We start from the raw sequence: 108,925 nt of genomic DNA on the forward strand, positions 1-108,925 counted from the left end.
TCTCTCTCTCTCTCTCTCTCTCTCTCTCTGTGTGTGTGTGTGTGTGTGTGTGTGTGTGTGTGTGTGTGTGTGTGTGTGTGTGTGTGTGTGTGTGTGTGTGTGTGTGTGTGTGTTTGAATCAGGCAGCAAAGAAGAGGGTGGCTCTTCTCTCATGCTGGTAAGACAGATCATACACACGCACACACACATTTTATTTAGCAGTCTCTTTTATCCAAGAGTTACAAACAGGACATACATAGCAAGTACAGAGTGTGGGTTATTCTCAGGGTTATCAAGGGTTTTGGATTGATGGTAAATGGACTGCATTTATATAGCGCCTTTCCACTCCTTCGAGCACTCAAAGCGCTTTACATTGTATGCCTCACATTCACCCATTCACACACCGATGGCCGTGGCTGCCAGGCAGGGTACCACCCTGCCACCAGGAGCAACTTGGGGTTCAGTATCTTGCTCAAGGACACAACGATGGAGTCAGGCCGAGCCGGGCTCGAACCTGCAACCTTTCTCCTCTACCACCTGAGCTACCAGCGTCCCCTGGATAGCTTTAGTTTTGTTATATGGGGAAGCTCTCTCGGAAGAGATGAGTATTCATAGGCTCCTTGAAAGTTGAGAGGGATGACCCTACTCCTGAAGCAGCCGCTTCTAGCAACACTGAGGGACAATGACACAAAATTATTTGTACTGGGATCGCCTTGTGTGAGCAGATTGCAAGGCTAAGCCATACTGGAGGAATGCAGGCATAGTTTGAATTACGTAGGAGCCAGGAGGGGCAAATTTATTACATTACATTATTACAATACATTTCACTTAGCTGACGCTTTCATTTGTTCAAAGCGACTTACAACTATTAATTTTCAGGGTATTGGTTACAGTCTCTGGAGCAATGCAGGGTTAGGTGCCTTGCTCAAGGGCACTTCAGCCATAGATGTAGGTGTAGGGAGAGGTCAGGGGGGATTCGAACCGGCAACCCCTAGATTGAAAGACCAACTCTCTAACTGCTAGGCCACGGCTGCCCTGAAGTCATAATTCCCTGAACATAGGGCTTCAGTGCAGTATGGTCTCCAGAGCAGAACCTGACCACCAGACCGGACATTGGTAGCCAATGACACCACACACATCACCTGTAACACCCATGGCGTGTGTGTGTGTGTGTGTGTGTGTGTGTGTGTGTGTGTGTGTGTGTGTGTGTGTGTGTGTGTGTAGAGTTTTAAATTTAGGTGCAGTGGACTCAGAGGTGTATTCTGGTGATCTATTATTCAGCCATTAAGACTCAGAGAGAGGAATCTGTTTTAAATGATTTAATGTTAACATAGTTGACAATAGAATTGGCAGAAGGTAGACAGTCTTTGGTGTAGGTCCAATCATCAGCCCGGGTCTTGCGCCAGCGGATCCAGTAGAGCTTGCCGTAGCCGTGCAGTAGGAACTGGACCTTTAACCCCCAGGACAGGTAGACTTGGACCACCCTGGGGGTGGTGGGGATGGAGGAGGAGATTTCGGAATGGCCGCACCTAGGCCAGCAAGAAAGGAGAGTTAGACACGTCACTATAAAGGAAATGGCGGCCGATGATTGGCTCTGCAAAATGCACATGTGACTTGAGCCTTCCTGGCAGAACTAAAGCAGGCTACATGTCCATGGAACATGTGGTGAAGAACAACTTAGCAGCTTCAAGGTATACACACACACACATGCAAGTACTGAACTCAGACACTTGCTTCCTACTATAAACACACATGACTTATGTACACACTCTCAGTCAGACACACACTCCAACAAACAAACATGAACTCACAACACAACAATAAAATCAAATCATGCCAAACATGAGAGTGAGACACCTGGGGTGTGAAGACCAGGGAGATGTATGTCGTGCTGATGTACATATAATGTGTTGAGCGCGCGTGTGGGTGTTTGTGTGTGGGTGGGTGGGTTTGATGTATTTGCCTGATTATCACTGACATTCAAATCTCGTACTGAGATGTTGGTCTGACTAAGAAGATAACAGCCTGGTTAACCCGCCTCCCTCGGTTTGCTACTGGTCGAGGCCAGAAAAGGCTGTGCTGAAGTTTAAACAAAATCACTTTTTAAGTCCCAACAAAATGACTCTGCTCTAAACGTCACCGCCTTGAACACGCATCTACCCAGGGGCGTTGGAGCTGCTCAAAGTTGATTGCCTCCCGAGTCCGGCAATGGAATTCCCGATTTCTCTGGAGCTCAGAAATTACTGTATATTTGTATTGCTCCTGGCCAGACTAGCCTCAATAGGAGGGCGTGGCCTGGCTACGAACAATATGCCCTCCGAGATTTCTTGACCCAGTCTTGACTTAGGTTTTCTTGTTGAGTGGTTGTCAGGTTTCAGCCAGCCTGTTTTACCTTGGCCATGTCTCTGAGTGCTGAATACCATGTTCTTCTGAGTGCGGAGTACCATGTTCTTCTAATCTAGACACTTGATGTAGGTTTCAGTTTTGGAATGTAACAGCACAGCAGGATAAACGTTTTCTGGTAGTTACTTCGTGAGCACATTTCACATGACACTGATGGCTTTATAACGGTGCATTAGATGTGACCAACATCTTGGCAATTTCAAGACAACCACATCCCTCTGGAAGACTTCACTCTTTTATATTATTTATACGTTTTCAGAGTTTGTTAGAACTCTTTTGTGGCCCATTTTCCCAGAAGAAAACAAAGTTGATTAATAATTGTGAACACCTAATATAGGGCGTTGGGCTCCTTTCATCACACCACATCTTATTATACAAATGCATATGCCCTGGAATGCTTAAAGGAACAGTCCACCGTGTTTCAATAATAGTGTGTTCTTCTCTGACCTGAGATGAGGTCCTCCTGACCTGCCTCCCTCTGCGATCATCACAAACACACATACTGTATTCACACCCACATGCACACTCACATGCACAGACACGCACACACACGCACACGCACACACACACACACACACACACACACACACACACACACACACACACACACACACACACACACACCAAAATGTAATTGTAGTTATTGTAGTTTGTAAAGTGCACAAAATATTTCAAATGTTTATGTCCATGTACACTAAATTACCAAAAGTATTCGCTCACCCATCGAGATGATCAGAATCAGGTGTCCTAATCACTTGGAGTGAAGCTTTAATAGTTGCAAAAGGTGGACCGACATCATATTGAACCATTGTAGCCTATGAATTCTGTGGATTAGAAATGGGATAGCACTTCAAGTTCATACTGTAGGCCTATGTGAGTCAGGTGAACGAATACTTATAGTAATTTAGGCAGGGCTCTACATCCACACAACACCAGCCAACTGGCCAAATTCTGGTGAAATTTCAATTTTGGCTGGTAGAAAAGACCATCTTACAAGCCACTTTGACCCATTAGTGAATGTGTGTTTGGCTAGTAAGATTAGCATCTAGTCATTTTGGCTTGTGATGAAAAACTTTAATTTAGAGCCCTTCATACAGTGTAGGGCTGGGTAAACTAATCGAGTTAATCGATAATCGATCGTATCGAATCGAAATTCACATAATCGATTCACAGGGCACAAAATCGATTTTTTGGTTCTTTTTCTTTTTGTTCTTTTTGTTTAATTTAGGTCTATGTAAAATACCCAGTAGTTAGTCAATTAGGCCTAGGCCTATTTATTACAAATTAGCAATCTGTTAACACTGTCAAGCCACAGCCCTTTGACATTTTTATATAAAAATAGGCAACAGCATCTTTTGGGGGAAATCCTGACACCAAGAAGGGAACGGATTGAATCGAAAGCCCTAAGAATCGAAATCGACTCGATACAGGAACATGGCTGCGATACCCAGCCCTAATACAGTGTATGTGACGAAGTAGTGCGTTGCTGCATTACTTGGCCATCTGCTGATGTTGTCTTCTTGGTGTGGCAGGACGTGAGTGACAGGATCGAGAAGGAGCCGCTGGACGGACCAATCGTGCGGCAGCTGGAGTGCGGGGTGGGCTGTCGTCAATGGAGACTGGAGAAAACACATCACAGTGCCTTTGCAAATGGTTGCGACTCTCTCATCTCCATAGGACACTACTGTTACTGCTACACATTACGTTACATTACACTCAGCTGACACTTTTATCCAAAGCGACTTACAGTTATATACAGGGTATACAGTACACACACACACACACACACACACACACACACACACACACACACACACACACACACACGCACACACACACACACGCGCACACACACACACACACACACACGCACACACACACACACACAGCCTTTGCAGACAGGTCATCTCGGATGCCACTACTGTTACTGTAAAAAGTTCATAATGTTTGGAGCAGGCTTCACCCAAACAGATTTGTTTCTTCTTTTGGAGTGCTAACCAAAATAATGTAGAACTAAAAAGTAAGAAAAAGGTTGCGCCATGCATCAATTTTTTTATTATTACATGTATTTTATTATTATTGTTATTACACAGACACGTTTTAGAGGAAGGCAGAACGCCAAAACGCGTCTGAGGAAGGCAAATGCCGAAACGTGTAATAATGAAAAAAGAGTTTAATGCATGATGCAACATTTTCTTACTTTTCACTGCTGCTGCACATCATAGTGCCTTTGTATGGCAAGTCAGATACCCTCATCTTCATACAGGCTAGCTACTATTGTACTGTTTCTGTTCTACACAGCAGGTTAGACTGGGCAGGTACCCTGATCTGGCTAACTGTTGTTATGCTGTTATTTTTGTGCACATCTGTCCATGCAATCTTACCCCATGACTCCAAATGAGAGGACATATCGCAGTGCCTTTGCAGATAATTTAGAGATGGACTACCATCACATCACTACTACTACTACTGTTAGACATACACAAACACAAACACACACACACACACACACACACACACACACACACACACACACACACACACACACACACACACACACACACACACACACACACACACACACACACACCTTCCATGCACTGGATCCTATTTTATCTTATTGGTTTGAATGAAAATGCAAATCACGAAGGTCTGTGTGTTATGTTTGCATATACTTTTCATATACTTTTCATGTGGCAACTTTGACAACTTGAACTAAAGGGTATGCATACGGATTCTGTGTCGGAAGCTGTTATTCTGTATGGGTGTTTTGAAGTTTTAGTAAATTGGGGGTTGGTATATTTAAGTTTTGTTCTGTGGTGTTCTGAGAAGGATCTGCTTTTTTTTTCTTTTTGGTGAACTTTTTTTGTTCTTTAGTTTACAGACCTTCAAAAATTCCGTTCTTATAAAGGAGGATCAGTAAGGGATCTTCTGCGTGCCATCAGAAATAAGGTAAAGGATGTAAGTTACATTTGGTCATATTTGGGCAGATGTGGCCTAGAGGTTAAGGATCTACAGGCTTTAAATCAGAAGTTTGCAGATTCGAATCCCACCCTTCCACTCACTATCACACTCCATGAGGTGCACTTGAGCAATGCACCTAACCCCATACTGATCCAGAGACAGTAACCAATACCCTGTAAATAACTAAGTCGCTTTGGATAACAAGCGTCAGCTAAATGTCATGTAATGTAATTTTAAGTTATTTATACACAACTGACTGAACTGCAGTGCGTTTCTCAAAAGCATGCAAGCTGCCCCCGGAGGTGCAGGGGACGCTGGACTCGGTGCCATATGAGTTTGTGGCCTTACTTCACGTCCCGCCTCCCCTCGCTGCTGACGCACAGCCACCAGGCCATGCGCCTCTGCGCCCTGGAGCGCCCCTTCCCAGCCCCGGCCCCACATGTGCACCCCCAACCAGGACACACTCGCCAGCTCCAGATCCCCTCACGCAACCCCTAGATGTGTATATGGCAACCCCTACCACCTACCATCAGGCACAGCTTCATGCAATGACTCCCACCAACCAGACCAACTGTCCAGTAGTGCTGGGTGGTGATGGGTCATACGGTATGACTGTGGTGGTCGGTGCACACATTCCAGGAAGCTGGTTGGTCTTTCCCATCCCCACCTTTGCCTGTGCCTGTGCCTGTGCCTTGCCTTGCACCCTCTGCTCCGCCTTTTCTGGTGTGGACTGTGGACCACAATTGCAGTGAACTGCCAAGGGAGGAAATAAAACATTTTTTCCTTTCGACTCGCACTTGGTGACTCGATGTCCAGTTAGCTCACTGGAAGGGCAGCTGCCTTCCCCGTTTCGAATCGACCCTGTGACTGACTAGCGTTCACGTCACAGGAGTGGACAATGTGGGTTTTTTTTGTCAGATCGTGACAGCAATTGACTTTTAAAAAAGTATTATTATTATTATTGTTTAGCTTATTCTATTATTGTTTCTCTTATTGTTGTGTAATGTTGTTTCATGGGTTCAATGAGTTCTCACTGTCAGATGTTTATTTTTGCAGAGGAAATACCAATGGTTTGAATCTAATTGTTTTAAACAATGAATAGGCCTACTGTGCCTTATGAAGGGTGGGGGTGAAATGAGAACAGATTTGAGTCACAGTGGATTTCAAGATGTTTTGTTTGTATGTTGTCAGGCTTTTAGGGTGGAGTGTCTTATGGGTTAAAAAAACAGACGGGAGTGTTTTCCTGCTGAATCATCACAGCCCTACGGAAGTAATCATGTCTCAGTCTCAGATTAGAATTTATTTTTTTTTTAAGAAAAAAGAATATCGGCCTATTAAAGTGCAAATGTGTCTCTATTGTGTTTTTTTTAACCAGCTATTTTTCTCATCTGTATTTTTTTCAATTCCACCTGATTTACTAAAACCCAAGAGCTTTATTATAAATGTTCTCTTGTGTAAGAGAGAATTCTTGCTTCATCACTACATGTGCAAGGCCTTGTTCACATGAGCACAAAAATATGGATATGGAATATGAATAAGAAAAGTTTTTTGTTTTATTTTTCAATGGAAGTGGACATTTTTCTTCGGTTTCACCATACAAAAATGTAAATGCTTATTTAATTTACTGGCATGGCAACCAACCACACAGAAGATGCAAGAAGGCAAAATATGCAACAAGGTAGCCTACCAAGTTAATGAATGACAGGGGCACATTGCCTAGCTTTACAGTAGGCCTACTGGGACATTTATTTTATTCCTGATCACTTTGTGACAATTCAACCTCTCTACATTAGTAGGGCTATCATCCAAGTCCATGTGTCTGATGAGGAAACCAAGATGGGTCCTCACATATGATTTTTAATCCGTCCGGTCCTCCTCTCTTGCCAGGTAACATGGAATTGTAGGAATTATAGGCCTACACCTTATCAATTTTCATATTGGCCTAATGTGTTCTTTGCCCATTAAAGGTTCATGCTCAGCAATTGCACTTTACAGTGGCAGTGTAGGCCCTAGCTGTTTGCTTTCTCGGTTTTCTTCTCCAATCAGTGCCCTCTAAATAGGCCTATGGTGCGCAATTATTGCACCATGTCATGCCAGCTCACTTGTTTCTTGGATTGAAGCTGCTGTGAAACGCCAAATAAACACGATCATAAACGACTTCCGGGAAAGTGATTCATTGGTACCATTTCCTCCCTTTCTGCAAGGGAAGACGAAACTCATTATGACAGTCCCCTGAAGTTTCATTTTCGGAGAAATAGCCTAACTCGGTGCGATCATTGTAGGCGGATGGTCTAGTAGGCTAATTATAGGGGCTGGTCTAGCCTGGCATATCCATAACTACGAAGTAGCGGAACTAAACTGCAGCCTGGAGATACAACGCAGGAGTTTGCATGAGTTCTTGAGTCAGCATACCATAATTTTACACCTCTTTCCTTCTTGTTCCTTCGCGGTGAGTGAAATATCACCTCCTGTTATATTTAATGGAATTATAGCATATTTGTTTCAAATGAATCTGTAATCCAACGCAGATTGACCGAAAAGGGGTTCAGTCATTTGTGCATGACGCCCGTTTCACACCGTCTGTTATTAGAATTATTCTGTGAGATCTGGCTGACTGCGCCGCTTGCCACCTGTGCGTAACTGGCGAGAATCAGGTAGCCTAGGCACGACAGAAAATGGCACCGACATGCCTGATGTGCAGTTGGCAGCCCGATCCTAAGCAAATGCAGGAAGTTGTTGTTCCTCTTTGGCTATGTGGATATGCTACAGCACCTTGATAGTTTTGAACAGTTGCCTAAAGAAGCCTAGAATTAGTCTTGCAGTTGTAACATAGGCCTTCTAGGCTATTACATGTTCAACTAGCCTATGTAGGCCTAATACCCCGCTAGTGTAGGCCTAATAATTATATCTGTGCGAGTAGGGCCTACTTCTAGCCTACATAATAGGCATACAACTCTCAGTTCAGAGTGGCCTGCTTCATCAGTGATTTGTAGAAGAATTTTGGGCCCTGGAGGCAATTGCGTAGACCTGTAGGCTATGCACTCATTTCCTCTAATGCAGGGGTGTCAAACTCATTTTGGTCCGGGGGCCGCATACAACCCATGTGGACCTCAAGCGGGCCGCATTAGGCCTACTAACATCATCGCAAAAAAAACAAAAAAAAAACGTAAAGCAGAGGATTAGTGTTCAGTACTATCACGTTTTAAGTGTGTTGAATATGTAGAAAGCAATGCAATACTGATAGTCCTATGCAAAATTTCCTTGACTTCATTCATTCATTGGCAACCGTCAATTAATTAAATATGTGACAGTTCATTTTGGCAGGGGGTCTGTGGGTTTACCCCCAGAAAATTTTGTATTTCTTATATGTAATTTCCTGCATTTTCACGCATTCTAACATCCCGTTTCCAGTTTGAGCTTAATAGGAACCAATACAAATCCTATTATATTTATTATTTAATTACAACCAATACCAATACAATACGAATAAGAAATATTAACATTTTATCTCTATAGGCCTATATGATGAGGTCTATAATACAGTATATGAGCTTTATCAAATACCTGTTACAGTATAAATTCAGCATTTATAATAGAAGTGTGATGTGCACTTTACTACATATATACAGTGTAACAGAGGGACCATTGGGTTAATGTCATGCAGGTTTCGATTTTGCCCCGAGGGCCGTAATTGCGCATTTCGGTTATTTCATTAAAAAAAAAAAAAAAAATTTTTTTTTTTTTTTTTTTTTTTACATCCGGGCCGGTATGTTTGACACCCCTGGTCTAATGTCTTTGTCTGTATGCCTTCAGCATTGGTGAAGGTTGTCTGTGAGAATTCTCATTCATCCAGATGTAGGCCTACCGTAATTATATAATATAGCTATTCCCAGGTTTGACTACTTGGAGTACTTATCTAATTGGCCTCTATGAAAGCTCTATGAACAGACAGATAGCTTAACTTGTAATCTTTACCAACACAGTAGAACCTTGGTGTGAGTTGTAGCCTACCAGACGTTAATCATTTGCACATGATACAAAAACTGGTAGGTGTACAGGAAATAACACCATTTCTGCCTATGCTATGCTCACCATAATAGTCAAACATTTGTAGGCCACAAAGCACAGAGACAATGTTGGCATTTTTGTAATATCAGGTGAAATATGAGCTCTTTTTATGTGGTATATTCTGTAGTCTAATGACTGGCCAGACAACGCCCTTGTGATTGTGTTTAGACAAGCTCCGCCTCAGTATTGAATTCCTTTTCTCCTACTGCTACTGAAGATCAAAAAGCAAAAGTGAATGTAGTAAAAACTGGCCTCACTTAATTAAAGAATAATTAGTACTTTAAGAATGTTTTTTTAATATTTATAGCAACATGGATAGAACTCTTGCTGTAGTCATTGAGGATAAGATTTTAAAAATACAGTACCTCCCAATGACCTTTGGTTGACTGTTGTGATTTGCAACTTCAACGCTAGATGGCACAAACCAGCTCTTCTGTGGAGTTTGATGAAGCGTGATACCTGTGTGTTTATGCTCAATTGTCTTTTAACCTTGTCAGTTTTTTATTTGGGAAATGTTCTCTATTTTGCAGAAGTTCAGTGGCCTGCCTGCAACATCTGTGCTTGGTGGAAAGCAGCATAAGAATTTTGCGCCCTGGAGGCACAGGCCTACCCCTCCGCTACCAATGTAAGACAACCATCTGTAGGATACAGTATAAGCTCTGCCTCATTTCTGAAATTTCATTGATTACAACTCTGTACCCCCTTAATGCATGACCTTCCACCAGTGGAAAGCTGTAACGGTCACTGATAAAAACATTTACTACCATAGTCCACATTACGTAGCCTACAACACTATGAGACTGCACAGAGCCTTAAGTAATACATTATGACTTGGTCTTTGTCAGTCTGGTCTGGTAACAGCTAATTTATAACAGACCCCCTCGTCATGTTTTCTCATGACATGCCGTCGTAGGTTTAAATCAAGAATCTTTACTCACAGAGAGTATGTCCCCACATTCTTCCTTATGCTCAATATCTTCCTTTAACTTTTTGACATAAATTTTGCATTTATACGACGTATCACCTTGCTTTTCGAAGTAGCCCACTTCACAAACCACATCTTCAGACCTTGCTACCCCCGCGGGCACACGTGACTCAAAGAGCGAGAAAGCACCGGGGTCAGAGGCTGCGGCTTGTGCAATACATATTCTTTAAGGATTAAAAACTGTTGGCCCGCAACTGTTTTTCAATTCTATAAAATGTTGAAAAATCACACTCAAATCAAATAAATGTTATTTTACAAATTTTATAATCCAATTTTTTAAATTTAAGCTGTGACACTTCTGAGCGAACTTGAGCGAAGCAAAATCCTCGCCCCGGCCTTTGAATTGAAAAACGCTCTGCGTGCTAACCATATTTCTTGCGTTCTGCTCTATCGCTCGCTCCCCACTCCGCTCCGTTCACATGCTCTGTAGGGGACGAATTAATTTTCAGCATATCTGAAGGCTCCATGGGACATGTCTAATGCAATGATACACCTATGCCGTTATAAGTGCAGGCAAGGGGGATCTGGTTTATTGTAACTTCAATTAATAGACCATTTTCGAAGCCTACGTCATCACTGACTGCGTGTGCGCGCATTGTTGACTTAAAACAAAGCCGCTGGAGTGCTAAAACACTGAAGAGAGAAGCTGTGTGTACAGTTGTACCAATAGAGATTCTGAAAAAAAAGTTTTGCGCTATTCCGAGAGGGATAGGCCATTCCTTAAGAATAGGAGACGTTTGTGGTTTCAAGTAATTAAACGTAGCCTACCAACTGGACTGAGGACTTTCTATGATCGTAATCCCAGTTAATAATTGCACTTTGATCTGGTAGTTGGACCCTGTTAGGTGTAATCTTCTGCAATACTCGGACAAACTGCTCCGCTTTCCGCCATGGTCGATTCTGCTCCGACAATGTGCGTGCAGCTTGTTTATGTCACATCTGTGTACAAACAGTAAATGGGTCTGTAGCATTCAGAAGTCTTCGGATCTCCCAATTTTTCCAGACCAAATGCTCAAAGAGAGTTGCAGTTGCAATAGCGAGGCTACTGTTTTTATTGACTCCCCATAGATTGTACTCTTTAAAGGTGCACTGTGCTAGCCTGGTCCTGACCATCCCATAATACTACCATTTCATTTCGTATTCATGGTCTGGAGGTTGTGTGATCTGACGCGATTGCAGGAAGCAGGAAGTTTACACTCAGTTATGGCTTGAAATAATTGGACAGCTCTCACCCAATCGCCGGCAGTTGCTGAACAACAGCAAAGCGCAGACCAATGGCTCTGGTTCAGAGGTTTACGTCATCGTCACGAGCATCCTCCCCCTTTCGCCCCCACGTGGGGCCCTTATTGGCTATTTTCTTGGGAGGATTGGCCGGCCAAATCCTGCCGCTGAAATCGCTCCCCAGAAACAAACCCCAGACCAGTACGGAGCCAAGTGTCTTGATGGAAGTACGCAGGATGGTGCGCGAGGCTGGCACTGTGCAGGAAATGGTCAAAAAAGGTACTGCAGCTATGCTGCTCATTGAAACTGGGTTGCCTATTGCCAAATTTGATATTTTCATGAAAGTTTACTAAGTAATAAACTAATATTTTCTAGTATGGCCCAAGTACAGTCATTTTTGCAGCTAAAAATGTCTAGTTCTGGACATTGAAAATGGACCATGGAGAAGATCCCCTTTTCATATATGAAAAGTGCAATTTTCCCATTCATAATGAATACTTAGAATTTGATGGTGGTGGTAAGTATTCATGAAAAAGGTAACATTAGTGAATGGGTAGAATGAATTCTGGAAATAAACAACTAAAAATCTTACACAGTGCACCTTTAAAGGTAGAGCAAGTTTTTTAGTAGTTTATGTCTAGAATTTGTGCTTCACATTCACAAAAGATATATTTTTCATGAATAACACCATCAGTTTCTTATTCATTAAGACTGGAAAAATGACAGTTTTCATTAATTTAAAAGTGGATCTCTGTGACCACCATTTTGAATGTCCAGTCACAGATACTTGAAAGTATTAGCAAAAACATGTCCCAGCAATAAAAGAGCTGATTCTGTTGAAAATCAATTACATTTTCATGAACTAGAAGCACTCAGAGAGCGCAGACCTCCGCCAAGGAAGCTGCTTGATAGAACATTTGACTATGTTACACCCTAAGTCTTTCTGCCTTCTTTTTGTGGAGTCCCCGCAATTCAATTTCTGGTCACTAGGGGCGTCTAGATATATAGGCCAGCAATGGTGAAGAATCGTTTAAAAAGTCCTGGTCCTGGTTCTGGTTCATGATCCGGATCACCAACTGAATTTATTCACTTGTTCCTTGGGTCATACTAACGACTCCAGAAAGTTTCGTCCAAATCAGTTGATTAGTTTTTGAGTTATCCTGCTGACAGAATCTTTCCAAAAGTCCTGGTTCCGGTCCGTGATCCAGATCACCATCAGAATTTAATCACTTGTTCCTTGGGTCATTAGCAACAACACAGTGACGTGCGGTCAACTTTATGGCTGGTGAGGCACTGACTTTTCCAATATCAAATTTATCAAATAGGCCTTCCGATAAGTTTCATATGCCATAGCTTTCTTAACATAAGTTAGGCCTACATAATAAAACATGCTGCATTTCCGTAGAGTGTGCTAAATGCTATTAGATCTCTCACTCACACACACACACACACACACACACACACACACACACACACACACACAGGATTCAAACAGTGGTTTCACATAAACCACACTGCACCAATGTGGACAAACAGGAGCGTCACGGCAGAGGGAGAGGAGACGAGGAGAGAAGAGGAGAGGTGAGGAGAGAAGAGGAGAGGAGAGGAGAGGAGGAGAGAAGAGGAGAGGAGGGGAGAGGAGAGGAGGAGAGAAGAGGAGAGGAGAGAGCAGGAGAGGAGAGGAGAGGAGAGGAGAGGAGATGGAGAGGAGAGGAGAAGAGAGAAGAGGAGAGGAGAGGAGATGAGAAAGAGAGGAGAGGAGAGGAGTGGAGAGGAGAGAAGAGAGGAGAGGGGGGAGAGGAAAGGAGAGGGGAGGAGAGGAGAGGAGGGGAGAGGAGAGGAGGGGAGAGGAGAGGAGAGGATGAGAGAAGAGGAGAGGAGAGGAGAGGAAAGGAGGAGAGAAGAGGAGAGGAGAGGAGAGAGGAGGAGAGAAGAGGAGATGAGAGGAGAAGTGAGGAGAGGAGAGAGGAGGAGAGGAGGGGAGATGGAGAGGAGAAGAGAGAAGAGGAGAGGAGATGAGAAAAGAGAGGAGTGGAGAGGAGAGAAGAGAGGAGAGGGGGGAGAGGAAAGGAGAGGGGAGGAGAGGAGAGGAGAGGAGAGGAGGAGAGAAGAGGAGAGGAGAAGAGAGAAGAGGAGAGGAGATGAGAAAAGAGAGGAGAGGAGTGGAGAGGAGAGAAGAGAGGAGAGGGGGGAGAGGAAAGGAGAGGGGAGGAGGGGAGAGGAGAGGAGGAGAGAAGAGAGGAGGAGAAGAGAGAAGAGGAGAGGAGAGGAGAGGAGAGGAGAGGAGAGGAGGGGAGTAGTGAAGAGTGTAAGCTCCTTCAAAGCCCACTGCTCTCACACACACAGGATTCAAACAGTGGTCTCACATAAACCACATCACGGCGGATGCTCAATGAAAGACACACACACACACACAGGATTCAAAACATGGTGTCATATCATTGACAGTAAATAGATAATTTACTATTTACTCTCAATGTGTCATATAGACCGCTGAGCACCACGGCGAACAAACTGGTGTGATAACTTTTGTGTTAAGCACCGGATTATCGTGCAAATGTAGGCCTACATCTACTTGTACGAGGCTACGACATTTAAACAGAGATTACTACACAAGCTTCGATATGGTCACCAAATATTTTGGGACTGTCATTTATGTTATGCCTACACTTTGGAATTAGATCAGAGTCTTGTAGTTACACGGGTATATTTGATTTACCTCAACGGTGCCCTGTACTCAACTTTACAAACAGTTACAGGGCACATGCGAATCCTGTTCAGATCACAAAAGCTACCACCACACCAGAAAGAATCACGGCGGATTCACTATCTCCCCAAGGGTCTCACAAACACAGGCTTCACACACATAGGAATTTAAACACTGATCTTACCTTTAGCTCGTACATCAGGTCCATGCGCCGCTCTTTTCCTTCACTTTGGAGTTGCGCATGCTAACGTTACTTTAGCCGGTGCTGTTCATCCAAAGCCACATCTATTCGAGACGCACCAAACGTCCAAAGCAATTTGGCATTGAATATGAATATGAGTAGCCGCGAGGATTTGTGTTTCGTGAGGCTCCTTAGTCCTTAGTAAATTGTTAAGTCGTAAAATCCCATGCGAATGGTCTTCCACACATTCTCGCCGGTTGCAAACAAGACACAGGGGGAACAAAAAAAATAGTTTCTGTTGTACCACTCACTTTGAAATGATTGGGTAGTTATAATCTTCTGATCGGTCATCTGCAGTAGCAAACCCTTCAGCTCTGTCGGTCCTCCATTCTTTATCACATATTTTCCCCTTGGAAATCCAACTTTGAGAATGCTCTTAGTTTCGTTATGAAATCCACTTGTAGCAGTCAAAGAGAACAAGCTAGCCAACAACACCGACTGACAGTATTGTGAACTTCAGATTCGCTATGACGTAACTGGCCAGCAATACTCTCAACACCAGAAGGAGTCTGCGGCCAGGCTACTGCTGGCCTCACCGCTGTACCTTTCAGTGGGCGTTATGCCAAAGCGTTCAGAGTAAAGAAATGATAATCACACGTAGAAAATAGTAAAAAATTATCAGGAAATGAGGGCACACCATACATACTTCTATTAAGTGTATAAAAACGTTTAATACAATATTACCAGGTTGCATTCACAGAACGAGCAAAATGGCGCATGCGCTGAAGCTTATTAACGAGGTATTGCGCAATCCGGGGGTGAGGCAAATTCAGAGTTGCCCCAAATGCGGCGTATTCGGAGGAATTTGACATGAAATGGGCAAATATTACGATTTTGGCCACAAAAATGATTGAGAACGAGTGAAACAGTTTAAACACTGCTCAAATGGTAGTTATGGTGCAGATGCTAGAAAACAATAGCTGTTATTGTAACTATTATTCACATTTACTGCATCTCATCATTATCATCTGGAGCTGGTGAGGCCGTGCCTCCCCTGCCGTATTGGAGTGCACGTGCCTGCAACAACTCCAGAAAGTTTCGTCAAATTCAGTTGATTAGTTTTTGAGTTATGCTTCCAAAAGTCCTGGTTCCAGTCCTTGATCCGGATCACCACCAGAATTTAAACATTTGTTCCTTGGGTCATTAGCAACAACTCCAGAAAGTCTCATCAAATTCCGTTGATTAGTTTTTGAGTTATGCTGCTGACAGAATCTTTCCAAAAGTCCTGGTTCCGGTCTGTGATCCGGATCACCACCAGAATTTAATCACTTCCTTGGGTCATTAGCAACAACTCCAGAAAGTTTTGTCAAATTCAGTTGATTTGTTTTTGAGTTATGCTGCTGACAAACAACCAAACAGACAGACAAACAGACAGACAAACCAACGCGACCGAAAACATTACCTCCTTGGCGGAGGCAACAAAATGAATCCAGGTAATGACCAAGGGGTCTGTTACACAAATGTTCAGTTGTTTGAAATATTTAAGTGTAACAGTGTTACTTTTCATAGCTATACACCTGTCCACACCCTAGTTTTGAACAGAGTTGTATAAAGAAGCTTAGAAGTAGTCTTGCAGTTGTAACACTATGTTCTACTATGTAATATCGCGGTAGTGTAATTACATTTGTGCGACTCGAGTACGTCTACTTCTACTTTATAGGCCTACAACTCTGTTTTTTTATTTGGGTAATGTTTATTATTTTGCAGGAGTTCAGAGTGGCCTGCTTCATCAGTGATTTGTAGAAGAATTTTGGGCCCTGGAGGCATAGACCTCATCAATGTAAGACAATACGCGCAGGTAGGCTATGCACTCATTTCATCTAAATGTCTTTGTCTGTATGCCTGCAGCATTGGTGAAGGTTGTTTGTGAACATTCTCATTCATCCAGATGTACGTAATTATATAATAGCTATTCCCAGGTCTGACTACTTGGAGTACTTATCTAATTGGCCTATATGAAAGCTCTATGAACAGACAGATAGTTCACTCGCAAATTTTACCAACACAGTAGAACCTTGGTGTGAGTTGTAGCCTACCAGACGTTAATCATTTGCACATGATACAAGGTGTACAGGAAATGACACCATTTCTGCCATTATAGGATATGCTCACCATGCTAGTTAAATATTTGTAGGCCACAAAGTACAGAGACAATGTTGGCATTTTTGTAATATCAGGTGAAATATGAGCTCTTTTTATGTGGTATATTCTGTAGTCTAATGACTGGCCAGACAACGCCCTTGTGATTGTGTTTAGACAAGCTCCGCCTCAGTATTGAATTCCTTTTCTCCTACTGCTACTGAAGATCAAAAAGCAAATGTGAATATGGATGTAGTTAAAACTGGCCCCATTTAATAGCAACACCATTGGATAGAACTCTTACTGTAGTCATTGAGGATAAGATTTTTAAAATACAGTACCTCCTAATGACCTCTGGTTGACTGTTGTCATTTGCAACTTCAACGCTTGATTGCACAAACCAGCTCTTCTGTCAAGATGAAGTGTGATACCTGTGTGTTTAAGCTCAATTGTCTTTGTGTAACCCCTCTTATTTATCTGCGTTGTGGTTGATGATTGCATGCAAATGACGAGGAGACGTGGGAACCATGCAGCAAACATACAATCTCGTTGGGACTCGGGCAGTGTGGGTCTGCATACATGCATGATGTGCTGGCTCTCAATCTTTTAAAACTCGAGCGCACATTAATGAACAAAGTTTGTATAAAAGTATTAACAAGTAAATGCATGTACCTGGGACAGAAACATACAATCTCGTTGGGACTCGAACAGTGCGGGTCTGCATACATGCACGATGCTAATGGAGAGACATTGGTGTATTAGCTATCTGCACATGTTATATCAAAACTTCGCGAAAACACATTCATGTTAACATTACTAACATTATAAAGTTCGGCAGCAGCATCTGCGAAGTGACAGACACACTCTACTAGTCAGTGCTGGTTCAGAACATTAACTAATGCATAAATAATTAGATATATCCACGCACTGTGTCCGTATACAACTTACCGCTGGCTCTCAATCTTTTAAAACTGGGGGAAAGAGAGTCGCGGTTCCCTGCATAGGGGGCAGTATTGGACCATTATACCATCAGTATGTGAATACAAGTGTGCAAGTGGAAGAACCAAAGGCTATCCCGTTACATTTTAACCTTGTCAGTTTTTTAATTTGGGAAATGTTCTCTATTTTGCAGAAGTTCAGTGGCCTGCCTGCAACATCTGTGTTTGGTGGAAAGCAGCATAAGAATTTTGCGCCCTGGAGGCACAGGCCTACCCCTCGGCTACCAATGTAAGACAACCATCTGTAGGATACAGTATTGCCCCTCTATCTAGTGGCATGCATGAGAACTCAATGTGTTGTACGGTTTGACGGCAATGACTCACAGAAGCAGATGTGTGCTTCTCCATCCTGAAGAAGAAAAGCCTTTGAGATAAAAAACAGCTTATTTCAGTCCAGATTAATTTCATTTTCCTTTTGAAAAGTCAGCTTTGTGCCACTTAATTTTTCAGCACTATAATGCTCTATTGCCCATGTGATAAATAAATAGATTCGTTGTTGGTGGTAAATGAAAGTAGCTTCATGATTAATTCCTGTGTATTGAACTCAAACCTCATGTCTAAAGTCCAAATATTCACTGGCATATGCTAATAGAAGTCTTTAGAATAGACTAGATGCTAATGATTTTAAAAGAATGTCCGTACAGCACCTTTGATAGCATTGTGTGAATTGTAGCAAGCTCTTAGCAGCATTGCAACATTACAGTGACTGGATTTTAGTATGTAAGTAACTCTTTAATGTGCAGTCTGAGTTCAGACTTAAAGTATTGATGGGAAATTTGAAATTACATAAAAACACAGATGGTAGAAAATAATTTGATTAACCGTCAGACACCTAAGCATTCATTTCCTTTCACCCTAATTTTACTAAGTCTCTGATGCAGAAACTTTTAAGTTCATTTCTGAGAATTCTGTAGAAACGTTGAAAATCTGCAATAGTGGGCTTCAGTGAAACACTTATCTTTATCTTCTCACATCACTAATGATTCTCACATACACAAGAGGCTAGGTATTGCCTCTGGTTTGATAACATATCATGTCTAGAAAAAACAATTGGAGATTTCACTTGTTCTCCACAGAGGCCCAGAACTTATCAAGTTGGTGAGGAATGGGTGTTTGTCCGTTCATGCCAATGATGTCAATGGCTGTTGTTGAGTTGGTGCGCCGCATGTGTTCACCTTCCTTCAATGACATCTCAATGTATGGATGGATGAGCTCTGGATGTCACCAGAGGGATATTGCTGAGTTGATGATGGCATTGATGACAGCGCCTAAATTCTGCCAGAGACATCTGACGGAGCTTTGACATGAAGTCTACCCGAACATGAGGGTAATAAGTAGACTCAGAGCTTCATTGGGTGAGATTAAGGTGAGGCTCAATTTCACTGACAAGCTTTGACTTGTTAACAACCAACGGAAGGTCACCATCTAACAGGGGTGATGCTGAAAGGACATCATGAGATCTGCTGAATACTCATGCCCCGTTCCTCAGCAATGTCCATTCTCCTATGTGCCTCAGCTATGTCTTTAGATGAGACCAACTTCTGCTCCTTTACGACGACTGCTGGTGTCTTCTATGGTTGATCTTTTTACTGTAAAAGATTCCTTTTTGAAACAGTTCCACTTATCTTATGTTCGTGAGAACTAACCTATCCTGCCTGTATAAGCTGAAGACAAGCTTGCAAGCAAGCTTTGCAGACGGTTGTGCAGGCTAGGTGCGACAACCTGGTTGCTGAGCAGATTGTGCAGTGGAGCGGGCGCATTAACTGGTCACTGAGTATGGATTCTGCGGATCCACCACAAATTCTAGAAACAATGACACATTTCGGTTGAATGTATGGCGCGGAGTGGTGCTCAGTGCATGTTGGAGGTGGCATTCTGTCTGCTTCAAAGTGGTGTTGTTGGTGAGAAAGTTGAGGGCATCTGTGATCATTCTAATCTGATGGAAAGAGCTCAAACTTTGCTATAACAGAACTAGCCATGGCGATCCTGCACAACCCACTGACCTACAGAAAAGCAACGGTACAGCTCAGAATGTGTTAACACTAGAACCTTGATTTGTTCAAGATACCATGATCCATAACATAGGTAATTAATGCAGTTACGTACTGCAAAGATTGGCATAGGACGTTATGGTAGCCACATATTGATTTATTTTCCTTCTCTTTCAGAGACAACAGCATTTTTAATGATGGCCGCCAAATCCAGCCAAACTTCAAAGAATTGGCAGAGCTCTGACTTGTCTTGATTCAAGCTCTCCACTTGCTCAATCAAGGCCTCAAACTCATATTCTGGGCAACTGAAGCCAGTGAAGTGTGCAATGCCTGTACCTGTGCAAGCACTGGATAGTCTGCTTTGTCCTTGTGAGGCCGGAATACCTCCCACTGGAGAGACATGCATCAATGCATCATCCAGGCCAGAACCTTGAGGCAATTTTCCCCTGATATCTGAGAATAACACGCGTCCAATAGAAAGGGCCAATACAGTGGAAGAGATCCTTGAAGTGTGAAGGTTTCATAACACCAAATTGCCATTGATGCCTGGTTCATCTGTCTGCGAACACTGGAAGTTGGATAGGCAGTGTCTGACAGTCGCACACTCAGAAATGGGTCTTGGTATTATAGGAAGGAAGCCAGCACGCATCATTGGCACAACAGCAGATGAGACAAGTGTGTGTACAGCAGCCTGCATCAAAAGGTCTCCTCCTGACACACCAGAGCGAATCAGGCTGATCAAGCATTCATGCTTTCCTGATAAACCTTTTGCAGTTGCAACATGCAGTAATGTTGCTTGCTTGTTTTCAGGATGCAGCAGCATGTCTGGTGGTAGGGCAGGTCGAACCACTGGCTTTGCATGATCAGGTACCTCTTGGCATGGTAAATTCCTCTGCAGTATATCACCAGCTTGGCTTAATTCTGTGCCCGACACTGGAGACTCTTGAAGGTGTCTGTTCACCGAAGCATCTTGAAACAGTAATAAGGCTGCATAGTGTGAACTCTTGGTACCAGAAAGTGATGATTTGTCAGCATAATCAGAGTTGGATACCTGCCAATGTGTAATCCTCCCTTGTAAAAGTGCTAGGTATGGTTTTCTGTCGGTTTTTCGAGCATTCCACAACATAGCTAGCAAGAAGACTGGTCAGATCTGATTGTCTGGTAGCTTGAACATGAACCAATCCTGTGAAAAGTTGCGAGAAGATTCTTGATGTGAAGGCTTTTGCTGTGGGAAGCATCATATGCAATGGTGTTTGCCTTATTCCGCTTTGAATGTAATGCACAAGCATTTGAAAGAGGCAGTGAAGTTGTGTACTCTTGGGATGTCTGACACACTTCTCCTCTTCTAGTGGGGGCTCCTCTCTGTGTTGACTGTTACAGTGCATGTATGTCCTGTCTTCTGACTGTGTGGAAATGTTAGATTTACATTTATAGTGGCTGTTCCTTATTCTTAATAATGACCTAACTGGCAAGCACATGGCCAATTTCTTCAGAATAGGGAAAAGACCTGGAACATGACCTTGACCTTGACCTTTTAAGAACTATACTGACTCTATCCTGACACAAAATAATCATAGTAATATCAGCAAATAACTCCTCATACCATAATTGAGAATTTGTTTCTCATTTTTACAATGAAAGTCTATTGACATTCTTCAGAATAGCAAATTTGACCTTGGCAATGACCTTTTAAGGTCACAATCACACATTCTCCTCATGTAATTGTCAGAAATGATTTCCTCTCCAAAAATTGGTCAGAATTGATGTATGACATGTGTATAAACAGTTTAAAAGTAAAAAACACAGGTTTTTGTCATAGGCAATGGCGGCCATATTTGGCGGCCATACTAGCCCCGTTTATACTGCGGGCCATTGGCCCAGGAACTTAGGCCCAGGAACTTGAGCCCTGGGCTTTAAGCCCAGGGCCAGAGTTCCTGACCCGTTTATACTGCGTAGGCCTGTATCTAAGGGCCAACGTAGAGGCCATAGAAACAGATGTTGCAACATTCCAAGACAAGTACGTAACAAGTAAACAAACAAACAAATATGGAGCCATTTCAGATAACTACCCTTATTTTACTAGTAATTGCCCTCACACGTAGGGTGATGACATCTCGTCGCCTTCAACATGAGGAGAATGAACGGCGATTGAGATACAGACTTATTGCAAGAGGGATCCGGTTTAAACGGATGGTGAAATTGAGGAGGCTGCGACATATGGTATGCTACACAGCTGGAAATCACAGCTGATTCTCGTAGCTACGACTTACGTATATAGCCTACAATACTGAGTAGTGTAGCACTGATATCACACATTTCCCGTCTAAGGCGGTTTTATAATTAGGCTACTGTAAGAACTGCACTGACCTTTTTTTTCATCACATAAGCGATTCCATACTTTGCAATAGGCTACAGGTGTTTGTACGCAGACACTTGACTGGCAACTGCTACACGAAGCTTTCACAGCTAACATTGCATTTACGAAAAGACAAGTATGCTGTTAGTATCAGTGGCGGACTTAGCAATTTGGGGGCCTAAGGCGAATTTAACTAGGGGGCCTATCGGCCCATTTCATATCACATTTTTTTTTTACATAAACTCTCTTTTTCGTTTTTTTTTTAAATCACGATTTTCCATTAAAAAAATAATTACAAAAAAAAACAGGCAATCTTGGGCTACAACCCTTTCTGGACAGATTTCAATGAAAATTTGCAACTTCTCATGCAAAAATTGAACAAACTGAAATGTGAAATTTTCTGTAATCCCACTTTCACTTTGATATGAGAGGAGAGTGATTTCCCCCCTCACTGAAGTGTTATTTCATATGTCCATGCTTGCTGTCACCTATTTGAAGTGACGTTGGTTTGGGATTTCATGGAGGATTTTGAAATGCTGCTGTGGGGAGTAGACAGTAGTAGGATAAGCGACAGGTGGACACTGTTTTCTGACAGAACAGCGGTTTGCAGGTATTTGGCGTTTTCAGGTGGATATTGTCTTCGTGGATGTTACAGACATCCCAACTTTCAAAAACTAATCAAGGAGATATTTACTAAATAAACCGAAAAGTGCGCTCTCTGTCAAGCGGTCGCCTTGACCCAAAGCCTTCCTGAACACTGACAGACCCATTGAGAAGAGACACGCGTGCAGTCAGGTTAAACAGAAAAGCCTTCATGCTCCCCCCTCGCGTGCCTGTGAAATCTAATCGAAGTAGCCAATTCCGCGGAGCTCAATGCGCAAGTTGCCATCTTGCCTGCACTTCTCATATGTTGGATGTTGGATTTCATGGGAGACTTTTAAATGTCGCTGTGGGAAGTAGACAGAGTAGGCGACAGGTGCACACTCTTTTCTGACAGAACAGCGGTTTGCAGGCATTTGGCGTTTTCAGGTGGATATTGTCCTCGTGGATGTTAGCCTAGACATTACAACTTTCCAAAACTAATCAAGGAGATATTTACTGAATAAACCGAAAAGCGCGCTCTCTGTCAAACGGTCGCCCTGACCCAAGCCTGCCTGAACAGACCCATTGAGAAGAGACACGCGTGCAGTCAGGTTAAACAGAAACACAGTTCACGCTCCCCTCGCTCGCGTGCCCGTGGCATGTAATCGAAGTAGCAAATTCCGCGCTCAATGCGCGAGTTGCCATCTTGCCTGCACTTCTCATAGCCTATGTTGTAGGCTATGTTGGATATCATGGTAGACTTTTAAATGTCGCTGTGGGAAGTTCACAGAGTAGGCGACAGGTGCACACTCTTTTCTGACAGAACAGCGGTTTGTAGGCGCTTGCCTTTTCACGTGGATATTGTCTTCGGGACGTTATAGACACCCTAAGTTCCAAAAACTAATCAAGGAGACATTTACTACATAAACCAAAAGACGCGCTCTCTGTCAAGCTGTCGCCCGAACAAACCCTTTGAAGATGTGCATGCACAAGATAAACAGAAACACAGCCTTCACTCTCCCTGCGCTCCTGCGCCTGAGAAGTCTATTCGAAGTATCGAGTAACCTACTCCACGCTATGCGCCAGTTGCTTTCTTGCCTGCATTCCTTTCTTGCTCAACTTCTCATAGCATTGTCAAAAAAAATCAGGGGGTTGCCGGTGTTAGGGCTGTTGTTTTCTTCTATGGGTGTTAATTGTTTCTTTTAAGTGGTGACGCTGCGTTTAGTCTAACAACACTGAACATAGCAAACGCTGTCTGCAAACGTCTTGTGCCTTCCTATTTTTTGTGCTCCGCTTGATGTTACTGACCATGAAGAGTTTGTTGAGTGTGGCGCTTGACTGTTATCCTCCTTATCTGAAGACGTGGTTGTGTGAATGTTTAGGAACTCGCCTGGCGCACATGGCACGCAAGGATGGAATAGTCCATTTTAACACGAAAGAGAGGGTGTGCACAGAATCTGTATTTTTTTGTAATGTATTGTGTTGTTCTTGTTTCCAATTTAAACATACAAAATTCATTATTTATGAAAATCACCATTAATCTGTGAATTACTGTCCAAAGGGGCACAATTACCAGCTATAGGCCCATGTGAAATTTGCAAAGGGGACAGAGGGGGGCCCCTACAGCTGGAGACTAAGCTGGGGGCCCAAGGCGGTTTATTATTATTATTAGTATTGTTATCACGACGGTGCAATCACCAGTCCACTCACTCTGAAACACTACGGGAAGTAAACACGCATGTCTCCTTGTAGCTCATACAACTAAATCTGTTAGGCTACAGCTTTTACTTTAGCGCCCCCCCTGTGGAATAGTCGTAATTACAATTTAGGCTAAGAAATCATTACATGAATGTTATTTTAGAAGCAGTGTTCTACACAATTACAAATGATTACCGTAATAATTCGTCATCAATAACTGATTATATTAATTATTCTAAGTAGGCCTAAACTATAGGCTTTGCATGATGAATAGGCCTAGGCTACAGTCTAAGTAAACCCCTTTATATTGCAGGTCTTTTCCAAAGCTCTTAGACCCAGATCCATCCAGTCCCTTCGGAGGTCAGACAACTGGTGGACAGATATAGCATGTAATTTTTCCGAGGCAGAATGGATACAGAACTTTCGCCTCTCAAGATCAACCTACTATTACATCTGCACATCCATCGGCCAGTCCATCGCAAGGCGAAATACATCTTTCCGGCTAGCCATCCCTATGGAGAAAAGAGTCGCTATTGCCATATTTCAGATGGCCAGTACATCTGAGTATCGTGTGGTTGCATGTTTATTTGGAGTGAGCCGGGCGACAGTGTGTGTGTGCCTTAAGGAATTTTGTAGAGAGGTCATAAAGCAATGAATGCCCAAGTTCATACGATTGCCTACAGCCTCAGAGCTGGAGTCCCATGCCAGCTACTCTGAGGAGAGGTGGGGCCTTCCACAGTGTGTGGGGGCCATTGATGACTCCCACATCCCAATTGTGAGGCCCAAAAAGTATGCAAGGGATTACAACAACAGGAAGGGGTGGCACTCCGTTGTTTTACAAGCAGTTGTAGACGGAAAGGGGCAGTTCTGGGATCTTAATGTGGGTACCCCTGGAAGTGTACACGACTCGAGAATTTTAGGCAGATCTGCTTTTTACCGAACAGCAACAAATGGATACTTCCCAGGGAGGTTAAAGAGGGTAGGGGACATGGACATTGGATACTACATTTTGGGGGACTCTGCCTACCCTATACACAGTTGGCTCCTGAAGCCATATCCCGATAATGGGAGACTGACAGCAGGCCAGCGGCTGTATAATCTCACAACTAGCAGAGCCCGGGCGGTGGTGGAGCACGCCTTTGGGCGTCTGAAAGGGAGGTGGAGGTGCCTCCTGAAACGTAATGACTGTAACATCGAGCTTGTGAAGGACATCACGCTGACAGCCTGTGTGCTTCACAATTTGTGTGAGAGGCACTGTGAGACCTTCGATGTAGAGTGGACAGTTGTAGAGCCAGAGGCCATGTCTGGACCAGTCACAGACCCCCTCTCAGGCCAGGACATCAGAAAGGCCATTATCAAGTATCTCAATAAGGAACTTTGAAGAATAATATTAAATACGTAATACTACTATTAAACATACTGAACATTACTAATTAAATTTACAATTGCAGTTACATTATGGTATTGATGGTCTCTTATTTATAATCAGCATTAAGATTTCTTGAGTAATAGGCCTAAGAGTAATAAGAGTAAGAGTTTACTTTAGATCAATAATAAAATAAAAAGGAGGGCAATTCACAGAACCAATACTAATTTATTTATCTTTCAACACATTAACAAGCTGTGTCAGCACCGACACGATCGCTGTATTCTCCTCCCTCCTTGCAGCCAACTCCATCTCCCTCCTCTTATCTTCTCGGTCCTGCTCCTCCCGACGCAGCGCAGCCTCTCTCTCGTAGAGAGTTTCATCAGTCTCTCGGAAAAAATCTATGAGTTCTTGTGCCGAGGCCGATACCTTCCTTTTTGCTGGAATGACAACATGCAGACATTTAATATATTAGTAATTTACAAGGTTCCCACTGGTGCTTGAATTCCTTGAAAATGCTTGAATTTCAATTAGGTGTTTTCAAGGTTGTAAAAATGCTTGAATTTTTGGTGAAGTGCTTGAAAATGCTTGAAATTTGTGTCAAGGAAAACCGAGTAAGCTCAATAATAGAAATAAAAATGTTCAGGTACATCAAAAATCTGAGGAAGTGAGATGTCAGATGGGATTTTCCATTCCATCGACACCCTAAACTTGATTAGAATGCAGGAAATTCCATCTTAAAAACACAAAATTTTCCACACCCCCTTCCCTCGACCGATTAAAGTACTTGAATTTGTTCATGAAAAAGGTGTGGGAACCCTGAATTTAACATCACTTTACATATTACAAACATCATTGTTGTTGCTATTGTTGCTATAGGCCTTTATACTAGGGTACTCATTTGATACCAGGTCTGGTTCTTGCTGGGATGAGAATGGAGGAGCCACTCACTGGTCCTGATTCTGCTGAACCTATGAAGATATGGTTTTAGTCACTGGGTGCATCCCAATATGTGACCTTGCCTCCTCCACTTGTGCTTGTCTCCTTGTCCCGCCTCCTGGCCCCTCCTCCGTGGAGAAAACGATAAAGTTTCCCAGCTGTCAGCCTCGCCACAACAACTTTTGAGGGACTGTTTTTCATTCACCATCCCAATTGCAAATGAGAAAAAGACATTACAATTGAGCTTTTGCAAGATATTGAAATATAATGCTGTTGTCAGTGATGTCATCATGACGAGAAGCAACTGGAGGAGGCAAGTGCAGGAGGCAAGGTCGCATATTAAAACGCCCTCACTGTCTCCTTAATTTTTATTTTAGTCACAGGGGGGCGATAGCGTACTTTGCATGCTGTGATTTACATGTAGCACAACACATGCCCAGCCCAGCAGCATAAAGCAAAACAGTTGTTTACCTGCTGTCTGTGTAGCAGGTGGTGGAGGGGATGGGCTCATCAGGTCCTCCACTGCATCCCAGTCAATTGTTGTTTCGAAATTATCTGAGAAAGAAGAATGCATTTCGTTTGAATTGTAGTTTGAAAGAGTATTACCAGTATATATGTGTGTTGTGTCCTCTTACGGCACTAGGTGGCATACTAGGACTAAAAGTAGGGCCTACTGTAGCCACTACGGTAACCGTAGACATCAGAAGAAGACAGTACACTGACTATACCAGTCTCGTACCACACTTGCTTCTGCTTACGATGTGATGTTTCATACTATGCTCTTGCTTTAAGTAAAGTTTATACATTTATACACAAAGCCTCTTCCTTGCTACCCACAAAACACAACATTGGTGAGTGAGTGACACAACAATGTGCATAGCCGAGGTCTGTTGCAAACTTTTAGACAGTAATAGTCAGGCTTGTGTTTCGTAATCTTTTGGTTTAGTGTACAGTATTTCATTGACGAGTATCAGGTTAATTCTTACCAAGGAGTGTGTCCTCTCCCGAGTCGTCCAGGGGTGCTGTAGCAGCACTAGAGTTTCTTAGCAGACTTTGGTCATTCCCAGGGCGATGGCCAAGTATCTCGTCCATTGTGTCAAACCACTGAAATTTGGCTCGTCCTGCCCCGCTGCTATTGTTATTGTCCTTTGCGACCCTGTACTGTTGTTTCAACTTTTTAATTTTTTCCCTAATTTGTTTGACATCCCTAATAATACCCACCTTTTTTTAACTCCTCACCAATTGTTCGGTAAATTTCGTCGTTTCGTACAACCCCGTCAAATTGCGCTTGAATCGATCCCTCCCCCCAAACTTGCAGAAGACACCTTATTAGCTCATTCAAAAAGTCGAGAATCCCCAAAAAGCCGACCTAAAACCTCGGGAAAGTGGGAGTGAACATTTGGTGACGCAATGCCAGATAGATAATTATCGAGGTTGATCTCTGGCGGAAGTATAGAACAACGAGTTCCCGAGCTTGTGTTTTGTGTGACGACACACGCATCATCAACATGGCGCCCATGCATGCAACTGACATGTAAACAGTATCATAAAAGCTAAAATATCGTCTTGTAATCACTATCAACAACACCAGTTGATGTCATTCAATTGCAGATGCATATATGACAGCAATGCTGGTCTCTGACTGTTTAATTTAGCTTACTTCAGCTAAAATGATATGTCGTGGGTGTGGAGGCTCAAGTGGAGGTGAAAAAAAGAAAAGAGAACCAAAACAAAACACGCATGATTTCCGATTGTTCCGGGATCAGTGGCATTCATGTGCCAAAGTCCAGAACTTGGTTGTCACGTGAGCAGTGTCGTCAGCTGTCTCGAGAGGTCCCGAGCCCGTGAAGGCGACATATGTCTTCGGTCGACCAGTACATTCTGCTCCCATCACTTGCCATTTTTCGCTCTTAAAATAAACAAAATTAATGCTCAAATTCTTATTTTGTCTGCGTTGTGTGTATGCTAATGGTAGCCAACCGCTTGTGCACGTTTTGTAAGTAGAACGACGGCCTTTGTGACCAGTTCGATGTGACGTGTAAGCACCCGGGTTTAGCCGCTGGCCCAGGTAGCTGAGCAGGAACTGTTACCTAGACAACAGTTCTTGGACTGGCCCGGTTCTGGCCTGGCCCAGACGGTATAAACGGGTGCAGGACCAGGGCTTCAGTTCCTGGGCCTAAGTTCCTGGGTCAATAGCCCGCAGTATAAACGGGGCTATTGTGCAAAACCTGGCACTATGGTGGACGAGACGAACACCTCCGTGATTTTTAATGTCTAGTCCACTAACTCAATTCCAGTGAGAAATGCCCCCAACTCCAAATTGCAAATGGGTCTATACAGCTGGTCCTGGAATATACTATTTTCTCTCCAGGAATGACTGTGGTGTTGGGATATGTAATTTGAGTTACTTTGTAAATCTTGCCATTTGCAATGCAATGGGTTTCTGAGGGTCAAATCACAAAAAACTAATCACAAATCACAAAAAGACTTGTGACTGATTGCTGTTTGACATAATAGGAGACCTAAAACTTAAGGGCGTAGTTATAGGGTGCACTTTAGAAGGGATTCAGTGACAGTGTGGATGTTAGGGTTGCCAAATGTGACCAACGATTACCAACCCAAAAATACGCCTTAAGACTAAGATCCTGCCAGAATTAAACCGAAATCTTGATTTATATGACCACAAATCTACAGAATACTACCTGCCCAAAGCCCTTTTTTAAACCATAGATGACAATCGGAAACCGCTCAATCTGGTAACACTGACGGGAGTCATAAGAACCCGAGAAAATCATTCTCTTTATCTATTCTATAGTGTTTGAGTGTTTTTTTTCTTTGTGTAAGAGCATGCCCCTGTGAAATTCACATGGCTACCCCATTGCCCCCCCCAAGAATAAATGTCTGGTTCAGCCACTATGAGAGTGCACAGGGCCTTTAGTAATACAACGACTTGGACTTTGCCAGTCTGGTAACAGCTATTTTTACTGTGTACTCATTTAGACTCTCACGTGGTGTGAGAGGTATTCACATGTATTCACATGTTCAAAATTATGTGGGTCATTATAATACATGGGATTCTTGCACCTCTTACTCATCTCAGCTAGCAAGGACAGAGTGGAGGCTGCCCTGGGAGCCTCAGCTTGGACTGAAGGTGTCCTCAACGCGAAGCAAAAAAGTGAATTTCCAGCCGATGGTATCCCATTGGGGTTGTTCCTCGTTTATTGCAAAATTGAAGTTTAATATAAAAACTATGTTCACCCTTTTTGCTGTGTGCGTTAAAAGTGCTGGTGTGGCATTTTGGCTGGTCAAACACGGCAACGGTAAGAACCGTGCGTTTTCCCCAGTCCAAGCCTCATCTACCCACTGAATGTGGGCACCTGTAATTATAGGCCAACCTATCCTATCAGCTACGTGACCTACAATAAAAGTGAAGTGCTCCCCCATGTGGCTAAATCTAAAACTACGCTAAAACCTACTTATAGGTGAGAATGAAATGGCTCCTACAGACAGAAACACAGTTTCAATTGAATTTTGTGATTCATGACTAGGCTATGCATTACATTACTATTGTGGTACAACCCTGGCCAACAATTAGGCTATCTGCATATCCTAACTGTGAGCAACATGATGATGGACAAAAAGTGACAACATCAGTTGCATGTCCACATTGTATCCTTCCGTATACCATTGTTGTGTCATATTTTGCTAACCATGGATCCATCAACTGTCAATGGGGAACTGTGTGTCTCTCCAAAGCCCCTTTATTCCGACCTCTCAATAACCGCACGAATAGACCAGCCGCGATAAGAGCGAGGCGAGCGACGGAAGTAATTGACTTTGTATTGAGTCGTACAACAAAAGCGATTCTGGAGACTAGAGGCAATCCGCACGCAGATAGCGACAGTTTGAAGTTGAACTCCTGGCTATGTTATGCTAATGAGCTATGCCGCGGTTCAGCGACAAGGCACCACAGCCAATGACTGTATAGAGGTCAGTAACCACAGCCAATGGGAATGTTGGAATGATTGCGTTCTTCTTTCAACCAACAAACTCTAGTCGCTTCAATCGCTCTTGCTGCACAGAATCGATTCTCTGTCGCTTCAATCGCGTCACAGCTGGTCTATTCGTGAGGTAATACAACACATTTTCTCACATCTCTTTTGAGGTAGGCTATTTTATGGTTGGTAAGTCTAAATACTTCAAAGGGTGTTGTCATAATTTACATCAGCTATAGCAGTTATGTTCAGTCAATGAGGGTGTTTTACTGAAATAGCCTACCTTATTGCTCTTAACTGGGCAGGATTAACTTGATGAACATGTTTTTATAGCCTGGCCCCATTTGGTATTTACCATAATTCCCAGACCACATGAATGCACAATAAATCCTGTTAGAATGTGAAGGCAAGGCCACCAGGTTACTCACGAATTACAGTGCAGGAAAATACAAGGAATGTCTTCAAGTAGGCTAGCCCATCTAATTGACTGGTCGGAGCAACAGGACTTTGGAGAAATGACATGTTATCTTATTTTCATGAAAGCCTGCATTTTAACACGTTCTGAATTATTCCATTATTTCTTATTCATTTGTCTGCATTAGCTACTTTTTCTCCCATGAACACACAAGTGAAAATGCATTGCAGTAGGGAGAACAAAGAGATGCACATGTGTTTGAAGTATTATTAACCAGACTTTTGTTTTGCAGGCACCAAATGATGAGGCAAAGCCAACTGAAGATGGTTCTACAAATTTAATAATGGGTAAGGTTAAACAAATAATTACAGTACAATTGCCCAGAAATTACTGTACATGCATCAGAAGTAACTAATATTTGGCAATTTTGCAACAGAGTTTGAAAACGTTCCCATTGAAAAATGGACAGAGGCCATGGTCAGTGCCTGGCTAAAGTCCATTGGCATAAAAGAAGACTATGTGACCAAGCTGAACGAAGAAGAGGTGAATGGCAAGATTCTTCTGGAAGTAACGGAGGACTTTCTGAAAAAAGAAACTGGAATGAAATCTGGGCCAGCTCTTTTGATCATCAAAAAGAGAAAGGAATTTGTTGAATTGCTTAAGAAGGCCCAAAAGGTCCAAAGGCCTAAAAATCAAGGAGCTTCTAAAAGGGAACACTTCGATGCCAAAAATGTCCCAGAGACAAAGGAAAATCCTCCAGAAGCCAAGGAAACCTCTTCAAGCTCAGAGATTCAATCTGTGTTAGCATCAAAAAAGGACTGTAGACCTAGACCATTTTGCAAAAATGGTATTGATTTTACATATGTCAAGCACAGTGTCCTGCAGCCAGAATCAGGTGTTATTGATCTCATATCTCCTTGCCATGAGTACAAGTCATTTGCTACCGCAGCCACTTTAGACCGCACAAGGCTACAGGCCAAATTTGCCAAAGAGGTCTTGAAATTTGGTGTTGGTTGCATGAATGTAAGATCAAATGGCACCATACATTTTGGTGTAATGGATAGTAGGGATGACTCTGGCTATGTGCATGGTGAGATTATTGGTGTGCCAGTGGCTGAAAAAGACATGTATGTTGATGCCCTTGATCACATTAAGAAAGCCTTTCCCATTGGTGAGCATGCCGAGCATGTGGAACTGTGTATACGGCCACCTGAATTCATTGAGGTTACTGACTTAAAGAACAGCTGTGAAAAGATGTATGTTGTGGAAGTTGACATTGTTCCTGCTATCGATGTTGTAAAGAACAGAGTATATTCTGTTCGTCTACCAAACTTCAGACAGGATACAAACAAGGTTGACTTTGAAAAAGAAGTCATCTACCGCAGGACAGGCTCGAAAACAGAACCAGTTAGTGATCCAAATGAATTCTACCAACGGGTCCGTGACAGGGATGCTCTTCGAGAAAGGGCTGAGCAGACATGTTTTGACAGTAACCCAGAAGTCAGCCAAGACCTCGGTAGAAAACTGACAATGCTCATTACCAGTGGCAAGAAATTCATTGAGAAGGAAAAATGGTATATTCTTGTCACAAACAAATTCGGAGAGCAAGACCTAGGCAGCATAGACTTTCTGTTGAATATGAAGATCTTCAGTGTGTTTGATTTTGATCCTGACTCCAAAGTATCAGGATTGTGCAGTGAATTCTTAAAACACCATGCTGCAAACTTGCACTTCATGCAAGACTACAGAATTCCCACTGGGAAGAGTGTCACTGATTTTTCAAGCCATCTTCATTTATTTGAACAGACAAGTTGGATATTTTGCAATGGACGCAGTGACTTCAAAGGAAATGAGGCTCAGTGTGATGATATGACATGGATCAAAACCAGAATGACTCTGCTTCGAGAATGTGTGTCAGTGATCTGTAAACAGATCTTGCCAAAAGGCACCTTCATTGTGGTGTTTTTACTCACATCTCCTGTTGAGAAACCTCTACTGCACACTTTCTATGAGTTTTTTACTGACATGGAAGGTCATGAAGACATCATATGCATCTCAGAATCAGAAGAAAACTTCTTGAAGTGGCAGAGCTTTGCAGAGGGGTCATGCGGCGCAATCACTGTCAATCACTCAAGTATAGTTGGAATGAAAATGAGTCACATCAATGCAACCCTCAAGCGCATACAGCCGATGACTTCACGCCCTTCAAAACTCCTGCCAGTCTATCGAAAGGGAGAGTGCAACCTTGACACTCGTGAGGAAGAGAGGATGTATTCCCTTGAAATCTTGAGTGTTAACCATTGTGATGAAACCAGCCTTGACTTTGTTGAGGACCAGAAAGAAGCCATTGAAATGCAGTTTTATCATGGAGGAAAAGTTAATTGGTTGAACTTCTGGTTAGCTGACAAGAAGTTTGTCGGGGATATCATCCAAAGGGATGCTTACCATGATATTTCAAGTCTGATCCAAGACAACCTCAAAACAAATGTTGAGCAACTACCAATCTGTTGCCTGAATATAAACCATCATCCAGGAAGTGGTGGTAGTACAGTGGCAAGGCAAGTTCTTTGGAACAACCGAAAAAGCCTACGATGTGCTGTTGTCAAGCCATCATACTCTGCCTCTTTAGTGGCAGAGCATGCCTTCCAGATTCGAGAATATGAAGAGAAAGACATGCAAAATTGTCTCCCAGTTCTCTTACTGTTGGAAGACTGTGACAGAGAGTATGTGGATGATTTGAAGAATGAATTGGAGGCAGCATTCAATACCAAAAAGATCAGACGTGGAACATTGTGCTTCATTTTGCTTACCTGCAGACGATCCCATAACCCAGAAAAAATGTGTAAGGAATCACCATTGGAGAATGTTGCTGTGACTCACAAACTCTCAGATGAAGAAAAGAGACTTTTTGCAACCAAACGTAACATACTTGAGCAAAGCTATCAGCCTGAGTTCATCTTGACTTTTGTATTAATGACGGAGGAATTCAATCACCAGAAAATAGTTGAGTACGTACAACAATTTGTGACACATTTGCTCCAAGGGATTGACCATGACTCAGTGGTGACAAGGCTTATTCGCTATGTTGCACTGCTGAACACCTATGTGCAAAACTCTTTCATCTCTCAGTCCCACTGTGAGGCCTTACTAGCTATACCAATTCACCTTGATAGATTTCGGCAGCATGCCTTTGAGCGATCCCTAAGTGAGCAAGCAAAATTGGTCTTCATACATCTAAGGGATGATAGGACACACATACAATCAGTCAGAATAATCCATCCCTTGGTTGCAAAGGAAATACTACACCAGCTCTTAGGTGAGCAACCTCAAAGTGAGCTGGCACTGAATCTCCTGCAGGAGGATGGGCTTTTTGAGCACAGGTTTGGCAAAGATGACTACATCAAATTTTTGCGAGCCCTATTCATGAGACGAAGCAGAGTAAGCAAAGGTGATGAGTCTGACAGTTTCTTCTCCCCACTCATTGAACATGTACAGGAAAATGAAAGTCCTGAGAAAGCAATTCTGCTTCTTAAAGAGGCATACATACGATTCAACAAAGATGCTTTCTTTGCTCAGCAACTTGCCCGTCTCAGCTATGTCCATGACCTATTTGAAGATGCAAGACAATGGGCAGAAATCGCTGCATCCAAGATGCCGAACAATTCCGATATTTTAGACACCAGAGGCCAGGTGTACAGGAGGTGGTTTGCTGCCAAATCTAAAGCACTTGACAAAGTTAAGAAAACACCAGAAAATACTGTAGATGCCATTGAGACAGCATTGAAGGCACTAGAATGTTTTCAGCTTTGTGAAAAGGCAGCTATTGCAGATGCCGAAACGATGAACAACTCTGGATTTTTTGCTGTAGTAGAAGTGGGATGTAGTTTGCTAAAGCTTATTTTCTCACTTCCAATCTTCTCCTGTAAGTCATCTGGCTATACCACATGCATACAGTACCTGGTGACTGACTTTATCCCTGAACCCGTTAAGAAACCTTGGGAGAATATTCACAGCAAATTGAAAAGCCTGCAGACCTTAATGAGGGATGCCCTGGAGTGGATATCTGATGACTTGAGTTACTTTCAGACTGATGTAAGCACAGATGAAGAAGGGACTTCAGAAAGCTATGAGATGAAAATAAGCCACCCTAAGACTTGGTTGGTGACCAAATCCAATGTGTATGGAAAGTACTTCAGTGATGCCTCTGCTGAAACCCTTAAGAAGCAGTCTCAGTCGAACCCAGACAGCCTGACTCCTTTCATGAAACGGATGCTGATTTATCGTCTCGGTGGGGGCAACATAATAACAATCTTCTCACTTCTCAGTGACCACAAAGACAAAGATTCAGTCAAAATACTTGAGGACATAATCTCATTGTACCCCAGAAATCCACAGAAAGCAAGGCTCGATCAGATGGATCTTTCGAACTACATAGCCACCCACATTGCTCTTAGCTGCCTCTCACCCCAGTCTTCCATGCTATCCAGTCTGACGGATCTTCGGAGATTGACCCAGCAGCTTCCCAGTGAAAAACGGGACTGCTTGTCATGTGCCCTTTACCTCCTCACATTGCTCTTCTGGCCAGAAGATCATGACACGGAGGAAACAAAGAACACTAAATATGAAATTGTTCTTGCTGCAGTAGAATTCCTCAAACGCAGTTACTGGAAGAAAATGAAAGATGTTCCACAGAGAAGGAGGAGGATATTCACCCACTTTTTCCTTGGGAATGGAAACGGCTTTGAGAAGTTTGTGCACAAAACCAAAGTGGAGAAAATCACAAAACTCCTGAGTGTCTCTGAGAAGAAACTGAAGTGGTTTCGTGGCGAGGTGTGGAAAATGCCAGAAATCGCAAAGCTGTTCAAACGTGTAAGTGGCTGGACAGAGGATGGGACAGTGTATATTGAAGGCCCCCGCCAGAAGTTCATTGTGCACGCTCTGAACACAGGCTCAGTGCCTTATGGGAATGAAAATGTCACCTTCTACTTGGGCTTCACCTTCAGAGGGCCAGTGGCCTACAACATTACAGCAAAGTCGTAGTAAACACAGGGATGATGGATCTAGAACTTTAACCCATTTGGTTCCAGAAAAAAAATATTCAGATGCTTGGGAATAGTGTTTGTCAACAGGGACTCTGCAGACTCCGAGGTGGAGGAGGTGAGGGTGGCAGTTGGCGTTGAGGACACAGCTGAGAGGGGGGTGCTGAGGTGCAAATGGGGGCATTAGTCTATTTGATTTTATTTAATACCAAGGGGGCATTGGCAGGCTTATGATGAGGTAAATGGCCATTGGTAGAATGATCACAAAGCATAGTGGCATAATCTCATTGCGTCATTCTGCTACAGCTAGGGACACTTATCTTCATTTGCTGAGTGAATTTTGACACGTCTTTTTCATTGTGTTTCTACTCCATTATGTGGTTCTATTGTTTTGTAGTGTGAGCAGAATACTGCTGCATGTGTGTGAAATTAATTTCTTGCCTTGATTTGTACAGTACGTAATTAATCATGCTTTTGTACATATTTTTTTACATTGTTTAAGTTTGCAGTTTTGATTTGTCTTTTATGATGTGTGGTGCTCCTGTGGTACTGATGCACCTTGAACTGTTTACACTTTGTTTATTTGTTTAATGGCCACCTCATCTATTTCACATTTGTACAGTCTTCAATTCTAATCTGAATGTGTAATCCTGTTTGGGGTTTGAACTGCTTCTATGCATACAATGACCTGTTCAAATACTTGCCTTGCCTTTGCACGTAAGTGCTGTTTTTTTTATTTTTTTTTTAAATACAGTCACATTTGTTAACGTGTTCATCATTGCTGACATTATGTTATGCTTATTCTGATTTGTTTCTCTAACTGATTGACTGTTTGGTTGTCCAGTATCTCGACCGACATTGAAATAAAAAAATGTCAAAAAAAATTGTCATTTCATCTCCTGTAACTTTTTTTGCGAAGATGGAGAATACTCTTGATGACAACCACAGTTAACATTACACGGCAGTAAACTTCTTACAGTCTAAAAAATATGGAATATTTATGCATAGGATCTGAAATAGCATGGATACCTAGACCAGCAGTGTACTAAAATAATATCAAACACAAACTCTCAAGTTTAGTCCAGGAAGAGTTCTGAGGCACTCAAGTTTCTATTTTTTATACTTTATACTCTACTTTTTTTTTATACTTTTTATTAGTGGTGGGCCGTTATCGGCGTTAACGTGCTGCGACAATGTGAGACTCTTATCGCGCGATAAAGAAAATATCGCACGTTAATCTATACTGAAAATATGGGTTTGGAGTTTGGGTATGCACGTCACCATAGCGCTTGATTGACAGACGCTTTCAGACTGCGCTCCAGTCGCTTCTCCTCTCCACCTGTTGCTATCAGCAGACCTAAATATGAACAGGGTTTGCATGCTGAAAACATTAATCTCTCTGCCGTGGTAGGTGTTGTTTGAGTGTTTTTTCATAAGTGGTAGACTAAAGAGACATTATTGTTTGAGGTGAAGCATAGGGAGACATTGTGTGAGTAGCCTACCAGCCCGACATAGCCTACATTTCCTCACGCATTGCATGGAACACATAAACATTGCATGGACCACATAAACAACTTCCAGAAATCTTGCCTGTGCCATAATTGCAAAACATTCCGTGTGATATGCATTTTGAAGATTGTCAAACTGAAACTGTCAATATCTACTCTCGCTGAATGTTTGTGTAATTGTGTTGCGATCACGCATTTGCGACTATTGAGATATCAGACGGTAATAATAAAACTCGCGGTTGCCGCGCTTGATTTTTTTTTTTTTTGCAAACTGAATTCATTTCAAGTTGTTACTCCTGAAGAATTCTAACGAGAACAACTGTCAGGTTTAGGCCAAATCGCCAAAGGCCAGTGCTGTAGGTTCTAGAAATCCAGCCTGGAGCTGTGGGCTGCTGTGCGCAGAGCTCCTCCCTCTCTTAAAGGAGCGGCTGCTCTTTTTAACAGTCAGTGGCAGATTCTCTCTCTCTCTCTCTCTCTCTCTCTCTCTCTCTCTCTCTCTCTCTCTCTGCCCATTAGAAATGCTGAATTGTTGAGGTCATTTTGTTTAAATAGCCTAATTGTTTGATAGATTTATCTGTAGGGCCTATTCGCCTATACAACTTATAGCGCTGATCATCTTATTCATCTTATGACTGTAAATGCTTCCTAACATATTCCACACACTTTACAAATATTGCAGTGATTTGTTTCATCACCAAGTATCAACATGACCATTTTTTCAAGATGAGATGCATTTTGGAAAAAAGAGATGAGCTCTGATGTAATGTGCCATCTTTCTTAAGAAGCCCCAAGGTTTTTTTTCCGGCATTATTTCGCTAGCGTGCCTATTCTGAATGAGCCATTTTGATATAGATTAATCTAGATTAATCTAGATTAATTTCATAATTACAGTGAGATTAATCTAGATTAAACAAATTAATCTATGCCCACCCCTACTTTTTATACTTTCTTATACTTTATAATAAAAACAGGAACCGGCTCTGCAATGGGAGCCGTTTCGTGATTTTTTTGAGAGTCGTTTTTGTTTTTTGTTTGTTTTGTCCCTCTCTCCCCCTCCCTCTCATTGTGTGTATCCTCTAAAAGTGATGGATATAGAGCAGGTGTTACAGACACACAAAAGGCATATTTTGCGGCTTGTATGCAGAGTTTGATAAAAACAAAAGTTTTTTTTTTGTTTAAGTGCAGATAATAGTTTCAGAAAGTACTTAATAGCATTACAATGCCTTGTCTCTTGATTGCTTACGTAGATGCTATATACAGATGGACTCAATTAAAAGTCCCCGAGGGTCAGTTTTTACGATTCCTCCCAATAAAGGGCCAACCCCCCCAGACATCTGCCATAATAGCATATTATGAAAATAATTAAGGGGGAGAATAACACAAAACAAACAATCATAAGGCCTTTGTAAGCACAAAACACACACAATCACACACACAGCAGATATTTAGTTTCTAGTGACATGACATGAGGGGAGAAAATGTATCTCATAAAGGGCCTACCGTACTTTTTCCTGGAGCAGTGTGGGGTGAGGTGCCTGCCTTGCTCTCATTGCCACCCTTTAGTATTTTTTAAAATTACCTTAAAGGACCAGTTCAGTCAATTTCAATATGCTGTTGTATTGCTCACGCTACCCTTGACTTGTCAGTACCCGGTGATGCCACATTTTTCGGCTAAGCCCTTTCCGAGATGTGAGCTATTCTAATGGGGGCAGCGTTATTTTTTTTTAAATGAACATAGGCCCACTCCAAATATTTTCTGAAAATTTACCGCTGTTTGCTAGTTGTCTGCTGATGTTGTATAACCTTTCGGATGTTTTTGGGAATAAATAAAAATGTTTTTTTGAAATGTAAACAAAGCGCTGCCCCCATTACAATGACCAAGATCTCGGAAAAGGCTGAAGAAGAAAAAAAAACCCTCAGATACTGACAAGTCCAGAGTAGTGTGAGCATTACAACTGCATGTTGAAATTGACTGAACTGGTCCTTTAAGATCATCTGATAGACTATATTTGCAGAATGCATTCATAAAGATTAATTTCTTAGTGAGAAAACCAATAAGCCTGAAGATAACACTTTTCAAACAAAGCTCAAAAGTTGCTTATGAGTCAAATGTATTGACTCAACTGAAATTTTGTTATCAGACCTGAAGAAATACTTGAATCCAATATCAGCACTGGATTATGATAAGGCGTGTGGCATGGATCTAATCTGTGCTGAGCACCTTAAGTATGGAAGCAAGAAACTATGGAGATAGAACAGTATCAATATTAAGAAATGAATGTCACACCACTCACCAATATATTTCGTGATCCACAAACAAAAGTAATGACATTCACAAATATAATTCATACATTTCATGATCCACAAACAAATGTAACAACATTCACAAATATAATTCATGATGCACAAATGAATGTAACCCCATTCACAAATGCCAGCGCAGTTCTATTAATTTGCAAACCGGTCTACATATATTCGCAAACCCTATACATATTTGTGACTTCCATTGTATTTGTGTGTGGATTTTTGAGACTGTCCTGACGGTATATGACACACAAATGTGCTCAGCCAATCACATCAGCCGGCGTTCGAGCGTAAGGTTGAAGACATTGCGCTTCTATTACGCAGAGAAGGCTACTAGTGCGAAGCCACCATAGATTTTTATACACCGATCAGAGGAAATAACCGGAAGTAGAGCCATTACTGAAGTGCTCCCTGACGTAAACTCGTAATTGAAGCGTATGAAGTTCCTGACTTTCACATCATCTTTGTACAAATATGTCTGGATCTGGACTAACGTGTGCCGTAATCGGATGTCACAATAACAGCAGAACGCTAAAAATGTGGAAAAAGAGCGTATGTGCGCTTCATAGTCCACAGTTTAAAGAGGATTGTCCTTGTTGTGTGCCCTACGGTGTAAACCGCTTCCCCGGCCGTGCTGAGGATGAAGACATTCGCAAGATATGGATTAAAAACGTACACCGAAAGGACTTTGCCCCCAAACAAGTATTCAATGGTATGTATTTTTATTTCTAGGTGGTTAGTGTAGTTAAGTAGGCCTATTGTAAGCCAGTGTCTATGTAACATAAACTGGTGGCAACAATTATTTAGCTTGGCTAGCTAACGCTAGTTACGATTATTTAGCATTCTTTCATTAATACCTAAGTTTCCCCAGGAGTGGGAAGAGCACCATGAGCCCCATGGTTATCTGTTCTGTGTGTCATGGTACATTTGTGTGCTTATTTTCGATTATTTGTGTACGTGTGTGCCCTTTGAAATGAAAATGTGACCCTGGCAACTTAGCTAATTCTTTTGTTATGCTAGCGGAGTTTTGGCAAGGCTAGCCAGGTTACACTGACTTTAATAAGAAGTCAGGCTAGGTTTTGGTAGCATCATGAGCCCCATGGTTATCTGTGCTGTGTGCCATAGTACATTTGTGTGATTATTTACGATTATTTGTGTATGTGTGCCCTTTGAAATGGAAATGTGACCCTGGCAATTTAGCTAATTCTTTTGTTATGCTAGCGGAGTTTTGGCAAAGCTAGCCAGGTCGTGTGACTGACTTCAATAAGTCAGGCTAGGTTTTGGTAGCTTTTGTTTTGTCCATAACCTAGCCCAATTTTATTTTCATCTCTTAAATCGACCACCATGTCTGTATTTGTAATAATGTTTGGCATTTTATTGGAAATAAAGTGGCGGGGACAAGCTAGGTTAATCTCAAAAGTGGTAGGCCTATGGACATGTCCCCCAACACCCAGACTGAAAATTACACCCATGTCTGTAACCCTTCCTCAACAAAAGATAATTTTCGCTATCCAACCTCAGTGTACATGTCTTGCTTTGTCCTGTATTTTGTCTAATGTCTGTGAGAATGACTGCAGCCATGGCAAAGATAATTTTCTGTTTCATGTGTAACAGTCAAGCATATTTGTTTTTATCTCATCTTATTCCCACCCTCCTTAGGTGTGTGGAGTATACTTCCCTGACGGCAGACCAACGCAGGAACACCCATATCCCATATTTAATATGGGATATGAATATAGTGTAAGTTTACATGTATATAACAAATAACTTAGTGCTTTTTTTCGTAATTACCTTAACCATATGAAGAGTTCAGATGCAAAACCCCCTAAGTGCCTTTTCAGGAAATAATCTTAATTCATTTTTATTTAATACAAAGCTATCAAAATTGCATATTTTTTAAATTGTATTTATGTAATATAACTTTTTATATGTATTATCAAGTACATGAATGTAAACCAAACCAACAACAGGGTTCTCTAAAAATATAGACGTACAGGTCTTCAGAAATGGAGTTAGAGGGTTTTGCATCTGAACTCTTCATATGTTGTTAAAGTACTTTTGGAGCGATTTGCCTCCAGACGTTAGAGACTCTCCCATCTGCCACTACTTTTTAATCTAGGCTTAAAAAGAAAACACACACACATTTTCTTAACTTAGTTCTTGACTCTTAGTTGTTATGCTTTCTCTCCTTTAGGCACTGCTTTTATGTACCTAAATTGCCTTTCAACACTTGTGTCTTATTATTCCATGCAAGAGTCTACATCTGCTAATTGTAATATAAGGCAATGTGAAGTGAGATTTAAAGTGTTCTGTAGGACAGTGGCGTTGTAATTAACTGTTTTAAAAGCTGTTGGTGTTTTTTGTTCCTTCTTATATTTATTCTCAGAAAGCACTATCATGTGGAAGACCACCCCCGAAGAGGAGATGTCTCCAGCCCCCAACAGAGAGACTTGGATTAATGTTGAGAGGATTATTGTTCAATACGGTGCAGAAACACTTGGTTCAGTTATATGTATATATCAATCATCTTTCAAGAAATCCTTCATCCCCTCAGCTGTGACCATACTGAACCAGATATGAACTGTCCAGCTGCAGCATGAATGTATTGTGTGGTCGTCTTTTTTTTTTTTTTTTTGGTCAAGCCTTGTCTAATGTCTGTGAGAATCACTGAAGTCACGCCAAAGACAATTTTCTGTTTCATGGTTGTAACAGACAATAAAGTTTTATCTAATCTCATCATATCAATGAGAATCAGTGCACCTGACAAAGGTATGACATACTGTATACTGTAGGCTTAAGTGCTAAAGGAAAATGAATTAACCTTAGCGGTTTTGAATTGTTTATTTACACAGTTATTAAAATGCATACAGATAGTGAATGTAATATAGTTCAATACTGTGTGCTTACTCGATGGTGTTTTTTATATGTGCTGAACTGAAAAACAACCTAGCTACTTGTGCTCAATACACTAAATGACTCTTGCTGGTGTGTTTTTTACTAGGCAACTTGTTATTAATTACTAATGTTCTTAATGTCATTTCAATGCAGCTCTTTGTGAGAAATCTGGGCAGCCATGGCCTAGTGGTTAGAGAGTTGGTCTTTCAATCTAGGGGTTGCCGGTTCGAATCCCCCACGACCTCTCCCTACACCTCCATCCATGGCTGAAGTGCCCTTGAGCAAGGCACCTAACCCCACATTGCTCCAGGGACTGTAACCAATTTCCTGAAAAATAATAGTTGTAAGTCGCTTTGAACAAATGAAAGCGTCAGCTAAGTGAAATGTAATGTAATGTAAAATCTTGCTGTAGTGTGTTGTGGAATAGACACAGGAGCTGACCTGTGGTGTCCAGTCTTAACAGAGAGCTGGTGCCACTGTCACACATTCAATTTAATTAATCATTATCCCCCATATATTGATTGGGAAATGTTATACTGGCTTTTTTCATTAAGCTTACCTCCTGACTATACCAGACATCATTTTATCATTACCTCTGCCACATAATATGCGATTGTCTGAGTTTTGCAGTCTGTTTGTTCATCGCTGGGTGCACAGCTTGCCACTAAGGGGCGCCAAATCCTTACTTATTGCTGGAGACGCTACCACAAGGAGAGGACGGGAGGTGATGTCTTCTAAAAGGGCTGTGGTTAAGTAGCCTAAGCAATCAGCTGGTGCAACCCACTGTCTTAACACTGCCTCAAAATATCAGTTCTTGCAAGGCACAATTTACATGGTGAAATTAATGACATGTTGAGGCCAACAAGGCTTTATTTTATCAGTTAGAGGGACACTGCAGGAAATGGTCAAAAAGGGTGTGTCACATTAAAAAACTGTTTATTTAACTTGTGAGTGTGCGGCACCTCTCTCCTTCTACAATTGCTTTTTCTGGTTGCCAGCACCTCTGTTTCTGGTGTGCGTTTTGCACCTCCACTCATCAAAAAGGGTACTGCAACTATACTGCTCATTGTAACTGGGTTGCCTATTGCCAAATTTGATGAAAGTATATTTCATGAAAGTTTACTAAATAATAAACTCAGATTTTCTGTTATGGCCCAAGTACAGTCATTTTTGCAGCTAAAAATGGCTATTTCTGGAAATTCAAAATGGCAGACCATGATGGAGGAGATCCCCCTTTGTATGTATGAAAAGTGCAATTTTTCCAGTCATAATGAATACTTAGAATTTGATGGTGGTGGTAAATATTCATGAAAAATGTAACATTAGTGAATGAGTAGCATGAATTCTGGAAATAAACAACTATAAATCTTGCAGTGTCCCTTTAATGACAGGTTTTAAAAAAAAAAACACACACACACACACACCTTGCTTTCTGATTAGGCCTAGCCTAGAGAGAGAGTTTCCCCCAGCACCTTAGGCCACCTTGACCTGAAAAGATAAAGATTCCCTGTTGTTAACGTAGGCCTATTTTCTAAAGATAGATATAGATATATATGCATGCCTGTTTTAAATTAACAACCGGTCAAATGCTGGTGAAAATTCAGGTTCTTAATTCATTCGCCAGTTATATTTTCTTTGTTTTGTTTTTACTTTGTTACAGTTTTTGCCTAGGCTACTGCTTAAACACAATAGGCCGATGCTTAAACCAAAGTAGCATATTGTTCAGTTGTTGGTACTATAACTTAAACACATGCTGCTTTACCTTAATCAAAAGTCAAGCATTACACTTTCAGCTGGTATCTTTGCAAAGCACTTGCTCCTTTACGCAACACACACACTCCGGCTGTCTGCACACCATTTTATACACAAGACACTTTGTTCAAAAGTAAATTCTCAGAGTGTCATTGTGAAAACACGTCTGTTAAAAAAACAAAACACACTGGATGTATGACGAGATTTAGACACAGACAATAAAACACATGCACCGTTTTCAACCATTTGATGATCTGGTTATTAGGCCCATGTCCCCCGGCACTGTTGAGTTTCAGCAACTTCTGAATGTGTGCTCTGGGGTTGAGTTTGATGTAGGCCTACACAATGCAAAAAAATACAGTACAATGCAAAACAAGTGTTGTGTTCAGGAAGTCTTTCCAACGTTTTACCTGGCAGGGCAATCACTGTGTGTCAAGCAGTACAAAATATCTTGGGCATATTATCGCTGACAAGTTGGAAGATGATGCTGACATGTAGGCCTACAGACAGGGACAAGTGTAGTGTATGCCAAACATGTTTGTAAGATTTCAAGAAGGTTACACAGGCCTGCACAAATAGTCAAAATGTCATCAACATGTTTTAAACAACCTGGAATTACATTACTCAAAATTTTGAAGCATTTTAACCTTCTTATTGCACGTTCAACATGAATTCGGACATTGGCGAGAAGGCGGGTTCTTGTGACTTCATGTTCTGATAGTTGTGTACATCCACGTGTAAGTGCTGGAATAGCCAATGTCACTCCTGGAGGAAGAACATCTCCAATTGTGAATCCCCGGTCTGTCAAAATCTGATCACCAAAAATCAAATGTGACAGAAATCCACAGTTTTTTGTGATAAAAATGTCACTAGCTCTGGCACCAAACAGTTTTGACACAATACATCACAAAACCATTGGGGGGCTATGCAATAGAGGACTTTGTAGGTGTTGTGATGCTTATAGTTGCTGTATGTTTTTGCTCTTTTCCCCAAGTTCTTCGGTCTTTGGACAAATATTTCAGTGCAATCTATGATGCATGTTGCATTGGGATAGTGTTCAAGAAAACTTGAGGGTCTTGCTCTATTCAGAGTGTCTCGAGGGAGCCAAAAAAAAGATTTTCCCTTGGGAAAGTGTTGCTCTCCACATTGCGAACATATCACAGGCTGTAGTTCTGCTGATCCCAAATCTGTGAACATTAAGCCAAGCCGAAGCCTCATTAGGACCAGCAGTAGCTGTTCATGGACTGTTAATTTGAACGTCTTCGACTGTGGAAGAAAGCCAATGATGGTGTTCAAAAGTTGCCAAAAGATGATGATGTCTAGTCCAATGTAAAATTTTGACACTTTATCATCCATGTCATGAGCTGACAGTGATGGTGTAGGATCTGTTTGTGTGCTTGCATCTTTTGTTGACTTCATCGAACAATAATCATGATCACTACGCTCTGGCCACTGAGTGCCAACATCACATTGGTGTGGAGACAGACTATCCTCCAAGCTATGCCCTACTTCGGTATCAGAATTTGTCACAGGAGGCTCATCACATGGTCTCTCTGTTGGGGGCTGGAGACATCTCCTCTTTGTGGGTGGTCTTCCACATGATGGTGCTTTCTGAGAATAAATATGAGAAGGAACAAAAAACACCAACAGCTTTTAAAACAGTTAATTACAACGCCACTGTCCTACAGAACACTTTAAATGTCACTTCACATTGCATTATATTACAATTAGCAGATGTAGACTCTTGCATGGAATAATAAGACACAAGTGTTGAAAGGCAATTTAGTTACATAAAAGCAGTGCCTTAAGGAGAGAAAGCATAACAACTAAGAGTCAAGAACGAAGTTTTTTTTTTTTTTTTAGCCTAGATTAAAAAGTAGTGGCAGATGGGAGAGAGTCTAACGTCTGGAGGCAAATCGCTCCAAAAGTACTTTAACAACATATGGTTAAGGTAATTAAGAAAAAAGCACTGAAGTTATTTGTTAAATACATGTAAACTTACACAGTGTTTCCCACAGAAATTTTGGAAACTATGGGGGCAGCCGGGGTTTATTTTGTCCGGGGGGGGGGTCTTCTCACACAGGCATTTTTTTTTGGGGGGGGGGCGGTGTATTCTTGCAGCGTAAATGCAAAACGGCAAAACAATGACTACAGTATGACATTGGCGCATGGAGAAACTGTAGGCCTGGGCCTATATTTCAGCCATTTATATTTTGAGAAATAAGGCTACATAAGATTTTACCCATGACTTGTATAATAGTACGGTAGTACATTGTCATTGTCAAAAAATGCAGTACAGTGAATAATTTCTGTTTACAACACAGTTTCATTCGTCCCTCATGCAGGGGTCTGGGAAACAATAATAAAACAAAATAGGAGCAGAGATAAGAATTTAAGAGCACTGTGAAATTGTTAACGCATAGACAAAAAGGGTCTTAGAGGGTAGGCTATGCCTTTTCCCCCACACATATCTGTAGGCGTACACATTCTACATGAGGGGTGCTGGTCACAGGGCCAGTTTTTTCCAAATTCCTCCCATTAAAAGGGCTGAACAACATATTACACATTTATGTCTATATTCACATTCATTACACATTAATTTCTATATGCAGCCCGATGTCTCCTCTGCTGTGTCAATGAAGGTCTGTCACCAAACTCATTACAACTGTAAAACAAAGCCTAGGGAGTGTTAGTAAACTCATCCCAACTGTCCCTTCTCTGAAGGTTTTTTATATTGCTCCCAAACCCAAGTAAACTACAACAACTTGACTAGGCTTTTGATCCCTGTCTTTCAAGCACTTGTGGTTCTCTCTATAGCAGGGGTGCCCAACCTTTTTTTAACCAAGATCTACTTTTGAAGTTGATGGTCTGCCGTGATCTACCAAGTCAAATTCAAGGATGTCAGTATGAAAATTTAAGACCACCATTTATTAAGCACCATTATTATGAACAAAATGTTTTCAGGCTACTATGGCCGTATCTTTTCAGTGTGTTTTTAAAGTGTGTTGAATAGCCTATCTTTACAAAGCAATGCAGCACTGATAGTATGCAGAGATAATTTCAGTCATACACAAGTCATAAACAACTGAAACAATTTCAAAATGATAAACATTTGGTATATAAAAGGCACATAGGCCCTATTTCTAAAATATGATGAAGCATTATCATGCCTTCAGTGGTATAGGCTACAAATTAAAAAGGGCTCAGAAATTCACCATTTGTTATGGGTAAATAGTAGGCTACTATGAGAGAGAGAGAGAGAGAGAGAGAGAGAGAGAGAGAGAGAGAGAGAGAGAGAGAGAGAGAGAGAGAGAGAGCAATGAGAGAACTCATTGGATTGGTTAACACCCCTGTTAAGTGTGACTTCTTCTATGAAGGTTTTTTTTTTTCAGCTCTCTGGGACAGTAGCACAGCAAAGGCTTTCTATTGTGAGTTTGGCCAATCGTTTTGTCCACAACTGAAGCAAGAAACAGCACAAATTGAAGTGAATTCCATACATGTCAACAACTAACATTTCCCTTACACGCGGCACGCGATGTAAACGCAGTTAGCGATGATGCATGCGACTAGCGATTTGGACGAAGATCCTCGCATATCGGCGTGTCATAACGCATCGTTGCGCACATGTTCTGTTACTCACCCGATGTTACTACGTGTGCACACATGAATCAACTGTAATACCCTTACGGTCACTTCCTAGTGCTTTCCCCTCATTCTGTGTTACCGTGGGGCTACTTATCTAACCAATACAGAGTCTATAGGATGTATTTACTCCAGGAGGAAAATGCGAAGGAAATTCAAAATCGTAATTCAAATCGTTTTTAACAAAAACGGATATCGTTAAAAAAATAAAAAAAAAAAGTAAAAAAAAAATTTTTTTTTTTTTTTTTTTTTTTACATTTTCGTAAACTATGGCGGCCAAATTTAAACTATGGCGGGCCGCCATAGTTTCCTCAATGTATGGGAAACACTGACTTACACTATATTCATATCCCATATTATGGGATATGGGTGTTCCTGCGTTGGTCTGCCGTCAGGGAAGTGTACTCCACACACCTAAGGAGGGTGGGATAAGATGCGATAAAAAATATAATTGACTGTTACACATGAAACAGAAAATTATCTTTGCCATGGCTGCAGTCATTCTCACAGACACTACCACTTTTGAGATTAACCTAGCTTGTCCCCGCCACTTTATTTCCAATAAAATGCCAAACATTATTACAAATACAGACATGGTGGTCGATTTAAGAGATGAAAATAAAATTGGGCTAGGTTATGGACAAAACAAAAGCTACCAAAACCTAGCCTGACTTATTGAAGTCAGTCACACGACCTGGCTAGCTTTGCCAAAACTCCGCTAGCATAACAAAAGAATTAGCTAAATTGCCAGGGTCACATTTCCATTTCAAAGGGCACACATACACAAATAATCGTAAATAATCACACAAATATACCATGGCACACAGCACAGATAACCATGGGGCTCATGGTGCTACCAAAACCTAGCCTGACTTCTTATTAAAGTCAGTGTAACCTGGCTAGCCTTGCCAAAACTCCGCTAGCATAACAAAAGAATTAGCTAAGTTGCCAGGGTCACATTTTCATTTCAAAGGGCACACACGTACACAAATAATCGAAAATAAGCACACAAATGTACCATGACACACAGAACAGATAACCATGGGGCTCATGGTGCTCTTCCCACTCCTGGGGAAACTTAGGTATTAATGAAAGAATGCTAAATAATCGTAACTAGCGTTAGCTAGCCAAGCTAAATAATTGTTGCCACCAGTTTATGTTACATAGACACTGGCTTACAATAGGCCTACTTAACTACACTAACCACCTAGAAATAAAAATACATACCATTGAATACTTGTTTGGGGGCAAAGTCCTTTCGGTGTACGTTTTTAATCCATATCTTGCGAATGTCTTCATCCTCAGCACGGCCGGGGAAGCGGTTTACACCGTAGGGCACACAACAAGGACAATCCTCTTTAAACTGTGGACTATGAAGCGCACATACGCTCTTTTTCCACATTTTTAGCGTTCTGCTGTTATTGTGACATCCGATTACGGCACACGTTAGTCCAGATCCAGACATATTTGTACAAAGATGATGTGAAAGTCAGGAACTTCATACGCTTCAATTACGAGTTTACGTCAGGGAGCACTTCAGTAATGGCTCTACTTCCGGTTATTTCCTCTGATCGGTGTATAAAGATCTATGGTGGCTTCGCACTAGTAGCCTTCTCTGCGTAATAGAAGCGCAATGTCTTCAACCTTACGCTCGAACGCCGGCTGATGTGATTGGCTGAGCACATTTGTGTGTCATATACCGTCAGGACAGTCTCAAAAATCCACACACAAATACAATGGAAGTCACAAATATGTATAGGGTTTGCGAATATATGTAGATCGGTTTGCAAATTAATAGAACTGCGCTGGCATTTGTGAATGGGGTTACATTCATTTGTGCATCATGAATTATATTTGTGAATGTTGTTACATTTGTTTGTGGATCATGAAATGTATGAATTATATTTGCGAATGTTATTACATTTGTTTGTGGATCACGAAATATATTGGTGAGTGGTGTGACATTCATTTCTTAATATTGATACTGTTCTCTCTCCATAAGAAACTCTGCCCTCTTTTAGCGATGTGCTTTACTGCACTCCTCACCCATGGAGTGCTACCAGAGTCTCTCTTGTCCATATTGCTTGTCCCAGTACTAAAGGACAAAGCAGGGAAACTGAATAGTATAGACAATTACAGACCAATAGCACTGTCTAGTACTGTATTCCTTCCAAGGTTTTAGAACGGGTCCTCATTACAAGGCTTGACGCTTTTTTAGTAACATCAGATAACCAGTTTGGTTTTAAAAAGAAACACGGCACCGACATGTGTATATTTGCTTTAAAGGAAATAGTTGCCAAATATGTAAACCAGAACTCCACTGTTTTTATTTGTTTCATCGATGCCTCTAAGGCTTTTGACCGCATAAATCATACTAAATTATTTATTAAATTGCTACAGAGAGGGGTAACTTAAGCCGGGCTTACGCTGTGCAACTTTTGCCACGATTTTGCCATGATTTGGCACTTGCACGACTTTTTGGGGGTCGAGCCAATTTCTTGCTTTCTCACGCGGGCCTTTTGGGGGGTGGGGGGTTGGGGGGTTGTTTTCACGCAGTGTAAATACTAAATGGCAAAACAATGAGAACAGTATGACATTGGCGCATGGAGAAACTATAGGCCTAGGCCTACATTTCAGCCATTTATATTTTGAGAAATAAGGCTACATAACATTTTACCCATGATATTAGTAGTACATTGTCATTTATATTTTTAAAAAAATGCAGTACAGTGAATCATTTCTGTTTACAACACAGTTTCATTCGTCCCTCATGCAGGGGTCTATGTAATGAAAAAAATAATAAAACAAAATAGGAGCAGAGATAAGAATTTAAGAGTACTGTGAAATTGTTAACGCATAGACAAAAAGGGTCTAAGAGGGTAGGCTATGCCTTTTCCCCACACACACAGGCATACACATTCTACATGAGGGGTGCTGGTCACAGGGCCAGTTTTTCAAAATTCCTCCCATTAAAAGGGCTGAACAACATATTACACATTTATGTCTATATTCACATTCATTACACATTCATTTCTATATGCAGCCCGATGTCTCCTCTGCCGTGTCAATGAAGGCCTGTCACCTAACTCATTACAACTGTAAAACAAAGCCTGGGGAGTGTTAGTAAAGTCATCCCAACTGTCCCTTCTCTGAAGGTTTTTTTTATTGCTCCCAAACCCAAGTTAACTACAACAACTTGACTAGGCTTTTTATCCCTCTGTCTTTCAAGCACTTGTGGATTTCTCTATAGGATGTATTTACTCCAGGAGGAAAATGCGAAGGAAATCGTAATTCAAATCGTTTTTAACAAAAACGGAAATCGTTAAAAAAAAAAAAAAAGTAAAAAAAAAAAATATATATATTTATTTATTTATTTTTTACATTTTCGTAAACTATGGCGGCCGAATTTAAACTATGGCGGGCCGCCATAGTTTCTTCAATGTATGGGAAACACTGGGTGTGGAACATCCTCCCCATTTCATGCATCAAATGGTGTCCACCAAGGTGGGCTTTTAACTCCTGCACTGTCTAATTTTTACATGAATGATGTATCTGTCCAGCTGAGTTTGTGTTCCACGGGCTGTCTAATTGGCAGCTCTGTGTTTAACCATCTCATGTATGCAGACGACCTGGCCATTGTGAGCCCTTGTAGTGCTGGCTTACAACAACTCCTTAAGGTATGCACTGAATATGGCCTCTTGTATGATATTAAATTCAATCCATAGAAGAACAATGTCATGATAGTGAGGAGTAAAGAGAATAAGAATATGATATTCCCCGTTTATTCTATCTGAGTGGTAGTTCACTTAAGGTGTGCAAGGAAGTTAAGTACCTTGGTCATATAATTTCAGATGATCTCTGTGAGGATCGTGATATATACCGGCAACGGCGAAACTGTATGCTCAGTCTAATATGCTACTTCGCAAATTTAGCATATGTTCTTTTAATGTCCAGTGCTCCCTGTTTAGAGCCTTCTGCACACCCATGTACACTGCCCATTTATGGTGCAAATACTGTATAAGAGTAGCAGCTTTCAGAAGCTAAAAGTTGCATATAATGACACCATGAGACTGCTGATGAGGAGGTAAAACTTTACAATAAGGTTATGTGAGTTATGACGGAATAATGACTGATTAATAGTGAATAAACATGTGATTCATTCATGCAGTAATGTTTACTCCATTAGTAGTCAATACATAATGATGAGTGACTCATGATTGAATGATAATGATTCACTATGAAGTCAATGTGGTATGTCAAAGGTTAATTAAGGGTGTTAGTTCCAAATGTTAATAAATCATGTGTTAACATTGCGGAAAAAGATCATACCATATCTTTCCAATATGAATCAGACCTTAGTTAACGGTGCATGATTAATAATGAAATTATTTGGTCAGTGATTCTGATTCATGGTCTGTATTTATGGTGAAATAATTAATAAATTATGTTAGGGTTGTTGTTACAAAGGGGTCTTGCTTGACCTGCTCCTCGTTCCTCTGACATTCTGTTCCGGGTCTTGGCGTGCAACCATGTCCTCATATACAAAGGTCTCCAGAGATGGCTGTTTGCAAACATGAGACACATGCCTCGCGTAAGCCACTACAACCAACAAACCCTGATCTGGAGGGTCACACAGTCCCTCTCCGAGCTCCCCTTCCTCTTGGGTGCCCTCTCACTCTTTCCGAGGACTGATTCAGGTATAACTGTCACTGGATCGATATGACATGCCTTTTATCCGCAGTGGTAATATTAGTAAAATCCTGCAATTAATTGATCAACGATGAACCACATTTTCTTTAAACTGCAAACATCATTTATGAATTATTTCACCATAATACAGACCATGAATCGGAATCACTGACCAAATAATTTCATTATTACTCATGCACTGTTAGCTAGTGTCTGATTCATATATGATCGGAAAGATATGGTATGATCTTTTTCCGCAATGTTAACACATGATTTATTAACATTTGGATCTCACACCCTTAATTAACCCCTGATGTACCACATTTACTTCATAGTGAGTCATTCATCATTATGTATTGATTACTAATGGAGTAGACATTACTGCATGCATGAATCACATGTTTATTCACTATTAATCAGTCATTACTCACGTAACCTTATTGTAAAGTGTTACCGATGAGGATACCCAGATGGTCCAGTGCCAGCTGTCTGTTTGTCCACTTAACTAACTCCAATATGCCTGGGTGTGATGAAATAGCATAGTTGAATCTCTGGTAAACCCGGCCAAGATTTCTGTAAGGTTCTCTTCTTAGCTCAGGCGTCATTGGAGAAAGTGTCTTTATGTTTGATTGCTGTAGGCCTACCTTGTGTTTTTCATTTATTTTATCCTTGTCTGTCTCTTATTTAACCTTATGTAATTTGTATATCGTCGGCTTGCTACCAAAACCGCCTAAGTCCGAATTTGGTCGAAATGAGATTTTTGCATAAACTTACTCCCCACAGCTGCATCCCCCTGCCTTTCCGCAAGGGTCATTGATCAATCACAACAGTCACCAGAGTCAAAAATCTGTATGTATAAAGTCACATACTGCCTATGAGAAAATGAATGACCAGGGACGTAGCTATAGGGAGGACAAGGAGGGCATTTGCCTGTAGGCCTAGGGCCCTCCTGCAGGTGGCAGGGGTAGGGGCCCTATTATGATCTTGGCAGGTGGTATGGGGGCCCTATCTATTCATCCTGGGGCCCTGTGCACAATTGTTCTGCCAATGTGAATGACTTGGGTAACTTGACTTAGCCATTTTTGAGGCAAGAAACAGTTTATTTACATCTGTTAAGAGTTTTTCTCTCTCTCTCTCTCTCTCTCTCTCTCTCTCTCTCTCTCTCTCTCTCTCTCTCTCTCTCTCTCTCTCTCTCTCCAAAGACAATGGCCATGTTTCAAAACTTCATCCTTAGACATCTGTCTGAGATAATCTTGTTACCACACAATGGTTGTTGTTAAGAAATTCTCTGCATTTATACATGTATTATTGAAAATATAAAATGTGATAAAAGTATAACCTGTAGTTAGGACTTTTGCTTTCTGTGTTTCTAGTTAAACTCTGTTTGGTTAAACCCTGTGTGAACTTTGTCCCTGTGTGAGCTCTTGCTGTGATTTATGTGACATCTGTATCAGGAGGAGATATCTCTCCCACGGTTGTCTCAGACAAGTTACCACTTAGCTGAACTATTAACTTGTATGTTTATTCTTCTCGTTACCTGAACTATTACCTTATCTGGTTAAACTAAAGATTACGTTAGTGATTACTTGTTAGGGCTAATAAAGGCATGCCACCACTGTTAGCAGACGGGGCTTGTTTCATTTCTGTAACATCTCTGTGATGAACAGGACCCCCATTCTGCTGCAGAATGTTAATTGTTACCTCTGTCTCCTGTGTGGGTTTTCTTTCAGGTCAATTGATAAGGTGATACAGTGAATTTATTCACAGTTGTAGCCTTACATTAATTTATGATTGTAGCCTTAAAACGAATTGAGCAATTATTAATCATGTGCTTTATTTGATGTTATCACAGGTTTATAGAAGACTGCCAGAGACTACATCATCTTATGACAATCTGTTATTTCATACATTTATCTAATGTTGTATAATGTAGATTTTGAACAGCATTGAATTGATGTCACTAGTGCAATACATTATTGCATACACAGTAGGATGACCATCTCCAAATGTGTAAAGGATCCAGTAGTGGTTCTATACCATATTCTGAATGCCACGGTCATGGTGTTGAAGTGGGCGGGGCACAGTTCTATGACCAGGTTACCTCGGTCATGGGCAAGGTTGGGAGGGTGGGGCAGTTCTATGAGCATGGAAAATAGCAGAAGTTAATCAAAGATGATAAACAAGGAGGAGACAGTTCGTGAGGAGGTACAAGGACCAAAGAAGTGCCCCACCCCTTCATCCTCCTCCATGACTGATGGGACCTCAACATGGAGATTGGAGGCCACTGCATGGCTTACTCTGTGTGGCACTGCAATCTGGATCTGTCCTGATATGAGCAATGAATGTATTACCACTGTGGCAATTGCTCTGGCACAATGACAAAAAGAGTTTTACTTTGGATGAGAATGTAAATAATGATTTCATTGAAAGCTAATAATATTTAATAATAATAATATTTAATAATATTTAATCCTGGAAATGGTGAATAATTGTTTTTTTTTTGTTGACCTTGTAACAATCTAGCATGCTGGTAAATCTCATGTCGACCAAAAAGACAATCTGTGAAAATCTGTTGGTCGACATGATATTTACCATCATGCTAGATTGTTTCAAGGTCTACAAAAAAAAAACAATTATTCACCATTTCCAGGATTAAAGACGCAGACGCCGACCTTTGTTGGTCTTTTGTCATTAAGGATTAAAGTTTGGAATAAAAAAGAATAGTATAACTATCAAAATATTGTGCAGTGCATTGTTCATGTTGTGCTGCATCAAATAATTTATTTTACAGTGTTTTGTTTTCCTTAGGAGCCATTTCATGTTTGACTTGCAGCTTCACTCAAAATAAATAAAGAAAATAAATTAACATCTTAGACAGGTACTGTTTGTTATAGACCAATGACACAGACAGGATGACAGGATGATGTAGATGCGGTAGGGGAGTAAAGTTCAGCAAAAATCTCCTTTGACCAAAATTATTAGGGGGGACTCACAATTGCTCTTTGCCCAGGGTCTCAGATTTTCTAGAACCGCCACTGATGTTTGGCGCCCCCTTTGGCGCCTAGTTTTTCCCTGTTTTCCGAAAAACCCCAAATCGGACTTAGGCGGTTTTGGTAGCAAGCCGACGATACTGTATGTATGATATGGACCATTGTGTCTGTCACAAATGAAGAATGAATTATGACTATGTGGAACAGCAACTACAAACCCCAACTCCGGTGAAGTTGGGACGTTTGGTAAACAGTGAATAAAATCAAAATGCTATCATTTTCAAAACATTCAATCTATTCATTAGATGGAGAATAGTGAAAAGACAACATATTAAGTGTTAAAACCGAGAAAAAATATTGTTTTGGGGGACATATATACTCATTTCTAATTTGATAAATGCAACACGTCTCAAATAAGTTGGGACGGGGATCAGTGAAATTTAGTAAACATCCAAATCAGATAAAACAACAAAGAAGAACATTTCAAAATAAACTGTACTGACGGACAATATAGGTGTCCAGGTATAAGATCATCACAGAGAGGCTGAGTCACTCAGAATTAAAGATGCAAAGGGAATAATTACCATAGTTATTACATACATTTTTTAATTCCCTTTGATTTACCACGATTGAGTGTATATAAAACATTTTTTTGTTATTAGAATCATTGTATAGGTTCACGACATCATGAAGTCATATATATTGGCTGTAGTCTCACTCTAGCACTCCAGGAATTAGAGCTATTGAAAATTGACCATATTAAGAATGCTTAATGCGTGCAAATGATACAGGGGTGTAACATTCTCCTAAGCACTTGAGCTCACTTGAAATAGACCCAGAAGACATGGGAAACTGTCCTTTGCTTACAGAAGTCAGCAGAAGTTGTAGAAGTCCATTCTTTTTGACAATAATAGAACATTGCACATCCTGTGCTACAGTGAAAATGGACCATCCAACTTGTGTTAGTGCTAACTTCAAAAGTCAGCCTCCATGATGGCATGCGGGTGCAGTAGTGCATTGGTTAAGATGTTCTCACTCATCTGTAGAGTTAAATACAGTGCTGAATGGTATAAATGGGTTTTAAACAGCATGAAAAGCCACTCATGCATTATATTTTGAAGGGAGATATTCGATTCGAGGTCAAATTGCATTATCTACTATGTTTTAACAGTTTGGCTCCATCATAAGGACCAGCAGGTGATAAAATGGTGGGCTTTTGGTCAAGACCTGTCACACTGTAAGCACTACAGAAAGGAAAACATTGCAAAACATGACAAGGAATACACCCACCATTTAAGCTGGTGAAATCATGTCCAAGATAGGAATTAACACTGTTTTTTTTTATACCAAATCATCTCATTGGTCAATGTAATTAACTGTTAAGTGTTGTCTTTTTTTTGTTTTTAGTCTTCCTTGACATTTGCTGCCTTTTATTGTCCCCGTCCCAACTCTTTTGAGACGTGTTGGATTTATCAAATTAGAAATGAGTACATATGTCCCCCAAAACAATTTTTTTTTCTCGGTTTTAACACTTAATATGTTGTCTTTTCACTATTCTCCATCTAATGAATAGATTGAATGTTTTGAAAATGATAGCATTTTGATTTTATTCACTGTTTACCAAACGTCCCAACTTCACCGGAGTTGGGGTATGTAAAATCGCCTCGTTTGGAAACCGGAAAAGCACTGTGAAACCAATAAGTGGCATATCTGGTCTTTCTAGAAAAAATCGGTGATTGCACTACCCTCGCGAAAATTCCGTACTACGCTCCGATGACGTCAGTGTACACCCTCCTATTTTAATGGCTCGTTCAAAAAATCGAGAATCCCCAGAAAGCCGACCTAAAACCTCGGGAAAGTGGGAGTGAACATTTGGTGACGCAATGTCAGATCGATAATTATCGAGGTTGATCTCTGGCGGAAGTATAGAAGAACGAGTTCCCGAGCTTGTGTTTTGTGTGACGACACACGCATCATCAACATGGCGCCCATGCATGCAACTGACATAAACAGTATCACAAATGCTAAAACATCATCTTGTAATCACTATCAACAACACCAGTCAATGTCATTCAATTGCAGATGCACATATGTCAGTAATGCTGGTCTCTGGCTGTTTAATTTAGCTTACTTCAGCTAAAATTATATGTCGTGGGTGTGGAGGCTCAAGGTGAGGTGAAAAAAAGAAAAGAGAACCAAAACAAAACACGCATGAATCCCGATTGTTCCGGGATCAGTGGCGTTCATGCGCCAAACTCCAGAACTCGATTGTCATGTGAGCAGTGTCGTCAGCTGTCTCAAGAGGTCCCGAGCTGGTGAAGGCAACGTAAGTCTCCTCGGTCACTACTGTGTAAAGCCTGCAGTGACTGACAAAGAGTGACTGACTGAGGGGGCGGGGCAGGGCACGCTTCTTCCTAGCGTCTGTGGCGCTATTTCAAAATAAGAGCCGACAGCACGATCGGACCAAAAAAAAGGGCCTATGGGGGCCATATACTGTAGCTTGTCCCCCAATGGCTCTCAGTTACAATTCAACATACTGTAGACAGATGGAGCCAAACTACACGTTTTACATTTACCTTCATGAAAACAGAAAGAACTGAGTTTCATACAATTTTGTAGCAATACCCTTCCAATCTCACAATTCCATTCTCCAAGAACATATTGAAAACCTATGTATGTTATCAACTGTCAATGATGCAAAAAAATATAAATAGCCAGGTCTATTCAGTATGCTGAAATAAGAATGTCATTGTATTGTATGTAATTTTTCCGTTGTTTTCACCTGGTGCCACTGACCAATTAAAACACTTGACAACCCCACAACCTTTTTGGTGACCCCATGTGGGCTCCCGACCCCTACTTAAAGAACCCTGTGCTGTGCATCACGCTCAGCCTTGTTCAGTATCTCTTCCAACCAGTACACAGTGTCACACGTGCCTTTGGTGATGGCTCACCTGATGTGGACAAGGTGCTGACATCATAGAAAGTCCAAAGTTGATGGGTGACATGGTACATTTAATAAAAAATGAATCGGACAGAAAAGAAAAAGGGGATCAGACACGATTATGGGAATACGAATTCTGGCACACCCACCCGGTGTAGGCTACCAGCCGACTGTAGGCCAAGGAGCTATTGTTGGTACATTTTAAAGGTAGAAATTAAACAAAATAGATTGGAGCCAACAAAACTGATTTCCTATATATTTGAATTACTTTGACAATAAGGCTTGCACATCAAAAACGTGCCTGGTTAACCCTGGGACTGATTTTACTACGCCCAATAAAAGAATAACAGACTTCACGTTGCATGATGATGTTGTAACAGTTAGGCCTAGATGACTAGAGTGCGCTCCCTTGCCAGGACTCAGAGTAACATGTACAGGGCAAGTTACATACCTAATGATACATGTGTTTTTTTATCACCACCTGCATTTATTCTATCAATACAAGACACAAGCAGATAATAAATCGTGGCCTTTTTTCTGGCCAGTTCTCTTTTGATGGACAGGACATTTCTCAGGGGTGCAGGACTTGTTTTTGAGGGGCAGCTCTGGGGGGGCAGGACTTGTTCCTGAGGGGGCAGTGCCCACCCCTGCCCCACCCTAGACACCGCCCTGAAGGTCACCCTAATTTTCCACTTACTTTTAGACTAGATTCTTTATTGTCCCATAGGGATATTTGTTTTCACAGCAGACTGTTCAGTTCCAATTTTTGCAATTCAAGTTGTGGACATCTATTGAATATGTTGAAATAATTCAAAGGTAAGTACTGAACAACCAGAGGTGAAGAAAATGTTTAATTATTCATCACATTGGTTAGAGTGAACTCTAACCAACATGTCACACATTTATTATACATGTATTAATCCATTTTTCTAAAGACATTCCTTTGGTTTATTACAGATTGCATTGGGCCATTGGAAAGCTCAGATTTCCCTCTTTCTAATGGTAGGTTTATGACATTTGCCGCATTCCCACCTTACCAACAAAGTCAAACTAGCTGCATGAACTTCAACACATCAGAATGACCCATTGTGAATTCACGATCAATTGTCTTGCCAATGTTTAAGTGTACAGGCACGCATCATATATCAGTAGAAAACTCAGATTCCCCTCTTTCAAATAAATAGGCATAGCTTCCAGTAATGTACGGGGGATTCTGGGCAGCAACTTGCCCAGAGAGTACATACATTATTATAGAACCACAACTCACTATTATTAATGCTGAGGGTGTATTTTGATTAGTCAAAAGTTTGGAGTAGGCCTTGAATAATCCTGATTTCTTGTAATGTGTTGTCTTTAAATTCCTTCCACAGCTAATTTTTACAACAGTTTTTTACAACCTTATTTGTTGTATGCATTTCTCTCAGAGAGCAATACCACAATGAACTGAATTTAAACTAAAACTGATAATGAAACAAAATAAGCTGAATTGAGGGCATGGTGGCTCAATGAGCTAACACGTTACCATTACGTTGGTGACCTGGGTTTGACTCCAGCCCGAGGTTCTTTGCCAATCTTTCCCCTTTCTCTCTCACACTCATTTCCTGTCATGCTCTCACACTGTCCTATGCTGAATAAAGACACGAAATGCCCCAAAATATCTTTTGAAAAAGAAAAGAATAAGCTTAATTGTCAGGGGGTAAGTATGGTGGCTGGAAAGTCTGGTGACCCTGAACTTTATAGTGAAGATAGACTATGTGGGTAGATGCAGATTATGGACGAGACATTGTGTGAGATTTAGTTCAATAATACATGGAAATACAGTATATTTCATGGAAATAATTCAATAATTCATGGAAATACTCAAGACATTTGACCTTTGACCTGATATGTTATGTTACCTTATTCTATGATGAATATTTTTTGTCCAACAAATTTCTTGGCCAACTCCTGATGGCCATTGGGGCAGTTTGTATTTTTATTCACCCTGCTTCACGGTGGCGCACTTCTCCTGTCTACAACTCTCACTCTATTATGTCGATGCAACAGCTTTCTGTCCCATCAGATTGGATTCAATCACAGCACGGAATACAAAAGGAATACAGCTGTCAGCTCTGGCAATGCCTGTTACATCCAAGTTAGGCTATTACGTACCGGTTTTGAGTGCAGTGAAGCATGTAAAAGATCTGCAGAATGCATATTTATAAGTGCATATAAAATTAGATGTGATCTCAAAGTAAGTAATGGGCCTACTTTTTGAATCACTATTTAAAGTAGGTTGTGTAAATGTTCTTGGCCAAAGTATAATAGGCCTAACAAGATATTATATGATAACAATGTACCTACGGTAATATAATAATATAATATAGCAGGACTATGATGTAGGCCTAATTCAATCAATAGTAAAGTATCTGTTATTGCCTAACCTAATAGGCCTACTTTGAATCACTACTTGAAGTAGGCTTTAGTTGTACTTGTGCCACCTGAGAGAATATTAATTGTGCTGCCAAAAAGTTCTTGCTTGCATGTGGCATACACTGGTATATTTGTGAACCTATAGAAAATAAATTGCTGTATCATCTTGCCATTCCAGTTTTCCATGCAGCATGATCAGCATGTCTGTGTTATGGTTGATATTATCATTTCAGAGCATTAAGCAGCCTGATTGGATGCTGTTGTACAGTACGCCCAAAAGTCTCAACCTAACTTGCAGCTTTTTGACCAGAGAATAGCTGCAGACCGCCAATAACATTCAAATGCCAACCACATCAACCAAACAATGTCCCTCTTTAATTGTCAAACCAACACCCATGCTATCTGAACACAGCCAAGAACATGTAGGACCTGTCCATGTAGGACCTGTCATATTAATAAAGACATTTTAATTTGGAGTGCCTTAGTCAGCGAATTTATTCTCATTTTTTGATCCTGGAAGTACTATACCTTGGACTAAAGAGCACCCACCCAAGAAGCCAACAAACTATCTGGATAAGAGCACGCCATACTCCACAAACTGACAGCCAAGAACATTTGGGGTGCGTTCTAATATGCAGACTCCCGTCCTCCCTTGCTCCTTTGCATGCTTGTGGCCACTCGATGATGTCACTAATAGCAGGAGTGTATATCAATATCTTGCAAAAGCGCAATTCGAATGTCATTTTTTCATTCGAAATCGGTATGATGAATGAAGAATGGGGAGACTTTATTGTTTTCTCCATGGAGGTCGAGGACGGGAGTCTGCTTATTGGAATCCACCCTTGGTCTTGTCTTGACATGAATAACAAGCATTCCCTGTGGAAAGGCAGTCTAGTTTTGCAACGTTACCCTGCTTGGATGAACAAGGTGAGTACCATTTTATTCAAAATAATAGGCTGGATGTGTCCTTTGGTTTTAGTCCCAGAGCCTATATTTATGATTTTGAGCCCAAAAGGTTCTATGCATGTGTCAGATGCATAAAATAGGTAGACGTATATATATGCTACTATATTACAATATCTGAAAAATTGGGGCAATCACAACCCAAAACAGAATGATAGCTATATACTATAATCCTAAAAAGAAAGTAGGGTATAAATTGGCTGAGAATCTCTAAACAGACAGGACACACTGGGTTCCAGACTTTGTAACCTCCTCCCCCCTCACTCACACATTAAAAGTGCACCCAACTTACCCATTTTCAAATCCCGACTTGAGGCCAAGCATTTTAGCAATGCATTCCAATATGTTGTTATATTGTCTCGTTCTTTAAATTGCAATCTGCCACCATACTGTATGTGCTCTGTTTCATCCCATATTTTTTTAAACTTTGTTTTAGTGATGTAAAGATTTCTTTTAACATCAGATTATGTTGTTTTGACTTTGTTTTATATCATCTTGTATTTAACATTGGCATTGTTCTATTTCTTTTGCTGTTGTTTGTGAAGCACATTGAGTTGCCTTTCTGGCAATGAAATGGGCTAAACAGAAAAATAAACTTGACTTGACTTGACACAGTAGGAAGGAATGTCGAAGTTCACTTCGCTCGGCCAAATTCAGGTGTATATGTCCCTGCTGTGATAATGTTAAAACTGAAACGTACTTTTTGCTTTCCTGTCTACATATTAATGTGGTCATACATGTAAATATTTGTTCATTATTTAGAAAATATTCGTAAAAAGATCACATTTCGCATTAAGCAGCAAAGTTTCAATGACTAGCATTTGCAGAACCTATTCTGGACACCATCCTACACAATGCACCTTTAAGACGAACAGAGGATTGGTGTCTTTTGACTATCAACTGAACTAACAACTGATGCTTCACTGTCTGTGATGACACCCTCCTGTCTTGCAGAGTTCCTGCTTGCTTGGATATTACATGTGGTCTGTGAATAAAAATGACTTGATTGTAAAGTTTGATTGTAGGAGAAGCACACAAAATATGCTGTGTTTATTTCGTAAAAATCCAACAACTGATCTGTCCAAAGTTCAACAACTGATGGTACTACGTAGTTGCAATGTACAGTGCCCTCCATAATTATTGGCACCCCTGGTTGAGATGTGTTTTTTAGCTTCCAATTATTTTATTTTTTTTCTAAATAATATGGGACCTTAATGGAAAAAAGGAGAAAAATCCAACCTTCAATACAAGTGCATTTATTCAGTTGGGAAAAAATCCCACATTAGGAAATAATTATTTGACATCAAATAATGTGTGTCACAATTATTAGCACCCCTGGTGTTAATATTTTGTACAACCCCCTTTTGCCAACAAAACAGCACCTAATCTTCTCCTATAATGTTTCACAAGATGGGAAAAGACAGAAAGAGGGATCTTCAGCCATTCCTCTTTGCAGAATCTCTCTAAATCATCCAGAGACCTGGGTCCTCTCCTCTGTACTCTCCTCTTCAGCTCACCCCACAGGTTCTCAATGGGGTTGAGGTCAGGGGACTGAGATGGCCATGGGAGGAGCTTGATTTTGTGTCTGGTGAACCATTTCTGTGTAGATTTGGCCATATGTTTAGGGTCATTGTCTTGCTGAAAGACCCAGTGACGACCCAGCTTCAGCTTTCGGGCAGAGGGCAACAGATTTTGATTTAAAATATCCTGGTATTTCAAAGAATTCATGATGCCATGCACCCTAACAAGGTTCCCAGGGCCTTTGGAAGCGAAACAGCCCCACAGCATCACTGACCCACCCCCATACTTCACAGTGGGTATGAGGTGCTTTTCAGCATGCGCATCTTTCGTGGAACGCCAGACCCACTTAGAGTGTTTGTTGCCAAAAAGCTCAATATTGGTCTCATCTGACCAAAGCACACGGTCCCAGTTGAAGCCCCAATACCGCTTGGCGAACTCCAGACGCTTGCGTTTATGATTGTGAGTGAGGAGAGGTTTTCTTTGTGCATGCCTCCCAAACAGCTTGTTGGCGTGCAGACAGCGCCTGATGGTTGATTTGGAGACTTTGTGACCCCAGGATGCTACCATTTGTTGTAATTCTGTAACAGTGAGCTTTGGAGATCTTTTGATTTCTCTTACCATCCTCCTCACTGTGCGTGGTGGCAAAATAAACTTGGGTCCTCGTCCAGGCTTGTTTACCACTGTTCCAGTTGTTTTGAACTTCTTAATTATTCCTCTCACAGTGGATATGGGCAGCTGCAGTTGAGTGGCAATCTTCTTGTAGCCTCTGCCTGACCTGTGAAGGTCGACGCACATCTGCCTCACTTGTATGCTGTGTTCCTTTGTCTTTCCCATGTTTAAGAGTGGATAAGAGAAATGGCCTCGGTGTCACGTCATATTTATACCCCAGGGAAACAGGAAGTGATGAATTACTAATTAAATGTTCCTACATACTCTGGTAAACTTTGTAAACTACTGTAGAAATGACAGAAATGCTTCAATTATATTTATTTCCTGGGAATTGTTAAGGGTGCCAATAATTGTGGAACAGGTGATTTAATGAAAAATAATTATTTTTTAGTCAGGGATTTTTTTATTTTCTTACAATTCATTTGAGTTGAAGGCTACATTTTCCTACAATTTTCAGTGTGACAGTATTCTTCTGCAATAAACACTGAATTTATTTTAAGGCTTTTAACACATCTCAACCAGGGGTGCCAATAATTATGGAGGGCACTGTAAATGTCTGTCTAATAATGATGCCTACATGTCTTATCAGAGTGCCTGGCCATCGTAATTGAAGCAATCTACTGTATCCATCCCCTGCCCACTGAAAGGTACTGTTGTTTCTCCCTGCCTCTGTTTAGTCTTTCTGTATACTGTGTTTGTAGGCCTACCGTCTGCATGGTTTCACCTGTAAAGCGCTATATAAAAAAACATAATTATTACTATTATTACTATCATTATTATTATTATTATTATTATTATTATTATTATTATTATTATGCATTAGGTCATGACTCCCCAGACAGTAGGAGGCCTTTCGGCTCCGGCCAAGCTGACCTCCAGACCGGGCCGTTCTCCTCTGCTGCTCCTCCTCCTCCTCACCGTACTCCTGCTGTCTCTGCCCAGCCTCTCTGGCGCCTCAGGTAGGCTACAACAGAGCCTGTGTGTTTGCTCATCATTTCTGCACTCATCCTGTGTGTTTGACACACAGACACAGTCATGTTTGTTAAAAGTACAGTACAAAACAAAATGGGTGAAAAGGCCCTACAGGCTCTGCACGAGTACACTATAATAAATACTGTGTAGCCTATTGACCCAGTCTGCAACTCTGGGCCCGCCCATGAAATCGTTTGTTTTCCCACAAGTTTGCTCCACCCACTGTATGTAGTGGCTAATTAATATGCCTAATGATGGGCAGTGATTGGCACCGCACGGCCACAGGTGGAGCATTCGGAGGGGATAACATTGCAGTCTCATGGGCGGGCCAGAGGAGCCGACTGGGTCAATACTGCCGTACAAAACAAGAACGCAGTAACACAGATCCCCCCCCCCCCCCCCCCCCCCCCCCCCCGAAAAAAACCTGCAATATTCATGTCTTCTTTTTACCACAATAATTCAGTTACTGCGTTCTTGGCTGGTATTGCTGTCTACCCCCAAAGCACTGCTTCAATGGAAAGTGCAGTAACTACACGTGACTTACTGTTTGTTTGGCTTGTAAGATGTAACTGTAAAAAATGGTGCTAGTTATGGAACTCTGAAAGGACTGTATAGGGCTGGTCCAGGGAAAAATAGTAAACTGCACAGGTTGTCTGGCCTGAACAAAATGAATTATCCCAAATGAAGAGACACACACACATTGTAGGGAACCCTTGAAACCATGAACCGTGGTTTAGTTCTCAAAGACGCACGGCATAACACAGAGAGGGGACATTAGGAGTCTGAGATGACCGTGAAAGGAAGAGGGAAAGAAACTGAGAGAAAAGGTAGAGAAGACTCCTGCATTAAACAAACAGTCCAGCGTGGACTGCTCTTCTGGTCACACTGCGCTACATCGCATAGTTCCGACCCTGCTGACCAGTTTGTGGCGCAGAAGTCAATGCAAATGAGCTCGTGGACAAGGGTCTACAGCCAATCACAAGACACAATAACAACATGCTATGCATGTACTCACAACGTCACTGGTGCTAGACAGACACCCTGACGCCCGAATTCTGAACAGTAACCATCACAGTAACTTCCTTTTTGTAGTTTTTTCACCTTTAACATGTTTTTTTTCTCTGAAACGGGACAAAGTTGGACCAGAAATTTTCAAAACAAGACAAAGGTGTTATTATAAAGCCCATTTCCAATACAAACTCAATTTCAACCAGATATGCAGACTGTGTCCTTGTTTGGTACGGCAGTATAGTATAGAAATATAACATAGCATAATAATAACACATTATAATACACTATACTGAAGTGTTGTGACATTCTATTCTGCCATGGTCAGGGATAAATTTGGTAATGGCTCATTGTAACGCCGCATTATGTAATAACGGTGCAATATGTAATAATGTAACAAATTATTACATAATGTGGTGACAATCGCCGCATTGTGTAATAATTTACGCATTTCGTAATACATTTCTTGAACGCATTTCGTAATAACTTTTTTCTCATCTTGTAATAAATTATTACAAAATGCGAAATTTATTACGGAATGCGGCCGCAACTTTTTTTTTTGATGGAAATGTAATAAGATGGTGCATTATGTAATAATCTATATGGATATGTTTTTTTCTGCACTTGGATTCAGTAGGCGCAGCACACACACATAGTCTCAGTGACATGGTATAGTCACTGCCCTCTCTCTCTCTCTCTCATTCTTCTCAGTTCTCAAACTGCTCGAGAGTCGCGAATGATGCGGTTAAAACCGTTAAGAAATAATTTCACAACTTGTTGCGTGGAACGAGTCCAACGAATGTCTCGCACTTTCTGCTACATTACACCAATTTACAGCGACATTAAATAGGCCAGGTCTAAACACTTCACGAGGTGGTGAAAACTAAATTAAATATCTAAATTAAATATCTTGGATAGCCTATATAGACCTAGGCCTAACTAGATTTGTTGCAATACAGATTCATTTTCTAGAGCCAGAAGTGTTCCGGTGGACTGACGAAACCGAACACGATCAAGTTTGCAACTTCTTTCCCTCGTGCGCTGTCCGTCAGCACCACCAAATCATTTTTACCATGGTATTCATATGTTTCGCCATGGGATAGTCAAAATTGCCCACTCTGATACCATATTTATGTTCTGCTAGCCTATCTCGCATGCGCCTTTTTGTGCGCCCGATATAAAAGAACCCTTCAGCGCAAGGACAAGTTAGGCGGTATATGACAAATGTAGAATTGCAATTAATGAAATCTCTCTGTCCATATTCATTCGTGGTTTTAGTATCCACAAAAGATTTGGCTTGTGTAACATCATTTGGACAGTGGGGGCAGTTCATACATCTATGAACTGTCGTAACAAAAAAAGGACGGGACTGCTGCTGGCGATGATGTTTGTTTTTGGTCAATAACGTGTTGCGTTGTAGGGAGCGCGCTTCACTGTATGCGTTTTGGATGGCTTCCTTGGAATATTCATTAACTAATATTCACTTTCTGGATTTGACGATATATAAAGACGCGGAGGGACAGCTGCACACCACCTTATTCAGAAAGGCGACCTCTCGGAACACCATTCTTAGAGCAGATTCATTCCATCCCCCGCATCTCATTAGAAATATTCCACACGGTCAATTCCAGAGATTAGGCGTATCTGTGATTTCGAAAATGATTTTCACGAGCAGGCCGAGCTGATGGAGAAAAGATTCAGTGATAGAGCCTATCACCCTGAAGCCATCCAAAACGCATACAGTGAAGCGCGCTCCCTTCAACGCAACACGTTATTGACCAAAAAGAAACATCATCGCCACCAGCAGTCCCGTCCTTTTTTTGTTACGACATATAGTACACAAGCGACGCGGACCCGGCAAATTATTAAGAACAATTGGTCCATTATTGAAAGTGATGCGCAACTACGTGAGGTGTTCCCAGAACCACCCATGGTGTCTTTAAAGAGTGCACCCAGCCTAGGAGATAAATTAATGCGCTCTCACCTACAGGTGAAAAAGAGAGAAACCTGGCTGCGTAAACCCATTGCACCTATAGATGTATGAACTGCCCTCACTGCCCAAATGTTACACAAGCCAAATCTTTTGTGGATACTAAAACCACGAGAGAATACGGACAGAGAGATTTCATTAATTGCAATTCTACATTTGTCATATCCCGCCTAACTTGTCCTTGCGCTGAAGGGTTATTTTATATCGGACGCACAAAAAGGCGCATGCGAGATAGGCTAGCAGAACATAAATACCGTACATGTCTGCTATCAGAGTGGGCAATTTTGACTATCCCATGGCGAAACATTTCAATGAATATACCATGGTAAAAATGATTCTCTGCTGCGCATACAAGGCGTCGAGCATATCAGACCTCTTCCGAGGGGTGGGGACAGGCTAAAAAGACTTAATCAGAGGCAGACTTTTTGGATACACCAACTGGATGCCATGCGCTATCCTGGTCTAAATGAGGATATTGATTTTACTTGTTTTTTGTGATGCTTATTTGTACTTCTGGTCATTTTTTTTCTGTGGCATCACTTATTACCCCAGGCTATTTTTTAATCTTTGTTTTCTCTGGTGTGCGCAAATGTGTTTAGTGCGTAATGGGTCACATGTGGTGATGTCACTATTTAAGGGAGGCCTTTCTTTTCAATGGTGAACGTAGCCCTGATGAAGACCTGGTGAGGTCGAAACATGTCGGCTTTTTAATGTAACCCCAGCCCAGTACCATTAAAGGCTTTTTAATGTAACTTCCCGTTTGGACACCTTATTTTGGAGTGCCTGGATGAACTCTTCTCTCTACATGAACTGATCCCCGATATCCAAGAGCACCCAAAAACTTAAATGAACAGACTGAACAGATTGCCAAAATAATGTTCTGACTTTTATCTAAATTATTTGGTGATATCCCTCACAACAGTGCAACAGCACATAGGCCTAATGGCGAGAGTTTTTCCCTCAGCACGTAATGAAAGCTAATCGGACGTCTGATGACAGGTGGTGCTGACGGACAGCGCATGAGGGAAAGAAGTTGCAAACTTGATCGTGTTCGGTTTCGTCAGTCCAACGGAACACTTCTGGCTATAGAAAATGAATCTGTATTGCAACAAATCTAGTTAGGCCTAGGTCTATATATAGGCTATCCAAGATATTTAATTTAGACAGAATCCTTTCAAGCCGTGCAGCATCAACGTGGTCATATAGCCTACTGTCTGCACTTGTTCCGTTGCCTGCCTCATAGCAGAGAAGGAATGGCTTGCTGTTGTTGAGGATTTGTAACGTGGATTATCGAAACTGAAGACTTGATTTCTTTTATTGATACCTTTTTGTTTGGTATAATTACGGACAATGCAAATAACTGATTTTTGTGACGTTCGGACATTTTTGGAAGGAATATAATCGAATTAGTCCCGCCGCTTGGGTTATTGTTTTTCGCGTGCATGTGGATGAGCATAGGCTATTGAATTTGATTGCAGCCTAATAGGCCTACTGAACAGTGGACTGAAATTGAAAATAGGACAAAGAGTGGCATTTGCTTTGCAAGAAGACAGTCTCCTCACTCCACGGGCAAAAAGCACCATGGTCAGACCCTGGCGCGCATGTAGGCAGACATGAAAGACTCACTACTCCACGGGTAAATATCGGGAAAAATTAAGCACCACCAGCATGGACAGCTCCCCACGAGTCACTTATAATGGTTGGTCTTTTCCTGGGATTTGATTCATGTTGTTTGGGGGAAAATATTAAAAATAGCCTTTGTAATGTTAAGAATATTTCCAAAGAGCCAAGATGGGGCTTAAGATCAATATGGGCCAGGTTTGTCTCCGTGCGTACACACACACACACACACACACACACACACACACACACACACACACACACACACACACACACACACACACACACACACACACACACACACACACACACACACACACACACACACACACACACACACACACACACACACACACACACACACACACACACACACTCTCTCTCTCTCTCTCTCTCTCTCTCTCTCTCTCTCTCTCTCTCTCCTCTCTCTCTCTCTCTCTCTCTCTCTCTCTCTCTCTCTCTCTCTCTCTCTCTCTCTCTCTCTCTCTCTCTCTCTCTCTCTCTCTCTCTCTCTCTCTCTCTCTCTCTCTCTCTCTCTCTCTCTCTCTCGCCACAGACCCACGCAAGTGCAAGACAAGTTTTCACCTCCTCGTGAAGTGTTTAGACCTGGCCTATTTAATGTCGCTGTAAATTGGTGTAATGTAGCAGAAAGTGCGAGACATTCGTTGGACTCGTTGCACGCAACAAGTTGTGAAATTATTTCTTAACGGTTTTAACCGCATCATCCGCGACTCTCGAGCAGTTTGAGAACTGAGAAGAATGAGAGAGAGAGAGGGCAGTGACTATACCATGTCACTGAGACTATGTGTGTGTTGTGCCTAGTGAATCCAAGTGCAGAAAATACATATCCATATAGGCCTAGTTTATCCTACATAATGCACCATGTTATTACATTTCCATCAAAAAAAAAAGTTGCGGCCGCATTCCGTAATAAATTTCGCATTTTGTAATAATTTATTACAAGATGAGAAAAAAGTTATTACGAAATGCGTTCAAGAAATGTATTACGAAATGCGTAAATTATTACACAATGCGGCGATTGTCACCACATTATGTAATAATTTGTTACATTATTACATATTGCACCGTTATTACATAATGCGGCGTTACACTCATTGATATGCGGGATATACTACATAGCATACTAATAGTATAGTAATATAGTAATACACTATAATAAAGTATTGGTCATTTTTCCTGTCATCAGAATATCACTGACTTGGCGCAATGCTGTCACTGGTTCCCTGGCTGTCTAACATTTTTTGTTGTTGCTTGTGATTGACAACAGTTCTGGGTCTAAAAGGTTCCCCCTCGCCTCCTCTTTTGCCTTGCAGAGCCTCCAAGATTCATCCAGATTCCCAAAGACCAGATAGCCGTGTCAGGGGGAACTGTCTTATTTGTGTGTCAGGCCACAGGTGAACCTAGACCACAGGTTGAGTGGAGAAAAAAAGGAAAGACAATCGTTTCTCAACTAAATCGTTATGAAGTACGTCATGTACGTAATGTCATGGTAACACACACACACACACACACACACACACACACACACTATGCAGGTCTAAATTACTGACACTGTTATTTAGTAGGCCCTTAGAAAGGGTTGGGATTGGTATTGCAAAGACCGTGTCTGTGTTCATCTATCAGTCCACCGAGTTTTCTCTACAGGGCTTTAACACACACACACACACACACAACCAGTGGGACATTAATTACTTTTTTCTATCAGGCCTTTTTCTAAATGGGCCTAATTTTTAATAATATACTGTATTGCAACTGCCACAAATCATGTTGGTGTCCGTTCGGATGATTTTTAATTTGGCTGCAGAGGCATGGCTTCCATTGTTTATCAATTTCATAATTTGGCCGTCGAGCCAACCTGTTTTCATGTTGCAGATATTTTTTTTTGCTGCCGAGCCAACCTGTTTTCATCTTGGGGATATGTAAATATATATTTGATTATAAGGACTTTACATAACTGTATAGAAGTGTTGCGTTGCTGCTTGCATTGGGGGTTCTTGTATCTGACACTTTGCGCCTGTGTAACTGCATACAGCACCTGGAATTAATGTTTGAAACTGTGCCTTATTTAAAAACCTATGGACGTTTTGGGATGCGGATGCATGTGTGCGCATGTGTCGTGTGTCGTTTGCATTATCCATCGTACTTATGTCTGACGTGTCGCTTCTGTGTGCTCACTAGGCTAAGAAGTGATAAAGTTGCTTGCAATGTCCTAACGAGGCATGCTTTTTCAAAAGCTCTATTATTTTATATTCTACATCTTATAATATATCACCTTACAACCCCATATTTTGAGGCAGTCAGATTTTTTCTGGACCCACTTATATAGTTATATAGTTTCTGCCAGAGGTGTCAAAAATAACAGTAAAAAAGAAGCATATGTTCCTTCCAACACAAATAACTTATCTGAGTAACCAGTAGACCTGTCCAACCATCAGCTAAGTTAGGTTTTCAGTGTTTTTCAGTAATACCACAGTCTATCTCATTAGGTACAATGGAATAAATGGTGTAACAGCTATGCAATGCCATCATGTGCTAGTGTTGTAATAACACCACAAAAGTACTTTTACTTTTAGTTTTGACACCTCTGGTTTCTGCCTATGGCCATGCTCTGGACTTGTTGGTTTGTCCTCCTCACTGTAATCTGGACTTGTTGTTCAGGTCAGAAAGTTTGATGGGGGTGCAGGAGCTGTGTTGAGGATCCAGCCTATGAGAGCACCAGGGGATGAGGCCACCTACGAGTGTGTGGCCCGCAACACACAAGGAGAAGCATCGGTCACCTCTAAACTCACAATACTTAGTGGTCAGTGGTTATGATACCATATTATGATACCCTTAATCATAGAGAAATATGCAAACAAACAGCATTTTCACAATTGTGGAATTGTGTCAAATTATGACCCACCACTACATGTATCTGTCTGTCTGTCTGTCTGTCTGTGTATCTGCCCCCAGTGCTTTGCCTCTCCTGCAGGTGGTGCCAAGCACGTGTCATTGGGCTCGTTTTTAATGGAGCAGTGTTGCTTTTGCTATAACAGAGCTCATATACACTTTGCCATTTCAATTCATTCTGGTTAGAAGGTTCAGACAACCTATGATTAAAATATCTATATTTTTACATGAATCATCCAAATTTAGTTAGCAGCCAGTGCTCATACGCAACCAGAATGCATTGAAATGGCAAAGTGTGCATGCACGCAGCATAGCAAAAGCAGCACTTGCTTAGGGAGACTTTGGGGCACATTGAGGAGGAAAAAGTGTGTGTGTGGGGGGTGGCTTAGTTGAAGATGTAGGGCGCTAGTCTATTTTGTATTTCTAATGATAAGGGAGGCGTTGGCAGGCTTATAATAATGTCGAGAGGGCGCTGGCAGGCTTATGATGAAGGATAGACCGATATTTGCATATTTATTTTTAATACGCGAGTGGTTTTGGCCGATACGCAATATTTATTATTTTATGTAATTCGGGTTTTTTAAAAAGCACCAAGACACTTTATTTTTAGAGTGGGTGTTTAAATGTTACAAGTTCTACGTCAATTTGATAATGTTAAAGGAATGTGAATTTTTAACTTGAGACCTGGAATATTTGTCATTTTTTCACCTTTTCTTTAACTCATATCGGCCCCAAATATTGGGCATTGGAAATCGGCTATCGGCCAAGGGTGATGGAAAAAAAAAATCGGTATCGCATCGGCCATTAAAAAAACTGTATCGGTCGACCCCTACTTGATGAGGCCAAGGATGAATTTGTTAAAAAAAGATTGAAAACCACAGCATCAACATTTTATACTCACTTGAAACACAGCTCTTTCTCTGTCTCAGAGGACAAGCTTCCCCACGGCTTCCCCACCATAGATATGGGTCCTCAGCTGAAGGTGGTGGAGCGCTCACGTACAGCCACCATGCTGTGTGCCGCCAGTGGCGAGCCAGAGCCTGTCATCACCTGGTTTAAGGACTTCCTGCCAGTCGATCCCAGTGCCAGTGGCGGACGCATCAAAATGCTGAAATCAAGTGAGTATTGCTTACTGACATCTAACGTTTAAATGAATGCATTTGGAAACCACATTGATCTGACCTGAGTCTCGCCAGTTGGTATGTTTCGCTGGCCTTGGGTGTAGTTTGTTATGCTTGCACCAGAGGTGATTTTCTTAAGACTTCAAGGGACGCTGAGAGTCCCTTGTCCTGCCCTTAAAAATAATAATAATAATAAAAAATATATCCTAACACGTGCTGCCGACGTGTTAACATTAACTGTATATGTGTTCAAACGACGTGAAAACGAGAGGTTCATTCATAATCAGTCGCTATCCTACTTTAGGTCTGGTCAGTGTGGGCTACCGCTTTCTGGTCAATGCATTTCCTCATAGACGCTTGAAGTCTCTGGGACTGCATGCCATGGAGCATAGACATAGATTAACCTAGACTAGCAATGGGAATCGATTTTTCGGATTTCTCAGCAGTCAGACCAAAGCAGACCGCCATCTTGGTGAAGACTCCCGTAACCACAAACTTTTACGTAATGACGTCATCAGTCCATAAGCAAAGTTCTTCCTGTATGTGAAATGAACTTCTAAAAGTGTCAAAAATAATGTGATGCTTCGTTTGCCGTATGTGTTGTGTATCTATAATAATATATAACACATCATATAATACAACACAATACAACACAGCATAATGTTGTACAATGCCATTACACGCGAAGACGAGGGTCTGAATATCTTTCTGTCTGGGCTCGTGATGTTGCTAGGTTACCATCAGCGTCTTCTGGGAAGCTTGCACAGTCTGCTTTACTGAACGTACGGGTTATATACACATCTATGTACATAGTTGTCAATAACTCCGAGTAAATTATACCAAATAAGTTGCATACACACAACACAAGCATGACCAATTCAGTATCACAAAATATCATCAAACCGTAACCTGCATTGCTGCAACGAATAGAGTCTCGGCAGGGTTGCCAGATGAGATGATGATCGTGTGCCCTTTTCTACCCGAAGACCGCCTTCCTAAACCTAAACGGCCCGATTTGGCGGGAAACCGTCCTCTTCTGGGTCTATTCTAAAACGTTTGGTGGTAGTGAGGGTGATTCCATTCCTGGAGTGACAATATAGATGTTACGATTTGTCAAAATCTTACAGAAAATTATTGAAACACACTTTGATAACGTTGTAGTCATAGTTTGAAATCGTATGCATTCCTATGGCTCACAGCTCTGACAGTCTTCACTAGGAGGAGCTATGTCTGTGGGAGGGGTGGTACGGTTCACAAAATTCACGGTTCGGTTCATATCGCGGTGTCAAGGTCACGGTTTTCGGTTCTCTACGGTTCTTTTTTTTAGTTCATGATAAATGGTGCACTGGCTAATAGAATCGGACTTATCACTAAATATCCTACATATGGTTTGTATAGGCTTATAATGTGAAAATGGTGTGATTTTAATTGTGTCATCCTCTGATTTGGTCTTATACGCTAATGTTTTAATCAGAGAGACTGGATAAGATACTCCTAGAGTCTCTGTTTTATATATTTTTTTGGGCAGTACATGAATTGCGGTTTGCGATGGATTGCACGGTTCGGTTCAGTATGTGTGTGAATTGGTTTTCGGTGCGGTTTGTGCCATCCCTAGTCTGTGGGAGGAGTCGATGGGGCGCGAAAATCGCAAAGATGTCTGCGCCCGGTCAATCCGGAATTCTGCTAGTGCCTTGAACCGCCCATTGCCTGTCTAGGTTAATCTATGTCTATGGCATGGAGCATATTTTCCCTCTCCGCTAAACTCAAAAGGCATTGGATGAAAATGCCGAAATTATGTCCCACCCAGACGCTTAGCTTCCCTCGGAGTGAATGAGCCTCGGCTGGACTGGACGCTGAGCGGCACGCATGGTGATTAGAGAAATATGAATATGCATATGATTGACAGGAGAGTTGACGAATGCTAACCACCACTAGCACTGTACTTCCACGAGCCATCATCATCATGACAAGGGCTTCAGTTGAGTGAGTTTCACATCAAGTTATTGAGATGCTATTTATTTTATGAAGTGTCAACAATTGGATTTAATCATAACGACCGGATCTCCACACGGACGTTTCCTTATGATCGAAATTAAGGTAGGCTAACTTTGCTTCAGTAAACTGATGTAGGCTACCGTTTCAGAAAATGAATCAGTTTGATGTGGACCCATCTACTGTCTAAGACCGTAAAAAGTGCTCTGTTGTTTACCTGCAGTGCTACCACCAATCTGAACAAACTGGTAGACCAATGCATTACATTCAGAAATTTTCAATTTGTCTGTCTGTGTTATCTGAGATAGTTTTGCTTGTGCATTTTACTTTTGCTAGGCTTATAGAGCTCTACTAGCTTCTTCTTGTTAGAGAAATTCCTGCCATGGACAGAGTAGCTCACTAGGGCTAGTGACGGTGGGGACCAGCAGGATCATTTTTATGTTGAAACGAAAATAATTTCCAATGTTTTACAAACTCATGATTACATACACTGTAAAGGTTTCATGAATTATCTTGACTTAGCACGTTGAGACGGGCTGTGCGTACTATTTAGTCATGATGGATGGGTGACAAACATCCTTCCAAGTTTGTCTGTCTGTCTGCCCTGCCCCGTTCCTTGTGCTTGAAGATGTGGTCGGAATTGCACAAACCACTCACTCATTGGCGAACAAATTCACAAAGATGACTGACAAGTACTGCTTTCTTGCCAATTGTTTACATTTATCCTACTGACAGTTTTTGGTCCGCTGCTGGTACTGGCTGTGGCTGTGATGCCCTGCAGCTTCTATTCAGCATGTTGTGCTTGGAAATTCACTGCATATCGCTCTAGTGCGGATGATGTGGGATAGTTGACGGTTCTTTGGACGAAGCGACATCTGTATGATGTGCCATAACCGTGGCGTGCATGTGTTTTGTCTACTCTAGCCTTCTCTACCGGCACACCACAAGTGGTTGGCAGCATCCTAGTTCTATCATGGCCACGTAACTTTTGTGTCTGAAATGATCATCCCAGTGCACCCAGTGGGGTATTCTATTGTTGAGTGCATACCGGTAATTATGTGAACTGTTGCTGTAAGCGGTATCCAATTACAACGCAAACATTTGGATCTTATATTATAGATTAAAGGGACACTGTGGGGAATGGTCAAAAAAGGTACTGCAACTATGCTGATAATTGAAACTGGGCTGACTATTGCCAAATTTGATCTTAACATGAAAGTTTACTAAGTAATAAACAACTATTTTCTACTATGGTCCAAGTAGAGTCATTTTTGCAGCTAAAAAATGACTATTTTTGGAAATTCAAAATGGAGGACCATGGAGAAGATCCCCCTTTTCATGTATGAAAAATGCAATTTTTCTAGTCATGTTTGCAAGCCAGAACCTTATTCCCAAGGAAAATATTGTCTACAACGGATGATGGAAAAGAATAAAAAAATGTGGCCAGATAGAAGGCAGGGAAGGGTGATCGATGATCTTCTCTGCTCCTTATGATCATGATCTTACTCTTACCAGCATTATATTTAATATCACACTCACCTCCATACTGTGAAACCAGCAGTACAGGGACTAAGGATGACCAAGTCATCTACATACATGATGTGATTGATTATTGTCTTCAAGTTTGTCAGAGGTTGCGCTCAACTCTGGGAAAAAATGAATGACTTTGGGTGCGCGATAAAAGGTATCAACTTAAAGAAGAAAAATCCGCACTGATGATGGCTTAAGAGCCGAAACGCGTCTGCTTGTGGACATGGTGGTAATTTATAAAATAATGAGACGTAGCTTGTGAATGTGATTGATTATTGTGTCACCAACCCTAACGCCAGTTCCACACATATTTAGGGACAGTGACAACTCATTCATATACACATTAAAAAAGAAAAGGAGATAAGATAAAATTCTACCAAATGCTCCCTTGACCTCATGTTACTTCTCATTGAGGAAGCAAAGAAGCAAAGATGTGAATCTCAAAAGGAAATGGAAGAACTTAAAGCAGAAATGTCTACAAAATATAAAGATAAGGAGCCCACCTTTGAAAAAGATGTAAAAGGATTGGATAAACTCCAGAAAGAAATTAAGCAAGAAAAACTTGAGAAATTTAAGAGAGACCAACAAGACTACAAAGAAGAGAGAGTATACACATGGCCGAAGCACATTGCCACAAAGGAGAAGAACAGTATCTTTCCGACTACCAAGTAGTGATGATGAACACTCAGATCACCGTCCTTCCACTGCTTTTTTAGACAAAAGACACAAGAAAGACAACAAGAAGCACCAAAAGCAAAGCGCAAGACCAGACGGTGAAGACGGCGATCGAAGAGAGCGGTACACAAGGAGTACACAAGGAGCAAAGGAGCAAGAAGAAGTGAGCAAGAAGAAGTGATTAACATCTCTAATGTCCCACTCTCAGCCAACCACATTTCAGTTCTATGGAAAGGCCTTACTTTTGACCCTACAAATCCAACTAAAGAATTTCAAACAAAGATTGACTTATTCAATTTCCATCGTAACCTCCAGCTGAAAGTATGGTATCATTCTAACACTAACCAAGTGGCTTCTCAGATCTTTACACAAGGCAATACACCATTCAAGCCAAAGTCAACTTTCATGCCAAACACAAGTAATCCAACATTGGGCACCTTTTTTTTTTAAAAAAAAGTGACACATGACGTTGACAAACTTTTCACAACAAAAAGAAGAAAGAATGGACATAACTTGACAAAAGAAGATACAGAAGCATTGAACTGGCTGTCCAAAAACGATGATATCAGAGTCAAACGTGCCGATAAGGGAAGAGCCGTGGTGGTATGGGGCAGAGAACAATACATCACAGAGGCAAAGAGACAACTAGACAACAGTGAGCACTATCTACCTCTACCATCTAACCCCATTGATCAGATTAAAAGAGGACTTGGAGAAATTCTATTACAAGCCAAGACTGAAGACTGGATTACACAAAAAGAACATGACTTTCTACTGTCCAACAGCCCAAGAATTCCATGTTTCTATATGCTTCCAAAAATACACAAGGACTTGAGTAATCCACCAGGAAGGCCAATAATCAGTGGCAATGAATCAGTAACAGAGCCAGCATCCAAATATGTTGACTTTTACATTAAATCACATGTGTTAGATCTTCCCTCCTTTATACAGGACAGTACTTCTGTGTTAAATAAGATCAAGGAGATTGCCAACATCGGATCATCACTCTTAGTCACAATGGATGTTGAGTCATTATACACCAACATTGACCACAAAGACGGACTAAATGCTCTTTCCCACTACCTAGAGTACAGACCAGCGGACCTGCTGCCCCCTGCTGCTTTTACAACTTGCAGAATGGACTTTAAATAACAATGTGTTTCTTTTTCAGAACCAGTTTTACAAGCAGATTAAAGGTACAGCCATGGGTGCCTGCTTCGCACCAAACTACTCAAACTTATTTATGGGTTTGTGGGAAGAGACTTTTGTTTACTCTAACCTGAATACATTTGCTGAGAAGATTAAATATTACGGAAGGGTCATTCCATGTCAATTCACACGCCTTCCCCACATGACCCTCTCCGATTTAGCCGATATCTCACATACAGGTACCTTTTCATGTCAATTGAAAGAATACCAAATATTAGCACTCTGCGTCCAACGGTTGCAGAGATGAAGCCCTCCAACGGCTTTTGGACAAAATGACCTTACTAAAGTCCATGGGCCGGAGCAGAAGTTGGTATCACCTGGGGTGGCAAAGTCTATCAATGTTTTTTGTAATCCTCCATGCCTGAGGGACATTATTTGGTATGATAGCCCTCTGGAAGTGGTAGCTTTCTTATATTTTTACTCACTTTTATAATGACAACCAGTGCATTTCGCAATACATGCCTATATATGGATGTAGGCGTATGCAAGTGTCTGTGATGATGGGATATATTTTTATTGATGTTATATCACATGTGATTTGATGGATAATGCACTTTCCTATGAATTATATAGGTCAAAATATATCCGTCATACACTTTTTCAGCAATATAATGCAAGGTTAGATTGATGCAGAAGCCTGTAGGAGGGTGGGTCAAATCCTAAGACTTGCTATATCATGTCTGTAGAGTGTGGGCTTTCAGAAAATATATGGGTTTGCTAGTTTAATATAAATTATACACCTATTTAGGCCAAAAACCCATAACTGTCTAATGGATTTCAATGGAAATCAATGCATTTCAATGTTATCCCAAACACATTACATACTGTAACTATGGTATAGAGGAATGTAGGAAGTTGGGAGATGTCACAATGCACATTATATCACACCTGGAGTGTGTAGACCTCGGAAAATAAATGGATTGGATAGCTTAATAGAAATTACACAGTTATTTTATACCCACACCTCATGGCCGTCCATTAAAAATCAATGCATTTCAAAGTACAATGTACTTTACAGAACTTATGTACGGATAGAGGACGTTGGGAGACCCCAGGGGGGTTGCAACTTTTGCTATATCATATCTGGAGAGTGTGTGCTTTCAGAAAATACATGGATTTGATCGCTGAATATAAGGTATGTTGCTATTTTAGGCCTAGAACTCATAATTGTCCAATGGATTTGAATGAAAACCAATGCATTGCAATGTAATGCAAAGTATATTACAGAAATGTGTTGTAGAGGAATGTAGGAAATTGGGAGTTGTCCCAATGCATATTATATCACATCTAGAGTATGTAGACCTTTAGAAAGTATATGGACTAGATCAATGATTCTCGAACTTTAGGCCTGGGCCCACTGGTTGGCCCTTACTGTATTCCAAGTGGGACTTGAAATCATTTTCTAAAAATCAAAATCACATTTGTTTGTAGTGTATGTTTTGTTTTATTTTTTCAGTCAGTGATGAGCCCTGAAGAAGTATGAACATTTCAAGGGGACCCCGAGTTGGAATAGGTTGGGCACCCCTGGATTAGACAGTTTGATACACATTACAGAGTTATTTAGACCCAAACCTCATAGCCGTCCATTGAAAATCAAAGCATTTCTAGGTAATGCAAAGTGCATTACAGAACTAAGGTATTGCTCAATGTAAGATGACAGATCTCTCAATGCACATTATGTAGACCTTTGGAAAACAAATGGGCTTGATATGCAGTACAGTTATTTTAGACTCAAAACTCATCTAGCCATTGAAAATCAAATCAAACTAGGCTATATTACAGAATGAAGGTAGGTCTAAAGTGTAACGGAGAAAACTGGAAGATGCGATTGCAATTGCACACACATCAGTTTCAAGAACAGTACATGGAGATCCTGCATAACAGTATTTTCATTTTGTCTGGAACTAAACTAGACCATTACTTTTTCTGAAAATGTGTCTTTTTTAAACATACCGTACAATCTGACTTGCTGGGTATGTTGGGTGTTGGTTGGGTGCTCTAGTGTCAAAGACACATAAGACTAGGTACATCATGATACAGACAGAAATGGCATCAGGTGAGTCCTGTTTAATTTCATATGTGTTGTGACTGAGATGTTGGAGAATGAGTAAGTACATGATGAACAATAACTATACTACAGACTTGTGAGAACACCAACCAGCGGGAATATAACTCCACAAACATGCTGGAGGGAAGAAGGAATCTCACAGGGATTTGATGATTCATCAAGGAAGAAAAGATATTCAAGGGAAACTAGTGCCTTGCATTGATTGTTGCCTCTGAGTCTAATAGAGTGAAGCACACAAAGTGAATTGAAATCATTGACTGCATGTGAAGTGTGTAGTGTGAAGTGGGGCGTAGAGCAGGTGGGGTGCTGATCTCTAAGGAAAAGGATACAAATGAACATCTGCCAGTTCAACACAATTTCCTCACTTACTATTTTGGAAATTAATCTCCTTTTCAGTGTTATTTCACAAAGGATGACCAATCATGCACATTGATACTGTTCAAAGGGGCGGCATGTCTGGATTTAGTGTCAGGTCATGCTGTGTGTTACCCAAACAGCAAAGCTGGAAAAAAGAACCTCCATGTAATCTTCCTGGATCTTGCTGATGTCTTTGGCGCCATGCCCCATGAGCTCAGTGATGTGCCCCCATTTAAGAAAGTCCCCATTTGAACAGTAACTGGAAAGAGGACTTTCAGCTTACATCAAGATGTGGCTTGAAGTTTCAAGATGCCCATTACCAATCTCACAACTTGCAGTGCAACAAGGCATGACTACAGATGACACTAAATTCAGACATACTGTATCGTGAGTCCAGAGATCAGTGGTAAGGGAAAAGGCATCACTTGTGGTTACTTGGTGCAAGTGGAGACCTGCAATGGGAATGAGGCATCAGCTCCCAAGAAGGCTGGAGATATTGGTGTATCCTTCAGTTTCCTATTCATACAGCCATTTCCTTTGGAGATTGCCTCCACATGCCCTCAGACAACCAGCTTATTATTTATTACATTGTACCATGGAAAGGTACATCGCAGCCGGGAAATTGAAGTCTGCATTGAAGAGGTTAGATGCAGAAGGTTTGTGGCAATATACATCACCAAAACGTCTCACAGCCACCAAAAGCACAGGTATGATCACCCTGTCACTTCCCAGTAAGGGTTTACAGTATGAAGTTCAAAGACACCCTCAAAAGCCAGAGGAACTGAGCCAGAGGCCCTTAGTGTCATGTGTTCTAAAATCAACTCATTACTCAGAAATTGAAACTGTTCATGAAACTTACCCCTATCATTCTCCAAGTTGTTGCACCAGCAACCAGCAATCAGCAATCACCAGTGATGCTGATTGGATGGGGGGAAAGCCACAGGACCCAACAAATGGCAAACAGCTCCTAAATTTAACTTCATCATTTATTTTTCACCATGTTTTCTGTACAGCTATAGCGCAAACACTGAATCTCTTCATGACTGGGTTTTCGGAAGACTAGATATAATAGCCCAACCTGGCTGATTATGATAATAGTGATGGTTATAGTAATAGTGGTAATAGTGAATTATAATTCACACACATTACACATTTGTTAAAACAACATACCATAGGTGCAATTTCCATGTTATGTGTGAAGGATTCTGAATGCACTATTTGCATTCTTTTCATTGAACAGTTAGTGTCATTAAATTCTCATTTCTGTGAGTGAGCTGACAATTGTAATATTCTTCTTTTGCAAATGCCATTCTGAGAGTTGCATATCCTCTTGACCTCTTGCCTTGTCCTAATTAATATTGTTTTCAAACACTTGAGTGTCCACCTCTTGTACACTCAAGTTGAGCCATTTTTGCAACCAAGACACTATGGTATCTATCAAAATCTAATATGCCTGGTCAGCCATTGAATAGTACTTTCTGATAATAACATCCACATGCCCATCAACTAATCATCCACAGGGTGTCGGAAACTTTTTCCATAACTGCAAGTAGGCTATGTGACAAAAGGAGACCAGGCAACATTTTTTCACTTCATGAGTGACCCAATACTACCAGTGCTTATGGGTTTGAGGTTCAACAAAACAAAATTGCCAAAAGAAAATCTCATTTCATGTAAAGAAGTAAGCGTGATCAAGTTTGTATCGATAACACTCTGGCCCATTTTAGGACATCTTAGCATGCATCTCCAGCACATGCCTACCATCACTTTAATTTATTAGAAATATAGGCTAAATGTGTCCTGGCCCACTGACTGAAAAAAAGATTATTTAACATAATGTATGTAGGCTTTCTAAAGATCCACTGGATGTGACATTTGTGTTGTGATATCTCCCAACTTCCTACATTCCTCTACCTTAGTTCTACAATGTAATTGCAGAACTTGCATTTGCAATGCATTTCAATGGTCAGCATCTAAAGTACCTGAATTATGTGCATTTAGCAATCTAATCCATATATTTTCCAAAGGTTCATAATGTGCATTGAAACATCTCCCAACTTCCTCTATCCCTACATAAGCTCTGCAAAGTCCTAAAGATTTCATACTTTTAAATGCATTGATTTTTAATGGACGGCCATGAGTTGTGGGTCTAAAATAAGTGGGTTATTTGTAGTAAGCTATCCAATCCATATATTGTCTTAGGTCTATACACTGTAGATGTGATATAATGTGCATTGAGGCATCTCACAACGTCCTACATTCCACTATACCTTAGTTATGTAATGTGCTTTGCATTACATTGAAATGCATTGATTTCCATTGAAATCCAATGGACAGTTATAGGTTTTGGGCCTAAATAGGTGTATAATTTATATTAAACTAGCAAACCCATATATTTTCTTAATGCCCACACCCTACAGATATGATATAGCAATCATTGGGATTTGACCCACCCTCCTACAGGCTTCTGCATCAATCTAACCTTGCATTATATTGCTGAAAAAGTGTACGACGGATACATTTTGACTTATATAATTCATAGGAAAGTACATTATCCATCAAACCTGTATATTTTTAAAATCCCTAAGGTGTCTACATGTGATGTAACATCAATAAAAACATATACCATCATCACAGACACTTACATATGCCTATATCCATATACAGGCATGTATTGCGAAATGCACTGGTTGTCATTATAAAAGTGAGTAAAAATATAAGAAAGCTACCACTTCCAGAGGGCTATCATACCAAATAATGTTCCTCAGGCATGGAGAATTACAAAAAACATTGATGGACTTTGCCACCCCAGGTGATACCAATATGTGAAAATTTGGCCTCTGGCTCATACCCTATACGGTACCCTCTACTTCAGGCCTCAAATTAACCATGTGGGCACTTGATGACTGGAACGCCCTTTTAACCCCATGTACAGTAGCACTGTATCAAACAATCAAGCTTGGAAAAACTTTGTTTTTCAAAGTTCTTTATATTAATCTTGGCCTTCAAAGTATATGTTTCTGTCTATGTCTTATCACAGTGTCTGTTTTGTCTGCTGTCATCTGCTGGTCAAAAAACGTAACAACAGCGCAATGTAAGAAAACAAAAGGGGCTAGAAAATCTTGCCCATAATTTACCAATAAAGTAGCCTAGAAATCTAGACGCCCCAAGAGTATAAGCTCGTTAGGCTATCAATAAAGCACCTTAATTCTACGGTATATTACTATATATTAATTATGATTTTAACAAGCATTATGCAGAATGCTCAATCATGATTACATTTCTACCAGGACACACCCACCCCCATGTCTGGTAGAAATGTAGTGCAGGGTCGAGGCCATCTTGGGACTGGCAACATGATTGAGCATTAAGCAGTCACACTTAGGAAATCATTTAAACTAGAAATATTCATCATGCCTGTTAAAATCATAATTAATATATAGCAATATACTGTATAATTACAGTGCTTTATTGGTAAATTATGGGCAAGATTTCTCAGCCCCTTTTGTTTTATTATATTACACTGTTGTTACTTTTTTAGACCAGCAGATGGCAGCAGACAAAACAGACACTGTGATAAGATATAGAGAAAAACATATACTTTGAAGGCCAAGATTAATATGAAGAACTTTGAAAAACAAAGTTTTTCCAAGCTTGAATGTTTGATACAGTGCTACTGTACATGGGGTTAAAAGGGCGTTCCAGTCATCAAGTGCCCACATGGTTAATTTGAGGCCTGAAGTAGAGGGTACCGTAAGGTCATTTTGTCTCAAAGCTGTTTTTGAGTCCCTCCTATTTTATCTTTTAAAGTCTGAGCGCCCTACATTTTTTGGAATACACTGTACAGTTCCCAAATATGATGGAAAATCAATTATAACTCCCAAAGCATACATAGTGTCCAAGTTCTGGAACCCCAAAATGGCAAGACTCTTCATCACGCTTTTCACAAATTCAGTTTTTAAGGCTTAATATAGCCAAAAATAATCAAGGCATGCCATTTGTAAGTACATCATCTGGTAGACGGGGTCATATTGAGGGGCCATGGTGATTTTTAGGCCTGTATCTTCCTTGAAACTAAAACCAGAGGTGTCAAAATCTGCTTGTAAATTTTGTATGCAATTCACAGGCTTGAAAAGTGGGCATGGCACCCCAACTTTGGAGGGCTTCATCTCTGCAACCGTTGGACGTAGGGTGCTAATACTTGGTATTCTTTCAATTGACATCAAAAGGTACCTGTATGTGAGATATCGGGCAAATCAGAGAGGGTCATGTGGGGAGATTCTAGGGAATCATGTGAATTGACATGGAATCACCCGGAAAATATATTGACGATATCCTTTTAATATGGTCTGGGTCAGAATCTGAACTGTCATTGTTTCACTCATACCTTAACAACACCAATCCTAATATAAAATTGAACCTTGAATTCTCTCACACTCAAATCAGCTTCCTGGATTTAAAAATATCTAAAGATTTGAACGGAGATCTGCATACAGGTACTTCAATCTTCAGGAAACCTACAGACCGTAACACCATACTAAAAGCAGATAGTTTCCACCCACCTTGGCTGATTAAGAATATTCCATATGGTCAATTTCAGAGGCTTCGGCGCATCTGTGATTCCGATGAAGATTTTGAACTGAATGCACAGGAAATGACTGACAGGTTTCTAAAAAGAGGTTACAATGGTAAAACTATACATGCTGCCTATAACAGAGCCAAAAGCCTCCCCAGAGAACAGCTACTGGATAAGAAACAAGACAAAGCACAATGCCCAAACCAAGTGTACTTTGTAACACAATACAGCAGTGAAGCACACAAAATAAAACAAATCATTAAAAAGAATTGGGACATACTTACCAGTGATGTTTCTCTTAGGGAAGCACTTCCTGACTCTCCTACTATCACTTTCAGAAGAGCTCCAACCTTAAGTGACTAACTGGTGCGGAGCCATCTTCCACCAGTTCAGACAAAAACATGGCTGGATACAAGAGGTGGTAACCACCAATGTGGAAACTGTAACCACTGTGGCAACATGAGAAGAACAAACTCATTCTTGGATGTAAAATCAGGCCAGGAATATACAATACGCAGTTTTATCAACTGCAACACTACTTTCGTTGTTTACAGACTTGAATGTCCATGTGGATGCTTCTATATAGGAAGAACAAAGCGGAAACTGAAAACAAGGTTGGCAGAACATAAATATGCCATCAGAACCGCTTATCACAATTACCCCATGGCCGTGCACTACAAAGATGTTGGACATGGTAGTTGTGACACATTAAGGATCTCTGGCATAGAACACATAAAAAAAACAATCAGAGGGGGGGACAGGTTGAAAAAAACTGGTACAGCGGGAATCCTTTTGGATATATACCCTAAAGGCAACAACATATCCAGGACTTAACCTTGAACTGGACTTCTCCCCTTTCCTCTGAGATGTGATTGATATTTATATATGTGTTAATGATTTCACAAAAATATGCCTTTTCCCACTGCTGCTGAACTACTAACTGTTGAAAAAGATCATTATGATTATATGTGTATTATTTGTTACTTTGAAGCTGGGGTTTACTTAACCTAACAAATCTATTGTATTTTACTTACTTATGGTGCCCCAAGTTCCTTGTTGTTGTATTCTCTCATGTGATCTGCTAATCACGTGACTTGTGTCATGTGACCAACCTGATTGTTTTAAAAAGTGGCATACATGTGACCTGCTCCCTGAAGAAGGCCATAAGGGCCGGAACGCGTAGGCATTGTAGCCAAATAAAAAGTAAAAAAAAAATAATAATAAATTGCAGCCTTGAGTGCCTAAGCATCTGTCTACCTGGACCAAGTTTGAGAGCCCCTACACTGATGAGCACCAAGGAAAAAAGGTGAAGACCCAGAAGCACTCCAATTGCTTGTGTTTAAAATTCTACCCTATTGAACACCATTGGTGACAAGGAAGGGAGCAGAGGTCACATGATTCCCTCATTTCACAATTCTGTGTTAATAATAATAAAAACACTGCCCGTGTGTAGTGATGGCGAAATGAGGCTTCCTGAACCAATGAGGCTTTCATGCAAAAAGGTTCGAGCTTTCGAAGCCTTTCTCGAAGCCTCAGTTCTCACTGGCGCCATCTGGTGTGCAATGAATTGGCACCGCAGGCATTGGATTTAATTTTAACTTTTTTCTCGCGTCTTATTTGTATCCGTTCTGTTTCAATAAATGTGATGGTGTGTGTGTATGGAATTAATTACTCGTGATGGTGGGACACTAAAATCAAGGTTAACGCTGACCCTGTGTTATCGTGGAAGTGAGAGAGCATCATTGTGGAGGTCGGCGCGCAACTGGGAGTGATCGGCCATAAACGCAACACAATAAGCAGCCAATTAAAATAACCAGAAAGAAATATTAGCCTACTATAATTCACATTATATGAATTAAATGTAATTCAAGGGGTACCAACAAATATCAGGTATTCACTACTTATATTCGAACTCACAATTATTAAGGTAGCATTCTATCGCCTTCACCACTATACCATCCTGGCAGATGATGTCACGTTTTACTTGGTCAACTTTATTAGAAAGCTACCCTGCGAAATCAAGAAGTAGTTGGATTATCATTATCATGTCGCTACTACAGGGATTTGATCTGATGATCCTGAGAACCCAGGTCGGACACTTTAACCACTGCGCTAGCCGCTTGACTCTGTACGGTCCAGCTGAGTTTCCTTCTTGTAGTCAACATTCCTTCTTGTAGTCAACATAGTCAACTGGTAAAGACTGTTAAAACCCGCACAAAACATATAATAAATAAAATAGGTCTGCTCTCTTATTTAGCTGTAGGCCTAGTTTAGTATTAATGATTGCTGACAGAACTGCTGTCTCGTTTATGGTTGCTTAGCTGTAGAACTAAAACAATTTCCCACCTCGTCTTCGGAAGCGTCTCACTTTGAAAAACTACTTCAAAAGGGAATTGGAGGTGCATAGATCATTTTGACATTTGGGTCAATCTACGGCATGAGCTGAATTTATTGCAGAGTGGAACCAAATCAAAGTCACTAGCCTACATATCCAGTCTTAACACACACACAACAAATCTTGAAAACTTGAGAAGTGCTCCGAGGCGCAGAAAGCTCGTTTGGGTAGCGGCGCGCAATGAAACCTCCACACGCCTCGCAAAATGTGAAGCCTCATCTGGCATTGCCACGTGGTTTTTACGTTGCCGACACAAGCCTCGAAGCAAGGCTTCATATGTTACGCCCACTTTTGCTCGAAGCAGGCTTCGAAGCCTCGCTTCAAGTTCCCCATCACTACCCGTGTGTGTGTGTGTGTGTGTGTGTGTGTGTGTGTGTGTGTGTGTGTGTGACTCTCTAGGTGCTTTGCAGATTGAAAACTCAGACGAAACAGACCAGGGGCAGTACGAGTGTGCAGCATCCAACTCTCAGGGTGTTCGCTTCTCTGCCCCAGCCAACCTTTATGTGAGAGGTAAGACATGAGTTGGCAGTTTGCCCTTTGTTCTCGTGCTCTCATCTGATGAAGGAAATAATAGAAGGTAATTGAAGAGAGCTGTCTATATCAGCAAAATAGTACAGTACATCAATTGTATCAATTGTAAGGTCTTCCACACACCAGCTCTGACAGTACTGTAGCAAAGGGGAGTAGAGTTGCCCAGGCAGGACTCAAACCCGGACCTTCTGTGGTAGTAAACTGAGGCTTTGACCGCTACACTAAAGAGCCAGTCTTCTTGGCGTGACAGTCAGAACACACCCACAACCCTTAGTCTAAAGCAGAGATACTGTTGCTTGTTAGACCGTTGTTGTATACTTAGTAGTAAAATGTAAATAATGCACGGAGGATAAATGTACGTGAACTTCACTTTACTTCAGTCATTCTTATTCTGGCGTATGCATGTAATTGTACATCTCATTACCATATGCAGCGCCCCTGGAGGCTAGGTAGATACACCACATATTCCCCTTTTCTTAAGAAGAATGCATTTCACTGAGAATTTAAACTGGGAAAACTCATGGCATAACAGTAGTGCCAAATTAAAATGTTAAGGAGGCATGACAGCAATACGATCAGTACATTAAAGTATACTGCACATAATACTGTACCTGACACAGAACTGATCTGTAGATAAACAGTGTAACTACCTGTAACGCTGAAGAATAACGCTGCACTTAATTTCTCTCTGAGCATAACAATGCAGAATTTGTAACAACTTAACATTAACACATTAGTATTATTGTAGCAAGACAATGTACAGTTAAACACATTGAATCTCTTATTTGTACAGTGCACTTAACTCTTTTTAAAAAAAACAACAATGCACTGTAAAGCATCACATTTCCTCTCTCTCTCTTTTTTTATGTGACATAATCCTTATGCCACTCCGGAGGACGGACATGTCTCCGAAAAGGCACAGCAGCAGGAGGTGCCTCGTCAGGCTGCTGTGGAGTCAAAGTCACAGGCACAGTGTCTGGAGGAGCAAAGGCAAGGTGGCTGGCATTCCACACTTTGCCATCCGAGAGGAGAAAGGTTGCAGGACCTTTCTGAGCAGTGATCTGAATGGGTGCTGTGAACTTGCGAGCACCTTTTCTGACCAGCACAGGCTTTTTGATGCGCACAAAGTCACCAACCTTGAAGGTTGAAGCCTGTGCACTGCGGCGTCGATCTGTGTATTCCTTCGCTTTGACCTGTTTTGCATGAACAGTGTCTCTGAGTGCGGCATGGTCATGTGTTTTGGGAGTTGTAGGCAGGCCTCTGATGTTCAGCTTTGTGTTCAGAGGGCGGCCATGCAGGAGTTCAGCAGGTGACACTTGTGTGAGTGAGTGTGGTGTAGCACGGTAGGAGAAAAGAAAGTCAGTGACAAACTGCTTCCATGGTCTGCCTTCAATGTCTGCAGTTTGAAGACAGTCTTTGAGTACTCTGTTCCATCTCTCAACTTCTCCGTTGCATTGTGGGTAGTAGACTGAACTGCGGAGGTGTTTGATGTCTCGGCTGGCGAGGAAGGATTCGAATTCAGCAGAGACAAACACTGAACCGTTGTCGGTCACCAGCTCCAGCGGGTTACCCTCACGGCTGAAGACGATGGACAGGAATTTGATGATGGAGGAGGAGGTCACTTCAGAGGCGAACGCAACCTCTGGCCATTTGCTGTAGTAATCCACCATGGTTATGGCGTAGCGGCAGTCAGGTGGTGCATTGAGGTAAGGACCAACGATGTCGATGGCGAGCTTCTCCCAAGCGCCATCGGGTATAGTAGAGCGGCTACAGGAAAAATCGTGCAAATTATGATACAAGCGTGAAATTCGGCAAGTATGTGCTCAAGACCCATACGATCAAATCTACCCGATTGGCCACTTGAAATGGCGGCCATTTTCCAAGATGGCCGCCAAAAAAGACCCCAGAAATGGATTTATTGCATAGAATTGACCTAGAAATTTTTGATACAAGCATGAAATTCAACATGTATGTGCTCAAGAACAATATGATCAGATCTACCTGATTGGCCACTTGAAATGGTGGCCATTTTCCAAGATGGCCGCCAAAAAAGACACCAGAAATTGATTTACTGCATGGAATTGACCTAGAAAATGATGATACAGACATGAAATTCAACATGTATGTGCTTAAGACCAATACGGTCAAATTTACCTGATTGGCCACTTGAAATGGTGGCCATTTTCCAAGATGGCCACCAAAAAAAGACCCCAGAAAGTGATTTATTGCATAAAATTGACCTAGAAAAGTATGATACAAGCATGAAATTCAACATGTATGTGCTTAAGACCAATACGATCAAATCTGTCTGATTTGCCATTTGCAATGGTGGCCATTTTCCAAAATGGCCACCATGAAAAACTCTAAAAATGGATTTGTTGCACAGAATTGAGAAAGGAAATTATGATACAAGCACAACCAAGAAATGTGGCAGTTATGTGCTTAAGACCAACACAATACATTTTAAGTAATTTTCCAGTTTAAATGACAGCGATTTTCCAAGATGGCCGCCAAAAAATACCATAGAAATGGATTTGTTGCACAGGATTAATCAAGCAAGTTACAAGCATCAATTTTGGCATGAATGTGCAAAAAAAAACAATACAATCAAATCTTCCTGACTCGCCACTTGAAATGGAAGCCATTTTATAATATGGCCACAAAAAGGCTGAATTTAGCCCAGAGGTGAGCAAAAAAATGATGATACAAGTATGTAATTTTGTGTGTTTGTGCTTAAGAGCAATAGGCCTATAATCAAATCCACTCATTTGCAACTTGAAAATGTATGGTAGCCATTTTTAAAGATGGCCATCAAAGAAGACACTAGAACTTCATTAATTGCAATTAATCTAGCAGATGTGGCCCAAATCAATGTTAACATTCACTGTTTGAATTTCCAATGATTTCATCATAGAAGGAAACACAATCAAGCAAAAAGGCACACAACTATAGGCTACCGAGGGTAACCCCGGCTCTCTGAGGCATATGAACCAGACATCTCACTATGGGTAACGCCCGCGACCATTTGCCAAAACTTGCTTTCAACCATACCGTCAGGCCAATGAGCTGCACAGCTGGGGATCCCGCCCCCTCGGGGACAAAGCCCAGGTGCGCTGGGCTCTGAGCTTCAATCTCAGGCAACTAACCTTTGAGCTTGTGGGTGAGTGTAGCAATCTAGTGAGATGTCTCGTTCATCTCCCTCAGAGAACCAGAGATACCCTCGGTAACCTATAGTTCTCTTTTTGTCGAAACACTCGACATCCCACTATGGGTATTGAAAAACTCCAGATTGAGTTGACTTTACCTAGAATGCGCAAACAAAAGCTTGGCCGGGGCACAGACCATTCTCCTGCCGATGCCCAGAGCTGTTGAAGGCGAAGAGGCAGCGTCCATCAGCAGTGATAAACGTCATGCTCACCCAACGCGCAGCCCGAGACGCAACAGCCGCCCAAGGGCCCAGGGTCTTCGTTCCGAACCCGAAGAAGAGAGGCTAAAGGCACCAGGCACACAAAGGCAGCGTCCGGACATTCAATACCACGGAGAGCACACACTGGAGGGAACCCAGGGCACGGAAACCACCCGTCTGGGTGTAACCGATGTGCAGGTGGAGCCCACAGAGGTGTAGCGAGGCCCCCAATACCAAGTGGTATTCCCCAATGGCAAACCAGGCCTTGGCACAAGGGGGCATTTCCAGCATGTTCAGTACACAACATCCACAGGTGCAACCGTGCTGGCAGAAAAGACCATTCTCCAGCAGGGCCGTAGGTCCAAGTTGCGGACGGAGAACCTAGTAGCAACCACCACCACAGCGAGCTGGCCAAGCCAGCCCCGATAGATACCCGTTTGAGGGCACACACTATGGTTCCCAAAGTCCAAGGGGGACATCAAAGATACACTTCCCCTCGATCATGCATCCTGGTCGAGCAGGGGCCTGAGATACTTCATTGGAGAAGTATGGTCTAGCTAACCACGGTCGCCCTACCCAGGGACAGCACTCCAGGCAGCACAATTGACACTCGCGCTCCTGCTGAACGAATGAGACACACACAGTAAGGGGTGACCGACCCAAGGGAGACACGTGTAATGCGTCCTATTAGGAGAGGCGAGGATCCAGGTGGCCTTGACACGATCAGCCTTCTCACCCTCGGGTAGAGGGTGCAACTGACTAGAGAAGTTGCGTTCCACAGAATGTTCCACAGCCTCTGGGAGGAGGCTCTTATCTTTGAATGTTCCAGGCTGACAAGCCAAAGCCATTATGTGATAGCTAAATCAAACATGTCAATGTCAAGTCCAGAGCAAATAAACTAAATTCATGACAATGCTTGTTTCTGGTGTACCTTTTGTTTAACAGCAATATCGAGAGAACCACAAATTGCTGTTATTGACATATTATTACAGCACTGTCATCGTATGAGGGTTGGCACTGCCTCCATTGATATTAAATAAACAACTGGCATTAGCATGTCATCACCATGCTATTTGTGTGTCATACTGTGAGTGGCTTATGTGTCATTGCAGAACATTTTTAATATCTGTATCACTTCATCATCCATGCTAACATATTTAAGGAGAGTGAACAATTATTTCCACCAAATTTGCAATTTGCACATATGAAATTTGCAAATTTCTAGGGTCTTTTTGGCCGCCATCTTGGAAAATGGCCAGCATTTTAAGTAGCAGCTAAAGTAGACTTGATTGTAGGCCTATTGGTCTTAATCACATACAGTACAAGCCGAATTTCATCATAAATTGCTTGGACAATTCTGTGCAATAAATAGTTTTTTGGCAGCCATCTTAGAAAATGGCCGCCATTTCAAGTGACTAATTGGGTAAATTTGATTGCACTGGTCTTAAGCACATACATGTGCTTTCATGCTTGTATCATAATTTGCTAGGTCAATTCTATGCAATAAATCAATGTCTGGGGTCCTTTTGGCGGCCATCTTGGAAAATGGCCACCATTTCAAGTGGCCAATCTGGTAGATTTGATCGTATTGATCTTAAGCACATACATGTTGAATTTCATGCTTGTATCATAATTTTCTAGGTCAATTCTATGCAATAAATCAATTTCTGGTGTCTTTTTTGGCAGCCATCTTGGAAAATGGCCGCCATTTCAAGGGGCCAATCAAATAGATTTGATCATATTGGTCTTAAGCACATACATATTGAATTTCATGCTTGTATCATAATTTTCTAGGTCAATTCTATGCAATAAATCCATTTCTGGGGTCTTTTTTGGCAGCCATCTTGGAAAATGGCCGCCATTTCAAGTGGCCAATCAGGTAGATTTGATCGTATATGTCTTAAACACATACATGTTGATTTTCATGCTTTTATCATAAATTTCTAGGTCAATTCTATGCAATAAATCCATTTCTGGAGCCCTTTTTGGCGGCCATCTTGGAAAATGGCCGCCATTTCAAGTGGCCAATCAGGTAGATTTGATTGTATTGGTCTTAAGCACATACCTGCCAAGTTTCATGCTTGTATCATAATTTGCACGATTCAAGCCAAATTGGCCTTGTAGCCGCTCTACTAGTAGGCTCACAGGAGTCAGAGGAGCAGCTTTGACAACAGCTGTCTTGTCATGCTGTGCGCACGTGACACATGACTTGATGGCAGCCTGAACACTAGCGTCCATTCCAGGCCACCAGTACAGTGCTCTGAGTCTCTGTTTTGTACGCACGATTCCTTGGTGAGTGTCGTGTGCGATCTGTATGAGTTTAGGCTGGAGCTCTGATGGGACCACCACACGATGGCTACCACGGATGATGCAGTCACCATGTGCAGAGAGCTCAGTCTGTAATTTGAAGTATGGTTGGATGGCTGGATCAAGGCCTTTGTGTGTACGTGGCCAACCATGTTGCATGTAGTGTCTCACCTGTTGCAGTACTGGACAGTCTTTGCAGGCAGCAGTCAGTTCAGCAGCAGTAATGGCAGCAAAGTCGTCAGACACCAACGCCACGACCTCAGTGTCTGGTTCCACGTCCATGTCAGCATGCGGCAGCGGCAGGCGTGAGAGACAGTCAGCAATCACGTTGTCGCAGCCTCGCTTGTACTTGATGGTGTAGTTGAAATTAAGTAGTCTGGCAGACCACCTGGCGATTCTCATACCTGCTCTACCAAGGCCCTTTGTGGTGAGCAGTGTTGTAAGGGGGCTGTGATCAGTGCAGAGAGTAAAGTGGTTGCCCCACAGGTACGTTCGCCAGCGCTCTGTCGCCCACACGCAGGCCAGTGCTTCTTTTTCAATTGTGGAGTATTTTCTCTCACTGTCTGTCAGTGTGCGAGAGGCAAAGGCAACAGTTTTCTCAGTGTCACCGTGTAACTGTGTAAGCACTGCACCAATGCCATAATCACAGGCATCAGTTGTCACTATGGTAGGCAGTGCTGGATCGTACAATGCAAGAGCAGGGCTAGTGACTATCAGTGTTTTGACCTGAGTGAAAGCATGTTGTGCATCTGTAGTCCATGCGTACTTACAGTCTTTTCTCAGCAGGGCTCTCAGTGGTTCCACTACCACTGAGTAGTTTGGAATGAATTTGGAGTAGAAGGAGGTCAGGCCCAGGAAGGAGCGGAGCGCAGGAGCATCGTGAGGAGTAGGAGCATCAGCGACAGCTTTGATGTGGTCCAGGTCAGGTCGGAGGCCAGCAGCAGATATGATGTGGCCCAGGAACGGTAGCTCTGTCTTCCGGAACCGGCACTTGGACACGTTGAGCTTGAGGCCAGTGTCGTGTAAGCGCTGTAGCACTGTTTTGAGGCGCTGCTCGTGCACCTCAGGAGTCTCACCACTGATGATGATGTCATCAAGGTAGCATTGGACACCTTTAACACCAGCCAGGACGTGTGACATCATTCTTTGGAAGGCGCTCGGAGCTGACGCCAAACCGTATGGCACTTTGAGGTAGCGAAACAGACCCTCGTGTGTGATGAAGGCTGTGAGATCTCTGCTATCAGCATGTAAGGGCAGCTGATGGTAGGCACTTTGTAAGTCGATAGTTGAAAACATCTGTGCACCCCTCAACTCATGGAACACTTCTTCGATGTGAGGTAAGGGATGGCTGTCGATCACCACTGCTTTGTTGACCTCTCGTAGATCAGTGCAGAGCCTCAGCTGTCCACTCTTTTTCTTGATGGCCAGGATTGGAGACACCCACGGAGACGAATCGATGCGCTCGATGATGCCCTCCTTTTCCATCCGCACCAGCTCAGCAGTGACGTCGTCACGGATGGAGAATGGTAGGCGGCGCAGCTTTTGTTGAACTGGAGGTATCTCAGGCCGCAGTTTGACTTTGTGGATGAAGTTGGTCACTCCTTTGTTGTCAGTGGATGTAGTGTGTGTATGTTGCACTTGTGCTGAGGGTGGTGTAGGGCTCTGGATGCTGTGCTTTGTAATGTCCAACTGCAGGGCTGTAAGCAGATCCATTCCCAGGATTGGTACCCCGACTGGGACGACGTAGAAGTTGCATTTTGCAGATTTGTCATGGCACAGCACATCCAAAGTGACACAGCCAAGCACTGGGATCGGCTCTTTAGTGTATGTCATAAGACGGAGAGTAGGCTTTGTTAAAGCAATGTCTTTGAAATTGTCTGTGTAGAAGCCATTAGGAATAATGGAAACAGCAGAGCCTGTGTCAATGAGTAAGTTTGCATTTGTGCTGGAGCCGCCAGCAGCTTGAAGAGACACATTGCACCACAGTTTATTTCTATGCATATCTGCACCGTCAGCAATGTTCAGAACAACCACGTTGGAATTGTCATTGGAAACTTCATTCACGTGTGAAGTAGGAGTGCTTCTGCAAACTTTTGCAAAGTGTCCGCTTTTGTGGCACTGTTTGCAGACCACGGACTTCGCAGGGCATGTGGAGCTATTTGCAAGGTGGGAAGACGATCCACATCGGTAGCACTTTTTACCGGTGGCAGCATGTGAAGACTCGGCGCGTGCAGCAGAGAAACGCGCAGCATTGCGTTGCTGTTGCGGAGGGTTGCGTCTCCTTCCGCTACGAAAAGTAGTCCCTTGCACGGCCCCAACTTCTGCATCAACTTTCTTATTGTTTATTGCTTTTGCATCGGCAACAACAGATTCGACTTGGCAGGCTATCGTAATCGCCTTTTTCAGTTTCAGCTCATCTTCAAGTAGCAAGCGTTCTCTTATCCTTGCACTGTTTGTCTTCTCCACTAACTGATCTCTGATCATATCATCCTCCATTGCCTTGAAGTCACATTTAGCAGCTAGTTCACGTAACGCAGCTACGTAATGCACAACAGACTCACCAACGTTTTGACTACGTTGACGAAACTTGTTCCGTTCCGCAACTATGTTGACTTTCGGACTGAAGAAGGTAGTCAATGCTTTCTTTGCGGTAGCGTATGTAGTACCTGTAGAATCCAATGTGTAGAAGATCCTTTGTGCTTCCACACCAATGCAATGGATCAAAAGGGCGCGCTTTCTCTTGTCCGGCAGCTCATTTTCAGACAATGCAAGCAAGTACGTTTCAAACATCCTCTCCCAAGCCTCAAAACTCATCACTGGATCCCCAGGTGTGTGCAGGAAGGGAGGAGGTGGTGTCAGACCGAGATGCGCCATCCTCGTCGCCAATATGTTGTATACTTAGTAGTTGAATGTAAATAATGCACGGAGGATAAATGTAGGCCTACGTGAACTTCACTTTACTTCAGTCATTCTTATTCTGGCGTATGCATGTAATTGTACATCTCATTACCATATGCAGCGCCCCTGGAGGCTAGGTAGATACACCACAACCGTCTCTGTCTAAAGCCACTTAGTGCTCAGTAGAATTCTACAACAATGGAATTCTATGGAATCTCAAACCTGCCGGTGGGTTTTGACAGTTAACTGGCTAAAGAGGCATGTGCATGTTGTTTTGTATCTGCTCCCTTTAGCTTTGCAGCATGTATACTTCTAAGCCTGCCTAAATTAGGACGTGAGCAGAGAATCGTATATGAGAGAGAGATACTTCAGGGTGGTTCTTTTCCAGTATTTGCATTGGATGGGCGGGGTTTGACATATCTTTCTCTCTTATACCATTTTTGACGTGAGCTTGAGTCAGGGGACTGACCCTGTTTACTCAGAGGCGTCCGTCAAATCCGGTGGCAGACAAAAAAAATACATTTGAAAAAGGAAAGAGGACTTGCACACACGTACATGTCCTATTGTTTTCTATGTTTCCTTTGCAGCATGTGTACTTCCAAGCCTGTGCCAATTCTACCTTTTTGTGTTGTGTTTGTCCATCCTTCTTCAGAGTGCTGTATGCCCCCTCGCTTCCACACCCTCCCCACCAACCACGAGCTCATGCCAGGAGGAAGTGTCAACCTCACTTGTGAGGCTGTGGGGCCACCCATGCCCTCCGTCAAATGGATGCTCGGGTCTGAGGATCTGACACCAGAGGACTCGATGCCAATTGGCCGAAATGTGTTGGAGCTGACGAATGTGCAACAGTCAGCCAACTACACCTGTGTGGCCATGAGTTCCCTGGGCACGATCTCAGCAGAGGTCGAAGTCAAAGTCAAAAAGCAATGCATCTCATGTACATCAAAAATGCGTACAGGGGCAGCTGTGGCCTAATGGGGGCACTTGAGATAATAAAAGGAGGCGCACAAAAGGCTGTGAAAAATGTATATTGCAGCCGAAATTTTAGAACAGAAGCCAGAGGTTAATTGGCTACTGGAGACATTGAGAATGGACTAGGTCCGAAACGTCTGTTGCTCCAGTTAACCTCTGACTTCTGTTGTAAATTTTCGGCTACAATATACATTTTTCACACAAGCCTTGTGTGCGCCTCCTTTTTTCATTATCTTGAGTGATTACTACTTTTTGGGAGTGCACGCACCAAGCAATACACGGGTCTAAAGTGCAGGCGCAGACACCAACCTTTGTTGGTCTTTGTCATTGCCTAATTGGGGCAGCCATGGCCTAATGGTTAGGGAGGTGGTCCCAAGATCACAGGGTTGCAGGTTTGTATCCCACCCTTACCTCTTCCCACACCTCCAGCCATGGATGAAGTGCCCTTGAGCAAGGCACCTGACCCCACATTGCTCCAGGGACTGCAACCAATACCCTGTAACTAACTGTAAGCCGCTTTGGACAAAAGTGTAAGCTAAGTGTAATGTAACAAAAGCATTAATGTGTGACCAGTGACCACCCTGATGGGCCCTGAAACAATACGTTTTTATACAATTTAATTACCAGTAGTGCAGTTCAAATTTTACTATTGATGAGGTTTGTGGATTGGTGCATTGGCTGAAGTGTGTAAAATCCCAGATTGTCAAGCATGATGAGACTTTATCACAATAGGCACCTTCCTGTGATGCTGTGCTGCCATGGTTCAGAAAGGTCATCTATGGTCATCTGGGATGTTACAAAATATGTTTCCTAAATCATTCCAGTATACTAACTTTTGTTTCATCGGATGATAATATAGCAAAAAGAAGAGATGTAGAATAAAAAAGAATAAAGTAGAATAAAAATAAATGTTCAAGTAGAGAAAAAAAGACATTAGACTCTAGTATTGAACTACATGAATTACAAAATTACAGGCAGGTTTGTGGAGTCGCTGTCCATTTTGTTTACAACCTTTACTCCCACCTTGATACAATTTTTTTTTAGGTGTGGAGGAGACTTGTCCCAATTGAACCACACGGGGGCGACAGAGAGGAGGTGTACACAGAGATACTGTTGCTAAGGGAGAGATGTCAGTGCACATCATCCCGACCACGAGGGTCATATTGCTTTTATACAATAGTTCAATTGCCAACAAAATACCAGAATAAATGTTCGAATTCATGTTTATTAGTTACCTTCATCATACTTTGTTTACATGCTCCGCTAAGCAAAGTAGTTCCGAATTGATTGTATGGTTGCTATGCAATGACGAGCTGACAGCGCCAGCGCGTAAAGTTCCATGAAACGCTGTGAAGTGCATTTCTGTGTGGACTGCGACTGGGCTGCGCTTAGCCTACTGAAATGATGCATGATAAATGAAAACACTGTGCAACTTCAACATTTTAGTTAGATGCCTAGGCCTACTTTTATAAGCCTTTTGGCCGACATTGATTTTCACGTTTTTGTGGACCACTTGCTGATAGCTGCGTAAAGACACACCTCGTCTTTCCCTCTCCAGTGCCGCATGAGATCCGAGCGCTGTTCTCACAAGCACAACCACACAAATCAATCCCTTGTAGGCCTATGATATCCCGATGTCTGCTTTAGGCTACTGCAGGCTACAACTTTGCTACTGAAACACTTGCATAGGCAAACGTCTGATGTGGGTGCGAACCCGAGATGGGTTCACATTTTCCCTCCCAATGAACTAAAAGGCAACTCATTCCAGTTCCAAGCGGCAATCATTTTAAATTGCATGGCACACGGTATCTTCCTTCCAGATGCCCACTTTGTAGGCTACTAGGCCTATTACCGGTAATTGATTTGCACGTGGTGGATGGATAGCCTAGGCTATATTTTTAAGGCATCTCTTCCTCGTCATTCCCTCTCCCGCAGCGCAAATGAGATCCGATTATAGCGGTTCTCATACACTGCAGGAGACTGACATAGCCTTTCTGTAGCTGTGTCAAAAAGTGTCCGTTGTTCCGCATATCTCCAGTTTGAAACTATCTTCCGTGTATGAACAGATATTTAGGCTACATGTGTTAGATTGCCTTCAAAAGACTACGAAATAGCGGTCGCAGAGGTGTGCCAACTGCCCAGACAACTGCACTAGAATCAGATAACTTCTTTCCTCTCTGCCAGAATCCAGCTACCAACTGGGATACGCGTCTCTGTCATGCGTGCGTGCGTGCGCTCAACTTAGTACAGCATAGGACAATGAATAGAAGAATAGAATGATGGTGAGTTCAAACTACGCGGCCCTGGTTACATTCACTTTCTCCGCAGTAGCGTATGAGATAGAATGATGGCGAGTGTTCAAAATGCGCGGCCCTGGTTACATTCAATCCACGGCGGAGTGATTATTAGGTGTGATGAGTCTGGCATGATGTTCACCTAGACATCATCCTCCATACCGACGCGTAGAATGCCAGTAGAACGTGTCTCATCCAATCAGTTATCGCAAAATAAATTGACCGGATTTAACTATTGTATAATGGTCGATTTTTTTTTATATCGGAAATGGGTTCTAAACTACCTCATTTGTCTTGTGTCCAAAAATGGTGGTCCAACACCGTCCCGTTTTGGAGAAAACTCATTTTGAAAGTGCAAAAATGACCCAAAAAAGGTTAAACAAAACGCAGTAAGTCGGCGAGTTACTGCTGCACGTTCCAATGGGACTGGTTTGGGAGTAGACAGTAATACAAGCTAAGAACGCAGTAACTCCTGCAGTAACTCCATTTTGTGGCAGTAATACCAGCCAAGAACGCAGTAACTCTGTTTTTTGTGGCAAAAAGACACATAGGGCCTAAATGATGTTTTTTAGTTTTTTTTGTGTGCATTAAATTTCTATCCTAAACAAGCATTACCAGGAAGTGTCACCACCAATTTACCGGCAACACAGTTGTCGCGCCATATGGAAAACTTTGAAGCCTTTTTTCTCAGTTTGCCGTTTTCAGAGTTACTGCGTTCTAAGATTGTAGGGCAGTATAGTATCCTGTTGTTGTTGTACTGTACGGGTGCATTCCAATATGCGACCTTGCGCCTCCGCTTGTGGCCTCGCCCCGCCTCCTGGCCCCTCCTCTGTGGAGAAAATAATAAAGTTTCCCAGCTGTCGCTGCCTAGCCACAACAATATTTGGGGGACTATTCTTCATTCACCATCCAGTTTTCAAATGAGAAAATGACTTTACAATTGAGCTTTTGCGAGATATTGAAATGTAATGCTGTTGTCTGTGATGTCATCATGACGTATTAAGTTACTTCCTGGTATGAGGCCACAAGCACAAGTGGAGGACGCAAGGTTGCATATTGGAACGTACCCTACTTCTTAAAGTTTGATTCACAAGGTAAAACTCAGTATCTTGAGAGGATGATGTCGAACAGTGGTTCTTAACCTTTTTTTCTTCAAGCACCCCCTTACCTGTGCCCAAGACAAGCCGTGCACCCCCAACCCAAACATCTACACTACTGTAAAAACAATTTATGTGATCATTACTGTGAGTCTTGCTTGAGACTTTACATGGGGACCAAAACGTGTGTTAATTGGTTTTGATTTGACCTAATTATAATGTTCGCTAGCAGAAGTTTGGTCACAACCTCAACACAAACAAAACTCCGCGCACCCCCTGAAATCTCTGGCGCACCCCAGGTTAAGAACCAGTGATGTAGAATTTCCAGTACAGTTAGAACTTCCTGTAGAAAATAAGCATTGTCATATTGCATAGTGCAATATTTCTCTGGTGAATTTTTCTTATAAAAGGTCATTATAAAAGTCTATAAAAAATGACTGATGTTCTCTTGTCACCAGTAGTTAAGGGGACACGTTCCGGAGAATTGCCATTGCAGATCAGACGTATAGCCTACAGTAAATGTAATGATACACAGGGCAACTTTTTAAGCAATGTTGCCGTCTGGCATCAGCATGTTAGGCATTTTGTTTTCTGATGGTAGCCTATAGATAAAAATTGTATCTGCTGCTGATCCATATTCTCTTGATACAAGTGTTTTAATGATAAACAACATTTTATTGTATTGTTGCCCAGACAAACTGCTCAGAAAGTTGCTCTGCGAATCATCACTTCAGACCTACAGTATGGGATAAAACTGAAGTGTTTTGTTTGGAGATCTGTGGACATCTGTGTGTGTGTGTGTGTTTGTGTGTGTGCATACGTGTGTGTGCTTGTATACAGGCCTAAATTGTATTGTATGTTACCTTTGACTTTGAACATTGTGTCAAATTATCGTTGAATGAAACCATACCTTTTAATTACTGCATTTCTTCTTTCCTGTCATCAAATTTCCTGTCTACATTGCATTTGGCAGACACTTTAAAACCAAAGTGGCGTTCCTCGTTTGAAATTGGAAATTGGAAATATTGGAAATACTCTGCAGATTAGCAAGTGTCATGATATAAAAGTAGTCTCTATGGATAGTTGTGACATCTCCGTCTCCAAATGGACATGCTCCCTATTATGGCAGAAACTGAGCAGTATTTGGTCAGTACTATAATATGTCAGCTTTCATGTGCATGTACATTAAATGTGTGATGATTATAAAGGTGGTTTCCTTCCGATAAAGACTTAGAATGATGATAGAATTATGTTTCCTCTATATTTGTGTTTATAATACTTAGGCCTATGCAAGGGTTAGGTGTGTGTGTGTGTGTGTGTGTGTGTGTGTGTGTGTGTGTGTGTGTGTGTGTGTGTGTGTGTGTGTGTGTGTGTGTGTGTGTGTTTACAATACTTATTGCAAGGTTTAGGTGGGGTTTCCACAAAGCTGAAGGTCATTAAGAGTTCATCAAGTGGTTCCCAAACTTTTTCGGCGGGGACCCCCCTTTTTCACGTCAACAGGTGTCAATAGACTGTCAACAGGCTTTGATTTTGTTTTAGTTACATCGTGGGCAGTCTGCACACACCACAGCCATCACGCACCCATAACACTATCGGCTAAGAAGGGTCAGGAGGGAGAGGGCTTCAGTTCAGTTGATGCACCATCTTTAAATTGGTACCTTGGTAAGTCAGTCCAAGTCAAACCCATGTGGCAGCTGTGTGCTCTTAGTCAGCATGAACAATTATCATAATGGGACACAGCCAGGGAGAGCGATGAAATGACACAAATGGACAGTTTTCAGTTATAACATTGATATTCTTCACACGATATCAGTGAACCCCCTTTTGAGATCGGCCATTAAGGTATTACCAGTATTATTGGAATTATTAAGATATTGTTTGTGAATGATAGCAGCCCCGCCGACAGGGGGGGACTAAAGGGCTTTTTGTCCCGGGCCCTGGGAATTCTGGAATAGAGGGGGGCCCATAACTGGGCCCCCATGACGTTGGGCTCAATTATGATACGTTCACTTCAAAATGTGTTGGTTTTTAGGGTAGAAAAGTGCTTTATTTGCATTCAAACAATGACTTATAGATGTTTGCCTTCATTGCCCTTGAAAAAACGGCCAATAACCCCCTATCACCCCTATTCCAAAATGGTTTGGTCTTTCTAGAAAAAAAAGACGACAGCATTCGATAAGTGGTCAGTGTGCGCGAGCCAGTTAGTAAAAAGTCAGGAGCGCAGAAAAAGAAGGAAAAACGAAAAAGAGAGGAAGAAGCCAAAAGGCTAAGGGGTTCTCTGGCTAAATATTTTAGGAAAGACTGGAATGATGCAGCAGGCACCAGTAAAAGCAGCTGTGCAGCAGATCCAGGTAAGACACGGCAAACTTTTTCCAGCCCCATCGTCAAGTAACACTGGCACAGGAGGCCGTGAGCGGAGATCAGTATCAGAGACAGGGGGAATCGAATGATTTGATTACCACAACGGCTTAATTAGGCCTACAATGTGTTTCATACTCTAATTGAATCTATGAATATGCGCATTATTCCGCAATTATGTGTCCAAATCAATGTTTCAGGCAGGCACGCTGTGACAATGCACCCTGTGAGTGCATCATCACGGCGTCTAAATTGACAGACGCCATTGAAACCATCAGACTCTCTCACCGGTTAACAGTTTTCCTTGCCTACGTTACATACTTTGGTCATGGATTTTGGTGTTATATCACATGTTTCATGAATGCTGTTTACTGTCTAGCCTAGCATTTTTACATGGGTGCACACATGTTTAGTTTGCTAGCTTCACAGGTAAATGGGATCAAATTGAGTACTTTTGAGTGTCTAGAGACACCAACAAATGTTTGCTAGATGGCTTGAAATCTTTTTGTTTCACCAGTGTCACAGTATTTCCTTGAGTGACAAAGGAGTACATGTTTGAACTGAGAATGTGATTTAGTAGGGTGTGTGTGTCCTTGTGCCCAAATGAAATTAACTATGTGTTTTTAAAAGTCAAATTGTGGTTATTGTTGCATGTTGAGATGCACTGATCATGTAAAGAAGGCCTGATGTAATGATTCTGTTTATGGTACCATTTTAAATGTTTCTAGCTAGTAATGTAGCTTGCCTGTATAAAACACCCCTGCATTTTGTACCGAGTGGAATGGTCCGCTCATTTGGGTAGACAGGTGCTCCTTATAATGGAGAGAGTTGCAATTGTCTGGGAAGCTCCATGGAAAGAAGACGTGCGTCTTTGAGCTCCAGAACCTCAGCTGTGTGAGGATATTTGAGTCTGTGACTCTTTGCCATGTAGGCTATTTTTTCTTACTGTGGCTGATGATAGCCTAGTTGTTTTTTGTACATTTTGTAAATAGACTTCTGTTTTCATTTTCGTTGGGTTTCTTTAATTTAGTCACTGGCTCACTGCCTCTCACCTGTGGACTCTAAAAATAAATGGTAAAAATCCACCTCTTGCCTCTGCCGTATCTGTGTGCCATAGCCTTAAGACCCCTCGACACTCTACATTATAACATTTGGTGGCAGCGGTGGTACCAGTGTCTATGAGGGCCGGCACACAGTAGGCAGGTAGAGTAACCACAGAAACGGCAGAACTCTCAGATGACCAGATGCAAGACATCCCAGGGCACTCCTGCAGTGCCCCCTGCTGACCCGGAGGGAGATGACGACAATCCCAGGCCACAGTCTGCATCGCAGGATGACTGGACAAGCAGACTGGCAGCAGAGAAATCGTTCCCCATCCAGGCCCAGCATGTGAGCACTGCGAGGAAGGGCCACAGCACCAGGTCCAGAGATGGCCATCAAAGCAACACTGGGTTCGGCTGCTCCAGGCACAGGTGGAGGACGAGAACCGGCATCGCCACCCAGACTGCAGCGGATGGTGACACTGGAGACCAGCTTCCACATTCTGCCAGATTGGGTGTCCAGCCTGAGCTTCAACATGACCAGGAGCTGCAGCAGTCTGCAAGCCTCGCTCTGGAGAGCAGACCAGCTTCAGCCTCTTGTACAGCCAGCCACAGGCCCGAAACTTCTCTGGCCTTTGACCTTCAACTTCAGTCACCATTGCTACAGACCACAGGAGGGCGCCTTGCGCCAAAATCCACATGACGGCAGGTCTTGCCCCACCTCTGCGAGGTGGTTCAAGCTTAAGGTGGGGGGTGTGTGACAATGCACCCTGTGAGTGCATCATCACGGCGTCTAAATTGACAGACGCCATTGAAACCATCAGACTCTCTCACCGGTTAACAGTTTTCCTTGCCTACGTTACATACTTTGGTCATGGATTTTGGTGTTATATCACATGTTTCATGAATGCTGTTTACTGTCTAGCCTAGCAGTTTTACATGGGTGCACATATGTTTAGTTTGCTAGCTTCACAGGTAAATGGGATCAAATTGAGTACTTTTGAGTGTCTAGAGACACCAACAAATGTTTGCTAGATGGCTTGAAATCTTTTTGTTTTCACCAGTGTCACAGTATTTCCTTGAGTGACAAAGGAGTACATGTTTCAACTGAGAATGTGATTTAGTGGGGTGGGTGTGTCCTTGCGCCCAAATGAAATTAACTATGTGTTTTTAAAAAGTCAAATCGTGGTTATTGTTGCATGTTGAGATGCACTGATCATGTAAAGAAGGTCTGATGTAATGATTATGTTTATGGTACCATTTTAAATGTTTCTAGCTAGTAATGTATCTAGCCTGTGTGGAACACCCCTGTATTTTGTACCGAGTGGAATGGTCCGCTCATTAGGGTAGACAGGTGCTCCTTATAATGGAGAGAGTTTCAATTGTCTGGGAAGCTCCATGGAAAGAAGACGTGCGTCTTTGAGCTCCAGAACCTCAGCTGTGTGAGGATATTTGAGTCTGTGACTCTTTGCCATGTAGGCTATTTTTTCTTACTGTGGCTGATGATAGCCTAGTTGTTTTTTGTACATTTTGTAAATAGACTTCTGTTTTCATTTTCGTTGGGTTTCTTTAATTTAGTCACTGGCTCACTGCCTCTCACCTGTGGACTCTAAAAATAAATGGTAAAAATCCACCTCTTGCCTCTGCCGTATCTGTGTGCCATAGCCTTAAGACCCCTCGACACTCTACATTATAACACACGCGCACGCCAATCAGGCTGAATTGATTTGAGAATCATCCCCGGTCAGCTGAATTACAGCCAGTGTAACGCGACTCTGGTTTAAACTTATTTGGTTTAAAATAAGCCAGTGGCATGGCAACGTGTGAAATTGACATTTAGATAGCCTAGAATTGAATGTAACGAATGGGTTATAACGGTGGCGTTTTTGGGTAACCGGTAACTTTCGTTTCTGATTGGGGTGAACTTGACACTCGCAAGATGAATGTGCTCCGCCTTGTTCCCCTCTCTGGAAGTTCAGCGGACATACACGCGTCCTTGACATGATTCCCCTTGGTCAAGTGAAAATGGTCGATGTGATGAAAAATGTGCTATTCATGAGCTCTAAAGTAATACAATAGCGTGGATTTTATTGTGATAGGATTTTGAAAGCCATAACTTTACTCAGTCCATATCTATAACGTTGTAAATAAGTTTTGGTTTATCCGTAATAAATGGGCTTGTCATCCCGACGTGGTGTGTTTTGGAGCTGCACAAGGGAATTACGTGGTTGTGGTTGGGCGTTTGACTATTTTGTGTAGGGACCGTCAGGGATGAGGGGGTGGGGGGCTTTTTTGGTGTGTGTGGGGGGGGCCCATTGACAAAATTTTGTCCCGGGCCCAGCCAAACCTGTCAGCGGCCCTGAATGATAGCATTACGAATAGCATGAATTCCTTTTAAGTCAAAAGCACAATCTAGATGAGGGAGATGCTGCGGAAAACACTGTGCTAAATACCCATACCACATGCGGGAAGCCTGACCATACATGTAGACACCCAGGTTCAAGTCCGGACAGGGCCATTTCCCAACCCTACCCTTTCTCTGTCTCCCACTTACTCTCCTGTTACTACTTCACTGTCCTGTCCAAATAAAAGCACACAAGCTAAAACATGTTAAAAAAAACTCAATCTAAATGTACATATGTATTGCATTTGCATTTGGTCTGTGCTATAGTATAAATGCACTGCACTGGATCTGTTCTGGATGTCGTGTCATACATTTTTTTCTTCCATGTGGTCGTTAGCAAAGTTGAGGATGTTTTTGAGTGCAGAGAGAAGCAGAATATCGACATCATCCTGCAGTTCAATCTCCTCATGGTAGTTATTCACCGGGACAACATAGTTCATGGGGACACCCAGCTTGTTGGGGCACAATTGCATCTGAAATCACACAGACTATGCACACTTTTATGTAAAAGATTGTTATTGGTTTCAGACACACTTACCATAACATCACTATGTGTAGTGTATATGTATATAATAGAATAGAATAGAATAGAATAGAATATGTACGATACGATACGTTTTTATAGGATAATAGAATAGAACAGAATAAAATGGAATAGGTGGACTGAGAACTAAAGAGGACTGAGTTTGGTTCACAAGGTGTGAAAATGCCCTTAGTTTGAAGATTGCAAATTCAATTTCCACCTTCACCATCCATGGTTGAAGAGCTCTTGAGGAAGGCACCTAACCCCACATTGCTCCAGGGAGTGTATCCAATACCCTGTAAATAACTACAAGTCGCTTTGGATAAAAGCATCAGCTAATGTCTAAATTAAATTTTA

The 108,925-nt window shown here is 41.8% G+C and overlaps 2 protein-coding genes and 1 long non-coding RNA gene across 3 annotated transcripts; all 3 read left to right on the top strand.

The window, feature by feature from the left end:
• The first annotated feature begins 9,958 nt into the window (after positions 1 to 9,958).
• LOC134467291 (sterile alpha motif domain-containing protein 9-like) lies at positions 9,959 to 36,031 on the top strand. The gene is made up of 3 exons (XM_063221195.1): positions 9,959 to 10,039; positions 31,280 to 31,334; positions 31,424 to 36,031. Exons 2-3 carry the CDS (start codon positions 31,331 to 31,333, stop codon positions 36,025 to 36,027), a joined length of 4,608 nt encoding a protein of 1,535 aa, XP_063077265.1. The 5' UTR covers positions 9,959 to 10,039; positions 31,280 to 31,330; the 3' UTR covers positions 36,028 to 36,031.
• A 4,174-nt stretch (positions 36,032 to 40,205) lies between these two features.
• LOC134467324 (uncharacterized) lies at positions 40,206 to 42,820 on the top strand. Its single transcript, XR_010038519.1, has 3 exons — positions 40,206 to 40,550; positions 41,498 to 41,578; positions 42,225 to 42,820. It is a non-coding gene; the product is annotated as an uncharacterized LOC134467324 (long non-coding RNA).
• A 22,321-nt stretch (positions 42,821 to 65,141) lies between these two features.
• On the top strand, positions 65,142 to 98,855 carry LOC134443468 (receptor-type tyrosine-protein phosphatase S-like). Its single transcript, XM_063193246.1, has 6 exons — positions 65,142 to 65,274; positions 71,240 to 71,391; positions 72,585 to 72,726; positions 73,745 to 73,931; positions 89,127 to 89,248; positions 98,533 to 98,855. The coding sequence occupies exons 1-6, from the start codon at positions 65,142 to 65,144 to the stop codon at positions 98,853 to 98,855; spliced, it is 1,059 nt and encodes a 352-aa protein (XP_063049316.1).
• The last annotated feature ends 10,070 nt before the right edge of the window (positions 98,856 to 108,925 follow it).

This window comes from Engraulis encrasicolus, chromosome 2, assembly GCF_034702125.1.
Source record: "Engraulis encrasicolus isolate BLACKSEA-1 chromosome 2, IST_EnEncr_1.0, whole genome shotgun sequence".
NCBI lineage: Eukaryota > Metazoa > Chordata > Actinopteri > Clupeiformes > Engraulidae > Engraulis > Engraulis encrasicolus.

Bases quoted from the DNA above. Each gene is read 5' to 3' on its own strand.
- LOC134443468 (XM_063193246.1), top strand. From the start codon at position 65,142: ATGACTCCCCAGACAGTAGGAGGCCTTTCGGCTCCGGCCAAGCTGACC. The intron at 71,392-72,584 runs GTACGTCATGTA...CTTGTTGTTCAG, and splicing joins CTCAACTAAATCGTTATGAA to GTCAGAAAGTTTGATGGGGG. The intron at 73,932-89,126 runs AAGTGAGTATTG...TGTGTGTGTGTG, and splicing joins CGCATCAAAATGCTGAAATC to TGACTCTCTAGGTGCTTTGC.